Source organism: Thunnus thynnus, chromosome 11, assembly GCF_963924715.1.
Source record: "Thunnus thynnus chromosome 11, fThuThy2.1, whole genome shotgun sequence".
Classification (NCBI taxonomy): domain Eukaryota; kingdom Metazoa; phylum Chordata; class Actinopteri; order Scombriformes; family Scombridae; genus Thunnus; species Thunnus thynnus.
In genome coordinates, this window is record NC_089527.1 from 33,078,833 (window position 1) to 33,223,011 (window position 144,179).

The 144,179-nt window shown below is 39.2% G+C and overlaps 7 protein-coding genes and 1 long non-coding RNA gene across 20 annotated transcripts; 4 read left to right on the top strand and 4 right to left on the bottom strand.

Moving 5' to 3' along the window:
* The first annotated feature begins 598 nt into the window (after positions 1-598).
* On the top strand, positions 599-23,843 carry LOC137193234 (uncharacterized). 2 transcript variants are annotated; one of them, XM_067604530.1, is made up of 9 exons: positions 599-844; positions 2,869-5,053; positions 6,084-6,270; positions 6,451-6,562; positions 6,950-7,131; positions 21,388-21,466; positions 22,842-22,900; positions 23,607-23,679; positions 23,810-23,835. In XM_067604530.1, coding segments are annotated over exons 3-9 (693 nt in total). In that variant the 5' UTR covers positions 599-844; positions 2,869-5,053; the 3' UTR covers positions 23,811-23,835. The 2 variants fall into 2 exon arrangements, with proteins under 2 accessions (XP_067460631.1, XP_067460630.1); XM_067604529.1 differs by having other exon boundaries at positions 603-844; positions 23,807-23,843.
* Positions 8,993-11,806, bottom strand: LOC137193235 (uncharacterized). The gene is made up of 2 exons (XR_010930707.1): positions 9,488-11,806; positions 8,993-9,375 (listed from the first exon to the last, which is right to left on the bottom strand). It is a non-coding gene; the product is annotated as an uncharacterized lncRNA (long non-coding RNA).
* Positions 23,844-23,851: 8 nt separating the features above from the next.
* On the top strand, positions 23,852-27,211 carry LOC137193232 (ubiquitin carboxyl-terminal hydrolase 37-like). Its single transcript, XM_067604527.1, has 13 exons — positions 23,852-23,872; positions 23,985-24,064; positions 24,175-24,378; positions 24,669-24,746; positions 24,941-25,072; positions 25,168-25,291; positions 25,387-25,538; positions 25,866-25,965; positions 26,056-26,132; positions 26,279-26,387; positions 26,487-26,547; positions 26,751-26,908; positions 27,070-27,211. Exons 4-13 carry the CDS (start codon positions 24,703-24,705, stop codon positions 27,073-27,075), a joined length of 963 nt encoding a protein of 320 aa, XP_067460628.1. The 5' UTR covers positions 23,852-23,872; positions 23,985-24,064; positions 24,175-24,378; positions 24,669-24,702; the 3' UTR covers positions 27,076-27,211.
* An 8,570-nt stretch (positions 27,212-35,781) lies between these two features.
* Positions 35,782-58,787, bottom strand: sucla2 (succinate-CoA ligase ADP-forming subunit beta). The gene is made up of 11 exons (XM_067604532.1): positions 58,631-58,787; positions 55,273-55,468; positions 52,983-53,082; positions 52,260-52,422; positions 50,678-50,806; positions 46,947-47,085; positions 44,466-44,627; positions 43,912-44,054; positions 43,462-43,582; positions 40,369-40,457; positions 35,782-38,877 (listed from the first exon to the last, which is right to left on the bottom strand). The coding sequence occupies exons 1-11, from the start codon at positions 58,712-58,714 to the stop codon at positions 38,803-38,805; spliced, it is 1,401 nt and encodes a 466-aa protein (XP_067460633.1). The 5' UTR covers positions 58,715-58,787; the 3' UTR covers positions 35,782-38,802.
* A 1,165-nt stretch (positions 58,788-59,952) lies between these two features.
* Positions 59,953-67,677, bottom strand: med4 (mediator complex subunit 4). The gene is made up of 7 exons (XM_067604533.1): positions 67,562-67,677; positions 67,310-67,376; positions 65,317-65,487; positions 64,432-64,489; positions 64,241-64,327; positions 64,025-64,156; positions 59,953-62,151 (listed from the first exon to the last, which is right to left on the bottom strand). The coding sequence occupies exons 1-7, from the start codon at positions 67,633-67,635 to the stop codon at positions 61,979-61,981; spliced, it is 762 nt and encodes a 253-aa protein (XP_067460634.1). The 5' UTR covers positions 67,636-67,677; the 3' UTR covers positions 59,953-61,978.
* A 4,488-nt stretch (positions 67,678-72,165) lies between these two features.
* On the top strand, positions 72,166-89,798 carry LOC137193239 (integral membrane protein 2B-like). Of its 4 annotated transcripts, none has more exons than XM_067604534.1 (8): positions 72,166-72,398; positions 83,698-83,829; positions 84,283-84,318; positions 86,708-86,779; positions 87,705-87,854; positions 88,012-88,122; positions 88,668-88,818; positions 88,933-89,798. In XM_067604534.1, the coding sequence occupies exons 1-8, from the start codon at positions 72,315-72,317 to the stop codon at positions 89,019-89,021; spliced, it is 825 nt and encodes a 274-aa protein (XP_067460635.1). In that variant the 5' UTR covers positions 72,166-72,314; the 3' UTR covers positions 89,022-89,798. The 4 variants fall into 4 exon arrangements, with proteins under 4 accessions (XP_067460635.1, XP_067460636.1, XP_067460637.1 ...); XM_067604535.1 differs by having other exon boundaries at positions 86,711-86,779; XM_067604536.1 differs by lacking the exon at positions 84,283-84,318.
* A 4,902-nt stretch (positions 89,799-94,700) lies between these two features.
* On the top strand, positions 94,701-123,956 carry LOC137193241 (serine/threonine-protein kinase Nek5-like). 9 transcript variants are annotated; one of them, XM_067604540.1, is made up of 28 exons: positions 94,701-94,797; positions 94,975-95,009; positions 95,184-95,266; positions 97,832-97,968; positions 99,651-99,747; positions 99,859-99,956; positions 100,225-100,308; positions 101,538-101,608; positions 103,031-103,117; positions 106,348-106,402; positions 107,673-107,786; positions 108,937-109,023; positions 110,497-110,593; positions 111,277-111,389; positions 112,432-112,502; positions 112,587-112,754; positions 114,659-114,737; positions 115,440-115,547; positions 116,132-116,212; positions 116,634-116,741; positions 117,250-117,330; positions 119,256-119,336; positions 119,452-119,626; positions 120,844-120,954; positions 121,123-121,291; positions 121,861-122,040; positions 122,889-122,985; positions 123,234-123,956. In XM_067604540.1, exons 4-28 carry the CDS (start codon positions 97,846-97,848, stop codon positions 123,339-123,341), a joined length of 2,643 nt encoding a protein of 880 aa, XP_067460641.1. In that variant the 5' UTR covers positions 94,701-94,797; positions 94,975-95,009; positions 95,184-95,266; positions 97,832-97,845; the 3' UTR covers positions 123,342-123,956. The 9 variants fall into 9 exon arrangements, with proteins under 9 accessions (XP_067460641.1, XP_067460644.1, XP_067460640.1 ...); XM_067604539.1 differs by lacking the exons at positions 94,701-94,797; positions 94,975-95,009; positions 95,184-95,266 and adding an exon at positions 96,779-97,100; XM_067604538.1 differs by lacking the exons at positions 94,701-94,797; positions 94,975-95,009; positions 95,184-95,266 and adding an exon at positions 96,780-97,107.
* A 110-nt stretch (positions 123,957-124,066) lies between these two features.
* LOC137193242 (GDP-Man:Man(3)GlcNAc(2)-PP-Dol alpha-1,2-mannosyltransferase-like) lies at positions 124,067-132,309 on the bottom strand. The gene is made up of 6 exons (XM_067604548.1): positions 132,217-132,309; positions 131,786-132,007; positions 130,645-130,847; positions 129,697-129,865; positions 128,604-129,238; positions 124,067-126,875 (listed from the first exon to the last, which is right to left on the bottom strand). Exons 1-6 carry the CDS (start codon positions 132,270-132,272, stop codon positions 126,592-126,594), a joined length of 1,569 nt encoding a protein of 522 aa, XP_067460649.1. The 5' UTR covers positions 132,273-132,309; the 3' UTR covers positions 124,067-126,591.
* Between the last annotated feature and the right edge of the window lie 11,870 nt (positions 132,310-144,179).

Sequence of the window (144,179 nt, forward strand, 5' to 3'; positions counted from 1 at the left end):
TAGAGCTAAAATAAGTTCTCTTTCAAAACAAACATCTTAAGATATGAGTGGAAAGTATTGTTCTTGCAACTGCATTTATACCCTTTTTTCTGACTCAAATGTAGCTTAACCATGTCATGTGATGCTACTTCCCCAGATAGCAACTGACTCTGGACCGGATCCGCCTCCAAACCGGCAGATCCATGTTACAGTCTCACCGGTTTTACATCCCCGTGCCAGATACGGACCGCATACAGGCTGACGAGTGGGTGTGTCAGTTAGACTCGCAATCAGTCAGCAGAGTCAAAGTAGTTACGGGCCAGATCCGTGGAAACGAGCGCGCGATTTATTTTTCTTTTTCCTTTTGTTCAGTTGTATCAGAACAGACCAAGGAAAAGCAGGAGACCGTTGGCGGCTTTTCTTCCAGCGTTGGAAATTTTTTTATTACGGTAAGGCGAACAATGTTGTGACAAAACAGTATTTAAAGTGGTTTTATGCCTCTTAACACAATTTCAGAAGGTTTTGACTTCCCATTTAAGCTTGCTAATAATATTATATCGGCAACGGCTAGCTTTTTAGCCGGGCTAGCTTACTGAACTAGCTAAGTTAGTTAGAATTAATAATGAATAAACAACTCTGTGTTTGTTATTAGTGATGTTACAACCAATGTCGCCCACAACTTGCTTTTCATCCGCATCTTACTGTCTGTTAACGTTACGTTAGCTGCTCATATAGCCAGTAGCATATAGGCTAACGGCTAACCTTAAGGCTAACTGCTAACATTAGTTTGAAACAGCACCATTTGACAGCACAACCGGTCTCTATTTCAGGTTCAGGTTCCCCCAGAGTGCCGCGGATCAGTAGGGTAAGTTTTTTTTTTCCTGCTTTGATTTCCCCATCATTACAGTAATTTTCAAATCCAGGCTATAAGTTAGTTAAAGTTTTACAGTAAGTAAAGAAGTAACGTAAAGAAGTTAAAAATTTCATCTAAAGTTAACTGTAATTCATTGTCTGATCGCTGTGTAATAAGTTGTGTAATGCGCTGCAATATGTATTACCATTGAAAAGCATATTGTATTTGGTCGTTAATTTAGTTGTTGTGACTAGCTAAGAGAGAGGTTCACTCACCTCTGTACTTGTAACGTTAGTCGGTTTGTTCATGGTGTTGTGTTGAATTGCTCTGGCACAGACTGAACAAAAATTGAACTTCATAGCCACTGGTTTCACAGCAGTAACCTGCGTGTGGCGATTCTGATGTGAACACGGTGTAAATGCATTATGTTACTCTTAAACTTACAGTGCATGACATTTTAAGCATAAGTACAGTTGATCAGTATGCAATACTGAGCATTTTGAAATTTGAATGGAGTTTGTACTGTATACAGGTGCTGAGTTATAAATACAATGGGACTGAATGGGCCTCCATGGACATTATTACATTATATAATTCACAAACTATACATGCCATCTTTATGAGCTCAAGTAGAGTTAAATAGTGTGCAATAATGAGTATTTTAAAATCTGAATGGAGTTGGTAACAAATAACAAATTTCATATTTAGGCTAAGCTTTTTATTACAAAGTGCTTTCTGTCACATGTCTGTCAGGGGTTAGTGAAATTTTACAGATTAAGTTATGTAAAACTGTGATGAGGTTCATGATATTAGTACACTGAGATGGCTGGTAGAGGTAGCTTGTTCTTTTTAATTTGCCCCACCTTTTGTCTTGTTTCTGCCGGCTTTGCACATACAGCCATTTGGGGTTGGTTTCACAAACAAAGACTTTCTAGTCACATTTCAGATAGACTTCTAAATTCATCTGGTGCACAAAGCTGTCTAGTTCTTAATTATTTTAAGATGGACTAATTTGCTATTGAATCTGGGTAAATTTAGACTTTTTTGAAACTAAATAACATGACTGATTATTGAGCAACCCTGTCAAACCGCTCAGCTCTGTTCACTCCAGTAGAAAATATTTGTCTTCTGGAAGAATTTAAAGTTACAAAGACAATTGATTGTGAAAATTCAGTGAAGATTGCAACCATACAAAAAACTTACAGTAGCATAAAGTCTCAAGGCAGTGTAAATCCGTAGCAGAGGTGAGCTGCTGTGGCTTCTTAATGTGGCAGGGATCAGAACCTCTTCCAACTCGCCAGACTCAGGATAGTTTTCAAATGAAAATGACTGATGATGTCCACACTGCTGTATATTTCCAAAAGGTTACTAAACTCTCTAAAAACTCTTTCCCTCCTCATTGGTCACTTCACAAAAATGTTAACAAACCAAGATTTATGACACATATTTTCCTCTTTTTTTGTCATGTGGTGCCACTGGTCAGAAGTTGTCACTGATTGTTACCATGGAAACACTGGTCTGTTACCATGGGTCTTAGTTCTGAGTTAGCCTTGGGATAGGGTGTAGCGGTGTGCCCAAATACAAATACATTATTCGGCAAAGCACAAATAGTGTTTTCTTTGTTTGTTTTTTGTTTTTTTAACGAATATTTGTTTCATACAAATATTTTAAAACATGTCAAATATAAGCAGCCTTAAATGTCTTTATTTTTGGAAAACTGTCTAGCTTACCATTAGACCACATGAGACCAATGTGAAACTAGAGGTCTATAAGTTACATATTGGTTGTATATTGTAGAGCTTTTTTACTTTTTCCATATTTTTTTTGGTCACTTATTTGAATCTTCAGTTCATTTTCAAAAGCTTGTTGTAGGGGACCTTACAGTAAAATATTTTTTTTTAGCATAATCATGTTGGTCTGTAGACAATACTGTAATTCTGGAGGTGATAACAGATTCATTATGTTGGTGAATGTCAACAAATATTTTTACTATTAGTCACTATTGGTTCTTTTTTGTCATACATAATCTTTTTTAGAGACAAGATGAAAAAGAGGCAACCTCCATTAACAAGCTCTGGAGTCAGGCGGAGGGCCCGCTTATCACTTGAAAAACGACTCCATGACATTGCTGAAGACTGTCATTTAACATCAGAGCAGACAGTACCTAGGACAGACCCCTGTCACAGCACCAATGACACTGATGGCAACAATGACTGTGATTCTAGAGTCTTTCCTCAAGTGGAGGATGACAATTCAGACGGCCTTCACACAGACATAGCACGGGAAGAACAAGTAATTGTTTCAGAGTCTGATGCAGAAGCTGAATTTTCAGATGAGCATGTGAGCCTTTTGGACAGCTTGTCCAATTGGGCTCTACAGTTCAGTGTTTCTTTAGTAGTGCTCACAGCCCTCCTTAGTTTGTTAAGGGTGTACCACCCAGAACTCCCCAAAGATGCTAGGACTATCCTCAAAACACAAGTGAATTATAAAATCCAAGAAAAATGTGGTGGATTGTATCATTATAGCGGTATCTTGACAGCGCTTCGTAACACCTTAACTCGGCTGATTGACAATGTTGCTGATGGCTTTACATTTAGGCTGCAGGTTAATATTGATGGGTTACCATTGTTTAAAAGCAAAAATATTCAGTTGTGGCCCATTTTAGGACTTCTGTTAAGTGTTCCAATGAAGGAACCTGTTGTTCTTGGCCTTTTTTGTGGTGGACAAAAACCAAATCCAGCCGATGAATTTTTGCGAGACTTCACACATGAGTTACAACAGCTACAGGAAGGATTTCATTTCAGAGGGAAAAAAGTGTTCATCAAACTGGATTCTGTTGTGTGTGATACATCTGCGAGGGCATTTTTAAAAAACACAAAGGCTCACAATGCATACCATGGATGTGATAAATGTTCCCAGCCAGGTGTTTACATTAACCAACGAATGACATTCCCCATAAATGATTACATGTTATGGACAGACTCATCATTTTCAGAGAGAACTGATGAGGACCATCACCATGAAGGACCTCATGGATTTTCTGATTTAGATATTGGTATGGTTATTCGGTTTCCCCTAGATTACATGCACGTTGCATGTTTAGGTGTAATGCGTCGATTGTTAAACATTTGGCTGAGGGGCCCTTTGAAGTTTCGTTTCTCCTCTAATCTTGTAGACAGGATTTCAGAAAGTCTAACTCAGATGCGTAGGTATATACCAGTAGAGTTTGCAAGGAAACCAAGATCCCTCAGAGAGTTAGATCGTTGGAAAGCTACTGAGTTAAGACAAATTCTCTTGTATACAGGCCCTGTTGTTCTGGCACCATATGTAGACAGTAATTTATATAACAACTTCATGTTGTTATCTACAGGTATTTGCATCCTTGTCAGTCCACAGCTCTGCTCTGTGTATAGTAATTATGCAAACACATTGCTGACCACATTTGTATGTCATTTTGGGGAGCTGTACGGCAAAGATGCTTTAGTGTATAATGTGCATTCTTTGGTCCACCTATCTGCAGATGCACAATTACATGGTTGTTTGGACTCTTTCTCGGCTTTTCCATATGAAAATTACCTCCATAAACTGAAGAGGTTTGTGAGAAAGCCAGAATTCCCCCTTGCTCAGATAATAAGAAGATTATCAGAGGTTCAAAAGATTTGCAGCATTGAGTTGTCTTGTAAGAGTTTAAGAGGGCAACATTATGTTGGACCTGTTCCTGATGGCCTTCAAGCTGAGGCACAGTACAGAGAGCTACATACAGAAAAATGGGCAATGAAAGTTTCCACAGGTGATAATGTTTTTGCTATAGGCAGAGAAATCGGTGTTGTATATAACATCACTCAATCTGTGGAGGGAATTTATGTAGTATTTAAAGTTTTCACAAAAAGGGAAAAGTTCTTCAACTATCACATGAGCTCTGATTTTCTCCAAACATTTATTGTCTCTCAACCAACAGGGCCATTTAAGGTGGCTAAAGCATCAGAGATCTCTCATAAGTGTGTGCTCCTACCTTATAAGGATAGGTTTGTTGTCATGCCCTTCTTACATAGTGATAGGGCATAGTTGTGGTGGTGGGCATAGGAAGTGAGGGTGGGGACCTGTGTAGGGATGGACGGACAAAAAGACTGAAGACTGACTTAACGCTGCTGAGACCAACAGAAATGAAGAAGAGCAGCTTTACTCCACAAAGTGTTCTGGATACTTCTGGTTTTTAATTAAGTAAGTATCCTTAATGAATATCCAAAAAACCACCAAAACACTTGGTTTTAAAAAAAAATGGATGTCACTGATAAATCAACAATCAATTAATTGACATTGATAACTTGATTGATCAAACATAGAGTAGGTAACCAACAAGTAGGAGATAAGGAATGGTTGGTGAGGCAGCCAGAAAATGTGCTGTGTTTTTTGTTGTAGTAACTGGTTGCATCACACCTTTCTGTTTGTTGAGATGGAGTTACAAGTGTGTGATATGTTTGAAGTCGAGCAAACCGTAGGCCGAGAGGATTCATTGCATCATAAGAAAGTCAACTATTTTCATCGTGCTGTTAGCAACCACAGTGTTATCTCATGCTGCACACATGGCACGAGTAGTTTTCCACACAATAGCAGGGCATAGTGAGTTGTTTATTTTGATGTGTTGGAGGTGTGTTAGTTCTCACAAACTACAGTAAGAGCATGTTGCCTGCAACTCTTCATCTAACAGTTTACTGTGGCTGTTTCTGCTGGTTCCCCTACTCCCTTTTCAAAAATTAAACAAGACCTGCTGACAAAAGTGTTGAAAATGACTTTTGTCTTATTTTGTAAATCCATTTTTTGTGATCAGTAGCAGTCAGTGTTTAACTCGGTGACAAATACATTGCATTTATTGTGACTGCTTCACAATAAAAGCCAACCCGTGGTTCCCCTGTTGAATGCTTTTAATGTGAAGCTTCAGCATTAGCAAATGTTAAGTTTGCCTTAGCAATAAAGTAACACTACTCTGATACTGTTGTCTGAGAGCTATCAGCAAACAGGGAGGCTTCTATCAATGAGATGAAATTACAAACTGTATTTCTTGAGCACATGAATGCATTATTTCCTGTGAATTTCAGTGAAAGGCAGTCTGACTATAAAACTACTATATAGAGAGATAATTACTGATTGTAAACACACTGAATTGCTATTGCAGAAAAATGATGACCATGCAGAGTATTAAAACAGGGGTTTCAAATAATAATAATAATAATCTGATCATTTTCTTTTTCAGATGTACATAGTTGTGGAGTTTACTGAGGCCAAGACTGTAAATATTATATCAGAGTCATGGTTTGAAGATGGTGTAACTTGGTGGCCAAACTATAAGAGTGATGAACGCATCAATAGAGCTGTCCAAAAACGGGAGGAGCCAGGACCAGACTGGAAACAGTACGATGTTCGAGTCCTCTCAAGAGCTGGTAAGGATATGTTTAGAGACATAATTTAACCAAATTATGCACTGAAATGTACTGATTCCATAACTATTGGACCTATTAAGTTAAGCCCCCCCTTCAGTGTATTTTGGCATTTTTAAGATATTTGTTTCTGAGAGTTTGCAGAGGTAGACTAATAATTCATCTTATCTCAATTCTGATCAGGTGATTACCTAAAGGCAAGAGAAAGGCTGAGGGCCTCACTGACCTGTAATACTTCGGAATTACAAACAGATGATGAGGAAGAAGTCATTAAGAAGAGAAAAATTAAGCCAAGGTTTGGTATTTGCAGACATATGACACATACAAGATTAGAAGACCATTTACTGTAGGCAGATACATTTAATCAGATGTCTCACATAACAGGTATCAAAAGACTAAACATTTTGTCTTGCTGTTGTAGGCAGCAATATGCACTAAATATGAAATGGTAAAGTAAGCGTTAAGCATTAAAAATATTTTGTACTGCAGTACTTTATAAGTCACAAAGGGATTCCTAGTGCAAACTCATAGTCTTGACCAACTGAGCATTTTGAGTGTCCGGTTGATTTTTATTAAAACATTTTTCATCTTTTAAAGCTGCTTGCAGGTGCAATTTTTGATTTTTGTGTTGCACATGCTGCATCATTAACTAGGCTCTTGTGTGTTTTGCTTTGTTTGTTAGACACATATTTGGTGATACTGACTCTGACAGTGAGCCAGAGGAGGGGAACAAGAGGAGACGCACCCCCACTCCAGTGCCGCCTATTCCTCCCCCTACTCCTAACAGGCCATTGAAAGAAACTTGCCAGACCTCTGCTAGACCTCTTTCAGACCTGAGGCACACTGAATCGCTTCATTTCACTGGTATCTTCCTGTACTATTGTAGTATCATTCTGCAAACCTCTGGATATGAAAGTATCCACCCATCAACATGAAAATGTTCAGTATTGTCAACTTACTTCTGCTCAGCTCCATTACCACCTGTTCTTACACCTGCTTTGAGTCCCAGGCTAAAAATTGTGTTTTTGTACTACCATTTATCTGCCTTGTCTCTTTTTAGCTTCAAATATGGATATGTTGCACATTTTCTTCTTTTAAGATAACCATGGCTGTTTTAAAATAAAGGACCGTTTGATGTGATTAGTTGCAGTCAAGATTTTAAAGGACTATGTACTAGGGCTGTAGTCTCCTGGTCGACTGGTCGATTAGTTGGTCAATATGCTCTCATCCAACTAAATTCTCATTGGTCGAATAATCGCCATGTTACTTTCATAAGGAGAGAAGTGCTACATTAATAGTTTTCCAGGATTGATCCATTATTTCCTGCTGCAATATATATTAATAATAATATATAATTGTTATATATATAATATATATTAGTAATATATATTACTGGGACCACTACAGAAAATTGCAGATGAACATTTAATATCAAGGAATTCACATTATAGACACTACCACTGACTATCTCTGTAACAAATTGGCCACAATTTCACACATTGACCATAGAGGGTCCAGACATATACTAGGCTTTTACCTAGTCTTGTTTTTCTTGTAAAAGAGAAAATGCAAATAATAAAGTCTAAACCTGACTTCTGTGTTGCTTGTGCAAGTATATGTAACTCATAAGAGGTTTCAATAGACCACATTATAGAACAATTGATATGAACGTAACAATGTGAAGACTGAGTTTGAAAATGTCACAGGTTCCCTGTATTGTTTGTGTGGTCTATGCTGAAATCACAACAGGCAAGATTTGATTTCAATGTGTGATTTCCAGGTATTTCCAGTATATTTATACTCACTCTTGGCCTCTGTGGAAGATGTTAAATCGGTCAATGATGGCATTTTTTTTTTGTCTAAAATGAGGATAACAAAAATAAAACAATGACTAACTCTCCATTCAAATATATTGACTCTACATGAGATAGTTATAATAATGAAAATTACGTTACCTGTATTTTTAGAAATATAGTATGTTAAGATGTGTGACTTTTTTAAATGTGTCTACATGGTCAGTTGTTGGATTTACCTTATTTTAACAAGCCTTCAGTTGTAGTAGCGGGAAAGCAGTCAAAAGTTCTTATTTCACGTGTGCTCGCAAATCACGATTGAGTCAGGCGAGTGTATGTGGTTTGTCCAAGCGGTACGGTCCGCAAATTTCATGGTAATTAGGTGGTAATTAGCAAGTAACTTCTTTGAAATTACTCCGAAATTACCTCAAAATTTGTCTCAGCTTTCATGGTAAGTAGATATAATAAGCAAGTAAGTTATTTGAAATTTTGTTGAAATTACCTCCAAATTACCCCAGCATTTACCTCAAATTTCACCACAAATAAGTGAGTTGTTGCTGCTTAATTTCCGAGTAGTTTCTGTCTAATTACTACTGAGTGGAACCATAAATTGAAGTGGGTTGTTGCAGCCTAATTTCCAAGTAATTTCTGCTTAACTTCTGGGGATCATACCAGCTTAACTTCCAACTAGTTTGTCTAATTTCTACTTAGCAGACCCCTAAATTGAAGTGAGTTGTTGCAGCTTAATTTCCAAGTAGTTTCTGCCTAACTTCTGCAGGCCAGTAAATTGAAGTATGATTTTTAACCATTTTCATTCTCTCCAATTTCTGTATAATTTCAGATCAGTTCAATTTCAGATCAAGATACAAATTGCCCATTTTAAAAGTCCTTGCTTCCTTATTAAGGCCTGATAATAATGTCTTCACACCATTCAACAAATGTCACTTTTATATTTTGAGATAATACATTTACAAAGATATTAAATTTATACATGGTTTCTGACATGAAAACACAGCATTTGTGTTGTGCTATTTTTACACATTAAATAACACTCTGACCTCTTTAAAAAGGCGTCCAACCACTCCATCATGTTTTTTGGCCAACCAGTCGTTCCACTCGATGAATCTGAGGTTCATCTTAAGAGCTGTGGCCGTTCACTTGCCCCTGAAGCGGTAGATGTTCTTATAAGAACACCAGGCTCTCTCAATATGTTGTGTATGAGACCCTGTCTGTAGATACACAAAGTGTCGCCTATGGTTGGCATAATAATGGATGGAACCATCTTGTGACAGTCTTTGATAAGCTCTCCAACAATCTGTGATAAAAACAAAACTAATAAAAACAAACTACTGAAAATTAAACTGACACTTGAAATTCAAAAATAGTATAGAAATAACAGGCTAATTCAAAAGAGAAAAATATAATACCTCTACAAAGAGAAAAGACCTCCAGGCCACACAAAACACACACGACCACTGACTCAGGAAAAATAATAGAAAATATATTTATAAATTCATTCTGTCCTTTGTCATTTTCCTGATAGCTTCTTTTTATACATGCAAAGCATCTCTTTAGAAATAACATTTCTTTGTTTGATGCAAATCTTAAACTCAATTATACCAAAAAAAACAAACAAAAAAAAATAAATGAATGTACAACCAAAACTACTGTAAATTAGAAATTAAGAAGCATTCAACTCTCAGTGCTTGATACACAAATTAAATGTCTCCTCTGTTGGACCAAAACGCACTTATTATCAGTTATCAGTTCTTGATAGTCTTTGTTTTCCCTTAAGTTACCTTAAGGTTATTAGTCTTATTTGGTCTTGGGTTCCTTCACCTCAAATGTTCCTTTAACGTTGTTTGTCAACTTTCAGTTTCTTTATGACATCAGTTGTGATCAGTTTTTAAGTCTGTTTTGGGCCAAAGAAGAACAAAATAATCTGAGATCTCAGGAAAAATTAAAATAAAATAGAATGCTCCTTAGTTCGGTTCCCTTTGATTTGGTTCCTATTGCCTCCTTGGAACGGCGCAACATCCACATGTCAGCATCCCGCCAAGATGAAGGTATCCATGAGCAGTGATGACGATCTGGATGGCAGATGAAGCAGCTCCACTCACAGATAGAATCGTACCTCAAAAATACACAAAACAGCCCAAACACAAGTGTGCAGAGCAGTTATCACACAATTTGAATTTCCTTTCAGTGTCCATCAAATTAGAATTACAAGAATTGAATCTGCACACACACAGGATTAAACCCTTACAATGACTAAAATAAACATGGTAACAGTTTCTATGATGCCCATGTCTATAATGCATTATAAATATACTTATAATGAGTTATAATCTGCTTAAAAGTATTCATAAAGCTTTATAACAATGATCATAATACATTATGAGGCATTATATAATGACTCATAAAAGTATCATATCTATCATTTTATAATACATTATCAGTGCTTTTCACTCATCAGGAAACGAGATCCCCCACCAGGACAAAAGAGTATTTTTTAATGCCAAAAATAACACCAAATATCCATTCATTCAGAAATCAATAGAGTTTGGGAGCCTCTGTGCAGCGCTGTTCCAAAACGTGAGTTAACCTCTGTGTTGTTGCCTGGGAAACTCTTGGGAGCGTAGCTCCTTTTAAGGAATAGGGCAGCACGTAATACGTGTGCGTAGTGGGTGAGTGAGTAGTTGAATGAGAGAGCGAGCGGCAGAAAAGTGATGTGAATGTGAGCGGCAGAGGAAAGGTTTGCAATAAGTGGTCAGTCTGATAGTAGATGTACAGTACAGACTACAGTGTGTAAGTTAAGAAATGCTACAGCTTGTCAAGACCAAGAAAAGTCACGTCTGTTGTTTCCCCAACCGCTGGAAAAGTGAAGGGTGTTAGCTCCACAGTTAGCAACAATAGGTTAGCCTAACCTGAAGACAGTAAACAGAGAAATAGAAAACAGAGAAATGTCTGGCTGCTTAGTCTCCCGACTTTTACTCAGCACACCCCCAACCTCCCCCCCAACATAAGGGAAACACTAGTTACTCTAAGTGCATTCAAAGTTTTGCGAGTAAAATGAGTAATTTAATACAAGTAACACGTATGAGTGGATACATATTTCTCTTCACACAGAATTATTTTTAATAGCATATGTGATCAAAACTGTCACACTGTACAGCCTTGTTATGTTATTCTATTTTATATGTTCATGAAATATATTCTTAAGTTTAATTATAATGAACCCTCTGGTTTCTTCAGGTCAGTCAGACAGTAACATAGAGCATCCAGTCAGTTTTCAAAATAAAACACCAAGTGCAGACTCCCCATTGTATATCAATAATGAACACAATTAAAACAGACAAATTAAGAAACCATTTAACTACATGGCCTATTTACCAATAGTACAAAAATCAAGGAAAATGACAAGTTAACAAAATCGAGCAGTTTAGTTGCCCTTCTACTATAGCAATTACGGTAGCCTAAAGACGCTCCTTTGTCTAGGCTGCAGTATTTCCTTAAGTAGGAGTGCAATTGAATTTAAAAGGTGCATGGCTTCCCTGTAGACAAAACGCTCTGCTTCTGAAACGCTCCTGGTGGGATAGGACACCATGCAGAGGACGGAGCAAAACTGCGTTGGAGCTGAAACATTTACATTACATTTTTCATTTAGCAGACGCTTTTATCCAAAGCGACGTACATATGAGACTGATACAACACAAGCAGGGATCTAGTAAGGAGAGAACAACACGAGTAAGTGCCATAAAGCTTAAGTTTGGGCCCGATAGGACGTAGATGCCAACAGGCAGTGCAACAAGGCAATGATTAGAATGCATAGCAGCATGTTTTTTTGTTTTGTTTTTTGTTTTTTGTTTTTTCTCTCCCTACAGTTCATTAAGTGCAGATATGTTTGCGAAAGAGCTTGGTCTTTAGTCTTTTCTTAAAGATTGAGAGGGACTCTGCAGATCAAACAGAGTTTGGTAACTCGTTCCATCACCGAGGAACTACAGCAGAGAAGGGTCTAGCTAGTGACTTAGGGCCCTGTTATGGTGATGGTACCAGGCGCCTTTCGTTGGCAGAGCGTAGTGGGCAGGAGGGAGTGTAGACCTGAATGAGGGAGTTCAGTTAGGCAGGAGCCATTTTAGTTGCTATTTTGTAAGCAAGTGTCAGGGTTTTAAATCTGATGCGGGCAGCAACTGGGAGCCAGTTGAGGGATATCAACAGCCCAAACCAGATTAAAGACCAGACGCAACCATCTGCAGAGGTTTAAGTGTACATGCAGGGAGGCCTGCCAGTAAGGAGTTGCAGTAGTTGATGTGTGATATTACGAGAACCTGTACCAGGAGTTGTGCTGCATGCTCAGACAGGTAGGGTCTGATCCTCCTTATGTTGTACAGGGCGAATCGACATGATCGAGCGACTGAGGCCACATGAACCTTAAAGGTTAGTTGGTCATCAATCATGACACCCAAGTTTCGGGCAGACTTTGTGTGCATGAGTTGGGTCATGCCCGCAACGCAGCACACACACACACCTGGTAGGATCCTGACGTTGAAGTAACTTATAATCACATTTTCATGCATTATGACAGTGATTATTGACTTAAAAATAATTATTATAATGTATTATTATAATGTATTACAACTATGAGAATTATAATACACTGTGATCCTTGCAAATAAATGTCAGTGAGTGACCTGCAAATATTATAATTATATTGTGATTATATACCTTATGTCATTATAAAATGCTTTATAGTGTGTTATGATCATTGTTATACAAAGATATGAACATTTATGAGTGCTTATAACTATAATTATACAGTGCTTTACGCAGATTATAACACAATATAAGAATGTTTATAATGCATTATGGACATGGGCTTCCTAGAAAGTGTTACCATAAACATTTCTGAACTAAGTCTCCCTCCCTTTTTTGTACATATACATTTAAAATAAATGCACATTTCTGGCCTCTTATATTATATAGTACATACACATTAGCTTTTAAGTCCATTTCAAATATGCACAAACTGCCTTACGTGCTTTTCCAGGGCTACATCAGCAGCTTAGCATGTTGCACTTAGCCTAGCTTCTAGGCTGCAGTTAAACCGAAGTGGTTAGCGGCCAAAAGGTTTAGCACCATCAGCTATATTCTAATGCGTCACACAAACATTATATCCTGACTGACTTTTTGCTTCATCATACCTTTCAAGATAAACTAACACATGATTAAATTATTTTGGAACAGAACCTTGATGCTAACCAGCTAACCTCGAGTGGCTAACTCACCAGGATAATCCATTAATTTGGAGGAAAAACGCCCAGAAGTCCAGAAGATGTTTTTCCACTCTGCAGCTACGCGGTTTTTTCTCTGTCTGGCAACACGCCAGCTCTACTCGTCATATATATAAATCTTACATTAAAACGCCTTATTTTAATCCACTCCATTTTCATATACGTTTATGTGACAAACTCACAGTATACAAGCATCATAATAAGACTACGCGTGACTGGTGTGTGTTGGCCCATGAATGATGTAGGAATCATGTTCAGTCCCATTGGTGCTACCACGTAGCAGCTCATAGCTATAGGAGTAGTCTGATAGTTTGGGAACAGTCTTATACCAGTTGAACCTCCATCCTGCAGATGGATGTTTGAACTCACAGTTCAGAGTTACTGAGTCTCCAGGACTCAGCCATGATGGAGACACAGTGAGGACAGACTCTGGTGCATCTGTTGGAAAGTGATTTTCTCAGTCTTCATTAATCATCTCAATTACTGTAATTGACTATATATTTCATATAAACAAAGCTATTACAACATTAGTTATTTAGCAGCAATATGATATCAGTGTTAAATATAATGGTTTTTAAGTGTGTCGTGAGAATTCAGCATTAAATTGGATTAAGAGGAAGTTGTAGTCACACTTACTGTTTTATTAATGATATGCCCACTAAATGATTTTATGTCCCAAATTCTTAAAAGCAGCTCCACACTCACCTGTTTACTACATTAGTTTCACAATTATAAGATATTATAATTATAAGAGGAATATTGCTCATACAGGCTGGTCCTGCACTTGGCTTTCACAATCAATTATCACAATTATAAGATGATGAAAAAAGACACTGTGGCAGCCAGCACAAATGTCACTACCCAAAGTAAGTGAGATCATTTGAACTGCATGTCGACCCGTAATCACCTCCAGTGTAATAATGAATGAAGTTGTAATGACTGTTGAAATTGACTGCACCTGCAGATGATCCTTTCTCCACATCAGAGTCATCAGTGTCCTCTGCTGGGTCATCACTCTGCCCTGTTAATGATGAGCGTTGAGATTATCAGATGAATGCATGAAGAGAAAACACATCTGTATGAAGTTAACAAACTCTTTAGTAAATATACAATTTGTCTCAAGGGTCAGCACAACATCTGGTCTCACTATATAAACATACAAATCTGCCCAGAAATGATAAATACCAAAATATAAATCGTTCTGAGGAATAAGCAATTCTGCATCTACTTTAGATACAAAAAGTGTGATTAAGAGTAATACAGTCAATGACAAATAAATGATAAATATTTATATATCATGTATAAATAAAATAATTGGTCACCTTCAGAGTGTCCGTAGAAGAGTGAAGTGAAACTTCATCAGACATAATCAAACTGAAGAAAGTCAAAATCATAATAAAGGCATTTAAAACTATATATAGTCTATATACAGTAAGTTAGTAAGCAGGAAGGAAACAGATAAAATAAAAATCTCTATACAATGAAACGTAAAATAAAATAAGAAAATCATGACATTCAAAACCCACATACATAATAATACCTTAAACAATTTACATGCATTGTGCAAAAATAATTGCTTCAAAAAACAGTCCTTCAATCTAAACTGAGCCAAGTCACCAACCAACATCTGGCCTATAAAACAACCCTGTAGTTAAAAACCATAAGCGTGTTCTGTTCAAGCTCTCAGAGAAACTGCTTCAACCAGTGATACTCTGTAATTCTAACTGTTCAGCAACATGTTCTTTAATCTGTGACATGCAAACACAGAAAGTCAGTAATGTACTTACAGAATAATCCCAGCACACAGATCAAAGTGTACCTCATCCTCACATCCAGCACTGACACTCTGTCACTCAGCTGCTCTGAGTCTGACAAATGTTTCTACTTTGTTTTAATAATAATGCAGCAGAAAGACAAAGAGAGAAGTTACATTTCAGGTAAATATGAGATCAGAGTTTTTCTCCAACTTCTTCTAAGTTTAGCCTGCGTGTGCTTCCTTCCCTTTCACACAAAGCTCAGACAAGTTCGGTTGGTTTGACCGCAGAAAGTCACTGCTTATCAGCATGACACATTCACACCAGAGCTGATGTGTTAATACATAGAAAAGAAAAGATGTCTGATACTGTACAGGATCATGTTTTTTAGATGTAAGATATTTTGGGAAATAGTAGAAACTGAGTCAAGTGCAATGCATATGAATATAATATAGTAATTACAGAATGTTTTTTTAACTGACTGTCTTTGAATACAACTATGACTTGTGAAAATCTGACATTAAAGTTCTCACTGTGTTTTGCATCTTGAACTCTCCCTATCACCTCAGTCTGCTATCTGCTGTCAATCAGGTGTGAAACATGTCATCTGGTTGACAGCATACATTTGACTTTCACTAAAGACTTTATTTCCTCATTTTCATCGGTCGGTCAAGAGTCTCCCCTGCAGGACTCCTGCTCTGTAGGCATTGAGTGCAGCCTTTGATGGCCGGTTTGATTGACAGGCCGGGCACACAGTACACATCAAATAACAAATCACCACATCAAACAGTGAATGTGGCAGCAATAAATAATGAAGGCCCACATCAAATAATCAAATTGTGACATCTAGTGGTGAAAGCTACACACATAAAACAGGATGGAGATGAATCTAGTTTGTGTGGAGGTTCATTTTCCATATTTAATAACTAATCTTCCTCTGTATTCATTATCTGATGGGTTACTATTCATTGTTTGACCTTTCTATTCATAACAGTTAGCATTATCATTAACAATGTGCATTTGTTGTTTGATGTTTGTCTTTTCATTATTAGATATGGATCAGTAGTGCACCACTCTCCTCTCTACTTCCTCAACTCTCTCTGGCGTCTGCCCTCTGATCAGCTCATATTAGACATGTGGACTCACACCTTTGGTAGTGTGTAATTACATGACAACACTAGTTTACTCAATTATATAAATATATAAAGTATATATGATGTAAATATAAAAAGCATTTAAAAACACCACTGACTGCTTGTTGCTGAAAAACAGTTTATTGATATAATAGCAAAAGTTACATGTAATAGTTGAAAGCAGTTCATTACATATACACAAGTAATTGTTGACGTTGGAGCTTTTTCATCTACTGAAAAATATGCTGACTTTAAAGCAGCAGTACCACCTGGGTAATGTCCTTTAAACATTTCAAACTGATACCTCCTGCTGCTTTTTGAAATAACCTGCAATCAAAGTTTTTCAAATAAAGTGACAAAATAAGTGTAAAAATAAGAACATAACAATAATACAGTGCATAAATACTAAATGAGAATAAACCTCAGTAGTCTTGTGCTTTCTGATAAAATAGAGAGTATTAAATCCACATGATGTCATTATTTGATATCATCTGCTATTAAATTAACTATACAAAACATTGATCATGGCTGATGTTTGGATAGCAGAGTTGCACACAATGGTTATATAAAATGCTGTTAACCATATTTATTTGGCCTTGTCCATACAGCTGTCTTTACTGACCTGAACAGCAGATTATTGTGGCTTTTACAGAATTTAGTAAACATACTGATACTGAATATACATACTGATGTATAAATACTGTTCTTCAGCACTGCATACACACATAATGTAAAATAAACATACATTTCATTATTCAATGAAAAAATAATAATTACAAACACCTACAATTTTACAAGCACTCAGCAGAAGGAAATACTTTACTTCCAGTCACTCGGCTCAGTGTTGTTATGTGGGGATTTTAATGCCAGAACTGGCAAGGAGATTGAACACACATCAGATGTCCACAATTGACAAATTAAAATCATTAGAAAATGTAATAAAGGACAACCAAAATGCTCTGGACAGTCCAATCACAATAAAAGAGCTACAGGAGAAACTGGCTGATCTTAAAAATGGAAAGGCTTGTGGTTTTGATTGTATCAGGACAGAAATGTTGAAACACAGTAGTAGCAAACTTAAATGGCTGTTCTAAAATTATTACATTTGGTATTAAAAAGTGGCATATATCCTGAAATTTAGAACAAGGCACTGATTACTCCTATTTTTAAAAAGGAGACAATCTAAATCCCAATAATTATAGAGGTGTCTGTGTAAATTGTAATTTGTGGAAACTATTTTGTAGCATTCAAGAATACTGTCCTACCTGATCAAAAGCAACATACTAAGTAAATCCCAAATTGGCTTTATACCCAAACATAGAACAACAGATCACATATTTACTCTCCATACTCTAATCCAAAAACATGTACACCAAAAACATAAAGGAAAAATGTATGCTTACTTTGTGGATTTCAGGAAAGCTTTTGATTTGATTTGGCACAATGGTCTTTTCTACCAGTTGCTCCGAAATGGCATTGGAGGCAAAGTATATGACTTAATTAAATGCAAGTACTCAGAAAATGAGTGTGCTGTAAAAATTGGACAAAAAAAGAACTGAATTTTTCAAACAGTGCAGCGGGGTCCATCAAGGTTGTAATCAGTGGAGGCTGGTCCATAGAGGCAGAGGAGATTGATCCTCCTCTATTTTTTGAGAGGCAAGAGGGAGATCAAAATATAAAAAAGAATATTTGGTTGAAATAAACCATTACAAATCTCAGTATTATTCATAAAATATTTTTTGTCCTTTGGAAAAAATCCATTATTGAAATTCTGTTTACAGCGACACCTGCAGGGCGGGAGGAGAAAGAGCAGTGTGTGTGAAGTGGTGGTGGGGGGCAGTGAGGGATAGTGAGAGGGAGTGGGGGACAGAGGAGGACGGGTGGCTGCTGACCTCCTCTGGGCGGAATCTGTTACACTGGATTTAATGTATTTCATTTTTTTTCATGCTAATCTGTGATTGGCCAAGACACGTAAAATGACGCTCCAAGGGAGGACGTCCTCCCTAACCAATCAACAACCAGAATGCAATATTGACATCGAGTTGGTCCAATGATAGTTTCCAGATTTCATCTTCAATTCTCTCCACTGTAAGGCAGAGTAGCAGCAGTAGATAGCTCCTTGCGTTAGCCAATTCAACAGCTGGCTTGTTGTAACAGCCTGAAGGACTCTTTATACATCCATGGAAGGACTGTTAACGACTGTTGTTAAGCTAACGGGAGAAATTATCTGGGCTGTGCAGCGCAGCAGCAGGACGCTGCCGGGGAGGCTGGAGAGAGAAGCAACCGGAGAAACAACCAGGAGAGTTAGCTTGTTTGTCATTGTTGATAATGATATCAGACTGGTTAACTAGCAGCCACAAAGTTCTGTTAACTAACAAACAAGATGACCAACAGCCACAAATGGACGTTATGACTTGAAGAAGACATCAGATAACATGAGTTATCTCCTTAAAAAGAATGCAGCAGAGATCATATAATGTGCTGTGGGTAGTTTGCTTGTTGAAGTTACAGTGAGCTGTCTGGACTCACTCATTCATTGGTTTTTAATTGAGTGGTTGTTCAGTCACCTGTTGATGTTGCATGATTAACGTTAGTGTGCAGGAGGTCTGGCTGCTTGCTTCTGACAGTTTCTTTAGTTCGTTTTTAAGCTGAGTCGTATATTGAGTAATAAGCTTAAAGTAACTAGAATAACAAGTGTTAACTAGTGGTGTAACGTAATGGATCGTAGTTGATCCGTGACCCCCTCCCCCCCACTGTTCGGCAGATATATGAACTGCGGATTAATTGCAAAATTTAATGTCTCATTTAAGACAAAGTAAACAAACTGCTGTAAGTACAAGTCATGGACAGACAGCGTGTCGCTAACAGAGAATTTGAAGAGCAACGATCAAACCAGCATCTAACGGGTTGAAGTGACATTTGCAGTTATGTTTACCTGTTTAATGTGCTGCAGCTGAGCAGCTAATTAGCATCTAGCTGCTAACTGACGTTAGCGGTGAATGTTTGTTTGGTGGCTCGTTCAACAAGCTGCAGGACAAGACGTGTGTTCATGTTTCTAAGTTATCATCAAGTTTTGATGATGTGGACAGAGGCTGTTTCATTCACTACCGTGTTTAAAAGAGGAAGGTATCAGCATTGAGTACTTTATATATTTCATTTTAATTAAACATTGGACATCTTAAATATTGTTTTCATTTAAGACCATGGGCAAAAGTTCCTTGCTGTTTCTGGCTGTAAGTGTGTTACAAAATAAATAGAAAACAAAGTTTTATTAGTCTCCCCCCTTTTTTTCGCTGATCCTAAAAATGATCCGATCCGTGACTCAAATCCGTGATACGATCGGAACCGTGAGTTTTGTGATCCGTTGCACTCCTAGTGTGAACATGTCAGCTTTGTAGACTATATTTTGTATGTCGTTCACACACACTTTCTGATGTGAACCTACACTTTTAGATCTGTGAATGTTTTAGTGTTCAGCACTGATCTGTTCCTGTATCACATTATAACCTTTGTGCTACTTTATATATTTCTGTATATTAAGAAAATACACAAGAAACACGTGTAAATCATGTGATATGTTGTCTGTTGTTGTCACCAAAGAATGATAGACTACTATAAATTTGAACTTCACTTTGTTGGTAAAATGACAGATCTGAACCACTCCACGGCTAAAATGAGCACTTCTTTGCTTTAGAAACAACATGTATATGCTAAATGTCTTTAAAGAAGCAGCCTTTTCACCACTCAGGGGTTTTTGTTTTTGAAAGCAAATTGTTTTATTGGCATATAAAATTGCCCCCACCCCTCTGATTTCATCAGGTGGGACAATAATATAGTTTGATGCAGTTTGTTGTAAGATTCCATGTTGGTTTTCCTCCTGTCCTCCCCAATGTTTTGAGTCACCAGCCACCACTGATAAGAAAAAGAAAAAGACAGAGATTACTGGACAGAACTAACAAAATCCCAGAACAAAATAGAAACATACGTAACCCTAAACAGAGAATACACTGTGGCAACCTACCTGACCACAGTGTCTGACAGAAAACTGAGAAAAACACTGAGTAAGCACAGACTGAGTGAACACAACGTGGCAGTGGAAGAAGGCCGACACAGACAGACCTGCTGCCCAGAGAGGAGAGGTTGTCTTCTTACTGTGAAACAGAGAGCAGCACTTCTTAACTCACTGCAACCAATATCAAAGTATTACAGACCAATATTTTGCAAAAATAATCAAAATATTCCCAGAGTTCCTTTATCTAAGTGAGTGGGAGAGACTTCCAGTCCTGCTGGGAGAGAGGGAGGACTGTTGTAGACTGGCAGCAAGATATGTAGCAGCCTGTCATGAGCTCCACAGCTCTGTCAGAGCCCTGACCCACATGGAGAATCATTCATGCTTATTCATCAATCATTCATTTGTTGTATGTTTATATCTGATGTTACTCTTACCTACCTTCCATAGCCCCACTTGTATTGTTATTGTTTATTGTTTTTTATTTTGTTTATTGTTTATTTATTTGTTTGCTATGATTGTATAGTTTGTGTAAATGTGCTTTGGCAATGTAGTATTGTATGCAGCCATGCCAATAAAGAGAGAGAGAGAGAGAGAGAGAGAGAGAGGCAGTGGTCGAGCAAGGAGAGCGAGCGGTAGTGAGAACAAAGCTGCTGAATGAGAGAAATAAAACATTATATTCTGATTATTTCACGGCAATTATGTTTTACAGCACAAATCAATAACCATCAAAGACTCAACAGATGATTTACTGTACGCTCTTAGTTTCAGTTTCATTTTCCTCCTCTCCATTTCTCCTTTTCATTCATTCATTACATCCAAGTAAAGCAGCAGTAAATACAAAGAACAACAATAAATCTGTGTTGGCATTTTAAATCTGATTCTTGCAGATAATGACGTGTATCAAATGATGTTTTTAGTGTGTTTGGGCATCAAGCCTCCACCAGAAAACACTGACACAAATAAAATTTGGGATGTTGCTTTATATAAAAAAAAATCCTCAAATTTTCAAATACATTTCTAAAATATGTTTTATTTTTCACTGTTCAACATTCTATACCTGACTGTAAGCCCTTAATAACTAGTAATGAAGCTTCAAAGAAAAGGATTATTTATTCATGTATTTTTGCTGTGAATCAGGGTCATTACAGTCCACTGGAACTGCAGGGAATCCAAACTGCTGCCACCTTCATGATGAAGTGAGATACAAACTTTGGAGGTGAGTATTTGAGAATATTCTATATTTTTTATTGTCAACAAATCCCATGAAATCTAAAGACTTATAAATCTGATTCCTCTGTGCCATAGAAATGTATAGAAAGCTCCATTGTTGCCCAAAAACTATTCAAAATACATCAATGAGCCACACTGTTGCATCATCCACACTCACATACAAGAAAATATATCCATGATGTAGTAAGTGATGTGACTTTGTTTTAGGCTTAAACATTAGCATGTAGGACCTGTATCTTGATCTCAAAACATCAGGCACCAGGGAGAGAGACAAGAGGAAATAACATCATAAAAATAGAAATGTTAGAAGCTGATACTAGTGTGAGAAGCACAATAGGAGCACTGCCACCAACCTGGGTTGGGACCCAAAGTTTAAGAAACACTGCACCAGTGTAAACAGATGAATGAAAATATATATGAATCCACTGTAGAAAATAGTGACTTTTTATCCGTCTGTCTATCTAAAGACTACAGTGCCCAGCTGAGAGGACTTTACTGAACCTTGTTTGAAACTGTAATTTGTGAGCTGTTTTCAAAGACTTGAATCTTCAGTAGGAGACTTTCTGAGACAGAAAGTATGGAGAGATGGATGAACACACTATTGGTTTTGGTCTTTTAATGGGATTTGTTGACAGTAAAGAGAACATAAAACAGTGCCAGCCTTTTAAAGAACACACTAACCAACAGTGACTGATCTCAGCCATCAGCTCAGGATCAGATATTATTAGTGATCTATGATAATAATTGACAGTAAATACATTCTATTAAGTTCATTTACATATATATTCATTTATAAATTCAGGTTTGTCTGCTTGTTGAACATTTGTTGACACTTTGCTTATGCTTTGTGAGGCAGTCAAGACTAAAATACTGTATCTACTGTTAGTAGCAATGACTATATATGATTTTAATCATGTAGACTGTCTGTATTCTATAATGTACAGTATTGGATGGACAGCAGTGTCTGTGTCATAGAGACTGACATTCTAGAACTGTCATGTCATGATGCAACAAAAGACATTCTGATTCAGCTCAGCAGATTTTGACTTAAGATCCTGAAACAGTACAGAGCAGCTGGTTAACATTTTACTCACGTTGTATCTACGGAAAGATCTGCAACCATGTTTAAAATGCCTCGCTGTTTACGAAAGGTTAGTTTTACAAATGTTACACAGTTTCTGTACTTTCCACCTTGTTTATGTCAACTTGGAAGTCAGAAATAGTGCTATTTCTCTGACTTTCTTCAACAAGAGTTTTATAGATAGCAGGGTCTGTGAACACAGCTTATATCTGCTATTAAGACACATGATTTTTCTTTCAATTAACAATTAATTTGCTACATTTTTCTTTATCCTGAACAGAAAAATCAAGTGTCAGTTGTGGAAGATGAGAGCCAGCTGTACTCCATCTCTAGTGCAAGGTAAGAAAAGTTCACCTGCACACAGTGAACTGAGTGAGCAGAAAAATAGAAACACCTGTACCATGAGATGCAGACTGTAGTGATGTTGTAGTGGACTACAGTATATTGAAAGGTGTTTCTGATATTTAGTCAACTTCTCTTAAATGTATGGAGTCAGAAACTTCCATCATGATGTACTCCAACACATCAACACTAACTACAGCCTCCAGAGTGAGCACAGAGTTGAATCATCAGGATTTATTACAAGTGTTACAGGGTTTCTACTTTTTCTATATTTGTAATGGTCCCCTGCGTCACACACTAACTTGTCATTTGCTTACAAAGACTTGACTTGCACTTAAAACCAGCTCTGGTTTACACCTGCTACTAACAATTATCTTCATTATGAATGATTTTTTCTATGAATCTATTCATTCTAGTCTACAAGTTCCAAGTTGACATCTACAAATGTCAAAAGATATTCAGTAAACAAGGACATAAACCAGAGAAAGGCAGCAAATCCTCACATTTATGAAGCTGGAACCAGGAAATGTTTGAGATTTTTGCTTCATAAATGACTCAAAGTTGAATAAATGAGTCAAATGACACTATTCTGTTATTTGCTGTATTGACTATGGAGAGTGATCAGTCCATTCAATCAATGCTGTCAAATGATTGTAAACATGAGTTGATGGTGAAAAGTCAAAGTGTGTTTGTGTTTTATCAGCAGTCAGAAGTCCTCTGTGGAGAAGCCACCAGGAAGGACTCCTTGGCTGCACAGACTGTTCGGTCGACCTGTGGTATGTTTGACAGGAAGTGCTTCACATTCACCTGATTTGAGCAGTTTGTAAACTCTCTATTTGGTATTTAGCCACAAAAGATGTCAGACATACTTTATTCTTATGATAGTTTTTGTTGTCACGTCAGAAGAGCGAAAGGGAAAGAGAGGAAAGGGGAAAGGAGGAAAGGTGCCGAGTCTTCGACTGCTGCAGAGTAAGTTTCACTGCTTCACATCAATCACACAGTCACCAGTCTGGACTAGTAAAGGATTCAAAAGTGTGTCTCTGTGTTACTGAACTGTGAGAGTCTTTGTTTCCTCCAACAGAGAAATCGACGAGTCGCTCCGGCTGCCGACGACCAGGGAGACGACGGAGAGCAGAGAATCCCTCAGAAACCTCAGAGGAGGTAACGAGACTCTTTTCACATCACTGACAGTGTTTGTCAGGAAGAAAGAAAGTCAAGCAAAAACAAAGTCTGCTACAGAATTACAGCCTGTCTCTCCCTCCATGTTGCAGCCCTGTCAAAGCTACAGATGGGACTCTCACTGCTGATGAGGTTGATGAGGTGGTGGAGTTTGATGCTCTCACCGAGGAAGAGGAGGAAGCTGTGACGAAGACAGAGAAGAAAGCAGCCAACAGAAAACATGAGCTGCACAGACTCACATCTTTCCTCCTCTCTGGGTATCGGACACTGGCCAACCAGGACTCGTCCTCCAACAGGTCACTTTCACATGTTCATAGTTCACATTCAAAAGCACAAAAATATCAAAAGCTGCCATCTGATGTCTGATCAGATTTGTTGACTTATTCTTTGATCAGATAGTTCCTGATTGTAATCAACATTTTCTCACTTTTTCACATGAAAAGCTCTTCAGACAACATCTCGTCTCTTTAGTGTGGCAGTACTGCAGCATCAGCATCAGCTCTGTCAACACATGTGTGATCGTTACATCACTTTTACATGAAAACATTGACTGTATGTTTATGTGTGTGTTTCTCTCTTCTTGTAGTGCCAAAACACATCACGTCCGTCATGGTGATGTCATGACCTCCCAGAGACTCAGAGGTCAGCAGGTCGACTGGTTTGGGTGAGTAAATCTGTTTCAAAACACAAATATTTAACAGAAGGTTTGTTGTTGCTCTGTCACATGTCTAAACTAACAAATGGATCTGTAACAGAACATAAATCCATCAAAGCAAAGTGAAATCTAACTAGTGAGAGAAAAGCAGCTGCAGTTAGTGATGTTGATGTGTGTGCTGACAAGTTGTGTTTGTGTGTCAGCTTTCCCAATCCAGCTCAGATCTGCTATATGAACTCCAGCCTTCAGAGCCTGTTCACGCTGAAGGACTTCATCACAGACATCATGTGCCAGGTGGAGGTGTGGGGTTCAGTGCCTCAGGCTGAACTGATCAGGTACAGCAGCCACACACACACACACACACACACACACACTGAACTGAAATAACAGCAGAAGCTCTCCTCTCTTATTTTTTCTTCACCCGCTGCAGAAGACTCATGAACATCGCGTTGCTTCACCGCTCCGTCGACGTCCGTGACAAACTCCAGGCCCTCTTTATGTTCAAGAGCGCCCTCTCTGTCCAGGCTCAGGAGTTCCAGGATTTCAACCAGAAAGTGAGTCAGCTGCTTTGATTGTTTCTGTTGTTTCACCTCCTCCTGATAGTTCCTCCTCTGTGCATCAAACCCTGTGTGTGTCTCTGTGTGTTCAGGATGCTCATGAGTTGCTGACAACTCTCCTGGATCAGATGAGGAGTTTGTCGCCAGCGCTGCAGGAAGCAGCTGCCCGCGTGGGAAGAAGCTACAGGTGCCCCGTTGAAGACCACTTTGAGTTCCAGATGAAGAACACAAGGATCTGCAAGAGGTAAAAGAAGACAGAGAAACACATCACACACAATCACAGCTCAACACACTTGTCTCTTCATACAGCTTTTTTATGTATATATGCCATATGTCATATCACATATCTTCAGCGAAACAGCAAAACACCTTTCTCCCATTTTCCTTCTTTTCCCCATAAATACAAAACATTGTCAAAAGTTTCCACATTAAGTCTTAATGTTAAATCAGGATGCCACAGAGATTTTGAACCTTCTTTAACCTTCCAGCTGTGCTACTAAATCCCTACAACAGGACGCCTCATCATGACCTCTGCAGCTGTAATTTTATGTTCTGTCCCTTGAATGTGCAGGTGTGGAGCCCGGACTACCAGAGAAGAGGACTTCAACAACCTGTCTCTGGACCTGGTGCCTGGAGCTTCAGTCCAGCAGATGCTCCAGGATTACCTGAAGGTAAGATCCACCTGTCCCTTTTCAGTGACATCATCCTTGCTGTTTTATTATGCAGTATGTCACTGACAGCATGTTGTCTCTGTTGTTCAGGAGACAGACTTGGACTTCAGGTGTGACTGCGGTGCCAACACATCTGGCCAGCAGTCCACCTTTGTGAACCTTCCCAAGTGAGTGACATCACATCCAACTGTGGTCCACTGACTTTAAAGGACCTGCTGAACTACACACACACACACACACACACACTTTACTTCTCCTTCATCTCCTGGTTCTCATGTCTTTTCTTCTTCTTGTGTTTATTTCCTGTCTACAGGGTGCTGATGCTTCATCTGAAACGTTTCAGCTTCACTCCGTTCCTGCAGCTGGAGAAGCTTCGATACCCAGTGGAGCTGTTCAGAGAGCTGCTGGTGACCTCCAGCCAGGTAAGAAACAACTCACCTGAGTCCAAATACAAAGTAAACATGTGGTCTGTGTGTACTGGTGTTTTATATGTGTGTGTTGTTGACTGTGTTCCTCCTCAGGCTGATGGTTGGTACAGTCTGGTGAGCGTCATCAGCCATTTAGGCTCTGGAGGGGAACAAGGTAAGATGATGACACGCTGACATCACACTGTCACCTTCTGTGGTTCATCTATCAGCTTCTCAGACTCATTATTTGAGCATTTTTGTTAAACCATTTTTTTTAACTGAAATGAATCATACACAAGTCAGCTGTAGAGATCAGTTGACCTTCATAACCTGTGCAAGTTAAGACACCTGATCTAACAGTGACTCCTCTCCTGTTAGGACACTACATAAGTGACGGAGTGCACCCAGATGTGGAGCTGGATGACCTCGCTGACCGCTGGCTCATTTATAATGATTCAGAGGTCACAGAGACAAAGGGGGCCTCTGTCTGTGAGCGGCGGCAGCGAGATGCCTACATCCTTTTCTACCAAAGACGGGTAAGATGACAAAAGTGTCTCTTCCTGAAGCCAAAGTGACTCTGATGTTGTTTGATTTGAACTGTTTCTCCAGACAGTGAGCCCACACACACGTTGTTGTTCACAGGGATTGTCTAATCCACCCACTCTGTATGACTGCAAGTGTTTTTCTCTGTTCTCAGATGTAGAGCAGTGTGGAGATGGGGGACTGTGTGGCACTCTCCTGAAGATGATGCAGTGGAGGTGAGCGACCACGGGAACTGGACATCACAGGTAAGTGTGTTCTTCTCTTTTGTCTTTCTGCAGGTGGTGAAGGAGAAGATGGAGATTCATGTCGGACCAGCAGCTCGTATCGTGGTCTGAAGCAGCAGGAGGACCCCCAGCCCTCAGGAGGAGGGGCTTCTTCCAGAGAGCCTGGTTCCTCCCGAGGTTTCTCCACGTTAGAGGGAGTTTTTCCTCGCCACTGTCGCCACACAACTCGTCTCCTACATACATCATTCTAATGCGGCTCTGGATTGGACTGTTACTGTCAGACATGGAGATGAGTTGCTCTGAATCAACGTGGCTTGCTCTCTGGGAACGACCACCTGTAAATAAAAAGAAATAAATAAATAACTTGAGAATTAAGAAGGATTTGATCCTGCTCTTTATTTGTGTATTTTACTCTCAGTGTTATTGAGTCTTTATGCTTGAAATGGACCTCAGTGATCAAGAAGTCTCATCATTGTCCACAACAGCAAACACTGAGTGTTACGTTCAATAAGTATAGAAACAAAGAAAGAGAAGACAGATCTTAAATAGATGTTCATACTGTTGAATTGTTTTGCCTAATATGTTTTGAAGGAAATGTAATTGCTGGTTTATATTTGTTGACATTTTTTCCTTCCTGTCCACAAAGTGTTAGACTCCTGTAGAGGAGACAGACAACTAACCATCATGTCAAATCAATTCAATTCATATTATACTGAATTATTGCCCAAAGACAGAGATGCATCACATGTGAGGATGGAGGAGTTTAATTCACCAAAGCAGACGTCCTCACTCACTCCAGCCTCATTTTGAGGAGACAACAGTTACTCACCAGGTGCATCGTCTCAACTGTCAAACGTGTAAAATAAGTCATAGTTTTAAAAGGAAAACACCTGATAACTGCTACTCTGATACTGATTATGGATCTACAGCTGTCAGGCCTATAGAATGAGACTGATTAAAATCTGTTTATTACCAACAGAACAGAATGGACGTGAGGGAGAAATCAGCTATAAAGCCTCATTAGTTTGTGAGAGAGCACAGGTAAAGTATAAGTGATGTCCTGTCCAGGCTCAGCTGATATTATGGCAGTAATAACAACAGCAGGACTGTAGCTGTATACGTTTCCTCAATGAACCAAGATGCACTTGGAATGGAAAGTTAGAAAAAGCTTTTTGGTTTATGAAGAAATCATAAAGAATGTTACAGTGTTGTAATGATTCATTTATGACTCAAATTCTACACACATAATATTTTTATTTTATGGGTAAATATGATGATGTAAGAGCTTCACAGCTTATATGATTCATCTACAGTATTATAATCATACAATATTATTTTGGAAATCAAATCTGGCTCCAACAATTCAAGACTGGAAGTCTACAGTGGGACACTGTTCAAAGATATTCAGTATCAGGCAGTTCCTGAAAGTCTACGGTCAGATTATGGAAGCGCTTTGTCTATTAGGACACAGTAAACTCGGCAGCCACACATTTCTCTGTTTTGTGTCTTCAGGCTAGGCTAACCCATTGTTGCTAACTTTGGAGCTAACCTCCTTCACTTTTCCAGCATTTAGGGAGACAACAGACGTGACTTTTTAGCATTTATTAACTGACACACTGTAGTCTGTACTGTACATTTACTGCCAGACTGACAACTTACTACTAACCTTTTCCTCTGCTCCGCTTGCATCCACCGTCACTTCTCTGCCCCTCGCTCTTTCCCACTCGCCACGCAAATACACTACGCAATGACGTATTCCTCAACGGCGTTACGCTACCAGTAGTTTCCCAGGCAACGACAGATAATATCAAATATTAAAAAATATTTTGGCCTGGCGGGGGTTCTCGTTGTGTCATTATGGAGAAACACAGATTCAGTAAACGTTCAGTAAATGTTGAGTACAGTCAGACCCAGCAGTCTCCATTAGGTTGGGCGAGTTCAAACTTGTGAAAACGGGGGTGTATTCAAAACACCCCCGTTTTCACAGGTAATTTGTCAGTCTGTTCCTCCCACCGCAGGACATAATGGATTAATCCTGGAAAGCTATTGATGTAGCACTTTTCTCCTTATGAAAATAACACGGAGATTATTCGACCAATGAGAATTTAGTCAGACGAGAGCATATCGACCAACTAATCGACCAGTCGACCAGCAGACTACAGCCCTATTGTCTATATTGTTTGTTTGTTTCTGCTTGTGTTTTTGCAGTGATGTGGAGGATGTTTGTGTTGGTAAATAATAAAACACAATTCTAACATTGCAGTAAAGCTGTTTTCACAGGACAGTCCAGCCCAGCTGTTCCTTTTACTGTCCCGTCAGATCAGCTGATCAGTCAATAAAGACATTCCAATCAAAAGTGTTTTGCCATCTGGAAAAAAACTTCCTCACACAAGAAGCAATACTCCAAACAGCATTGACACTGAGGGAGGAGAGGAGGCGAGTTTGCTGGAGGACAAAGATTCAAACATCATGATTAGAAGGCATGTGGTGCCGTTTACCCAATGTGAAGGACAGAAGATGTTATCTACTACTGGAAAACTGTAAAGAGGATGTTGAAGAATCAGACTGGTGGGCAGAAGTAAAGGTGCTATTTATATTCAAAAATATTAATAAGAGAGAGGCAAAAATAAACTCATAATAAAACATAGTGTAAGTGGGTTTACAAAGAAGACAGGAAAAGATGGATGTACAGTACATTCTGCAGAACACATGGAGGAAATGAAGTCTGACAGCAGGAAGAGCATGAAGAGAGGAGAGCAAGGAACTAACTCAGCTTAATCTTGCTCACCTACTACTGAGGGAAACAAAGTGCATAATGTGCTTAGAAAGCAAAGACAGCGTGTGTAGAGGAAAGTGGGAATAAGTCGGAACAGATGAGATCAAAGCAGGAAGCAGAAAGGTAGAGATTTAGAGGGATATACTGTAGAAGGGGAGAGAGGACAGACAGACAGACAGACAGACAGAGGTCGGGAGAGGTGACTGAAAAAGGGGGATAATGAGGACAAAGATGGGGATGGAGGAAGAGAAAAAGAGGGATGAGGTGACTCAGAGAGAGAGGTTTCAATAACATTTACTGTTCAGTTTTCATGACAAGCATGAAAGTCTTAAAGCTCTCGTATCTTTCTCTCCTTATCTGTCACTTTGTTCACTCTGTCTTAAAATGAGTTGTAAATAATAAATAAATCAATGAATAAAAGGGGTTTTCTTTTGTCTACATGTAAAGTACAACTGGTCACTCATATTCTCACCATCTGAGCTTTGTATCCTCATAGATTTGGTTTTAGGGCAAAATTACTCAGCGCTCTCATTGAGCTCATTTCTAGCAGCAGCAGGCAGCTGTTTTCAGCAAACACGCTCTGATAAACCCACTGTACACTACCTGCTAAGGCTGAACCAGTAATGGTAGTCATAGTCGTACAGTCCCATGAGGTACAGCAACACATGGAGACAAACTGACAATAGATGCCAAGAAACATGAAATAACACACACAGTAGAGAAGCTAGAAACAGACAGGAAATCATCATTGCTTATACATTTAGTGTGAATGGTGAAATCAGTTAAAACAAACAGTGAGTTCACAAACATCTGCTGCTCATCTTTGTAGGTAAGACACAAACTGTGTACCTGCTCCCTTATTTTGCATGGTGATTACAGCCAATCACACAATACACTGTTTTTATTTAAACAGGTCTTCAGCTTTGTTCAGACAGCCTGTGTGAAAAACTCAACACCTCATTCATTTGAAAGGAGGTAGTCCGGTGACACAGTGGGGATGCCAACTATGGATTTATTAAGGAGAACTGGATTCAGAAATCCAAAGATGGTGCTCCATTCATTCATGTGGCTGAATCCAAATGTCCAGACGTCACTGCACTAAACTGGTGCAGGCCTGGGAAATCTGCAAGGATGAGGGCCGTCCACAAGGCAGGGCCGGCCCTGACTTTGTTGGAGGTGAGATTTTAGATTGGATCCCCCACCTGCTGCTGCCCTGAACACCCATCACTCCCCAGCACTGCAAAACCACTTGCTTTTCAATTGGACTTCAATTGGAATTTCATAAAGAAAATAACAAGTAAGTTAAATATGTAAAGGGAAGAATAAATACAATTATGCTTATAACATCAACAAGAAATCATTTCAAAAACAGCAGCAGTCAGATTCGATGGAGGTAAATGAGGAGCTGGACACCTCTTCAGCAGCAGAAAGAGTTATAGATGAGGCAGACAGAGCACTTGTGGTCCTTTCAGCACCAGACAGGTTGAGATGAGGTGTAAATACTGATTTGTCACAGTTTTGCAGCATTTTTGCCTTACTGAATTCTATTTGTTGCTGTACTTTTTCTAATAAATAATGGAGCAGCCCATGTCCCAGACTGCAGCAATACATTTATGCCCAGCTAAGAATTTAATAAAGAATTTAAAATATAAAATACATTTTGTACAGATTATGTACAGTCACTGTCTACATTAAACATTAAAAATCTACATTATAAACATCTAACTGGTAATGTATTATTAAAATATCTATCTATAGAGAGATGTGTGTTTTAGATGTAAATTGGCATTGATATTTGTTCTAATAAATATTAGTCTCAGACTGCAGCAAGACATTTATGCACAGTACAGAATGAAATACAGAATTTAAAAGTTTAATTCTGTCTACATTAAATGTATCAGAAAAAAAATGTTTTTATGTTGTTTATGTTTTTGGCATTTACATTTTATAAAATCTCTTTCTACACAAAGAATCTCACAATCAAAGTGTGCTCATTTAAATGGTCGTCTGTAGCACGAACACATAGCATCGGTACACTTTCCATGTAAAGCCAATCATAATATGTGACGTCATTTGTAAATGCAGGACACCGAGCACATCTGGTACCTATACCTGTATATAAACCTCTGGGATTGATGAGAGAATGAGGTGAACACAATTGGGCAGTGGCAACCGGTGAGCAGGTGGGTGTGGAAACCAGGCAAGAAAGTCTGGGGGCACTGGGTGGACAGGTGGAGAATGGTAAAACCAAGGGAGGAGAGTGTGGGGTTAATGACAGGGAGAGAGGCAGGAAGGGCAAAGGAAACTAAATAATCAGGACGGAGACAGAAATCATGACACACACATTAACTGTCATCTACCGAAAGGAAGAAAGGTGAAGTTGGCATTCTTTAATTAATGAATAGTTATGTCAGAAGTGGTCACTGTGAAACTGTGAATAGAAGTCACTGGAAAATAAACTCTGAAGTGAACTGTGAAGCCAATCATACTCTGTCCTAACATCAATAGAAAGTTATCTTAATACATTTACCTCATACATAATATGTTTACCATCAAATTTATAGGCAGCAACATGGAACAGGCCTTCAGGCAGACAGTAGACATTACAACATTCCTAATTTCACATTTTAAAATTGGAATATTTCATTTATTTGCTTATCAACACAATGATCATATATCTTAAAATGGTGTTAATTCAGACACATACCTCCCTTGTAAACCACTGGTTTGGATGAAGTGAGCATAGCTCCCTGTGGTGGATCAGAATGCTGCGCTCTTTAGTCTGTAATGGAAGAATTGTAACAACCACCTCTGTGTCTTTTTTTCCACAGTGAAGTTAAGTGCCAAAGAGAATTACAAGTCAGTGACGGCAGATTATTATCTATGCTTGATGAAGAAAAAACATTCATTACAGAATAAATGGACTCATCAGTATCTGACACGTTACACCAAAGTAAGGCGTATCCATTTTTTGCAAAACAGCACAATCAAAGCAATGTACATATTATATCATTTATTTTTAAGGCTCATTTTGACCGTGCCACATAGAGGAATTAATGTACCCATGTATCTTTTTCATGAGGATCCAGTTTTTCTTTCTTCACTTCTACTGGATTTGATTTGATACAGTACATAATGACATGGCTATGGCCTCATTGCCCTTACAAAAATGGTCAAGGGGCCACATTATATATGACCATATGCCCATTCATTTTACTTACAACATGCTTTACTCTGAGTAACTTAATAGGGGCATACACCCTATTAAGTTACTCAACATCTCTTGGGCCCAGATAATGTTAAAGAAACTGTACCTGGCTGAAGTACCTCTGACTCCTTGTTTGTCCTGAAACCAGATTACATTGAATCATTTCAGATATCCTTTTGTGTTGTTTTTAAACAGAGCTAAAGTAACTGAAGACCACTGCTCAGGCTTTACATTAACGTCAGTAAAACCGTTCAGAACAAAAGAACTGATTCGAACATCTCTTCCTCCAGCCTTTTCCCAGAGATCTGTTCTGTCTGTGGCCTTTCTTCACGTGGTCCATGTTTGGATTAAACACATATTACTTTTTCCATGTTCTCTATTTTTCTGAATTGTCTTCCGCTCTCCTCGTCTCCCTTGTCACTTTATGGGGGTTGGTATCCAGCTTCAGGTGTATCATCATACTGTTTAGTAGTGGGCATCACAAAATGTATATGTTTGCCATCTTGTGATTCAAGTCTATAAATAAATTCACAGTAAAAATGAGTTTGTAACATGGTTTTATTTTTTAATTAAAAAAAAAAAAAAAATTAATTCTATCGCAAGTCAGCATACAGTAATTTCCTTATTACAGGTGGGGTGGCTAAAGTCTTATTCAGACAGTGAATACCGGTAGTCCGGAGGTCTTTGAATCTGACTGTCCAATTTCGAATGTTTCTCTGTGGTTGTGTGTTTTTATCTCCTGAACAAGAATACAGCAAACAGGTCAAATAATGTGTTGTAGGTAGTTTGGAACACTGAAGCTGCGTTACAATGAGCTGTCTACATGAACTCAGTCACAGGGACAGAGCCTGGTTCATTTAGAATGTATCCAGTTATTGGCTGGACAAACATGTCTGTCCCTGACTGACTGACTGACTGATGAAGTTACACCACTGGTCGGTCGAAGGCCGCTGAAGCTTGGGACAGCCACGCATCCCAGAATGCATTTCGCACCAACTGGCAGTGATCAGCGATGGCAGAGATTTTGAGCCAGGCTAAAAGCTGTTGTAAATCTCGCTTTAGGACTGTTAATATGTCCCTTTATTAAGTTTTAAGATTTTTAAGGCGAGAAAGTAACCATGTAGATTCCCAATATGTGGTTAACAATGCCTGTTTGGAAATTAGACGTTTTCGGAGATGTGAGGAGTTTTCGGAGCACTTCCTGGGGGCTTGGTCGCCACATCCTGTATCTGTCCTTTCAAATGAAAAGCCCTCTAGCATTTCATACATAGTCCAGCCATATACCAGGGTTTAACCTAGTCTTGTTAATGTATTGGTTGTTCAGTCACCTGTTGACTGTGTGATTTGTGAATGAGCCTGTGCAGAAGGTCTGGTTACCCGTCAGAACAGTTTTCTCTCTGTGCTGTATAATGAGTAATGAGCTTCAAGTAACAAGAACACTGTAGGCTTTGTAGGCTAGTTTTTGTGTATCATGCATATTGAGTGTGTCTGTCAAATATTTGATACATGCATTCATACTTTCTGATGTGCACGTAAACTTCTAGATCTGTGAAGAAAAAGTATTAAGTAGTGATCTGTGCCTGTATCTGAGCTTAACATGTGTAGTGCTTTATATACAGTATGTCTGTATACTAAAAAAATACATAGGAAACATGTATATCATCTATCTGTATGTGCACTGACTGTGTTTGATGTGAACATAAATCTGTTGTCACAATAGAATGATAGTATAAATTTGAAGTTCTTTGCTTTGTTGTTAAAATTACACATCGTCCTACTTTATATTTATGTGTCTGACTCTTCTGAACCTCTCCACTGCTAAAATGAGCACTTAGTTTCAGAGATAATGTAACTGAAATGTTATACTACCATGTTAGTATGCTACTACTGTATTACACTTTCTTGTGTATTAACTGTAAATTGCACTTAATTCTGTTAAATGATTTCTTAGCTCCACTTTTGTTGCTTAAAGGAACAGTTTGAACATTTTGAAAAATACACTTATGATATTGCTTTCTTGCTGAAGGTTAAATGAGAAGACTGATTCCACCTCATGAAGGTAATTAGCTTAGCATAACGACTAGAAACAGGGGGAAACAGCTAGCCTGGCTCTGTCCATAGTTTAAAAAAATACACATATCAACACCTCTAAAGCTAACTATCATTAACACGTTACACCTACTCTAATCTGTACACAAACAGAAAGGTAAAGATGACAATTTTTGGTTTAAGTTGTTGTAACTATTGCTTGATGAACAACAGTTGACATCAAGACTGCGAAGTCAATATGCTCCACTGTTTGTCAAGAAATAAAGAATAAATCAAAATATTTTTTTAGGCTCGCACTTAGGGACAGGTTAAAGAGGTTGGAATAGACACACACACAGTTCTGACTCCTGAACACTTCCATGTGGACATATGCACGTCCAACTGGATAGAGACCCCAGGCACGCTCAGATCTGCTGGAGGGATTATATCTGGCCTGGGGCTACCTCAGAGTCCCCCAGTAGGAGCTGGAGGATGTGGCTAGGGAGAAGGTCGTCTGTGCTATCTTACCAAGTCTGCTACAACCGTGACCTGGAAGTGACATAAGTGGCAGAAGATGGACAGATGGATGTCCAAGACAACATGAGCAAAAAAAACAAACCATAGAAACACTGATGTTCTCTGCGTTTATTTTTTTTTCTTCCTTTGTCGTACTCCTTGAAGGGAGCATAAATATTTTACAGACTGAGAACATCAGTTTGGTTATTTACAAGATATAATAAATGACGTACAACTCACAATGTCGGCTTGTGTTCGGAGCGCTGGAGGAGGAGAAGGAAGGAGAAGAGGAGGAGGGAGAAGAGGAGGTGGTGGAAGGAGGAGGAGGAGGAAGGAGAGGAAGGGGGGAACTACAGTAATTTCACTGTTCTGCTGAGAGCACGTGGCCCGCCCCAACTCTGACATTACATACAGAAACAAAAGGGCTACCGCTGTGTGGCATGATGGCAGATTCAGAATAAAGCGGTGGCCATTGCAGAGGTCCCTGTTCAACCCTGAAGCAGCAAATTCTTCAATGAAGGGGATACAGTAGAACCAAATAAATAAACAGAAACACAAAGCTCCAGTGTCTCTGGACGTTAACAATCAATTGCTTGCAACTTTCAACATCCAAAACAACAACGACAAAAAACTCTTAGGGGATGAAGCTTAAGTGCTGCAGTAGTTCATTTAAATCTTGGACTTCTACAATGGCTGCCACCAACATGAACCTACACACAAACTCACCATTAAGCTTCAGTCGAGGCCGTTGGACAGTCTTTACTCGTGGTTTTAAGCCCCCTTTGTTCAATTTTCAAAACATGTGGACAGAAACTCATGAACATCAGCCTGCACTTCAGACATCCACTTTGCCCCCGTTAGCTAAGTATGCTTCACTTTGGCAGGACAGGGTCTACAGATCTTTCCCAGTCTCCTGATGACAGTGAGAAGTTGCACATGTGCACACAGTCACATGTGTTCATACTAAAGCTGTTTTCAAATGATCATCAGGGGAGAGATGGGCTTCCTTTTTCTTATTGTGAACTTCAACAGAGCAAGAGATTCAGGAAGCAACATGAATGCAGGAATTCACACCGTGTCAACTGATTTAACATTCAGTCGACTCTACTTTTAGCCTGCATGTTCCTCCCTGGGGGCTTTTCTCTGGAAAAGTTGAGCTCCACAACAGGAACACTTAATAAGTCATCAAACTTATTTTACAAATTTAGCTGGGAACACCACCTTTGTTCAGTATGACCACACTACAGCTGAGGCAGAATGGAAACTCCAGGATTCATCACTACTCGCACAGATCCCTGCATCCATCAAGGTAATGTTTCAATACAAAGTGAACAGTGTAAGCTAACGAGGCGAGGTGTTATCAGCCTGAACCTCCAACACCGTGTCACACCCCTAAAACTGGAGCTGGGCTTTGATGGCATTTTATCAACTCAGAATCCAGTTTTCAAACTGCTTATTGAATCTATCTTTAATCAACTAGGATAAAACAGCCGAGTGGTTTTTGGGCTTTTTGAGAAAACATTGTGCCTGGGTGAGTTGATGCATGTCATACGCTGCCAACAAGAAAGAAGCTTGCTACAAAACCGTTTTCTTACAATGATCTTTGCTGGTAAACAAGGAGCAATGAGGTTTTACATGTCCAGGTTAACATATTGAGATTTCTGCCTCCATCCCAATATCATCACAGATGTCACAGGGACTATTTCTAGAGTAGAAAGCAGTTCCAGTGAGAAGTGTTCACAGTGAGCTCTGTGGATTGTCCAGAGAATTGTTTCTGAAATATGCTGCTGATTTTCATTTTTCAATGCTGTGAACATTACAAATTAATTTCATTTCACCTTCATTGTATTGGGTTGGAGGCAGAAATCCCAAAACCAAACCAAACCACTAGAGGTAAAACATCTGGGCTTTTTTCCTGCTTTTGGAACCCGACTCTACTAGTAACCACTGCAAAACATTCTCCAGACACTTGACAATGAGCCTGAATTCAGCTTCACATTAGAACATATTGAGCCGGGATTCAGAGAGGACTGTTTGTGTTCTCACTGTCACAATATAATGGAGGGTCTCTGCAATGTTTCTCCAGTTTTGGAAAGAGGGAGCAGCCTTGTATCTGCTGTATGAGCAGTGCTGCACAGCTGATGAACACCTCTGCCTATAGCAGCTAAAGAAATGATGCTGAGGCACCTGCAGGGAAGAACAGCACATTATCTAAAGCTATTCCTGTGTCTCAACACTATCAACAACTCGGTGCTACGGAGTTGTTTATTGTTCTGTTATTAAGGAGAGAATTGAGGCCATTTCCTCTAGTTGACGCCACAGCTCAGTCAAATGCAATCATTTCTTTTACAGCACATAGTTCTGTGTGTTTTCAGCACTTCATGTAATTTGTTTGATGAAATGCATCAAAGTTCTGCATAGAGGGAACAAGTCCATTCTTTATTCTCTTACATTCCTATATAGATAGAATCAACACACTCAAAAGGTACTCATGCAAAACTATGTGTGTGTATTTATGAAAGTAGCCTTCCAGCCATCCTTTTACATCCACTTGATGTTAACAGCACTGATCTGTAGCCACTCTGGCTCCTGTCTCACAATCATTCATTTTAATTCAACTAAAAAAACTAAATTATGTGAAGTCTAAATCTGAAATCAAACAAAAAATGCTTCAGCTGTCCTTTTTTATTTATTTAAACGGAGTGAAGGAAGATTTCCCAACAAGTACCAAAGTAAACAGTCTGGTTGCCCATGTATCTCACTCTCTCTGTGTACGTGAGTGAAGGAAGGGAGGTTTGAAGGTGGAGGTTTGTGCGTATCACCTCAAGTGCAACATAAGCTTGTAGGTTTGACTAAACGTGGAGAGAGATGAGGGTTGAGACAGGAAATGGAGATTACCATGTGACTAAAAAGGAGGCTACGCTCTCTCTGTTGAAATGCAAAAGTGAGGTCCATTATGGTGTTTGTGTTGGATGCCTGTATAGAGTCATACCACCATGCCACAGACTAAGAAAGAAAAAACTAAGTGTCTCAGAGATCTTGGGGGCGGGGGCGGCGGGCCGCTGTGGGTGTGTCCAGGGGTGACAGAGGAAGTGTTTTGGGTGAGGAGTTCACGGATGTCAGGGTTGAGGTTTCTTAGATGGGCAACTGGAAGGTGATGTCCACTTGAGCCTCCTTAGCCAGAGAGACGATTTCAGAAAGCTTTACAACCTGTGAACAGACAGAGAATCAAATGAAGTCAACTAAATATCTGAACACACACTGGCCAGCAGCTCCTGGTGTTAACAGAACACACCAATGGTTTAGTCTGTGTTAGCCCAATTACTACAAATCACATACATCACCACTAACCCTGCTGTGCTTTAGAAATGTTGATGTATTTTTTATTCTGTTTCAAATGTCCACTTACTTCTATTTAAATAGAAGATATCTTTATGTACAATTCATGTATATTTTACCAAAGGCGTTCAACACAACATACAAAACTGTACTGGATGAGACAAAACAAGACATTTGAGGATGCCATCTTGGGCTTTGGGAAACAGGGATCGACATGTTTTAATATTTTCTGACATTGTATAGAACAAACAACTAATCAATTAATCAAAAAAATATTTAACAGATTATAGATACTGAAAATAATCGTCCTACAATATATAACGTGTTAATTAGTGAGCTTCAGAGGTGCTGGTAGATGGATTTTGTTACCTTTGGATAGAGCCAGGCTAGCTGTTTCACTAAGTTTCGTCTCTCTATGCTAAGCTAGTTAGCCAATAAAAGCAACTTGATAAGTTAAAATATATAGATATTTACATATATCTGACAATATTATGGCAATAAATGGAAATAAAATGATTATGTTAACCTCTTCAATGGGAGAATAATACAAAGGGGAGAAGTGAAGGAGCCAAAACTCTTGTAACCAGAGATGATGCCTCGTCAACACAAACCATGAATACAGATCATTGTCAGTCTGTCACTCTCATACATGCAGCTCTTAAATTCACTACCAGTTACCCAGATGACCAGTCACGACAGTTCCAGCTGGCTATCATCTACATTACTGCTGCAACTATTGATCATTTTCAATGTCCATTTATCTGGCCATTATTTTTTGATTCATTGATTCATCATTTTATCTATCAAATGTCAGAAAATAGTGAAAAATGCCTGTTATAATTTCCAAGAAAAACTCTTGCTTTGTCCGAACAGACCAAAAGATAATCAGTTTACCATAGGGGAGATACTAGAGAGGGAGAGTAGAGAGATGAACATGAGCGTGGCGTGCTGTTCATGATAGCAGAGAGCAACTTTGTTGAGACTGTGACGGACAGTGTATGATAATCCTCATCCCCAGAGTGTAAATTTAGTTTCTGTCTGTGTCTATTTGTTAACCTAAATGAACTGAAACCAACATAAGCCCCGTTTCAACCAAAAGTTCCAGGTACTTTGGAAGCAGAAGAACTAATCTCAGGAACTCAACTTGGAACTGAATGTCTCCAGGTGTCCACATACAGCACTTACCTGGAGGCTTAACAGAAAGATACTTTCCTCTTCTCCCCACCCTCAACACATAATGGTGTATGTGAAAGTGAGTGATCCAGTTAAAGTAATTTAGAACTCGTTATTAAAAACAAAAAAGGTAGAACATGATGAAAAGACTGTGTGTGTGTGTGTGTGTGTGTGTGTGTGTGTGTATACCATTTTGGCAGCTTCATCCAGGTCATCACAGGCCAGGATTTTCAATGGACTAGCAGCTATCAGAGCTTTTGCATCGTCCACTCTTGTCCCTAAAAAAACAAAGCAAACAAAACTCAACATATTGTATTTGAATTCTTGAATGCAGTGCAACATCCTAAGAGAGCATCTAAGCAGTCTTCAGTCTATTTACATTTCCCACCCTCCACACAATGCACAGTGCAGCTGTGTTACTGTCAGACATGCTTTTGTTTTGAAATGAAATATATATTAATATGATGTTTTTGCCATGCTACCACAGATTAATTTGATTGTGGATAGTAGATACTCATAGTCCCTGCTTTGGTGACAACCTGAACTGTCCAGCAGCAACATCATCATGCCACAGTTTCCACCTGGATATGAAATATCAAAATATAATATCTAACAGTACTGAAGTTAGAGGCAGCAGTTGTGAGTACTGAGGAAGCCTCTTGAATGAGTGAGAAGACGTCTTAAAGACCTAAACAGCAAGTCCAATCCCATACAACCATCCTATAAACTGAATGACAGACAGTTTTTTAATCTAATAGACACGTCGTTATGAGCACATTTCTACCTTCCAGAGAATCAACCCATTTGACTGTGATGGCCTTGACCTTTTCTCTAGTGCACACTCACAGGAGGAAACAGAATAGCAAATAACAGTTTGTTGTTCCGTCACCCTACTTCTAGAAAAGAAGCCACTGTCCCTCATTCAAACTACTGGAACTAACTACTAACTGGTTCAGTTTGCACTCTACTTTACACTTTGTGTACACTTTTATGTTGTTGCCATTTGATCATTTTATTTTCTGATTTGATTGTAGGGGTGGGCCAAAAAAAATCGATATTGCAACACTGCGATATTACAATATTTCCACTTGTGAGTGGATACTTGCCAAGTATCGATACATACAACATAGGACCACTCACAATTGATTCAGCTGCTTTGGCTCAACACTACCTGAGAGCCACTACCCTCCACCTCCTTATGGAGGTGCTGAACAGAGAACTGGAGTGATTGTAAGTGACAATGAAGAAGAAATGTAAACAAACCTAGAAGAGTGCACTCAGTAGAGCGCAGATGTCTGCCAGGTGTTTCTGGGGGCATGTATAGCCTCAGTTTTCTTTAAGATGCATAGAACAGTGTAATGGTATGGTAACTGAGCATCCTCTTCAGTTTGCCCAACTTTAAAAACTTGATAAGGTCACAAACAGGATGATAAGTCCAAACTTTTTAATTTAAACACAGTTATTTCTTTAGAACATTTTGTTCACACAAAATAAACCCCACAAAATAAACACGCCACACAAAATAAACCCCTTCCCCACCTCTCTCTCCCATCCCAAACATCAATTGTCCCCCCCAGGCTCCCTTACAGTCAAGATGGCTGCAAAGCTAACAAAAACAGATCACAACATATCAGGTATGGAATTTATCTGCAGACGCTCCAATTCAAGATGAGACCAAATTTTTCTATGGATGTTAGTTTTTGAGCCACAACAAAGGCATGTGGCCTGCAACGGACTTGTTTTTAGCCTAGCTGACTAACGGAAACGCCTTTTGCTGCAGTTGTTGATCACTTGTGGCCCCTATTGGCTGGTTAAGAGGAGTAACCAATCAGCAGTCAATGGTGGTATAAAACGCATTATAAAATAGGGTTTTTCAACAATTGTGAATGACTGCAGCCATGAGTGGTCCTTGAGCATGCATAAATAAATGTGCATAAAAAATATTAGGCTGATGGGTCCAGCAGTATGCAAGATTAGCTGCAGACAAATACAAACACGGACACACACAACCAAACATATAATAATAACCATCCATGAGCAGCTGCTGTCAGACTCCCTGTGTCCTTGCTGGAAACACAGCGAGTCTGCTGGAGCTCTGACCTTCACTAGAAGTACATTCACGGCCCTTTGTAAAAGTTTCTGTGTGGTACCAGTGTTGTAGCTGAGCTAGCGGCTCTACTACGAGAGGCTCTCCAGTGTGAGTGTTTGTGTGTGTCTGTAGGGGAGTGTCTGTACGTAGCCGCTGCTGTTTATCATGTTGATGTCTAGCCTACTGTTGATACTCGTCACGCCTGAATATCTTGTAAAGTTCTGAATATAGCACAGTTAGTTATCGGCGGGTCGTGTGTTGTGTTTACTGCCACAGAAAAAGAATAAATCTTTGGGTTATTATGACGTCACCTCTCTGTTGTCTTTTATCAGACTTGCTAACTCTACCAGCAGCTCTGACTCCAGATGGTGGTGGGGGGTGTGTGTTTTTTCCAGGATTGTTAAGAGGCTGATGGCTCAAGATAACCAACGGATCATACAAAGTGAGGCCAGGTGAATACTAGAGGTGGGGGAAAAAACGATACAGCATAGTATCACCATATTTTGTGTAGCAACATTGTATTGATACATGGATGCCAAGTATCAACCTTTCATTATATAAATTAATATTTTAAATATGATTTAAACTTTTTGGTACTAGAATAATAAAATCAGTTGCTTTTTCAGTCCACTAGATGATGCTGAGAAGTTGTTTTTTCTGGTGAGACAAGCAGCGGAGGTCACTGTCAGTGGGATTGGTAGGAGGTTGGTTAAAACTAAAATGGAAGACAGAAAGAAATCAATAATGTGTCTTCCACATTAAGATCAAATGTCCGGACTTATTTTGGATTTTTTAAGAAGGAAGGGAAGAAGGAGATGGATATGACACATGCAATTTGCACGGAGTGTCGTAGGAAACTAAAATACTCTGGGAATACTAAGAACATAAGGCCTCCCCACACATGCCACCATCCCTGCTGTGATCTTATAATCATCTACACACAATTGTTGCATAACAATATGAGAATGTTCAGTTTTTAATGATATAACAGAAGATCATTATGAAATCAAGTTCATGCAATCTCAGAAAAGTCTGAATTGTGAGAGTTTGTGGTGATCTTTTTAAGTTATTATCATTTGAATGCTAAAAACATGTTCACAGCTGAACAGAGCTGGAGTTTAGCTGCTGCAGGACATCTGACAGGTAATACTTTATCTATCAACACTGAGTATGTGTGTGTATGTGTGTTCTACCTTGTAACCGCACTACAATGGGGATCTTGAGGTCCAGGTCTCTCACAGCCATGATGATGCCCTGGGCAATGACATCACACCTCATGATGCCTCCGAAGATGTTGACCAGGATGGCCTGAACCTGAGCGACACCACCACAACACGCACAATTAAAAACAAACATTTACATGAACAGTCCAGACCGTAAGTATTTGGACAGTTCCACATGTGTTGTTCTTCAGGTTCATTGCTTCAGCCCATTCAATTGTTAATAAAGTAATGGATACCAAATCAAAGTGCCAAGTCTCAGCTTTAATTTGAGCGGGTTTACATTAATATAGAAAGAACTGTATGGGAGATATAGCCCTTTCAACACATAGTGTCCAAAGTTTAGGCTAGAAGAAATAGTGTTATGGTGACACAAATACTATAATACTTACATTAGAGAAAGCAGGTGTGTTCTGATCTTACCTTCCTGTCAGAGGTGATGAGTTTGAAGGCCTCGGTCACCTGATGGGCTGTAGCTCCGCCTCCTACATCCAGGAAGTTGGCTGGTGTGCCGCCGTGCAGCTTGATTATGTCCATGGTGGCCATAGCAAGACCTGCTCCATTTACTACAAAGCACAAAGCCCACTGGTCATTCCAAAGTAATGTACTAAATTAGAAAAAGATATTTTTACGCATTAAATCTCTTTTCTACTGTTTACAGGCGTAACTACAGTGTGTGTTGGGTCTGAACGTTGCTGAAACACGGGTTGAACGTATCCTGTGTTGACACAGACGGACTAACACTGCTACTACTCCACTGACGTGTTGCTAGCGCTACACCCCTGTGTAGATATGGTGTTGGGTACGAAGGAAATAGTTGTGCTGCTATTTGCCGTGTTTTTACTTTGGATTTGGCACAACTGCACCTACTTCCAAGGTACATGGAGAAGGAAAGAAGTCTGAAGGGGTTAAGACTCCAACAGCACTTGTAGTTAAGAAGTTAGTAAAGAATCTCGCAGTATTTAGCGTGTACTGACCCAGGCAGCCGATGGTTCCATCCAGGCCAATGTAGTTGAGGTCGGCCTTGGCGGCCTGCCGGTCCCGGGGGTCCTCCTGGGTCCAGTCCTGCATATCAAACACCTTCTTCTGGCGGTACTCTGCGTTGGAGTCAAAGTTGATCTTGGCGTCCATGCACATCACTGTTGACGAGTTGTGTGTTGAAATAATTAGTCAATAAAATGAGAAATGAAAGTCAACAATTTTGATAATCAATTATAATCACTAATCAACAACTACATCACAACCACAATCAACATCACAACATTTTTTTTGTTTCCAGCATCTACTGTGAGGATTTGCTGCTTTTCTCTGTTTTATGTCATTATAAGCTGAATATTTTTGGGTTTTGGACATTTAAGGACATCAACTTGGGCTCTGGGAGGTAGTGATGGCATTTTCCACTACTTTCTGACATTTTACAGACTAAACAAATAAACAAAAAATGATTCATTATTAAAAAAAAGATCAACAGATGAATCAACAGTGAAAATAGTAAGTTGTAACCCTACAGCATTTATATATAAACGAGAAAAAGTACATTCATATGAATTCCAGGCTGTCCTGAAACATATAACAGCAATGAATAATAATATTGACTAGTATTTTAAATGCCAGAATTTTCATGCAGCAAAAGCACCTAACTTCTCATCAGGCTGATGTGAGAACTACTGTCCTTCCTTAGTGTATTTGTATTTATCATGTAGTACAAAGGTCAGTGGTTTTCAATTCATATGAGTGTGAGGAGCTCATCAATGTGGATTAGAGAGTAATTAACTCTGACTGACACACACACACACACATTACATAGACTTACAGTCATTTCCTGGAGACTTACCCTAACCAATACTTGCCTTACACTAACACTTACTCTAACCTTAACCTAAAACTAGCCTTAACCACTGACTAAAATCAGCTTTTTCCCAATTGGGGACATGGCTTTTGTCCCCAGTTGGACAAGCGCTCCCCAGTTAACTGGTCTTTTGTATGAAATTTGTCCCTGAAAGTAGGCTATTTCAGAGAGAGACACACACACACACACACACACACACACACACCTGAAACTGAAATCAATCGGAAAATAGTTTGTGCTAACAATGAGACTGACACTTAGGCCCTGTTAACATCTGATATTAACATCATCTTGTGTGATCCAATCACAAGTGGACAAGTATGTCTGTTCACACCTGACATTAACATGCATCTCCACATGTGTCTTGAGTGACCACTTGTGATCAGATCTCACTTCCCTGCTCTATATGCAAATAAACACATACATCATTTCCGTTTGCAAAGACCAAATTCATTGTTAATCAGCCGGAGGAAAGTCTAACTTTACTTTTAACGTTATCATATGAAGAGAGATGTCCTCCCCTCTTCCTAGTAATGTCTTTGTGCTCCTTCATGGCAGAGTTTACAGCTCTGATCAGTCTGATCTCCAGCTGTGATTGACCACCGCAGCCTTCAGCCACAGTGACGTCGGGTTGCGTTTCTCCAAAAGTTGACTATGGCTCAACTTTCCTGCCACAGTCCAGTGCGACGCCACAGCGGCCAAAACGGCCACAGATGAAACGCACTACCCCCATTCAAACGAATGGGAGGACTGGCGTTTTCGCCGCACCGCCTGATTTGGTCTGAATACGGCCTACAAGATCATATACAGGTGTGACACATGTACAGTATGTATGTTTAGATACTTAAGTACACACAACTTGCACAAATATACCTCTTCCATAACTTATTGAGCTTAAAAAACAAGAATTCAAGCCTAGAATCCACTTACTGTAAGTTTTCCTTTACTCTCTTCCCTTCTATTCCTCTGGCTCTTTCTTTTTTTAAAGTTGTTAGTATGAAATTTGTCCCTGAACCCCAACAGATAACGCTGACATTATTCTATATTTTTCTGATTCTCAACAAAGCCCATTTGCAGACCCAAACCAACCATGTATTCATCTCTAAAAACTTCCCCAACCTGTCTGGCACTCAGTTCCAAGCCCATTGGTTCCTACTGAAGACATACATTTTTAAAAACCAGCTCACAAATACAAAGTTTCATTTTTCAAAAAGGCTCAGTAATTTCCTAAAACAACTGGGCACTGTAGATTTTAGCAAACACAAAAAACTGCATTTCTTGGGGACTATTTTCAGTGGCGGATGAATCCACATTTGGTTCTCTAGTAAGTATTTCTGGCAGCAGGACAGTGTGTGTGGGATTTACTTAAAAGAAAACTACAGTGTATGTGTTCATGGTAATGAAGGAACATATCACCCAATGCAAATATGTCACTGACTGATGTGTTTTTAATCATTTTTGGAAAACAATGGAGCTTCATATCAGGCTTTGGATACACACACAATACTTGTTTTTGAGTTTCTAAAAAGTTGCTTAAAAAAGATTCTGTGGACCAGTACATCAGTATGAGTCAGTGTGTGTGTGTGTGTGTGTGTGTGTGTGTGTGTACCAATGCCTGATGAGTCCTCCACCATGGGGTTGATCTCAACCATGGAGGCGTCGTACTTGATGAATACATTGTACAGTTTGACCATGTTCTCCGCCGCCTCATTCACCAGCGCCGGTGGGAAGCCCATCTTCTGAGCTACCTGCAGCAACACAAAACATTTCAACACATATTATTTCCTGGGTGTCATTTCCACACAAAGATCAGAGCTGCACAGCAGGGACTCCACTCACACTTGTGGATAAAATAAGCAGCAAAACACTTCACATATCATATAACAATGTAAAGGGGGGTGGTAAAATAATCTACACATTTACAATATCTTTCAAGTGGCTACGATCAATATTTCTATGACAGGCATGTTGTGATGAACCCACCCAATTCTGCAGTTCATCTCAGCACTACTGAGTGTTTGAGTATCTTTCAGCTCGTTGTTTTGATGTTCTGGCCCACAACTTTACTGTTACTGATTCACTCTCATCAGTGTAGTTTCCAGCAGCAGGTGGCAGCTATTTCCAGTGAAAAAGCTCTAAAAACTCTGCTGTACACTACCTGCTCAGCACAAAACAGCAGAAAGACAGACTAGCTAGTCACAGCTAAATGCTGAGATGTTTTTCTCAGGAGTTGGTTGAGACCAAAAATAGGACAAAAGAGGGTGAATATTCAACTTATCATCATCATCATCAGGTGGACACAAACATGACACCGAATGAATGTTAATATTGCTCTGTGACTGCTGGATGTGTTACTAAACAACTGTTTGCTATTAAGCTAGCCATATCAACTTGAAAGGTGATGATATGGCAATGTTTTGTTCACAGCAAGTGGACAAACAAATTTATTGAAGGTTTAATTACAAACACTGCTACAACAGTTGGTCTTATGTCAATGTCTAATGCCAATTGTCAGAAATCACTGTAAAGGTGGGTTCAAACCTTTATAACATTTCTCTTAGGCTACATATCATCTATCAGTTTTTAATCCTTCACTAAATCTAACATCACCTTACAGGAATAGTTTGACATTTTGGGAAATATGCTTATTCCTTTAAAATATCAACACATCAAAAAAATAATTAGACAGTACACAGCCTGTGTGTGTGTGTGTGTTTTCAGAACATTTCCATGTAATTTAGCATGACACATAGTCAGTATTTCATATCTAAGCTTTGCTATCTAAGCTGCAGAATTCATAAAATATTCTAAAATATTTCTTGTAAACTTTTAAATACATTTTTGCACAGAAGGAGGACTGTGTTACATTGTAAGTGCATTGTAAAGGGATCTTCTGATGGTCAGCATGAACAGGAGGGATGATTATGCCAAAAACAACCTGTTTCTAAGTTCATTTTGGCTCCTGAGGGCAAAGCAGCACCTTTACCACCTCAGGCAGTTAAAGAAAATTCCAAAAGTGTTTCCAGAAAGCTGTTGCTGTTGAAAGCATCCTGCCTGGTGCAGCAACAATATGTTTTTTCACCACAAAAGATGGGTATTAATAGTATGTTTAAAGTTGAAATAAAACAATTTTAACTTGGGGGTCCTGTCAGGGTCAGAGGTCTCAATCGTAATGGCTTGGGGGAAGAATCTGTTCATTAGTCTTTACTGTATGTGCTGGTTTTAATACAGTAGAGGTGAAGGGCTCCATTGCAACGGTAGTAATGCTCTTGCTCTACAACACTTTGTGTAGAGATCTAGCAGAATGCTGAGCCAATCACATCCCTTTCTGTCAGCTTTCCATCTATTTTCTCCAGCATATTCTGTTTTTGTTGTCTCAATATTGCACCTTTTTTGTTATCTTTATGTAGCACATTTTGGGTTTTTTGTTTTTATCTCAACTGCACACTGGCACCCACTACATTTCACTGCATGTCCATGTGATGAATAGAAATCTTTGAATCTTGACTACAGACCAAAGTTGTACCATCATTATTCCAAACCAAGTCCATAAATGCATGCTATGATTAAAATGTAGCAAAAGCTGTTTAAAAGTTATTGGTAATGGCTAATAAATTAATTTGAAAGAGATGCCACCACAACATCCAGTAAGCTTTCATTTCATCATTTCCACCTTTAACATCTTTTAAATCATTTATTATCATCAAGAAAAAGCTGGACTTGTACAGATACAGATACTTGTATCATGACTCTGTTGCAGTTGAAACACAGCAGACCTGCTGTTCTTTATGAAACCAGACAGTTTTAAACTCGTGGTCTCAGTGGACAAAAATAAAGAGGTGAGAGAAGATCATCTACTTGAAGAGCCCCACAATCAGCACCTCCTCTCTCTGTCAAATATATTGAGCCTTTGCTCTCACTATGACAACCAACATATTCAATATCCAGAGCCTGCCAAAGAGATCTGCCGCAACATTATACTGAAACAGGAAAAGGACAATGTTTCTCTCAGAAGACACAAACATGGAGAATTAAAAGACAGAGAAGGAAAGAGTAAATTTACAACCAAATTCAGAGAAGAAGTTAACCAAACACAACCCCTTTCGCATTAGTCAGGCAACACTTTGCCAAGAAAACCATATAAAAACATTGGTTTGTGCGGCAACATGCTCTATCAATGCCTCCGTAGAGGTGCCATAGAGCAGTACACGTGTGCGTCAGCTCCTGGAATTTATGTTTGGTACCAAACTGTGTGAAAAATGACATTTATTAACCTGTTCTCACACAACTCCCTCTTTATACTACTTTTTCCACATATGCAGTAGTACTACAACACCTGGAAACACACTTTGATCTGTAAGCTCAGTCCCCATTTAAGAGGGAACACGTGACAACAAACAAACAAACTCAACCAAAACAACCAAAGATTCCTAAAGTCCTGTATCAGGGCTAATTGCTACCAAGTTGCCATGTCAGCAGAAGTTGATGTGCTGAAATATTTTAATAACACGATGTCATCAGTGGTGCCTTTCAGCCATTCAGTTCCTTATTCTCTTCAGAAGTTGTGATCGAGTCTATAAGCTGTACAGTTAGCAGCTAGGCTACATTACTGTTGACAAAGAGCTTCTTACCATCAACAAGCATCTCACATATAAAGAGATACTGTGAGTGCTGTGCATTGTGTGACTGGTCACCATATCTTCATGTACCTCTGCTATTGTTTGTATTTTGTTTATGATTCCTTGAAAATAACACCATTTATCAGTTCTGTGAAAAGACGCTCATATCATCATCCTCCCCAATCAAGGCTATATTTTTGACCGTAATGGATGATTTTAATAAGATCTAAGTGATGTTTATAACAACCATCAGACTGAAAAATCAAACAGTATGATTATTTTCAAAGCAACTGCCAGTTTTAAAGTGCAGCTTTTAGAAGGTCATTAGAAGGAATGATTATAAATCTGTTAGTGACTGAAAAAAACATCAGTGAGATGGGAAGGACTTTGATATTCTCAGGCACCAAAAGAAGATCATGAATACTGAATTATTTAAAATATCTTTCCTTTTCTCAATGTGAGAGGAATGAAGTCTGCTGAGTACAATTCAAAGATTAACTTCAACTTCACTCTTGATTTGTAAGACAGACTGGACCTGTATCTTCTTCAGGAAATAGTTTCCCTCTGAGAAATAAAATACAGCCCCTTTGTGACTGAGACACTGTAGCACTCACTGCAGCACAATGCAACCTTCTCTTCTCTTCCTCCTTTTTTCAATTTCGGCTGCAGCCCAGAACACACAGTTAGAACATCTCCAGTCCGTTTGTGGCTTGTTTTCTACCTTGATAGCCTGCTCGATCTTAATGCCTTCCACAATGTCGATGGGCTCCTTCACAATGGCGTCTGGATTTTCCGCTGCAACATCTTCAATGTTCACGCCCCCCTGCGAGCTGCCAATCAGCACGGGGCCCTGTGGGACACAAGAGGGAGAGATGAGGAGTTAATACTCAGAGTTACTGCACTACTGTGAATTCTCATACAAGCGCTGATATTCAAATAATGGATGAATCTGAAATAATAGCTGGGTTGAATTACCTCACTTCCTGAAATTCTTTCACATTAAAAGCCTACGTATGAAGGCAAGGCTAGTAAATTAACATTCTGGAGGGAGTGCTGCATTTCATTCATGGTAGATGAAGATATTAATTGTTCTAGAAAATCAGCAAAATGGACATGACCCTCGCTGTATTGATGTACTTTTAATTCATGCTGTGGGAATGGACATTACATTGAATTAATCAAGACAACAGCTCAACATGGAGGACGTTTTAACTTTGCATTAACAGGGGAACAGGTGGAATTAGGAAAAAAAGCCTGTAACCACTGTTTGAGAATTTAAAGGACCAGTTTGTAGAATTTAGTGGCCAACCAGTGGTGAGGTTGCAGACTGCAACCAACTGAATACCCCCCCCCTTCCCCTTCCAAGCGTGTAGGAGAGCCTATGGTGGCTGTGAAAGTTGCAAAAGACACGAAAAGCCCTCTCTAGAGTTTGGTTTGTCTATTCTGGGCTACTGTAGAAACATAGCGGTGCAACATGGCGGGCGGGCTCTGTGGAAGAGGACCCGCTCTCCATGTAGATATAAAGGGCTCATTCTACAAAACAAAACACTGATGTCTGATTTTTAGCTTTTGCCTTCCTAGCTATTATTCTCTAAAAACTATTTTAATGTCACATGCAGATTGCAGGATATAAAAAAGTCTTCACAGTCAACTAAAAGCCTTTCCTATCATATCCACTGTCTGTTCTGTATTCAGCTGATCCGATCTGGCTTTAAGTGAGTGAGTGGGTCAGTTTAAATGTCTTGCTCAAAGACACTTCAGCAGGACTCACTGGAAATTGAATGGATCAAACCTCGAACAGACCTAGTTCATCTGTGTTTAACATGCACCAATGTTATCTGTCATCATTACTATTAGTACTGTGCTGCCATCTAGTGCCGTCATTCAGCATAAACAGCAGAAAAAAGTACATCAAGGGGTTTTTTGATGACTTGTGAGCATTAAACTACTGAGAGCAATGAAAATATTCTTACTATGCTCTTCATTATTAATGAATTCATAGAGCAGTTTGAGCAAGAAACACAATTCAAACTATTTAAATGATCATTTATTTTTCTGATTCATCTGTATAATGACAAAGAATAGTAAAAGATGTCCATCACACTTTATCTGAGCCCAAAGTGATGTCACAACAACACAACAGTCCACAACCCCGAGATATTCAATGACAGGTTTTTACGATTGGTTTCATTCGTGGTTCAATCAACAACTTCAAAACTCTTCACACAGTCACCTTTATCAACACACTGCTGGACACAGCAGCTCATTTTACATATCAATATCTACATGTGTGTGTTCCTCACCTGATAGGACCTCTCCATGGTGATGGCGAAGTAGTACTCTCTGCGTGGGTACCTGCGCTCGCAGATGAACACCTGGTTGCAGATACGACCTGTCTCTCCAGTCTGCTTGGTATACAGCTTTCGACCAATCATCTGGGACGAAATGTCTCGGGCCTCCTCTGGCCTGGGAGGCAGAGAAGAAGGGGAATAAATTAGAAATGAAGAGAAGATTATCAAAGGGAGACACCTTGCATATCACTTTCTTGTCATATCTTATCTAATAATTGCAATCTGAGAAAATCACAAACAAAATGGCTTTGAAAGAGCTGCTGGTTAATCGATGAACAAAACAACAGTGTAGTTTCACTGGAGGAATGTTGATTCTAACATTCATAAAGAGAAGAATAGATACAGCCTCTGTTGTTTTTTTGGTGCTTAAAATAGAGCCTGAAGATAATTCTTCATCCTTTCATGTTCTTGCACCCTCTCTGCAGCTTCTTCCTGCTACACTGGTGACAGGTACAATTTCAGACAGCCAGCAGTGCCAATTAAAACTTATGTAACACTCTAGAGAAGCCTGCAGCACTTCAGCCATTCAAAAGTCACATCTTAACTTTACTTCTGCAGTACTTATCTTGGAAAAGAAGATATTTCAAAATTCTATGTGGGAAGCTTCAGGTGACAGGCTGCACATATCTGAATCCTCAGCAAGCTAACAACAACAACAGAGGCTGGAACACTTACGAGTAGACGATCCTCACTCCTCCCTTCAGTCCGCCCTCAAATGTCCCCTTCCCTCTGCCACCAGCCAGCACCTGAGCTTTTACCACTAGGTCCTTTGTACCTGACACACACACACAAACATACACACACACACACACACACGTACATTCCATTGTCATTATTTTAGCAATTTGTCAAGAAAAAATGCCAAACATTCTCTGGTTCTTAGTAAATGTTTGGCCTCGCATGTTCCACAATGGCTGCTTTCCTCTGTTTGAAATCATTGTAAACTGAATATCTTGGTTTGGGACTGTTGGTCAGGGAAGATGAGCAATTTAAAAATGTCACCTTGGTCTCTGGGAGATAGTGATGGACGTTTTGTGTGGAGCAGCTCAGTAATGTTATCTCTTTTTTTAACACAACACAAATCTATGTTTTATTATTTAGAAGTTGATTGTAGGGATGAGACAGGTTCCTTTACTCTTTTTAATTTGAGGAGCTTTTTCTATTAGCCACTAAATCTGCATCTTGAACTGATAATCAACTGTGAAATACACTGGTTAGATATTAGATGGTGTACAGAATCCTGTGTGGTCAGTCATTGTAGCTTAGCATACGCAGATACAATGTCGATAGAAGGCCTGGTTAAACACTTGAGTGCATCTGACAGGCAGTTTAAGTTTAAGTTAGGTCAAGGTCAGAGAATGGTGTCACCTGTCATGATTTATGATGGCGTAGCCTGATACACACTGCAGGGCCTGCTGATGCATCATCAATACTGAGTTTCCATAAGGATGCTCACCCAACTTTTGGCACATTTTACTGTATTGTTACCTTGTTTCAACTTCGTACTATCCTGGAATTATATATGTCGAGTGTCAACTGAAGCCACTGAAGTAGGAGGCTATGTTTAGACTGAGAGTGTGTTTGTTCCCATACTGAGCAGCCTTGGCTTCAGCTATTTAAAGCCTCCACACACAAAGGTCAGATGTTAGGAAAGGCTCAGAGTGGTGTTCAGGTCCTTCCTGGTGTCAGCAAGAAAAAAAATAGACTGTGGGTTTGTTGATGAGGACTTGTGCTGGGTGTTGAATCTCAATACTTTAGTGTTACCTACTGAAACCTATCCATAACAGCGGGGTTGAGTACCGAAAGTTGGCATTAAGTGTCCAGATTTGTAATCACATTTCATTATTATCTGATCAGATTCAAATCAAGATTTTAACAGTTTGATTTTTATTTAGGCAAAGTTGTGTAAAAAGGGTTTTGTAGAAAAACATATTCCTTTATATTCCTCAAAGTAACATATCTAAATAAGTATGATTGTGCTGAAACATTCAGTTGATAATTCGACGTGTAAATTACAGTTTAAGTTATATTTGTGCTATTTTCTAGATGAAATGATTCATCCTTAGTCATAAAATACACTGATAATGACTGTTTGCAGCCCCGATACTAACTCTCGAATCAAACATCTACTGAATCACTTATTTTCTTTTTCCTACACGCCCCGAAGTCTGTCACTGACTGAGTGAGGAAGTTACAACATTGGTCGGCTGAATATGTCACTTTTTTATGTTTTTAGATTTTTTCAGGCACAAATAGTGCCATGATTACCTACCGAAGGAGACTGTCATGTGATATTTATGTGAGAAGAGAGGATCTGCTCGCTGTCACTAGTGTAACTTCCTGTCAATTTCCACATGTTTCATGCATCTAGTGTCTTTTCAAAATAAAGCACTTCCGTGTTCATGATAAATTAAATATATAACAACAATATAACAAATACATTTAAGAATGCAAACTTTACACACATGAAACACACTGTATAGTGTTCGTTTACACTCAGCATTGATGATTGATGATGATTGTTACTGCGTTAAAACTATTTTTCAGGTTGTGGGTTAGTGAAATAATCAATCAAAAATATAAAAAATAAATCTTGACTCAGCCCTTTCAATAACAGCACCATAAAGTCTAAAACCATTATCTGGTGCAATGTATTTTTAATGTTTTTCTTATGTGTACAGCACCTTGAGTTATAACTACTGTCTGAAAAGTGCTATACGAATAAATAAACTTAAACTTACATAAAAACAAACCTTATAAATGTTATGAAATCTTATAAATGCTGCGATGTCCATGTCTGATGGTAACCAGGCGACATACAAATTAAAAGCCGTCTAGCGTTTCATACACGGTCCAGCCATATACTGGGTTTTGTGAAACAGTTTTTTTGTTCATCTGTAGAGGTAAATATATTTGATACTGATATTATGTTAATATTAGAGGCACTTTCCTCAGTGAGGCTTACCGATCTGCTTGGCCACAGCGTACGCCTCTTCCGAGGAGCTGGCCACCATGCCAGCTGGCACAGCAATGCCAGCCTCTTTCAGCAGGCCAATGCTCATGTACTCATGTAGGGAGAGGTTCCTCTGCTGCTGCTGCTGGTGGGGGGGCTGCAGCTGGGACACATGGCCTCCAAACAGACCAGAAGAACCACCAAGAACCTGGAGGAACAGAGAGAAGAGGGGGGGTAACTGTAAATGAGGTAGTTGCATTTAGTCCTCTTTGATAGTAAACTGGATATCTCTAGGTTGTGGACTGTTAGTCGGGACAATACAAGACATTTGAGGATATCACCTTTGACTTTGGGAAAACGGTGATGGACATTTTTCACCATTTTCTGACATTTTATTGACGAAACAACTAAATGATTAATTGAGAAAGTAATCAAGAGATGAATCAATAATGAAAATAATGGTTAGTTGCAGCCCTACAGTCATCTTCCTGACAGGACAAATTGCAGCACATTTAGTGATCCTCTAACATCATCATCGGGTTAAAATGTTTCTTTTCTCAGCTGTACTATGTGTTTAATGCTAGTTAGAAAATGTTGGTTTGCTAACATTTTCTTTTCTGACATTTTTTCTATACTAACATTTTCAACACGCTAAACTAAGATGGTGAACACAGTAAACATTATACCCTCTAAAAGCATGTTAGTGGTTTCATTGTGAGCAATGTGAGCATTGTTAGCGAGATAATGTTAGCATTTAGCTCTCAGCACCACTGTGCTGAGAAGTAAAGACTCACAGAGCTGCTAGCATGGCTGTAGACTCTAAAGGATGATAAGAAAGTCAATATAAATTAGAGAATATGTTGTTAAATGTATATTTGAAATATCTGTTTAATAGCAGTCTGTCATTCAGACACAACACAGGCAGAGAGATGATGGTCTATAACACAGCAGCTTAAGAAGTGAGAGCAACAGGTGGAGATTCTTGACACTAGAGGCACATCTACAGCAGTTACTTTTTTATAATAGAGAAGTGTTTGCAGTCCACAGAATAACAGAAGCAACTGTGAAAATTTGATTAAGGATGTGGGACCAAGATGGTGTGGTCGGACATGAACAGGAAAAGTGTTTCTAAAGTCAGCTGAACTGAGTCAGCTGGACATTAGAGAGATTTCTTCAGCAGAGGAAAATATCACAATTATGGAAAACTACAGAAGACAATGATGCTGGTGTGTGACACTGCACTGGCGTTTACACAACAAACTGCTGATCTGGTGCACTACCTAACAATACAGAGCAGAGGGGGGAACTGGAGGTTCATTTAGAGAACTGCAAAGTTTGGACATACTTCTGTCTGTATCAGCAGTTACATGTGACAATGCATGTGTACAGTGTTAATAATGTACAGCCATCAACATCTCAAAAGACAGAAGGGATCAGGGAAATGTAATCATGCCAACCTAATTTCATGCAGGGAACAAGTCCCTCTAACATGATGCAGCATTTCCTGCAGCATGTATAATCCTCTTCATTTATGTTTATGGCAGCCTATATCTAACATAAACATGGTTTTTGCTTTTCACATGATTTGGTTTATTTTACTATAAAGAATCTGAACCCATGATTCAATAAAAACCAGATGGACCAGGACCATACTCACCAAAATCTCAATGATACCCACTACCCAGTCAACCCTACTAAGGCCTGAATCAATATGGTGACCTCTGACACCTCCTAGCGTGGCTTTGGCCCACTTCAAACGTGAGCAGAGGTGTAATGATCTAAAATAACTGAACACATCTGTTTGGTAGTGCAGGACCTTTAAGTTTTGAACTCCAAATCACTGCAACAGAATGAAATCAAGCAACATTTTTGCTTGTAGCCCTTCAAAATCCTGAGATGTGTGTTCGCATTTATTTGTCATAAATTGATCTTGCACTCATTTATGCTAAACAAATCCTACAATGAGTAAAAACAGGAGAAAACAAACAATGTTTTATGTTTGTGCCCAGGATCATTTAATCTAATATGACACCATATGGCATGACAACACAATTCAGCCATTAGAGATAGTAAAACACTGTTTCACAGTAGTTATCACTTTAATATTTCTGCTCGCATTAAACCATTGTAGGAAATGCTGTAAATCCCCAGTGAGCAGAACTTCTTTATGGCAATGTTGGATTTTTATTTTTTCATCAATGTGTTGAACGATCTTGATTTGTCAGGTTTAATCAAAAACATAATTCTGGGTGTGTTTTTATCATCTGTAAGAACTTAATCAATAGATTTTCCACAAAACTGACTGTATCATGATATATCAATATAACAATAAAACAGTTACATATACTGTAATACATTTTCACCAGGTACAGTTATTACACTTTAACATTCAACATTCTAAGGTGGGTAAGCCATTCTGACAGAAGATTTTTACATACAAGAAAGATACTGTTTTAGTTCATGTGGATATGATGAGAAAACAAGCAGGGACATTCAGTATTCAGCTCAAACAATCTCTGAATGACAAATATATCAAAAACACTCAGACAGATGTGTCTCTTCATCACTGTCAACCAGCCTCATATGCCACAGACACATGAACATTTAAGCTATAACAGTGTTACAATAACCAATTTAAATATTAGGTTCCACTTGAAACCCCAAATCCAACATTACAGACATGGGGATATGTAGGAAACTTGCGTGATAATACTTGAGATGTTATTACTTGAGTCTAACAGTGACAGATTTATGGTTTCCACCTGAGACTCGCTTGTTCTTGTAAAATAATGACGAACACATTTACTGTACACTAGAACTACCCAGCCGCATATGTTTACTGATATTTCGCTTGGTTTTGGCTGTGGTCATGCTATGCGTTGACATCTTTCTCTGCAGTGAAAGCCCTTATTTGCGCTCACTGAGGCTGAGCGGATTTGTCCAGATAACTTTCAGAGACGACACAGCGGGACAGACGCGATGGCGCAGAGCTCAGAACCAGCAGTTGGAGGTCACTGAGCTGCAGCTCACTGTGTTCACTGAGCACATTCAGCTTCAAACACACTGCTAACAGCAACACAGAGACAGGACAGAATAAAGTGAGGTCAAAGTGTAACTTATGTGTATGTTAGCTGGTCTTTTTGCTGGGTCATTTCAGGGCAGCAGCGGTGACAGCCGGCTACGCTAACGCTAGCTCTGCACCAGTTAGCACATTAGCCAAACCAACGGAAACTCAATGAGGATAGTGCTAATGTCAAATTTAACCCTGTCAGTTTTAGGGAAACTGTAGTCGTCAGGAAAGACGCAGCGCCGTCAAGGACACCTGCTCCGAAAGCTGCGGACCTTCACTTTAATTTGGACACACACTCACCTTGGAAGCAGAGCTGATAGTGTTTCTGGCCCCTGAATTTCTCAGGCTAGCCGTCAAACGGCCGCAGATCAGGGACGTCGCCATGTCTCCCTCTAGAGCAGAGTAATGAACGCGCGTGCGTAGTGAACTGCAATGTCGGCTTCTACAGTGTCACCTTCAGTTGCTGTCGGACATAATACAGTCATTTCAAGTAGCCCAGTAAACATGGCTCGGAATATTCAAGATACTGAGATGTGAAGATCCACATGAGGGGAACAAAAATGGTTCTTGTAAATGTAACACACAACCATTTCTGGCGAGTGAATATCTGCTCAATGCCAGGTGAGCATGTCTTCTCGTCTTCATAACGTTTCAACGACGCGAATTAGCTCCGTCACCTGATTTTAAAATTAAAACATATACAAAAAACACACCACAAAAGTTAGGATATGTTGTTGTTTATTTTTAACCAAAATACACTATAACTATTTATGAAAATCATCGGCATTGGGAGATTACAAAAAGATCCTGAAGGCAGCACTGTCAGGCCTTGACATAGTGTAAATATAACCTCATTCTGGCCTTTAACCTAAATTATTACAATGCTGAATGTATAGTGGGAATTAATTGAGTGTTAATCCAGCTAAACTAACTGTACATATACCTGTAGATGCAGAATAGGCCTAAATGTGATTTAAGCATATTTCAAGGCTTTTTATCAATACTGTATGCACCCTTGCATCACTCAGATATTTGAAGTTGGAGTGAGTGTGGTGTTAGACCATCACACTTTGTGGTAGTGTAAAAATAAATTATTAAAGTAAAAGTATAATAACCAACTCTAAACTTTGAGACAGCCTAGCTTGCTGTGCGTCATATTAAGTAAAAATCAGGGTATCAGGTAAAATAATTGACAAATTAATCAAAAAAAAATAATGCTTTTCCCAGAAACTTTGAACTTTCAGTTGATATTAAATCAACTTATTAAAGATAAGATCCACCAACTCATTAAAATAATAAGTATCAACTAGATCTGATCCTCCCAGCATTTGGAAGTTTTTCATCATGGCCAGAGTAATCTGGATATAACACTTTAACCTACAGTACCATTTTACACAATGTGAAACTGATCAATGGTCCAATATGAATGGAACAATAAACAGTTTTTCTATACATTTTATTGATGTGCTGTTGTACATTTATGACAGGTGTTATGTGATCATCTCTGTCTGTATTATCATTTATTTACCTTTACATATTGGTTAAACCCCATCCATGTTGTTTACTTTGTCAAAAGCAAGCAAGCAAACAACACAAAATGATAGCCACAGACAAAACACACAGTTTCTATTCAAAAAGTATTTATTTACAAGGCAGACTATGTACAAGCTTATTTACACAAAGGTAAATCAACAGCATTTGTCCATATTGATATATAACCACTCACACTACACTAGGAACATATAGGCTACCACTGACAGACATGGAGTCACACATACAGATTCAAACATGGTCACCAAAGAGCAAGAGAAGTTTCATTTTGCATTTGGTTTCTCTTTAAGCCCAGTCGGTGGTTTTTTTGAAGGATATTAGGATAATTATATTTACTTTCATGTAAAAGTCTAGAAAAAAGTCTTTATTAGCTTTTACTTTTGTTTATTTTGTTGTTATTTGCATACAGTCTGGGGGAACTTACAAACTACATACGCAGTCCTGGTTTGCTGTGGGTTGTTAACACTTCGATTCTCAAACTGGTGCAAATACAGACTGTTAAAAGAATAGTTCCACATTGTGAGAAACATACTTCTTTGCTTTCTTCAGAAGGTAGTAAAATCTGCCTACCAGCACCTCTAAAGACTACTAATTAACACTTTATATCTCATTTGTTTAATCTGTACAAAAACTGAAGTGTAAATACAACAAGTTGTAGTTTTACAGAGAGTTATGTGCCCGATTATTTCTTGACAACAAAATTCCAGGAAGGAATTACATGTTATCATAAAACATCTGCACGTAACCCCTATAAAATCACGTATTGGCATATTTAAACTCTGGACTTTGATCAAATATAAAGAAATATAATGTGTTAATTGGAGATGCTGGCAGGAGAATTGTGTTCCCTTTGGTCAGAGCCAGACTAGCCATTCCCCCCTGTTCCCAGTCTTTATCCTAAGCTAAGCTACCTAGCTGCTAGCTGTAGCTTCATATTTCACAGACAGCCATGAGAGTGATATCAATATTCTCATTTAATTCTCAGTAAGAACACAAATAAGCATATTTCCAAAAATGTGGAACTGTTCCTTTAAAAGACATTTAGTGAATACCTGAAAAGCACTGAGAACCCTGACACGCTCCCTCATGCCTTTCTTCATATGCTGGCAGTTCAAACTAGGGTGCAACTAAGGATTATTTTCATTATTGATTAAACTATTGATTATATTCTCACTCAATTTAGTTGTTTGGTCCATAAAAATGTCAGAAAATGTTGAAAAATGTCAATCATCGTTTTCCCAGAGCCCAAGCTGACACTACAAATGTCTTTTTTTGTCCCAACCAACAGTCCACAACCCAAAGATATTCAGTTTACTGTCATGGAGGACTAAAAGAACCAGAGAATATTTACATGTCAGGAGCTGGAGAGAATTTGGACATTTTTTCGGAGACTCAAAACAATTAATTGACTATCAACATAGTAGACGATTAATTTAGCATTTGACAACTAATCAATTAATCATTGCAGCTCTAGTTCAAGTCCTGACAGCTTTGGTGTTGTTTACGGTGGAGGACCAGCTCCCTCAGACAGCAGATTACCTTCCATATACATCTCAGAATAACCTTATTGAAATAGGCAGGATTATGAATTATAAAACTGTCTTAAAATGAACAAATAATAATAAGGGCTGGTAAAATGATGTTAAAACTGAAATGTAGACTTCTATGCAATGCAAGAATCAATAAAAAATAAAATAAAATAATGCCACTCTTACAAAATGACTCATTCTACACAACTGAAATAAATGAAAAAAGAGAGGATAGTGGGGAACTAAAGACCTTAGCTGACTATTAATGATAGTTTAATGGAAGACTAGAGCCTTTATATGAAACTTTATTAATGAGCTCCTGAACAGCAGCTCTCCATGACAGCGTAAATATTCCTGAACCTCTACAGAAGAGACGAATACTCACAAGAAGTTGAAGTGCAAGGCTGTCATGTAGAGTGGACTTAATCTGGAGTAAAATGGGCCTAAATGCACTTGAACTTCATTACTGTCCTTCCATAGGCTGGGTTTGAAATGACCAAAGATGAAGGTATATGATCAGTGGTGCCCTCTCAAACACTCACACATACACACATGGAGTCTCTGTCTTTCAGTCAGAGTCGCTGCTACTGCTGGAGGAATCCGTGGACATGGCCTCCACATCGTCCTCGTTCTCTTTGTTATGACCCGGGGGCTCCAGGCTGAAGTCGTTGCCATGGTGAGGAGGCAGCATCCCGACTGAGACGTCAGAGGACTGCCAGGGGTAGTGAGGTGTCAGGACGTCTGAGGGAACAGAGGAGAGATGTGTGTTATTTTGGTTAGTAGCAGTTTCATCAATCTGCTATTGGTAAGGTCTGGTCTGCAACGGAAATATGATTTGGCTTTGCACAAATCATGATTAAAAAACTACCAACTGGGCAGGAAGAAGAGAGGTACCTGAAATGTGGTTGTAGATCAGTAATGTTGGTCTGATTAAGGTAGATTTGTTACCTTCTGTTCATACTGACCATTAAAAAAATGAAAGGAGACAAAATCCACAGTCCTCCCTCTTTTCAAAAATGTACTGAGAAGTTTATCTAAAGCTTTATTAGAGGCTTCAGTAGTCTGAGTTTGTCATATCAAGTGGATATCTTCCAAAGTCTTTTTAGTACAAAACTCCTTCTGTTTGTTTCCCTGGATGGTTGAGCAGCTGTGGAGGGACAGTAACCAGAAGAAGGAATATTATACTAAAAAGACACTTTGGACTAGAGATGTGGAAATTTCACAATTCTAAGATGCATTGCATTGCGGATGAGGACAACTCTGAAATCCATTCACAAATGTTTGATGGAACAACAAAGGCAGAACTCAACTGTGAGGTCAGTGCAGCAGCTGGACAGTCTACAGCACACACACACACACACACACACTAGAGTTATCTTGCAGTTCATCTTCACTAAAGGCAGAGGTTGCAAGCATGTTTTGATTTAATGACTGAACAATTACCTTTGTGAGATGAACCTGAAGTATATTGTGAACTGACTGACTTCAATGGAGCAGTGAACTCCAGCAGTAACAAACAAGACACACTGCAAAATCAACACAACTTAAACCAACTCCGGGGTGAAGAAAATAACTCGGTGTGCACTCTGCAGCCAAACCAAAGCCCAGGTAATGGAGTCAATGAGTAAAGCTAGTCCAGTAGCCGTTATATGTGTGTGTTTTTGTAATGTATATGTACTGGGGTGGGTCACACAGATACTGGTATTGAAAAGATACAGCTTTTTATATTATAGACTGTTGTAGTCTGAGTTCAGATGAAAAAGTAGCCATGTGCAGTATTATAGAAAATTGAGGATGTGATACATTGAGAACTGTTGACAGGTGAATTGTCATTGAATCAAATTTTGAGGCCAGTAAAGATTCACACCTCTAGACTGGAACATATGTTCAGCCATTTAAGCAAGTCTGAACCTCTAGAAGGTGTTACCTTTGAACACTAAACCTGGCTATTAGACATAAAATAAACTGATCTGCTTCACTGTGATACATTTCATAATAGTTTAATATAATAAACAGTGAGCAAATCTTTGGTGTAATGTCTGCTCCAACAGCAGAATCATGAGAAAGTAGCAAGTAGTTTGCTTATTTGGTTAGCTAGTAACAGGCTAGCCTTGCTGTCTGCTAAAAGGATAACACATTAACACTGTGTTCCTTATCTCCCTAACTGCCTCTGTTGCCTTGAACCTATCACATTTTATAAAATATTTTCCTTTGTCTTTTTTGCAAGCGTCCATGAGGCAAGTGAAAATACTCTCTGAAATGTCGTGATACAGAGAGCAAGCCATAGTGAATGAAATCCTACTGCCAAAGAAAACGACTATCAGGAGGGCAGCGTCAGACTGAGTAACAAACTGCTAACAAAATGGACATTTAGAATGAATGTCAAACTGATGCCATTGTGGACAGATCAGTTCAGCACCTAAAGCAAGAATTACGACTGTTGCTTTAGGTTGCACAGAAATTTAGCTTTCTCAGTGCTTTTTCACAAAAAGGAAACAAACCTACATGAGATCTTTTTTGAACCTTTCATGTCAGTTAGTGAACCCTGAGCAAGAGGAGGAAACATCTAGAGGCCTGTACAACAACACTAAGCTAAACCTTCAATTGGACTTACCTGGCAACCTCCCAGCAGCCAGAGCGTCACCTGGCAGATGTCCGTTCACGCCATTGGTTGGCAAGTTGGCCATGTGACCCAGCATTCCACTGCGCATTTCCAGGTCAGTGGGATAGGGTCGGCGTGGATCACCTGAGATAAACATTTGTGTTAACAGTCAGTGGAATAAATGAAACTGGCAACCGGCAGCGGCTGCGGTGACTCTGTGGTTCCTACCTGGTACCCAGTTGAGAGGAGCACACACCGCGTTGCTGGCACTGATTCTGTGAGCGTACTTAATGATTTCCTCTGATGAGATACTTCCTGCGGAAAACAAGTCAACAACTCTAAATTATGGACAAACCAACAGACTCAAAACCAGAGTCGACAAGTGTTCATCACAGTGTTGCACAGGTGTGTTAGCTCACCTTTCCTGGCTTTGTCAATGGATTTGAGTTTCTCTTTCGCCTGGTAAACAGCAGTGGCCTTAGAAATGACAGACGGAGTGGGTTTAGATCAACAGAAGAACATGCAATCATCAGCGTCTTTCTGTTTGTCAAGTAATTAAGACAGGGCATCAGAAATAAAATACTGTCTCTGAAACTACAAAACGGAGAACATGTTCAATATTGTGTGACAAAATGCTCGACTTTAAAAAGTCTGCAGTAGACATTCAACATTACTGTACAATACATTATCCAAGGAGGGTTGAATCCAGGGCGACTGGACTTGGTTGTAGATACTCGGAGAAGTTTCTCCTCTCATCCAAAGGGCTTCTAAAGTTCTAACTAACTGGTGGGGAGTCCCAGGTATTTAACCTCTGTGGTGTCATTATCAAGGTCAATGATACCACTTGATTTGTTAGTGCTCCTGACTGTTGTAAACACAGTCAGTCGTTGGTGTCACATGAGGCCAAATGTGAATGGTTGTTGAATCTCCTGGGAAGGGATGAGAGGACAGCGTTGTATGTTGAGAGATGGTTTCTCTACTTTGACATAGAAGGCCTCCTTCACTCCTCTTTCCAACCATCCGTCCTCCCTACATCCCATTTATATACATCAGTCCTTTCTATCACTTCTCAGATGTTGGACTGTCCCTGAATGCACCATTAAGAAGATTTTTGGAATTACACTTTTTCACACAATAACATATCTCTGACAAAACTGTTCATTCTGACTACTACTTTAGGTTTAATGTTGTGTGAAATCATGTTAGTCCTATCCAAAATAACATGACATTATTAATAGCAAGGTAATGAGATAAAAAGTAGTTCCACTATCTTATACCAGCTTGGAGGAACAAGCATAACCCACCAGGATGTGTTCGGCTTCCTTCAGCTGCTTCTGGAGCTGCTGGACGTCGCTGTCTCTCTTCTCCACCTCCTTCTCCAGCAGCTGCATCTCCTGGTGCACCTTCCCCTGCTGCTGGGCAACGTCCATCAGCTCCTGGAACTCCCTGTCCCTCTGCACCAGCAGCTCCAGGATCTGAGGCCAAAAGACACACACACACACACACACACAAATAGCTCACACGTGGCTCAGAGTTGATTGACAGTTGAGAGTTTCCATTTAGATTGAGGTGGAGTTGTCTGTCAATATGAGGAGTCAAGAGGTGAGCATGCAAGTGAGAGATGATGATAATGAGACTGAAAAAAAAAAAAAAAATCAACTGTTGGGTTCATTCTCTCACAAGAGCAGGTGCATGAAGGACTACTAGAAAATGTCAAAGGGGCTGGTAGACCCATGTGTGCAAGTCTTGTGGCTTCTGCTTCTACTTAGCCTGAGTTTGTGCTTTTTCACTTGATACTTTTTTTTTATTCCAGCAACAGAAATAACTGTCAGTTTTCATCATAAATAAGAAGTTTAAGAAACACTGCAGGTGCTTCATCAAACATTTCTGGACTTTTAAAAGCTTCCTGTGTGCTGCCACTGCAGAACAATACTTCCTACTGGTGCACAGTGATGTACAATCTGGACCCATTTCACAAGGTGCCTCAGTTCCTTAACCAGATGAGAAAGCAGCTGTGATTTCCAATTACAATCTTTGTTTAGGTTATGGAAAGGAACAAATGACACAAATATTTAAAATACACTGCTTTGTGTACATTGGGAGGAGGTGGTACAAGTCTTTGAGGATTATGGGCATGTCTTCAAATACACCTGCGGGTTATTAAACAGTGTGCTGGGTTTGTTCTATATATTTGTAATTTTATTTAATGTTAACCTTCGGCTGGCTCAGTCTGTTTTTTTTACTCTGATAAAGACATGATGCTTCATATCAAAGAGTTATTTACTAAGTGTAACTGTGTGCTCCAGAGTGGCATCATTCCAGTCTTTATTATATTATATTAAGATCCCCTCCAGACATGTGCATATAAAAGTACTCTACTTGGAATAATCATTTGTGTCTGTTATGGTTTTTTTAATTATCGGTGTAGAAATTCTTACATCTCCTTCTCCCTCATGTAAAAATTCTGAATCTATGAATATGCAAATATTTTTAATGTCAAAAGTTTTCCTGCTGGACACAAGATGTCTCCTACTTCACTGTAAAGTCCATTCTCAGTGTGTGTGCACTGGAGGCTTCAAGTGTAAGATGAAAATTGGACCAGGATCTGCTTCGAATTTAATTGTCGACATCACAAATCATGCTTGTTGGCCCCTTAAATCTGATTTTTAATGAGCACGGAGAAACTTTCCACTTTCAGCAGATGAATGTGAAAACAAACTCTGCACATACATCATTCTGCACAGTCAAGATCAAACATCCAACTCTAGGAACAAGAGGAAAAGCATATTTTTGAGTGTAGGGAGACTTAAAGTAAAAACAGCAATACCATGCTGTAAAATGACTCCATTACAGGAAGAAGTCATACACGGAAAATGTTACTAAAGAAAGAAGTACATTAGTAATATTAGCAAAATGTAAAGTATCAAAAGTAAAGTAACCAATGCAGAAAAGTGGCCCCTGTGAGTGTTGTACTATTATATTACTGAGTTATTATTACTGATGCATTCATGTGTACGCAGTATTTTACTGTTGTAGGTGTAACTTATGTAGCCTCAGGTAGTTTTATCTGTGATAGAGCATTTTTTGTAAACACAATGTTTTTTAAATAAAATCTTAACAAGTAAGCTCACTAGTACTGTAACTGTAAAAGTGAAATATTTGTGTAAAGTAGTACAAATCTGGACTCAAGTACAGTCCAGTAGCAGTAGATGTACGGTGGCTATAGCTAACATATTTCCAGTATATTTTGGTTGGTATATGTTGCCGGCAGGCAGTGTGTGGGCTGTGTGTTCCTACCTGGCTATCCTCTCCTGGCTGGGGCAGTTTCTGACCCCTGGACAGAGCCAGCATCTCGATCAGCTCCCTGAAACACAAACACTCAGTCAGGTTTCACTCCGCGGCTAAGCAGAAACAAAGTAGTTCCCAGTCTGACCCGCCGGGTGAACTGCTCACCACCGAGCCAGCAGCAGCAGCGGTGGAAAACTCACAAACACACATATCAACACGCATCTGTAAATCTTGAAAACATAACACGAAGTTGAACTTTACCGAGATAAAACCTCTAAATCATCCAACACAGACAGCAGCCGCTCTTTCGTTGATTTCTCCGCCACAGTCGCCATGGTTGGCTGCCGCCGCTTCTGCGCAAGACGGGAAGTGACGTTGACCAAAAAAGTTCTTCTTCTTCTGTAGGCTTTAGATGTGTTGCATTAGCGCCCTCTTCTGCGCGGTCAGCTTTATAGACTTTCTATGCTTCCTACAGCACATACTATATACTACAGTACATATATGTATATATATACATATATATTTAAATCCTGTATTTTAGCACATTTGTTCTCCCTAGGGAATATGTATCTTTAAAATAACAAGGGTTTGGACAAATATAAAGAATTGATGTGTCACTGTTAAAGGGGTTAATTTATGGAATAACTGTGACAGGGAATTACAAATGTGTCGTACACCTCGTGAATAGTACAAGTAAGCAAATACATTGTTAATTTCTGATTTACATTGTGGGTGTATGTGATGTGCTGTTGTATGTAGCTTTGTATTTTGTATGGTGTGTTCTGTGTGTTTTTTGCTGTGTACTGTTTGTTGTTGTGCTGTTGTATGTTTGCACACTGCACACTGCCCCAATAAATACAAACAAATATAAAACTGGGGTATGAATATAATGGTGAATGAAATGTTTGATTATGTATTTTGGGATTTGGTTGTTTTTTGTATGAGGTAAAAAAAAAAAAAAAGGGGGGGGGGGGGGGGCAAGCATTAATCAGTCTGAATCTTACCATGTGACCTTTAACTGAGAGAACAGAGAGATTACATACTAAAGTACTATCAATGTAACAGAAGGTTCATGGAATGTGTACGACCAAAGTCATCTTGGTCTTTCGGAGTGTGAGCAGAGAATTAGCTAACTGTAAACTGTTTAGAAAGGCCAAGGCTAAAATGGTATGTCAGAGAGAAGCAAGATCGCCACTGTAGAAGAAACAAAACCAGGTAAGGATGTTTACTGGAAGAAGCAGCTTTGACAATAACCCTCATATGAGAGAGTTCAGAATGCAGTTCCCAGAAATGTATGTATCAGAAGCGAAGCTGTGTCATTTGACTTTCAGCTTCCAGTTATCAGCAGATGGACACTGATAAGTAACAAACCAAGAGCTGACTGTTGCACCCATTAATTGCTTCTAAGGATGACAGAATCTCTGTAACCTTTGTGACAGGTGTGGCTATGACTATATATCCGTGTGGGCTGCCTTTTCTCTCTGCGTCTGCATGCATGATGCTCTGAGCTTTATTAAAGTGTGACAATACTATAAGAGATTTTTCTCTTGTTCCTCTTTGTCTTATGTGCATTCTTTTGTAACACTGTTAAAATAAGGACCACAAAAATTAAATTAAGAAATTAAAAAAATAATATTATACTATGATTTATTTCCTTTCCTTTGCACTTTCTGACTAGATTCTGAATATTTATTACAGTGGAATAAAACATGATGCAGTCTCTGATACTTGATTTCTTCTTCTTTTAGAGTATTCTTAATGTGGCATTGCTGACATCTTCTGGTGTTAATTAACTCCTACAGTCCCGTTCAACAGTTTCTCTGTATTTATCTTTGATAGTTTTGCTAATAACTACTACATGTAACTAATAACTACTGTACTTTTAGTGACATTTTAATTCAGGACTTTTACTTTTAAGTAATAGTTAAGGAGATATTTCACCAACCACAAATGTCATGTTAAAAAGTCAGGGGATCATCATAGTCATCCTTTGGGGAACATGAATGGCTGGACAACATTTTGTCACAATCTTTCCAAAGCTGTTGAGATATTTCTGTGGAAATATCCACAGTGGTGGAGCAACCACTAGGCCCACATTTCCAGTCATGCTACTAGCATGGCTAAAAGATAGGGAGCCACAAATGAGCACAATTTGAAAAAGAAGAAAGAATATTTGAAGAGATTAGTATACAAAGGAAAGGTAAATTCACCAACTCTTGAGTAAATTAATTTAAAAAAGAAAGTAAGGCAAGATGTTTAGTCTTCAGAGTATTCAGTTTTCACCAAAGGGTCAAATTTGAACTTGAAGAAGAACAGTTTTAGTAATAGTCAATGACAATACAATGACATAAAAAAGAAGAAATCCTTATAGTTACAATAAGGACAAAATTAACTGTTCAGAAAGTGAAACCATCTGTGTGCCGTCAGTTTTTGTTCCTTTTGTTGCCAGTGCCGGAAGATTCCATCAGCAGAACCTTCCATTGTAGTCTCAACAAGTTGTGAAATAAAGACTGTCCAAAAGTGAAAGTGGTCTGACTCACACTTTCCCCAACAATTCCACAGAAATCAGTTATGATCCATCCAAACCAACAGTGGTTGTTTTGTATGTGAGATTCAGGTGAAAGTGAACTCTCTGAAAAAGCTCATATGAAGTTCACAAGAGAAACTATTGAGTGAGAAACAATGGTTTCAAATATACAAATATATTTAGGTTGGAAATCTGCCTCTCAAGCCACTGTCACCTTATTTTATAATATTGATATCAAACAGCCTGTCCTCCCACACTGATCAATACTCCACTACATTTTACTTTACTTTTAACTGCACTACATTTATCTGACAGCTGCAATTAAGGATTCATTGTTCCCAACATTTTTGGTTTGTGATAACTTAAAGCAGTGTGTGGTAGGGGCTTTGTTGTGTTTCAGATGACTTTGAGTTTTTAACAGTTCCACCAAAGAGATATTTCACCTTTAAACGTCATAGATAATTCCATTTAAGTAACAGTTCAATTCCCAAAACAGGCAAATTATCAAATATTTCACAAAAAAGCAAAGATTAGAGGAAAGTCCAAAATATAAATATAAAGTAGTGAGGCAGGATTTAGTTTTTTCCTCTCCCGTTAATCATCTCACGACCTCTCACATGTATCTTGTGACCTTTGGAAGGGCCTGGAACTACCTGACTGTATATAAAGCAATGGCTCCACCTCATTGATAATCTATAACATATATAGTAAACAAGTACTTTTACTTTTGATACATTAAGTAACATTTTACTGATAATACTTCTGTACTTTTACATAAGTAGGATTTTAAATGTAGGACTTTTATTTCTGTTTTTATATTGTGACATTCCTGCTTGTACATCTGAGTACTTGCTGGGCTGAAAGAATATATAGCCTATGCCTCCCAGTTGATAACCACATCACCCAAGTTTTACTGCTCTCAATTTAATTTGAATTTTTTGAATTTTAATCGAGTTTTAGTGTATATTCTCCACAGGATGACATTATTTAATTTATTTCGTGCGGAAGTTCGTAGCGTTTCGTGGAGAGACTCATCAAGCTAGACACAGGCAGGCAGGTCGTATCCGGAACATCAGTGAGTTTGACTTTAAAAATAAAATGGTTACGGTATTTTAACAATTGTCCCACAGACAGAGAGCTCCTGATTTTAGCTAAAGGAACAAGGCCTGTGCTTTTCTTACTTCATCTGTCCTGTAGACGGTCCAATAATTAACCAAATCATTTGATAAATAACAGTGAATTCATGTGAGCGTGTTGTCTTTTTGGTATTTATGTAACATCTGCCAGTTCTCTTTTGGAGTTAGTGATACAAGATAATTCACCAGCAAAAGGAATGCAGGCCTGGAGAAAAAAAAAAAAGAAACTGAAAATTGGGGGAAAAAAACAAAGAAACAAATTACCTCAATTTGCCCCACAGTCAGTCTGGCGGCCCTGATGGTCATGCAAGGATGAGAAGAAGAAAATGAGAAGAAGAAAGAAAGAAAAGATTGAAGTGTCTAAAAAGATCTCTGATTTAGTAAGAAGGAGAAAGAAATAAGCAAATAAAGGAGGGCATACAACACTTTATGACATGAGCGCCAATTCTGTGTCCTGATGAAACTCTGTCATGTAGAAATGTAGTTTTAAAGCTTAAATACATTCTGATACATTAGATAAACCAACAGAAACAAATCAGTATACATATATTGAGAATATAATCTCCAGCTGCCACTAACATAAGTCAGAGACAGTGATGGAATGTGACTAAATACATTTACTTAAGTACTGTACTTCATTACAATGTTGAGGTACTTGCACTTTACCTGAGTATTGTTTAATCTCATGCTACTTAATAATTCTTCTCCACTACATTTCAGTGTTACATATTATACTTTTTAACTCCACTACATTTATGTGACAACTACTGATTACTTGCAGGTTCAGATTCTATATACTAAACATATGATCAAATTATAACAGATGATATGTTAATATAGACTAAATTACAACAGTAGACTATATAAAGTAGTCAATACTTATTTCACCTCTACCAGCTACAAAATGAAAATGCTAGAGAAAGATATATAATGATGTAACACTGAGGGGTGATACTAGTAGCATTTTGATTTAAAAATGTAATACTTGTGTACTTTTAGTGAAGTAAGATTTTGAATGCAGGGCCTGTTTTTACAACAGTGTATTTTACTCATTAGTGTCTTTGATTGTAGCACTGCTACTTTTAGAAAACTTCCACTTCAGTGCTCATTGAGGAAATGCTGTTTCAGCAGTTATGCTTTTATGTTGGAACCAAACCGGAAGTGTCCTGGCATGCCTAAGCGCAGCTTGACCGTGCTGCTATCACAACAACACATCAGACAGACTGAGTTGCGGGGAAGAACTACAGCTTCTTCACCTCGGAGCAAATTCTCTCTGTTTTGCTGTTTGCAGCTTTTTCGTCCTATTCCTCCATTTTTTTCCTAGCAGAAGTTTGTCGGATTTTATTCCAGGATGGTGAAAGTGTCTTTTAACTCCGCTTTGTCACAGAAAGATGTGAAGAAGGACGTTGAAACTCTTATTCCCGAGGAGGACAAAGTGAGTAGAAAATGGCTAACTGAGCTAACGTAAACTTAGCTTTCAGCTCGGTGGAAGGAGAAAGACGCTGTTTAGATAAAGGTGCGGACACTCAGTAGTTTGGTTTAGCTAAGTCCTTGATATATTTCCACAGTTTCTGTAAGTTGCACACACTGTAGTATTTTTATGGGGACTTTTCAGTGTGTTACACTAACATTACCGAAAAAGTCCCTGAGGAATATGTTTAAAAGGTAGGGGAGTCCCGGCCGCTTCCTCATGAGGCATTTTGTTTTTCTTCTTTGATTAACATCATATGGATGTCATTTTGCTGTGTTGTTGTCTTGTCTACTGTCCTTGTACATCTTGAAAACTATTATGGAAGTTCTGTACTTTTAGTTAATTATTCTCTGTCGGGTCCAAGGTTACAGTAAATAAATACGTGTGAATGTCGAACTTAAAGCAGCGTTTTAATGAAGTTCGCATGTAATTGTAATACAGGTGAATTCCAAACAAAAACTCAACACCATTTTTACTTTATGATCATAGTTAGAAGAACAGCAATAAAACTTTTTTGTTTTCACTTGTTACATACGTTACTTGAACACTTGAATATCAAAACAAGTTTTAATTTTGCTGACTCATAATAATTTTATCTCTCTTGATTGCCATCAACCAGTCTGAACCTGTTTTCCACACTTTATGAGAATTGTGCACCTCATAAAGTCATGTGTGCTTCATGTCTCACTTTTTTGTTTAGCTGATTGTTGTGAGGTTTAATTCGACAGGAAACTGGCTTCTTGTTTCTCTGTGTGAAAAGTGCGTCACTCTTGTAAAAGAGAAAGTAGACATAGCGGGAAAATATTCATTTATCAATTATCCACCAGCCAAATCATCCCAACATTTAACTGTGGCTGGTTACTTTTTCTTATTTTCTGCACCTCTGAAAATAACTGACACCCTGATCAATTGGAAATGAAGAGTTTGATGTTGAAAGTATTGAGAATAGCTTTGGCCTCTGTGGCTTCCAGACAAAGAGGAAGCTTCCTGTCACAAGATACCTTTATGTGGGGCTCAAAGAGAAGCTATGAAACTAACTGAAAGGCTTGGAAAAGTGGAACAACTCACTTTACACAGTATAATAATTCTAGGTTTGTGATTTCTGAAAAAAAAAACGTGACAACATCAGCAAAGAAAAATGCAGTTTACAGTTGGTATGACAGTGTGACAAAGTTCCAGTTGAGGCATTGTGAAACTACCAAGAGCACCGTGTGATTTCTTTCTGAAAACTAACTGCTGGAGTATTCAGCTGTTTCAAGCTGGTCTGGGTTTGAAAGTGCTGACTGCTGAGTGTTGTGTCTCAGGGTGAAGTCCAGTGAAACCTCCTCCTCTGACTCCACCCGCTCAGTCTCCACCCTGTTGTGAAAGGAGCTGCTCTGTCTCTGTCTCAGGCGTTCAGAGGAAGTTGTTTGCATGTTGATACTATAGACTGGCTTTATTTCTCTGTAAAGTCAATACATCTCTAGAGAGATTTGACTGTATCTGTGAGGAGAACACACGCAATGCTTGATAACAGTTAAAGAGATATAAGATGAGTGCATGACTTCCCAGGAAGTGAAATTGTAGATAAACAGGTTTTTATAGAGATGTGAGATTTGTTGTCTTGACTTGTTCTAATCTTTCATTCTGCGTGACATGATGCATATCTTTGTCTCCCCCCACCCACACACACACACACCCCCCACCCCCGCTGAGTTTCAGTCTTGCTGACTCTTATCTCAATAATTGGAACTTAATGTTTCCCTCCTGGGGAAGCAGTGGTGAACACGGCACATTCTGTACTTATTAGTGCTGTTTAGAGGGATTCCCCAGCACTTGGTGTAGAGCGCTGAGGGACCTCACCGTCCGCAGCCCTCTGCATTCTCTCATACACTGCTGATAGACAGATGATCATGTTAGTGAAGTATTATTCAGCCTTCATGTGTCTGACAGTGCACATTTGATATTAGAGATATACATTTTAAAAATTCAGATTAGACAGCCAGTATTTAGACAGTTTGTTCCTCAGGCTGTGTGCTTCAGCTCATTCACTTTGAAATCAAATAATGGATACTATATTAAAGTGCCAAGTCTCAGCTTTAATTAGAGTTGGTTTACATCAATATAGAAAGAACTATGCTGGAGATATAGCCCTTTTAACACATAGTGCTTAAAGTTTAGGAGTTTAAAAGTAATTGGACAGATACACATGAAGTCAAACAACATCCTCATATTTTATATTTAGTGTAAAATCCTTTGCATTCAATGACTGACTGAAGTCTTTGGACTTATATAGCCTACATCAGCTCTGGCTTGTTGTGTGCTCTCTGTCTTCAGTCTGGTCGTCAGCAGGTGGGATGCAGCTCAAGGGGATTGAGATCAGGTGATTGACTCGGCCAGTCGAGGACATTCCACCTCTTCAGCCTGAAAAGCTCTTTGGTTGCTTTGGCTGTATGTTGAGTTTGATGCATTTGACTGAATGTTTACCTCTGCATTCATCCTGTTGCTTCTGTCAGTAGTGACATCATCAATAAATACCATACATGCCCAAACCGTTACAGAAGAACCCTGTCTGACAGATGAGCTGCTATGCTTTGGCTCATGAACTGTTCCTTTTTTTTCCTCACACTTTCCTCTTTCCACCATGGTTGATTGAAAGTGTAACCTGGCTGTTGTGTTTCTGAGGCTCACCAGGGGTTTTGTGTGGAATCCTCTTAGGTTCTGCTCATGAAATTCTTGTGTGAATGTTTGGTATTTTTACTTTATAAACATGAACTAGTCGTTGGTTAATTGTGTATTTATCGACTGAGCGATTAAATGACAAATCATTTGAGCACTAGTTTTCATTTCTTCCTGACCACGATCATCCCTCACCTAAACAAAGTACTGTCACTGTGTGTTAGCAGACTGTCTGATGCTGCTTCTCACTATAGCATCTGTCTGTTTTTAGACAGCGTGTGTGTGTGTGTGTGTGTGTGTGTGTGTGTGTGTGTGTGTGTGTGTGAAATATTCAGAATCCACCTGCCGTGAGACGCTCGACACCCGCTCATCCAGTGATGTAACAGCGTCTGGAGTCATCTTGAGCAGTAGACCGTCAGTGTCTGTCACCTGTGTGTGTGTGTGTGTGTGTGTGTGTGTGTGTGTGTGTGTGTGTGTGTTAATGAAATCAAGCTCAAATTGTTTTTAGTTTCTGTTTAGTTTGATCAGTTTTTGCATCAACTTACAAAGGAAATGGGGCAGATGATTGTTTTATTTGATGATTGAGCGGAAACTATTCTCAGCAGGGATCGTGTTGTTTTTACTTCTCTTCAGTCTCTAAGAGCATCAGCAGAAACCAAGCAGTCAGCTAAAGCCTGCGTCTGTCTGTTATTTAAGACAGTTGCTAAGACATTAATAGACACAAAGAAATAGATGGAGCTAAATATTTCGGCTAAGTATGTCTACATGCTTAGTTTAGCTTTTCCTGAGTGAGCCATGTGTTCAAACAGGGATGCTGGTTTCTTCCTCTTCAGTGTGCTTCATTCATGACAAACATACAAGACTTATCAGGTTATCAGGTGTAATGAAGCAGATCCTCCTCATTTCATCTCTAACAGCACAGCACAGTCTTCTTAAAATCCTCACATAAATGATGTAGTCAGACCTCAGGCCCTCAGTGTTTGCAAGCTAGAGTTGTAACATGAGATCCTGTGAACATTATCAGGGTTAATCACCATCTTAGCTGCTTTTCTAAACACGGGTTGGCTTTGTGAAAATCAACAATTAGTTTCCTGCCGTCCTCCTCGTCACTGTTCAGACTCATTTATAGATCCAGTCAGTAATGAGCTCTGCTCAATTAGAAACAAGTGCACCAGTAGCCTGCTGGTTAAGACACATCCCACTTAACTGCAACGTCTGCAACCATTCCCACTGCAGACCCGTGTTGCATGTCATACATCTCTCTCTACCCCTGTTCCATGTCTCTATACTTTCAAATAAAGGCCAATCATGCCAAAAACTAATGTGAAAAGGAGCAGGCAGCGTTTGTCAGCTCCTGTACCAGGAGGCATGAAGTCTCTGTCTAAGTCTCTCTGCAGAACTCCAATAGAGAAAACACTAAACAGCTGGCTGAAGGTTAGCAGGAACATCTGAATGTATCCTGCAGCATATTAACACATCACACTCTGCTGTCAGCTCGTTCTGCCGCACGTTGATATTCAGGCTGTGTTGGTAGATGGGCCGCACTCATTAAAGGTCTGTTTTCACAACTTTGTGAACAACATAAACCACAGTTGTGGTTAGCTGCACACAAATGATCACAGCAGCAGGAAACACAGATGCACAGAAACAGATGCACAGTGTAGATAAGAGAAAGGAAACCAAAAGTAGAGCACTGTGTTTATTATGAACATCTACTAAAAACAATATGAACCACATACAAAAAGTAACTCTGAATGCATATCAGTGAAACATAACACATATTACTAGTTGTGCTCAGCAGTTATTGTACAGCTGTGTGTTGAGACAACAATGTGATGTTTATAGTCTAAAAAGTCAGGTATGAACATATGTGTGATGTGTTGGCACCGATATAAAAACATTTCAAACAATCATATCATTTATACATTTGACAACAAAAGTGTTCACAATACTGGTGCCTGATTGGCCAACAGCAGCAGCTCCTCCAATTAAAATGAGATATATCTGCTCACTGTAGGTGTCATCTGATCAGCAGCCAAAAACCTCAAGTATTCATCTCATATGAAGAGCATAATAATGACTGTAAGTCGCTGCGTGTGTTTTCTCGGTGGTGAATATGGTCAGAGACAGTGAGCTGTGAATGCAGAAACAGGAAGGAAGCTCTGTGAAGACGTGCTGGCTGTAGCTGAGCTGTGGTCTTATTGTGCTGATAATGTGGGTGTGCCGGAGAGAAACATTATTTTTTTTTATATGCTGGGGTTAAGTGCAGCTGCATGCACATACTTGTCGCTGTGTTCCTGCATTTGAGCTGTCTTTTCTGAAGAAGTTTGTGTGAACTGCGTAGAAAAGCAGATACCTGATGAACTGAATGTGTTTGCTGCTGGCAATCACATACAGATCATGAACAACTGTCACAATGCACCAAATCAAATTCCAGACCAAGATAAAGACGGTACATGCTGGCAGATCAGGTAACCTCCATACCTCTATTTATTCCTGTTTAGTGATAGCAGGATAAATCCACAGCTTATCAGTAGCTTCATTTGGGTCATCCTCCTATGCAGATCTAACATATGGTTGGATTAAAGCCAAAGCTTCCACAGGGCCTGGAGCAACAAGATTTCCCATTTTTGGGTCAGACTTCTGTCCCGCAGTGGCCACTTTGAGCTGCCAGTTGGCTTCACATGGTGAAATGTGTTTCCTGTTAAGAAACTAACACATAAAGGCTCCGTCCAGACCAAATCCGGCAATGCGGCACTTCTGCGCAGCGTTCTTTGGAGGTGTGGGCATGTCACTACAAGGCCCATTTGTATGATGTATCTGATCATAGCACAAGTAGAAATACTAACCAGAAATTCTGACTTGCAACACGATGCAACGCCAGACGAATGCACAGCAATCATGGCAGGGCATTGCATCGAGTCTCTCTTCCACCTTCACAGTTTCTGGGTGAACAGTGGAATGTTACAGTGCTACACGGTAAACACGGTTCTTCTTCTCATGGTCTGATCGCCCACTTACATGATTGGCCAATGCAGCGCCTTGTCAGATGACATCATGTTGCGTTCCAGCAATGTATGTATGTCCTTCGCATATCTCCTGAAACGCTCACCCAATCTGCACCATACATCAGAATGAGCACACACAGGAGAAAAAAAACGGAGGCGGCTGCAGTAAAACTAGCCAATAGGAGCGCAGACACGTTTGATTGGCAGCAGAATCGACCAATGGAAGGCTGTAAGCTAATTCTGTGGTTCAACCTCAGTTTACCACCATTTAGACTAATTAATAATTCCGTATCATTTTAATTGATACATTTGTCAATTGATACATACATATGTCGTCAAGAAGTAATAAGCAGTCGGCCTGTTTTGAACGGGCGCTGCACTAGTTATTACTAATGTTTCTTCCTTTAGTGATTCATCAGTTACAGTACACTACAGCTACACTGATCTCTTGTAACAGCTTACATGAGTCTCATATTTTACCTGTAAGACTTGTCTTTTAATGCTGTTTATCTGTGATGTGATGCTTTATTGATTAATTGATTAGTCACTTCAGAATTCCAAACATTCTCTAGTTCTGGCCTCTCAGTATGGTGTTTTTTTAGTGAATTTTACAGACCAAATGATTAATGAAAGTAGTGGTCAGATTAATGGATAATGAAAGTAACAGTTGGTTGCAGCCCTATCAGGCTTGACACCACACACTGTCTCTAGGGTATTTAATATTGTTGTTGGTGTTGACTGGTCGAGGCTTGTTGTAGCAGCTGATGGTTAAGATGGAAAAAAATGGAAAGTGCTGTCATATCTGGCTACTGCTTTCTTTATGCAAATCACACAGCTTCACTAAGGTTTGCTGGCACTGTTTTGTTTTTTGGTTCAAAGCCAAAATACGACCAGATCACACTAGCTGCATTGTTTTTAGTTGTCAACCCAAAACCGTCTTTTTTTTTTTTCCTTTGTAATAATTGAAATTTCAGATACAGTAATAATTACCATGTCACAGGCTACTTTCTGGTTGACACTGCTCTCCGCCTGTGTGTTCTCCGATGGTCGTCTGAGGCACGTGGAGCGCTTGAAAGGGATTATGGTCTAATCAGTGAGATAGAGACTCAGCTGGGGAGCTTTAGCCGCCTCCCACAGGGCGCCGAGCACTAAAACTCAAGAAGAGGGAAGATTAACCAACCAGGCAGATAGACAGACAGGGAGCAGAGGATGACCTCCACCCACCGTCCTCCCCCCACACACAGCAGCACCCTTCACCCAATGCAGCAAAGCTATTGCTCCTCATAACATGACACACATAACTCCCTATAATATGATGCACAGCTACGACACACAGTTATGAAGGGGGTTCAAATATTTTCTTGCTTTTAGTTTAAGTTTTATTTTAGTTTCCCTTTCATTTTTTTTTTACATGTAATTTTAGTTGAAACATCTACTACAGTAACCTTGGATGTGTCTGTTTGTGAGCTGCATTGTCATACAGATGTATCTTAGAGTTGTCACTATCCAGTCACAGAGTAGAACATTTTGGTTCAGAGATCTGAGTAAGATATCATGAACCACACAGACAGCCTCAGCTTTGTAGGTTAAAGAGAGTAATATGAAAACACACGGTGAAAAAGTAACATCTCCTTTCAGTGTTTCCTTTTTAAAAACTCTAATCCAAAGAGGGTCTGCCTGGTTCACTGTGTGCCGGCTTACTTTATTGTCTTTCTGCCATCTAACTCAAGCAGAAGTTTCAACCTTCACAGAAGTGAATGCAGCTCAGAGCAGAGGATGGAGTTTCATGTGCTACTGCCAGCGCACTGAAACTAAACTCTGTCCCGGACACTGATACTCACCTGTCTCCACAGACACAAGCTGTTCTCAGGTGGACTGATGCTCAGGACACTGCAGGCTGATGAATCATGTTTGGCTTCACAGTTCAGTGTAGTACATCAGCACATTGATTCCAGATGAGAACAATGATATAAAATGCAACGATAAAATCCAGTCAAGAGACAAGAAAGGTTATTTGTCTAGGTGAAGTCAAAGAGACTTGAAGCAAACAGCTCAGAACAGACCATGATGAAGATAATGAAACGGTCACTATGACAACTAAAGCAACTGCTGACTTAATAACAGTTAGAGTGAGAGCAGAATTCAATATGGTGAAAATCTGTGTTTCAGAGCAAAGTTTGATAAGTTAGACTGGAAAGAATAATTCTTCTGTAATGCAAAAACTCTCTATAGATGACATTGTATTGCGTTATAAACGGACACAGACCAAAAAAAATATGTTTCTGAAAACATGAGGTGGGAAACAGTGAATGCAGTAACAGTATCTCCATTCATATTTGATTAGCACTGCCTAGGTTGACAGTTTGATCAGAGTTTCATGAGCGTTGGTGGTGTGTTGTGCTTGACGGACCTCTGCAGACTGTCAGTCATGGGTCCTGTGCTAACCAATCGGGTGCTCGGATGGTGTTAGTGACAGTCGCAGCCCAGACAAACCTCCAGTAAAGTGTGAACCAGCAGCCTCTGTCCTCCCCACATCAGCCCAGACCAGGAATCTCCACAACCAGCGGCCTCAAAAAAGCTTTCAAAATGAAACCAAAGGAGGCAGCTGTTCACACGGCAGAGAGACAGATCATGTGCAGAGGCCAAAACACATTACACATTAGATAGAAGTGGTCTGCAAACAAAAAAGAGAAGAGGAAGTGAATTGAAGCAGGAAGCTGTTAAATAGGGATACAAAAAAGGGCTGAAGTAATGAGAATCACTTCCCTGAAACCTATAGATGCAGTTCTGAGAATCCATCCGTTTGCTGTGAGTGTGTGCATTTCTGACTACACATGTTCCTGCTGTGTGATGTTACCCATGTTGACATATGTGTGTTAATGAGGGTGTGTGTGTGTGTGACAGAGTTATGAAATGTTCGTCTGAAGGCCTGTTGTGTCATGTTGCTGAAGCTCCAGGCTGTTGTGAAAATGGAAGATCACTTCATGAGAATTTAGAAAATGACTTGAGTTGCATCCAGAGAGATCCTGACACTTCTTATATATTATTACTTTTTGCTTCAGTGGAGTTTCTTCCCTTTATTCTGATCCTTCAGAATCTAATAGGGACAGCTTCTCTCTAGCAGCTTTGTAATGCCTGCTCACATCTTACTAGCTCAATGTTCACTTCCATAGAGCCCTGAAGACATGTCTCCAACCAGTCAGTGAGCTATGGACAACGTTAAACTAAAGACATGACTCAACACCTCTCGAAACGCCCTGATTCTCCAACTGGATAGCCTGTTTGTCACCTCTTCTCTTCTAACATAGCTTCTCCAGCTGAACCATCAGTAGTAAATCAAGTAAAACTCAACTGTGAAATGTGTCCCAGAACATCAACTGAGACATTTATGGAAGAAAAAAAACACTTAAATATTTGATGAATGATAAAATTATCTGGACATAAAATGTATATTCTCAGCTGTGAATTTTTGCACAGCTCAGATTTTCATCCATCCCACAGTGCATCACTGTAACAAGTGATTATTTGAAGTAATTGTGAAGCCTTTGACATAGGAAAAAAATGAAAAATGCTCATCACAGTTTTCCCAGGGCCCCATGTGATGTCTTCAAATTTAAATGTTAAAAAAAACAGAGAAAAGTAGCAAATTTGCACATTTAGAAAGTTAGATCCAGCAAATCTTTGACATTTTTGCTTGATAATAGATTAATGAACAAATAATTGATTATCAAAATGATTGTCAATTAATTGCCCTTTGATTTTCTGACTAACTGATAGTAACTGGCAACCTGCTCATCAGGAGAGATATAGCACCTTTTTGCTCACACACACACATTCACAAACCAATTAGGGTTTCAGTATCTTTTCCAAGGACACTTTGACATGCAGACTGGAGGAGCTGAGGGTTGAATCACCGACATTCTGATTGGTGGACAACCCGCTCTACCATTCCGTTTTCAGGGGAGAAAGATACCATTTTATTCTGGACGGAGGGCCAAAACCAAGAGAAAAAGATGCCTTTATGAATTTAGCTGGCTCAGTGTGGACATGGTCTCAGTCTTGTTAAAAAATGAACACACTGAAAGTCAAACACATTTTTAAAAATCTAGCTTGCTCACCTTGAACAAAAAATAAAAGGCCGTTCAGTGAGTGACTTGTGTTTTTTGCTGAAGGCACACAGCCTGCCTGACAGGCCAAATTCAGGGCCAGAAAGTCTCTAAAGCAGACTGAGCTGTTTAATATTCTCATGTGTCTGCGGCAGGCTGAAGATGTTCATTAAGTGGATACATCCTCTTCTCCTTTGCCTCTGTCCTGTTCTTCCATCAGTTCATCTTTTCTTCCCTTAAAGTCAAAAGACTTGAGTGATTCTAACAAACCTCCCCTCAACAGAGATGAGCTGAGCTTTATAACTGATGGAGAAAAGCCTCAGGAAATGTTCCCTTTTTGTGTCGCTGTGAGCCAGTGGACCTGTCAAACAGACTTCAGCTAACACCATGAATGTTAGCAGCTCTCTCAGCCACCCTCACTTTTCTCCTTAAAGGCTTCACCTTCACTTCCTCTTGTTTTTCTCATATTTTAGTCGTATGTGGTCTCAACAAACCGTTCCGGGTTCCTCTTTTTCTAAAGTTCTTCCTATTGCCTTCCTCTGTTTTGCACAACTTTCTGGGTAGTTCCGTCAGAAAGAACTGACTGTCAGTTGCCGCTCAGCTGTTTCTGTAAATCTGCTGTATCGTCTTCCTGTATTGTCTTTATTTCTGACCAAAGAAATGCTGACTCACATCTCACAGTCATCAAGTTGTGAAAACTGAGGAAAGGCTGAAATGCACAATAGCTGTACTCACCGAACAGAACATTCAAATATTATGTTGCTCTCAGACGGAATTTCTCCTAGTCAGAGAAAGCTTTTGGGTTTGGATAGGAGGAGATGAAAGCAGGGGTTCTTCTGGAAGAAGCTGGGCCTTTATCCTTCTGGCCAAAGTCCACCAACTGATGTTTGTCTGCTGATAAGCCCCAGCTTCTTCCGCACTGTTCATTATTGACCCACAATCCTCTTTTCCACTCATTCAGCTCAGCTCAAAGTCTCAAGCGTAGACTGTATAAAAATAACGGACTGACCCACCGTGACGTCACCAATTGGTTGGTGGACTCCCATTTTGAAGCCTTGAGTTTGGCATTTTGACCGTTGTCACCTTGGATTTTTGGAGCCAGAAGAAGGCTAATGTGGACATGTGGTATGCAGTGTACATGCAATTTGTACACGAATGTTTAAAGATGTCATACAAATATATAAAATCATTCACCACATAATGTAGCGTTTGTCTAGAAGTTCCTTTTCTGGGTGGAATATAGAAGACGACTGGCAAAGCTATGAGTAAATTTCAACCAAATCATCAGATGAAATAATATAAATTAAATAAATAAATCTTTGGCAAACACTGGCAAGTTGATGTTGATGAGTCGTCATGTTGATCTCTGAAAGTCTTTTATTTGAATCATCTGGTTGAAGGACGGCCTCTCTAATCCCTCAATGTATAAATATGGTGGAAACATTCAAACCTCATCACACCTAATCATCCATCTTTTTCTCTCCCCTGCAGGATGCGGAGGCAGCTTTGCCGGTGCGTCAGCAGTCGCGTGCCTGGTGCTGGTGCATGTGCCTGGGTCTGGCCCTCATGCTGTCTGGAATGGTGGTTGGAGGGGCCTACTTATACCAGCACTACAACCCGGAGGTTAGCAAGGAAAAAACTATACTGTACCTTAGAGCCTGACCACATTTTTTAGGCCGATGCTGATTATGATAGTTTAGGTATTAAAAGTTCAGAGAACAATATATCGGCCAGTATTCAGAAATGCATAAACACTAACATTCTTAATAAGGATCCTTTACATTTAGTTCTGACCAAAGTATGTACTGAGCAAGCGCTATGCAGTTGAAAAATACACTTTTACTGAAAACATAACCAACAGTGAACTTCAAAGACATTATTACTAGTATCACTGTTGTTAATAATAATTATTATATAATAGGTATTGGGCCAAACTAAGTTTTGAGAAAGTTACTTTCTCAAAACTCCTCCTATCCAAACCCAAAAGCTTTCATTTCTTACATGACTGTTTAATTTTTATTTATTCATTTATCTAGTTTATCCATTTACCTTTTACTCTTTTGTTTCTATCTATAGAGAGCCGAAGTCAAAGTGGAATTTCCGGATTACACAGTAGGAAAACCTCATTAAAAATATTGACATTTGTCGCTATGCTTACGCTAATAACTAAATTCCAGCCTTGCTCATCAGTATGTTATGTGACTCGCTTTATATGTTTAGTTCAAGGTCTACATTTCTGATAGCAGCTGCAGTAGTAGAGCCGAGCGGTCTGAGAATATGGGAAGCGATTAAAGGAACTCTGAATGAAAGATTGTGTTGAGCAGAAGCTAGTGGAACGGTGCTAACCACACGTGACGTCATGACTTCGGCTCTCCATACAATGCAAGCACCAGAAAAGCTTTTTGCATCACTGTTCATGTCAACAGATTCAAAAGATGCCATCTTACAACATTATTATTATTAGATTCTATTGTAATTGTTTTTCACTTTCTGATTCACCCCTTAAAAATGGATTAGAAATGGATTTAATAGTAGTTTATCTGTGGTTGGCATGCTTTGCATTCTTACCACATATGAACTGCACCAGTCTGCTTCTCAAGCAGTCTCTGTGAGGTTGTTCAGAGTTGGACTGACAGCTGTCACATCAGCCTAAATAAAACAAACTAAGTGGGCAAATGCAGCAGAGTATGGTTGGACCAATACAATCCAATACTGCTTAAGAGTGGATTCCACAGGTTAACAGTTTATTGGTATTGGTCGAACTCCAACAGCAAAACAGTGTGTTGACAAGCTACTTTTTCTTTTTTAAGTTGGAACTGACAAGTATAAGTATAAGGTATCCATCATTCTTGATTTGACATTGAATATACAACTGAAACTTTGCTTTTGATTTACAACTTAACCTATTATGCAATACAATAAAACAAATGAAAATGACATGGTAATAAAAATGAAAATATTGGTACCCTTAACTTAATATTTTGTAGCACAGCCTTTGGAGGCAATAACTGCAGTCAAACGCTTTCTGTAACTCTGATTAAGGTTTCTACACTTCTCCACTGGTAGTTCGGCCCACTCTTCTTGAGCAAACTGCTTCAGTTCTCTCAGGTTTGATGGCTGCCGTCTCCCAACTGCAAGTTTCAGCTCTTTCCACAGATGTTCAATGGGATTCAGATCAGGACTCATAGCAGGTCACTTCAGGACGGATCAACGTTTTTTTCTCACCCACTCTCGGGTGTTTTTTGATGTATGTTTGGGGTCATTATCCTGCTGGAAGACCCATGACCTCCACCTGTATGTTTTGCTCCAAGATGCCTTGATAGTCTTCTGATTTCATTGTGTCCTGCACAGATTCAAGGCACCCAGTGCCTGAGGCAGCAAAGCAACCCCAAAACATCACTGATCCTCCCCCATGTTAATGGTAGACATGGTGTCCTTTTCTTTGAAGGCTTCATTGTTTCTTCTGTAAACAAACAGGGTTGGTGTGATTTACCAAAAAGCTCTAATTTTTTCTAATTTTCATCTGCCCAAAGCACATTCTCCCAGAAGGACTGTGGCTTGTCAATATTAATTTTGGCAAAGTCCAGTCTGGCTTTTTTGTGTCTCCCTCTTAGAAGTGGGGTCTTCCCGGGTCTTCTACCAATGGAGCCCATTATCATTCAGACAGCGATGGATGGTGTGACTTGAAACTATTGTACTTTGAACTTGAAGATCAGCTTGGATCTGTATTGGAGTTTTCCTTGGTTCTTTTTCAACCATTCAAACAATCCTTCTGTTCAATCTCAGGCCAATTTTCCTCTTGTGACCACATCCAGAGATGTTGACTACAGTTCCATGAGCCTTAAACTTCTTAATAATATTGGCAATAGTGGTTTTGGAGATGATCTTGTAACCTTTACGTTGACCATGCTTGTTTATTACCTTATTTCTAATGACTTCAGACCACTCTCTAGTTTTCCTTTTGTTTTCCATGTTCAATGTGATGCACACAGTGGCACAAAACAGCAGAGTGAGTCATTTTCTCCTTTTAAACTGGCTGCCTGAGTGATTATAAGATTGATCAATTATTTCTTACAACTTCTAAATGGTACCAATAATTTTGTCCAGGCTGTTTTAGAATGTCTTGGTAGGATGAGCATGAATTCAGTTATTTTACTTTTTTGTTTCATTCCAGTACAAACATACATACATAGGCATGCACTGATAATAAATGATCTTTTCATTTCAACACTGTTTAGGGCGAATGGTGCATTATTTTAATAAAATGCAAGGGTACCAATAATTTGTACATATTCCATATTCCAAAAATCAGGACACACATCCTGTAAATGCGACATGGTAATAACCAGAGATACTGAAGTGCTAGCCACCTCAGTATGAATGTTGTCTCACATAGTACAGTAGATCATCACATTGTGACAACGTAAGGACAGTAGTCACTTCCAGAGCACAACAGGCCATTGATATGTACTTACCTGAAGGTTGCCTTCCTTCCCACCAGCAGGAAGGCCAAGTGTATGTGTGCGGGGTGGACTACCGTGAGGAGGACTTCATGATCCGGGGGGAGGAGGAGGTATGATACAACACAACACTGTCACTTCCATTTACATGTAGCAATGGATTTACTCTGAACGTTACCCATCAGTTCAGGAGTTTCTCCTCTTGTTGCTCATCAGTTCAGATGTGTGTGATGTTTGTATTCAGTACATGAACATGAAGCATCATTAATCATTACAGACTGAGTCACTGATTGATTGGCTGCCTGATTTGGTGTCTGATTGATGTGCTGAGTCACTGATGCACTAATTGACTTGACCCTGCAGTGGGTACATCACTGCATTCTGTATACAAATCTATATATACCCACAGAGATCTGCTATTTTCTATTGAGTTAGACAAACAAACACACACGAAGATCTCAAGGATTGCAAGTTTTAACTTCAAATCATATTTATTTTACATTTTTTGTGGACCATTTTCAAACTGTATGCTATTCAGCTGTAGATTTTGTACATATATTTTCCTGTTGCTCAGCAGCCATTGTTTCCCATTCATTCCCACACCATATACAATTCTATTAGCACACTTGACTCATATAACTTCCCAATCTGATGTTCACTGTGGTGCATTTCACAACTCAAACAAGTTTCTGTTCATAAGTTTTTAAAAAATGAATGGAAACCAATGGGTGCCTGGAACGGTAGAGATAAAAATCTCATTTCTAACACACGGTTTACAGAATGGTTAGCTGTGATGTAAAGTTGAACAAATTTGTACTTAATGGTCTAAAACTGCCAAATGACAAACTTCTACTATGAGTCTTCACAGCTTCATTGAGGGATTATTTCACATGGTTTGTAGCAAGTATTTCACTTTAGCTAACAAGATGCTTCACAGTGCAGAGTCTTAAAGGGATAGTTTCACATTTTGGGAAATATTCATCCGGTCAGCTGACTGACTGACCGACCAGTTGATTAACTGGCTTTACTGGTTTGTAGGTTAATGTGGAGCTGCCAAACCAGTACCGCCTGCGACAGCTGGAGGAGAAAATCCGGGTGCTGGAGAGGGAACAGGTGGAGCTGATCAATGTCCCGGTGCCTGAGTTTGATGACGGAGACCCTGCAGACATCGTCCACGACTTCCAGAGGGTGAGACGTCTCAGTCAGCACAGACATAGATGAGGGAGCTAGGAAGACTTCTATTGATATTTTCACAAAAATGCAGTTCATCTTTTTACCAAAAAGAAAAACAAATAGTGCTCCGCAGTTGATTTCTTAGTCTGTAAATGTTTCTCTTCTGTCTCAGAGGTTGACCGCCTACCTGGATCTGAGTCTGAACAAGTGCTACGTCATCCCACTCAACACCTCCATCGTCATGCCTCCCAAAGACTTTTTGGAGTTGCTTGTCAACGTCAAGGTAACAGACAGTTTCTCTGCAACTGTCACACTCAGATTTGACACTTGTTTCACCTTCAGTCCAGACCGAGCCCCATCAAAAACAGAATAAACTTCACAACTGCTATTCTCTGATTAGGGGCATCACAAGCAGGCCTGACAGTTAATCAAGTCATTATGTCAGACTGTGTAGTCTGTTTACTAGATATGAAATGATGAGAATAATGTTTGTTAAAGAGTTCTGGATTCTCAGATTGCTGCAGCCCTGAATTGAAGCTTAAAATTCATTTGTTTTGATAATGTACCAATAGTTCCTGTTGTGTACAAAATGAACCAGTTTGAACCACCAAGCAGATATGTTTTTATGTACGTTTTGTCATCTGAGGCATGAGAAAAGACAGCATTGAGGTCAGTTTAGAGTAAACAGGCTCCTGTGGCAGTGAAGACAAAACATATTCTACTTGGAGAGAAGACATCAACAGCAAAACAGTTGTTCCTCAGATTTTTACATTAATGTTTTAAAGATGGTAAAGCACTAAAAATGATTTCTGACATTGTACTGTCCAGGCCGGCACCTACCTGCCTCAGTCTTACCTGATCCATGAGGAGATGATGGTGACCGAGCGCCTCGAGCACGTCGACCAGCTCGGATACTTCATCTACAACCTCTGCCGTGGCAAAGAGACCTTCAAGCTGCAGCGCAGAGACAGGATTCTGGGTAGGGACAGGAAATCAATCTTTTAGTTGTGACTTTTATATATTTAACTTGTAACGTGTAAAAGTGTTTTTTTCCATGAAAGCAGCGTGTTAACTCTCTCCGGTCATGTTACAGGTATGCAGAAGCGCGAGGCTCTGGACTGCCACAAGATTCGCCACTTCGAGAACAAGTTTGTGGTGGAAACTGTGATCTGTGAGCATTAAGACGCCTCATCGCCTCGCAGCTGCTCTTAAAATCACTGGCGTGCAGTGAGATTGTGTTTTTAATCTTCACATCTTTTTTTTCTGTCCTTTACTTCAGGTAGTTTGAGTGAGTGAGAGGAGTGAAATGTGAAGCTGTTTGGTAAATATTCAATGATTGTGAAAAAAAAGGTGAAGAGTCGAGTATTTTTCCACTTTATTTTTGGGGATCTGTGTTATTCTTGGTATCTTTTCAGAAAATAACTAGCTAAAATTCAGACTTACTGAATACTAAATTATTTTAATCAAAATAATTGTAACTATAGCCTGAACATTTATTTTAATATACATGGGTAAATTTGCAGTTCGCCTTTCAGTTCAAATCTAAAATAGCGGGAGAAAGGGCGACTTTTGTACCACTCGCTGGTTTTTGGAACAGATCAGTCCAGGGAGACTTTATTTTTTTGTATTTCGTCTGCTGTAGCTATTAATACACTGCACCTGTTCTTTCTTAACTGGAAACTGATCTTAAAATAAGAGTGTGAACGCGTGCTTCTCTTGTTTAGCTTTAAAAAGTGTGAGTAAGAAAAGAAAAAGAAATGAAAAAAATAAAATTCAAGGATTTTTTTTAAAGAGTGCACATGAAAACACACACTTATGTTAAAATCTTTTTCACAAGGGTTGTCTTTTTTTTTTTTGAATGTGTAAGTTTTGGATAACTCTCTTGTTTTACTAATTTGTGTATATAATCTCTTGAAAGATAAGAACGACCAACACAATAAACAAAACAGAAAAAAAACAGTACTGTTGTCTGTTTTCCCTCTGAGTGTGAAACTCTGTAATAAACTGTCTTCCAACAAGCAAGGCCCAACAACTAGTGCCATGCCAATGTTGGTTGGTTGGTCCACCACTTTGGTTCAGACATTAATATTCCCCTCTTACTTAATCTTTAGCACTACTATCAGCCCAAACTTAAACTGTCCAGTACTTTGGTTTGTGACCACATACCTGCAAAACTAACATTTCCCATCAGCCTCAATTGTACTAACTGAAGTTAGTGTTTAGCTCAAAGCACTGCTGTGCCCAAATACATTGGAGAGCTGCTAGCATGACTCACCTTTACTGCCCACAGTGGCTGGTTTAGGTGTTACTTTGTTCTCTCACCTTATTGTAAAGCATTTGATGGGCAGGAAGTGGTAAACCTCCTAAAATGTTGCCACTTCCTGAACATAACCATGCACATAATGTATAAGAGCAGGGTAGATTCATAAGGAGGTATATTTTAACACTGTTTTGCAGGGACGGTAGAAAAAATCTTTTGGTAAAGATTTCACAAGATTTCACATGTTTACAACATCATATCATACAAACATTTATCTCCTCTGTGAACCAGCAGCTTCTCCTGCTAGAGTTCAGGAAGCTTTAAAGGACAGGTTCATAATTTTTCAAGTATTTTAGTCATATCAAGTGGATATCTGACACATTTACAGTCTTTTTAGCATCAAACTCCTCTTTGTGTTTCCTCGGACAGTGTTTCCCTGTTGAGCTGTGGTGGAAGTATAGTAACAAAAAGAGGGACTTTGGCACTAAAAAGACTAACATTGAAAGATATCTACTTGATTTGACTCATTTGGACGCTGAAGCTTCATATTAGCTTCAGATAAACTCTTAAATACATTTTGCACAGAAGGGGGACTGTGGATTGTGTAAGTGCATTATGAAGGGATCTTCTAATGGTCAGTATGAACAGGAGGAATGATTACAGCAAGAAAAACATGTTTCAATGTTCATTTGGGCGACTGGCTGTTGTTTAAGACACACTTATAAAATTGTGAACCTGTCCTTTGTATGAATACATATCTGTTTGCAGGGTACTGCATACTGTCATACAACATCATTGTTGCAAAGGATGTCAACAAAAAGTGTTAATATAAAATAGTATAATAAAAATATTTTGTATGGTAACTACTGCCCACACTGGAATAAAAACTCCTTGTTGCAATTTTTAGCATTTTGAAAATTGCACTGACTGAACTGCTGCAACATTTTTGCCTGAAATGTTACACACGTCTGACACCTGTAAGGGAAATTACACATACTACACATATAATCAAGTTTGAATAACTTCATTGCACATGTTTGAATACAGTTACTGCACATGTAATCATGTTTAATTTACACTGTTTGATCAGTCTGAATCTTACCATGTAACCTTTAACTGAGAGAACTTTAGCCTGATTACATACTAAGGTACTATCAATGTAACAGAAGGGTTCATGGAATGTGTACGACCAAAGTCATCTTGGTCTTTAGGAGTGTGAGCAGAGAATTTGTGTTTGGTTTAGTGGTATCTAGCAGTGAGGTTGCAGATTGCAACCAACTGAATACCCCTCCCTCCCAAGCGTGTAGGAGAACCTACGCTGGCCATGAAACATGTGAAAACTTGAAGGGCCCTCTATAGAGCCAGTATTTGGTTTGTCCATTCTGGGCTACTGTAGAAACATGGCGGTGCAACATGGTGGGCTCTGTGGAAGAAATGAAGGGCTCATTCTAAGATAACGAAAACACAATGATTCTTATTTTCAGGTGATTATAGATTAATTAAAACATACTTATGAATATTATATTACATTTCTACCAATAGATCCCCCTACATTTTACACACTGGTCCTTTAAAAAAGGCCAAGGCTAAAATTGTGTTTCAGAGGGTAGTACCTTAGAAGGTAACAAAACCATATAAAGATGTCTACTGGAAGAAGCAGCTTTGACAATAACCTTTTTGTGAGAAAGTGTAGAAATCTATCAGAAGTGAAGCTTTGATGCTACCTCCAGCTCCCAGTTCCCAGCAGATGGATGCAGAGGCAGAACTCCTTTAGGAAAGAAATGCTGATAGGTAATGAACAATGGGCCAACTGTACTAATTAATTGTCATGGTTGAATATTGGAAGGATGAAGGATTGCTCTGTAACTTTTCGTGGCAGGTGCGACGACTATAAATTTGAGCGTCGACTTCGGCTTTTTGTTTCATGACATGCTGACTGTTCACTGTTGTGTACTTTATTTGTTAACTTGTACGTAGTGCTGTGCTGTGCTGTGTCATCACATGATCCTGTGTCTGTAGTCATCACCTCAGAGGACTGACACAATATCAGGTGTCACAGCGGGCACCCAGCCTTCGTGTCATTTGATCACAGTGGAAATTTGTCCTTGATTAAGGCTCTAATCAGAGGGACCTTGATGCATAGGGGGATCATGGGAAATGGACCAGGTGGTTAGCAGCGAAGTGTCACCTTGAAGGCTCAGAGTGAAGCAGCACACTGATCATCTAACTGTGGAAATGAGTGAGTGCTCTACAGACTGGAACACTGCAATCATTCATCCTTGTAATAAACCCTTCAATTAAGTGACTTATTTCTTTATATATATACATATATATATATATATATATATATATATATATATATATACTCTCTCTCTTAAGAGGATCATCATCCCCTGGCCTCTTAGCTCATCATTTTGGTTTTACAGCACATTTACTGTATGTTTCAGTCTCAGTGTTTCCAGCAGCAGCAGCAGCAGCTCAACAAACAAGCTCTGATAAACCAACTGTACTCTACCTGCCCTGCACCAAACAGCAGACAGACACAGTTAGAGACTGTAGTCATCATGTGGACACAGACACAACCCCAATGGGATTCAGCTGGATTTGTAAATAGACAACTGTCTGCTATCATGTGATACAATGATAATGGCACTCTATGTGAAACGCACCACTTCAGCCTTCATTCAATTCATGGGCCACCATTCCTCCCAAACGTATCATCACTACACCCATTCAGATCTCAAAGAAAAAATCTTAAGTAACTGGAGGTTTTTGGGGGTCCGCTGTTGCCCGGGTGCTGTGGCGGATTCCCCATAGGCTTCCCCAAAACACAGTCAGCAACTGGAAGAACTATGCACATCAGTTGTTTTCCTTAATAAATCATCCAAACGCATTTTGTTAATGGTGTGGTCCTTGCTAGTGAATTGAAGCTATTGAGCGGAGTTCCAGGAGCAGGACCACAACTCAACCACGCCACTTCTGGCATTCCTATAAATACCACCTAACCCTCTCCTCTTCTTCCGCTCTTGTATTCTGCGCCCATCCCCCCACCCTATTTTTCTCTTCCTGTTTCTTCCTGATTCTTCCACTCCTTCATAGGGTCTGCAGCGGATTCCCCATAACTATGCACATCAGTTGTTTTCCTTAATAAATCATCCAAACGCATTTTGTTGATGGTGTGGTCCTTGCTAGTGAATTACTAGTTTGTAAATTAAGATTTTTACAAGGTTAATTGTCACATAACATGGTGCATTGGTATAGATTAAAGCACAAGTATATAAAGTGGCTCCACTTTGACCATAGTAAAATGCTACTTATACAATAAAGTGTCTAATGTTTAAATAAGTAAATATATAATAATAAAACACTCACAGTGGCCATTTTTCTGCATAACTACTTTTACTTTCGATACTTAAAGTACATTTTGTTTATAATACTTCTGCACTTCAACAGCACAAGAACAATTTTGAATTTTGCTTACAACAAATTATTTTTAAACTTTTAAACTGCAACTTTTACTTTACCAAAGGATCTGAATACTTCCTCCACCACTGAAGATATATAAACATGTTAATATGGCAGATATTCAGTAGATAATGCTTACACTGCATTTGTATCACTTTCTGTCACATATAGCAACATATATGATGAATAACTGCACACACTTAAGCTGCCTAGCATATCATTCTGGGGTGTGATGGCTAAAGTCTGACAACAGCAACATGATCTGTGACTGTGAATAAAGCACCAAACCTCTGTTGCCATACTGAGGATTTAAATCTTGTCTTTGCACTCAGCGAAGCCTTTGGCTCTGATTACAGACCAGACAGGTGAGAGATAACTGCAGCCACACAGTCCTCTCCCACTCTTTACTGATGAATGTGCTTGTGTCATCACTGCACTGATACTGTATGTGTGCGTGTGTGTTTGTGTGTGTGTGTGTGGTCTTTGTTGCATTTCATACTTCATTTCATCTGCATATTTATACTGATGGAAGAACTCCATCAATAGTTACTGTACAAATACAACAAAAACTCTAAATATTCTGTATTTACTTGATTGACTTGATAAAAGTTTAATATTGCAGGAACTAAAACACATTTATTATTTAGAGAAAATGTTGAAAATTGAATATGGTTCAGGCCTAAAAACCTACCAGTGCTCCCACATTAATTGACAGTCTTTTTAAATAAAGGGTTTAACTGTTTAATGTTTTTCAGTAATGTCAGTAATATTTCTAAAGACAGCAGTAAAACTGTATTTTGTGAGTTAGGATCAGCTGAAAATCAATCAATATGCTGGCTTTCAAGTCAATGTTACATTTTGTTATACAAATTCAAAATCATGTAATGTGGATTCCATTGCTGCAATACAAACTGAAATAAGAAAGAACATGAAATCTGAGGAGAATTAAGACTTTTTGTTTGTTTTTCAATAGAAGTTTAGCTTTTGAGTGAAATAATTTTGTGTTGAATGTAACAAGTGGGGCTGAAACTAATGATTATTTTCATTATAGATTAGTGATTATTTGATTATTTACTAGATTCATCTATTAATTGTTATTAATCTGTATGTAGCAGGGGGACACTAGGACCCAGGCACAATTTGGCCAAGCAGGTTGAGAGCACCTGAACCATTAAGAGGCTCATGAAGCAGGTGTGTCAGCTTCACTCTTGCTCCTGTGCACATGCTTCCTTGGTAAGCCAAACAACCCCTTTGTGTTTTAACTAGTATTATTTGATTGTTAGGGTAATGTAGGGGTGCAAATGCATCCTGAAGTATTGCATTTTTATGTCAACATTGAATTTGTTGATTACAGATTATTTATATTACAAAATATGGGTCTTCCAAAAACATATTGTTTCTTTTGTAAAGGGTCCTAACAGTCCAGAAGTAGAGGCAGTGGCAAGGTATGAGAATGTCTCTTGTAGTCATTTGTGGTTAGACTGAGATTAACATGTGCTTTATTCAATTTACAGGCAAAGTGCTGGTTGCTATTTACTTTAAGCTGTTCATTTTATATTGTTTTACTTGTGTTATAGTAGATTGACCATGGTGTTAATTTATGGTTTTATCTTTTTTAGTGCTGCAGCTGTTGTTGGCCTCTGGTCACAGGAGCGGCTGGTGCAGTGGAAGTTCACCTGTTGTTTTGTGGTTATCATTTAAGGTTTGCTGTGGCACTGGTAGTAGTCTGGGTGTTTTTCTGTGGTTGGGGGGTGGGGTTATTTCGTGTGTAGTTTTGGTGTTAGTATACTTCCAGTGCATCGGTGTGCTGAGTGCCACACTCCTGCAGCAGGATGCTTCAACTTTTAACTCCACCTATAGAAGTGATGTTAGTGACCCTGGTTATAATAAACCAGCCTGTTATGGCACTTTCACCCACACACTGACTGTTTGCTTCATTATTGAAGTTCACCTGTATTTATACCTGAGCCTAGACAAGTGTCACATGTAGTTACATTTTCTAAAGACCAAGGTGACACCCTCAAATGTCTTGTTTGTCTGACCACCACTCTAGAACCCAAAGATATTTAGTTCACAATTATATAAAACAGAGAAAAGAGGAAAATCCTCACAAATGAGAAGCTGGGACTAATGAATGTTTGGAATTTTTCAGTACAAATGGCATAGACAGTAGTTTTCTGTCAATCAACTAATCAGTTAGGTGTTTTCAACTTTAGCAACAAGTTGTTCAAATTAATATAAATATATAACTGAAAAATCTCTATAACAGTTTTTTTTTTAATAACATGCTGAGTGAGAAGAGGAGTGTGATTGGGTGCTTTTCATTAAGCTAACGTGTCTCCTCGCCTGTCAGCTTCTTCCAGTGAGGATGTGAGAGAGCAGCGAGGACGGAGGAATTTAATCCACCAGATGGGACATCCTGGCTCACTCAGCATCATTTTGAGGAGACAACTACTTATGACGCACAGAACCTCCACTGTCAAATATGAAGACGTCAGCTATCAAAATATTATGAGAAATTAAGAAACTGTTTAAACTCTGAAGTTTAAACATAAAATTCATGTACTATAAATAACACTTTAAACTGTTACTTAATATTTTCTACATGATAGTTGAAAGGAAAACACCTGATAACTGCTCCAATGTTTTATCATCATCATCATCATTTGGCTGTGTCAGAGTGAGACACAAATAGACAATTTAAATCTATTAATTACTGAAAGAACAGAACCGACGTAAAGAAGCGATTAAAAACATCTGTAGCCTGCAGAATGTGTTTAAATAAAATGTTGCCTATTTAGTTCGTGACAGTTTGACGTCATTTTCAGGCTCAGGATGACTTTATAGGAGACACGCGGCTGTGTGACGTCATATTTTCCTGAAGGAGGTGGGACCATCGATGTATAATAAGAGCTTTTAATACATCCATGGCTGGGACGTACTGAAACGAAAAAGAAGAAAAGAAGCCTTTTGGCTTGTTAAGAAAATAATAAAGTTACAAGAGTGTTTTTTTTGTGGTTGATTCTTGATTCGGTCATTTTTATCTTATAACGAAGCTGCTGTTGGTGTCATCCCTGTTCTATAGGTAGTTTTCCTGATCTTAAGTATTAGAATAACAGCCTAAGTGTTCATAGTCCCGTCAGATCAGCTGACCAATTAGTAAGCACATGGGATCAAAAGGGTATTGCCGTCCGGTAAAAAAAAACTTCCGCGTAGGACACTCCTGTGGTTTCTCGCTCCTCGTCTCCTCCAGAAGCCTCCTCCCTCCTCGCTCCTCCTCTCCTACAGGTGCATTAAAGGAATTAGAACATTCTCCATGATGGCGGAGGGTGAACGATTTCCGTGTCACTTGAGGAGAGAGGACGCACGGCGGGGCGGGGCAGCATAAAACCACCCAAGCGAATAGAGCCACGAAAACTACAAGTCCCAGCATACCGTGTGGTTTCCCCTCGCGCTTGCCGGGTTTGAGGCACTGTTACGCGTTGCCGCCGCTTTCTTTAAGTATGTGAATACTACTTCTGAGAACAAGACAAAAGGTAAAAGGTAAGTCGAACTTATTATTTGACACTAGACATCGGAAAAACGAACGTTTCCCTTATCGATAGTGAACTTATGTTATCATGCTAACATGATAGCTAGTCGTCTGTTTATCTGTCCCCATGGCAACGGACTCCTTCCGCCGGGACTTGACTTGTCATTGTGAAAACTGTGGAAGCGTTTTGTAGGTTTTATAAAATGTTAGAATAGAGTAGAGTAAATAAAATAATGAACTTTTGGTTTACGTTGACAAGCTACAACATAAAATACTGCATACACAGACATTTGTCAGTAAGTTAGTTTTATTTGACAACAATAAAAGTACATATAAGACTGTAACAATAACCCAGTGATATAATGTCATTCTGCTGCTTGATGAACACTTCGACATTTGATAGTTTAGGTCAATTTTTCAACAAATACTCCCACTTCAATAAAATTTGATTGCACTACACTAATAAAACAATAATATTATCATACTAAAGTGACTATATAATGGTTGAGTGTGTTTTCTGTCACCCTCAAGCCTCTTCAGCATATCCTGTCACAGTATGTTTAGTGTCAAAATCAAAATCAAGAAAAAGATCATCAACTAACATATGGCATATTGTGCAGCCTCAACATTTTTCTATAAAAGCAGCTAAGATGTTTGAAAAACTTTCCCTCTGTACATTTCTGTGTAAAAATTGTCCTCTGTTTTTTTTTTTTTTGTTTTGTTTTTTTGTTCCAGGTCTTTCAGGTGTTATGAACAACTATGAAGTTATCCGTCAGATTGGAGAGGGTGCATTTGGGAAAGCCTTCCTGGTCAGAGACAAAGGGGGAGGTGGAGACAGACAGTGTGTGGTCAAACAGATCAACCTCAGAGAGGTACAATGCCAGCATATGAACAGTTTCTCTCCAGCTGTTGTTCAATGTTGTTCTTTTGGCTGGTCAACCTTTCCCTCGCTGTTAAATTTCTTTACTTTACCAGCTGTTACCAGGTGAGTCAAAAACTTGATTTTGAAAATGGGTGGATCAAAGCGAACCAGCGGTGACTGTGTCTGTCATATTGGCTTCAGAATTTTCTGTTCACTGTGGTGCAGTTGGAAGAAGTACAGTACAGTTCTGAGGTACCTGTACTTTACTTGAGTATTTCCATTTCCTGCTGCATTGTAGTCTTATACAACTGCATTTGATTACAAATGTATTTTCTATTTACTGTGTGTACATTGTGATGAATGTAGTTTGTTGTTATTTTGAGGATGAGTTTTGACATTCTAAAGAGATGATAAACTAAAATATGATGCATTACTATAGATTCATCTACCTGTGAAACAATATAAAGTAGCAAGGCCGTACACGACCAACAACAGTAAAATGCTGCTTACATGATTATGCATCAGTATTTTAATGCTTTAATAAATGGATACTCTTGATAGTGAGAACTATCAGAGTTTATAACTAAATGTTGTTGCAAATACATCTATCTGTAAACCTGCTTAAGTGACATTTTGAATGCAGGAGTACTCTTGTAATCAAGTATTTTCCTGTCATAGTATGGTACCTTTGATCAGATAGAGGATAAAAATGTATTTATTCATTATTTATTTAATTATTGATTTATTTTACATGGGAGTGCATGTTGGTAAATACTGCTGTGAGTTAGCCAGAACACTATTTTTAGTCTTGTTAGGGACATGGCTCTACAGATTGCAGACTGAAATATCTCAACAACTACTGGATGACCTGCCATGATACTTTTTTACAGATATTCATGGCTCCCAGAGGCTGAAGCCCATTGACTTTGGTTATTCCCTGACTTTTCATCTGGCTCCACCAGCAGATCAAAGTTTTCACTTAACCAATGAAATGTCTCGACATATACAAAATGAATTGGCATTGAAGTTTATTGGCAATGAATTTTGCAAAGACATTCATGGATCCCAGAGGATGGAACCTACTTTGGTGACTTTTCATCTAGTGTCTAGCATCTCAACGATTGTTGAGATGGATTTCCATTAGTCATGCCCCCCCCCCCCATGATAACTTTGGTGATCCCTAAACTTTTATTCTCTACTTGTCCAACACATTGGTTTGTGAGCAACTAACTGCAAATGACTAACACGTTAAGCTAGTGTGGTGAACAGGGTAAAGGTAAACATACCTGCTAAACATCTGCTTGTTAGCATTGTCATTGTGAATATGTGCGCACACTGACGTTAGCATTAGCTCAAAGCTCACAGAGCTGCTAGCATGGCGGTAGACTCTTTATCATCGACAGACCTCCAAAAACAGAGCCTAAAATTAGAATAGTTATTGAAATAGGGCATATAATAGAGTAATAATAAAAATAATAAAAAAGGAAATATTCATTATTAAACTATACAATACGGGACATTATAATGCAAACCAAATCACTATAAATAAATATCAAACCAATTCAAAATCCTGAACAACATTAATTCGCAGAGTTAATTAAATGAAACCAGTTGTTACCCAGGTTCATATGCATTTACACATTTAGAAAGTTAAAGTTTTGAAGTGGGGTTTTAGAAGTGTGTTTACTGCAGATGTCAGCGAGGGAAAAGGAGGCGTCCATGAAAGAGGTGATGCTGATGTCCAAGATGAAACATCCTAACATCGTTGCCTTTATCTGGTCATTTCAAGGTTTGTGTACCTCTGTGGTGAAGGCATCATAGTATAATCATGTCTTTTTGTAAGCAGGTTTGTGCACGAGTGTATTTGCATTGATGTCAAACATACTGTTTGTCTGGGTAGAGAGCGGCAGCCTCCATATAGTGATGGAGTACTGTGATGGAGGAGATCTGATGAAGAAGATCAACATGCAGAAAGGAGTTGCTTTCACTGAGGAGCAGGTACACACAAACACACACACACACACACACACACACACACACACACACACACACACACACACACACACACTTGTGAGGAGGATTCTCATTGTCCACATTCATCCCTAAACCTGAAACAAACTTGTTAAGAAGTGAGAAGGACTCATGTTTCTGTCATTAGGAAGTAATTTACACAGTAAATTTAAAAATATGACTTAAAAACACACACACACACACACATACACACAAACAAACATGCAGTGACAATGAGCTACACTGTGTTCCTCAGATTGTGGACTGGTTCATTCAGATCTGCCTCGGCCTCAAACACATCCACGACAGGAAGATTCTCCACAGAGACATCAAAGCTCAGGTATCTGGCCTGTGTCACTGCTGCACACACTCACACATCCAGTTCATTCACTTTCAAAACCAGCTCTTTACATGAAGGTCAAGTGAGCACAAGACAGGGACTGACAGACAGCCAGTTCATTACACAAACACACTCATACCTTCAGGTCAGACTCTGTAAACCACACTGCCTGGTTCCACATTGAGATAATTGGCTCTGTGTTTGATTGTGAATTATTGTGTTGATTGTTTTCTGAGTAACTGTTTCATCTGTAAAATGCCCAGAGAACAGTTCCCAGAGTGAACACTGACTTCTTCAAACTGCTTGTTCTGTCTGACCAATAGTCCAAACCCCAAAGATATTCACATTTATAATGATATAAAACATTTTAAATAACAGCAAATCCTCACATTGGAGAAGCTGCAATCAGAGAATTTTTTATGTTTTTTCTTGATAAATGACGATTAAATTTGTTCTGTTTTTATCCGTTGATGTCTGACAGTGGTAACATTTTTGTGAATGAAACCTGTCCATAAGCGGAGTGGAACAGGTGGTCTCACATAGCTGTTTGAGGGTCTTTGATTATGCTAATGATCAAATCTCACGAACATGCAACTCATCATGAACAGGTTGACATTCATTGGGCTGAGATGAGCAATTTGTGCAGTTATGAGAGTTTGTTGAATCTGTCTTGGAACATTCAAATCAGCTGATCTCAAAGAAAAAAATATGAAAATGAGGAAGGATGTTTTGTATCTTTTTGTATGTGGTGTTCTAAATAAAGTTTCATTATGGATCCAACCTGATCACAGCTGCTACTGGAAACTATAACTTTACAGTGTTTGATACTAGATTTTGGGTGGACTATCACTTTAACTGAGCCTCGTAACCCACAGACTTTACATCATGCATTCCTAGTGGAACCCGTACATGATAAACAACATTATCCACTGACCCTGAGGTTAAGCTTTTTAATTTGATAGTATTATCAATTACAGAGTTCAGAGGATTGTACAGCTGAAGTGTCTAGAGCTCAGCTTTGTTCTGAACAAAGACCTTGCTGTGTGCCAACACCCAGAATAACTCGACACAACAACCACAGACTACACTCTGTTCACAACCATCACCATCTTTCATCAATCATATCTGTTTCCGCACACACACATTCAGGCACACATGATACATGCCCAGTCACTGTTTCTCTGGTGGAACACAGACGTGCTTTCATTCCTTCTCTCCCTCTGGTCTAGAATATCTTCCTAACCAACGGAGGGATGAAAGCAAAGCTGGGGGACTTTGGAATCGCAAGAATGTTGAATAAGTAAGTCAGTGTCATCTTCACACACACGCGCACACACTCAAACAGTGCAGCTGTTTATCACTGAGGGCTCTGTAACACATGGAAGACCTCCAAACAAGTCATTATCATTCCACAAACTGTCGACTGGGACGTGTAAACACACATGGTTGTGGAAATAATGGTCGGCCTGTAGTATTTGGCTGCTGTCTGTACAAGCAAACTGAGCTTATGATAAAAATAGGGAGCAAAATTTGTGTCTTTTCAATGACACTGTGTATGTATTTTTAGTTTTTCACACCAGAATAGATAAGACTTGATTGATCACATGTTACAGTAGCACAGAGGCAGGGGTGAGAGGTAAGGAAGGAAATAAATGAAAAACAAAATAAGAAATTAGATAGATGACATTAAAACATACAAGGTAATAAATAAACAGCACTGGTGCCTACCTCTGCACTCCACTTAAATGCCCAGATGCTTCTGGATTGGCTGAACATTGTAAACACAACAGGCAGTGTTGTGGGATAATGCCCTTGTCACTGCATTAACGTTACTGGTTGGTCAGACCACCTGTACATACAGTGTGATGGAATTTGGAGGATAACATGAATGTGTAGCACGTTACGTCCTCCGGGTGAAGCTCCTCCCTAGCAGCTTAAAAGAAGCAACTGGTGGATCTTTGGTCTTGTGTAGTTTTTAAAACATGAGAGCATGTGGTGTCTCTGCTTACTTTTTTTTCTGTTTATATCATAGTTATGATTGAACAAGCATTCATCACACAATCCTACATGCCTTAGAACTGCTGCCGTCCAGTCTGACACTGATTGAGACCAAGATTTTACTAGACCTGTCTGGCACAGTGTGACATGTAGGAATGGACCTTAATACCTTCTCATCAACAGAGTGAGTTAGCATTGACAAAGAATGCAGTGCAGGGCATATGACCATTCCAAAGTAGGAAAAAACAAGGAAAATGGCAAAAAAAAAAAAAAAATCTTATTAGTAGTGTCTATTCCATCTGAGAATGAGTGGGGGACTTTTAGTAAGAGAGAACAGTTTGGTGATTTATTCAAGCTGCAGCAAGGCTAGCTTGCTAGCATACATAATGTAGTATGACTAGAAAGCATATTTGGATCAGCACTAGGCTTCATCCTATTAGCTTTCCGCTTTCTTACCTCTTTAATTTTTTCATGTTACATAGGCAGAAAAGCTGTTTCCTGGCTCCACCAACTAAGGTTTTAACTCAACCAACTGCAGTGTTTCTGCCTCTGCAACAGCTCTGCACCTGACAAAAAACATTCAGCAGGTCACCACAAACACACAAAAAGAGAAACATCAACACTAGAAATAGAAAAAAGTATTTAAGTTTTGATGTCACAGTTTACATATTGAACCTCAGCTGAGTGTCTGAGTGTGTTGTGTTTGTGAACTGTGGCTGTGTAGCACCATGGAGCTGGCCAGGACTTGTGTTGGGACGCCATACTATCTCTCCCCAGAGATCTGTGAGAGTCGGCCCTACAACAACAAGACGTATGTATGGTCGTCACTCTGCACAACACTCACAGCCTGAACCCCCATGAATGACTTTCTCTTTGACCTGCTGTAATGTGCTTTGGTGGCTTCAAGTGGACACAATCAAAAATCAGGGCAGAGTTCCCAGCGGACACATATATCATCACGAGGAATACTGAAACTTTAGACCTGTAGTCATTTGTATGTTTTGGCTTGAGACTGAGATTTGTACCTGGTGGAGCTGAGATGTGTTGTGATGCAGCAGCATCATCTACAACTTGAAAAGCTGAAGATGGAGATTTTGTTTTGATCACCAACCCTGCTAATAATAATTATTCTGACAAATATGTGCTGCAAAGCAGAAAAACCTCACTGCATTCATAAGCTTTGTCCCAACAAGGTTTTGAGTATGTTGTGTGCTCATAATGGAATAGTGAGAAATTTCAGTATAAAGATGCCATATTACATTTGCTTGATATTTGCGGTGGTGACAGTGATGAGGAAGCTACAGAAACATCTGATTAGCATCTTTTGACACGTCTTGCATAATTTCCTGTTAATACAAAATGATAAAGTCTAGTAATATCCTGTCCACCAATAGTATACCATGATGCATATATAGTCCGTACTGTATAATATTAATTTAATGGGAATGGGACAAAGCAATAATGTTGTTTGATTTTTCTGCTTTAAGTACCAGATGGATGGAGTCCATCTCTTAAGGTCAGTTCAGGGAGGTTCCTGTGAACTGTCAACTACAGAAACAAATAAGAGATGAATTCTGACTGATTAACATTCTGATGATCATTATATTGTTTGCCACACCCATCTTGAACCAAACGATAAATGACAGTTATTGTATAGTTTTTTTTAACTTTCTCACCAGTTGTGTCTCCTTTCATGCTTTTTCCTACTTCACTGCAACAGAGTTGTGAGGAGAAGCAACCAGTTATGGAAGTATTTCTTCTCTGTTGTAAATTAGCATTTGAAAGATTTCTTTTAATGACAACTAGTGTTCCTCAACTTAGCAGCAAGGGATTCGCCTGGATCATTTTACAATACTACAGGTTTATGTTACTGCCATTGGTATTACATATTTCAATCTAGTTTCTGAGAAACCACACTTATTTCCATCAGTTTGGCATGGTCTGCATTAATAAATCATTTAATTTGAGTGCTGTCCTGTAGATGATTTTTAGTGTTTCTGAAGGTTCAGCACCCAGCTATACACAGTGGTGCTAATCATGTTGATTCATTATCATTTTGAAAAGCACAGTGGCGACCAGCCTCAGTGGCTCTTACTACAAGCAGCCAAAGTCCTAACATCACTAGCTGCTGTAACTCAATACAAGCATCATCAATACAACCAATTTTTGGACATGTTCCTGAGGTGTATTATGCATATTCTAAGATAAATAAGTATCTCTGACAGTGCCTGATGTTAGAATTTGAACGTTAAGTTAATTAAGTAAAAGAGCAATTCATTTGATAAGCATTTAAAACACTAAAGCTCCTGTCATCTTAACACTTTCTCCTTTTTCCATGATATCCAACCACACTCTCTTCTAATGTCATTTTTTTCAACTTTTAATCTGTCCATTCTCATTGAGCTCGCTACTCAGCTATTTTCATTCTGTCATTTAATCCATGATGGTCTTGGCTCGTGCGAAATGGTGTTTGTTAAAGCTCGCTAAAAAAGAAAATATTACTTTTACCATCCCTGTCTAGGTTTCACTCGGGCTCTTTATAGGTGTGTTTCCATCCACCTGTTTTTATGCTCATTTTCAATTTGCAAATTAATAAACCTGAGTGGAAATGAATAAAATATCGCAAATTTTTAAAAAATTTTCTGGACATTCAGGTCAAATTTGTGCTGCATTTTGGATGGAAACCTAGTGTCTGTAGAATGTAGAAGAAGCCAGTCAGAGGTGTGAATTGGAACTGCAGCAAATTCAAAATGCTTTGTCGTTGCAATTCCCCACATGCACCTCTGATGTAACTTTGTCACTATTGCAGTAATGAGGAAGAACAAAATAACTCAAACAAACTAGTGATTAATGGTAAAGTGAAATAAAAAATACTCAAAATAAACAAGAAAAAGAAAGAAAGAAAAATCCCCTGTTGCGTTTTCACCTCTGACAGTGTCTGTTTAAGGCCTTGACTGACCATCGATCAGCCATGTGGGTTTGATTAGAGCAGTTCTGTAATCATGCTGTCATCTGGTCGCACTGCAGCACGTTCACTCAGAGGAGTGTTCACTTCAACAACATGTACATACAGAGAGACATGCACACATGCTAACAGCAGGGAATGCAGATGTGTAGCGAACTCACACATGCAAACATCTCAAACTAATTATCATTCTCTTTCCTTCTATGTGTGTGTGTGTGTGTGTGTGTGAGACAGATCGTTGCTCTGTTCTCTTCTTCTATCTTGTTTTGATACAACTGACTGAGGTCAGTGTTGCTTCCTCTTTCCCACACTCGCACACACACGTCTGTGTTTCTGTTCTTGTGAGATCCTCATTAACATAATCTATACCCTAGCCCCAAACGCTTACCTTAACCTTAACCTACTTCTAAACATAACACTGAAACCAAGTCTAATCTCTCAAACAATACTTTAAAGGAGGGGGGAATGTCCGCAATTACCAAAAACGTCCTCACTTCCATGGTCTAAAACTGCCCCCATGGGTCCTCACAAAGACAGTACAAGAGTGCACAGACACACACACACACGCACACACACACACACACGCACACACACACACACACACACACACACACACACACACACTTGGTCCCAAGCCAAAAAAGCAAATACCAAAGCAGTTGAATTACTCATTAAAGAGCTGAAAACCTTTTTACTAGACTTTTCAGTCGGTAGCTGGGCTCTGACTGGGTGGTTCACTGCTACTTTGTTTCTGCTCTCTATGACTTTAGATCAGGGGGACAGAGGGTGATGTTTTGCTCCATCCGGACATCCTGTTTCCACAAGTCATATGTCAAGTTACACAAGATGTACTAAAAGCGCTTCTTAATGGTGACCTCAGAGTTGCAGTCCCTGAATCTGTTAAGTTTCAAAACATCAGCACTGAGCTTGGGGGGACATTTGGAGATATAGAGGAGATATCAAAAAATCAGGGAGCTTGTCTATGAAGTTGTTATAGTCAAAATTAATGTCAGATGCATTTTAAATCCCTATAGAGTGTGTGTGTATGTGTGTGTGTATGTGTGTCCTCTTTGCAGGGATATCTGGTCTCTGGGCTGCGTCCTGTATGAACTCTGCACTCTGAAGCATCCAGTAAGCTGCACCACACCCAGCACATCACACAGATGGAACCTCCAAGGCTCTAAGAAGGAGCGAATGCTAACACTTATGCTAATTTAGCCTGCCCATTGTACGGGAAGAGCAAGCTAGCATGCTCCCAATAACAATGCTAACATGCAGATGATAAGAAGGTGTAATGTTTAATGTTTACCATCTTAGTTTAGTGTGTTAGCATGCTAACATTTGCTAATTAGCACTAAACACACAGTATAACTGAGGCAGATGGGAATGTCAGTAGTTTTGCAGATATTTGTTCATAAACCATTTGATGGATTAAATGATGGATTAGCGATTTTGACTTGATTTGATTATGGTGTTGATGAAAGGGATCAGGGTCAGGGAATCATCAAAGTTATTACAACTCACCTGAAGTGATCATTAATATCTGAAACTAATTTCATGGTAATCTGAATGTTACATACATAAGCCTTTTTCTCAGCAGACAGTTTGACTTGTCATAGCAGGAAAATCACAGGTGTTACTAATAACATTAATGATGGCTCTGTTCTATTCAAGTGTGCCAGTAAACCATGACAGTGACAGTGAGCCAGCATGCACAATAGACCTTTTTCACAGAAGATATTTTGACATGTGATAGTAGGAAAACCACAGGTGTAAATAATAAAATCAATGATGGCTGAATTTTCAGGGTAATGGTTTGTGCATGCTGGCTCACTGCAACACTATCATGACTTATTGGGACTCTTGAATAGAACAGATACATTGTTAATGTCATTAGTTACACCTGTGATTTTGCTACTATGAGGACTCAAAATGTCTGATGTGGAAAAGGCCTGTTGAGGAAATAAACAGTTGCAGGTCTGACACAACACTGCTTTCATACCGTCACACATGGTCAGAATATGAGAGACTGGAGATCATTTATCCCAGTGAAGGTCGCACAGCAAACAGTCGCCTTTTGTTACCGTTTATCCCTTTTGCTGGCAGATAACTTTGGGTTTTCTCAGACTTTGCATTAAAGAGTGTCAGAACAATAAGAAGAGAGAATTAGATGTTGGGAGCAACTTTTAAACAAAAGATGTGTACTTTATGTAAACTGAAGAAAGCTTTTCTAAAAATCTCTTCACTGGGAAAACTTGAATATTTTTTTATATTGATGGCTTTTATGTCATACTGATGGTAGGCTGTCATGGTTTTATCCCAGCGTGACCTTGTGCTGTGTGTGTGCTGTGTGTGTGTGTGTGTGTGTGTGTGTGTCCCTTGTCTGTCCCTTCACCTGCAGTTTGAGGGCAGCAGCCTGCGGCAGCTGGTTGGTAAAATATGCAAGGGGCGCTATAACCCAGTGCCCAGCCGTTACTCCTACAACCTTCGCCTGCTGGTCACCCAACTCTTCAAGGTCAGATCCTGTAAAGTCAATTTTTATTACATTTGTTGCAGTGTGTCACTTGTACCTGACCCTGGACTTGAACATCAGTGATATAAATTTAAACATCATTTCAAGCTGACAAATCAGATGTGAAGTGGATGAATGATGATTTAGACTGGAACGCTGATGACTTTGAGGATCAGAGTCAGAATCTGTTTATTAGACAAGTATGCAGCATATAAAGAATTTGTCTTGGTGTTTGCTCCCACAGATGCAACATAGAAGAATAAAAATATGACAAGAGTAAGGTAATAATAATAGCGAAATAATAAAATAAATAAAGTAATACTAAAATTAAATGAAAAATGAAAAAAATAAAATTTTAGCTGCACATTTTTTAACCATTTCCCTTAATTTCTACAAAGTGTGGGAGTACAAATGTTTCTAGTTTTTATATTGTAACACTGTCAAAATGCAGAACCTTCTATGTTAGCATTTTCAATTGTCCATTTTTGCTTGACTTTGTTTTTCAAACTTCAGAAACCACCAAGAGAGTTTTATTTCCATCAAATGACCAAAATACAACAGACTAACCATTACAAACAGACACAAAGACAGGGAACTATTATAACATTTGTAAAATCCCCTGTCAGAAGTGACCGGTTCATCTGACATTTTCACTGTCAGTTTGTTTTCCAGGAGTCAGAAAGACTTTCCCATTATCACCTGATAAGTTATCTATATTCAGACAGCAAAACAAGGATTTTTAAAGGGGAAAGTGCAAACGTTAGAATATCAGGAATCTCTTTGAGCAGCTGTAGAGGAGATTAGCCTGAGCTGCACACCAGGAAGCTTCTATTGTCTGCTTCTAGAAAATTGTTTTGCATTATTAGATAGTTGTGTAAGGTCTATGAGCAAATATTCATATTGTGTAGTTATTGTATATAATAGAGAACAAACATAGTGACCAAGTCTTGTTTAACACTTTTTGGCATCAGTCTCATATATGAAGCTCTCGGGTATTTTTTAAATTGTACTGACTGTGATTCTAATAGTGCTTGTTGTTTATGTGAAATCATAGACAAACTAGTTGTATTAATACAACTACAACATGTGTGTGTTTGCCAAAGAGCATTCAGAGCATCAGCACTGGACTGTACACGCATGCACTCTATTTTAGGTCAGCCCTCGGGACCGTCCCTCTGTCAACTCTGTCCTCAAGCGTCCCTTCCTGGAGAAACATATCAGCAAACACCTGGACTTGCAGGTAATGAATCTGATTGGCTATCAGTTAAATGCTCATCTCACTAACTGATGGAGGCCAGTACGAGGCTCATCTATCCAGCACCCAGAACAGCACACACAGTTATGAATCAAATTCACACTTTTTTGTTTTTGTTTGAGAATTTATGAGTTGCGCATTTCCACAGCCAGCAGCCAATAACAGTCAGGCTTTCTTCTCACTGATGTCACAGAATCTCTAAACATCACACAACACAGTTCTAAGATGAACCTTATGAACAAATTGAAGAGAATCAGTCTATGATATACTGTTCTATCAACTTGGTCTGTAACCAGTGTGTGTGCTCTCTTGTGCTTTTATCTGTGTGAGGATCAAATTGAGTTTCAGACCTGGAGAATGAGGGCAATTTTAGAAAATGAGGACATTTTGTTCTCATTTCAAAAGGTTGTTTGAAGTTTAAGACTTGGTTTTAGGGTTAAAGTTTGAATGAAGTTCATATGATGATGAAGTTTTTTATTATTGGGCTTACAAGACACCACAAATTATTGCACAGCAGGTGCACAATGCACTTAATGCATATGCTTTCAAGTAATTCTACAAAGATTATGAAAATAAAGAATACCAGTTTAGTGTTCTCATCCACTCAAAAATGCATTTTTTGTTCTTGTTACCTAAGTTGAATGTTGTACCAATGTTGAATGAGCCTCACTGTGCAGAATGATGTATGTGCAAAGTTAGTTTTCACATACGTATACTGAAGGAGGAAAGTTTCCCTGTGCTCATTGAAAATCTGAGTTTCAGGGTTGGGCCTACAAGCATGATTTGTGACATCATAACTATTTTGGAGCCAATCCTGGTCCAGTATTCAACTTATACAAGTGTGAAGTGGAAACCTGAAGCGTCAAGTGCACATCGAGAATGGACTTTACAGTGAATCTTGGGACCAGCACTTAAACTTTTGAAATGAACAATATTTAGATTCTGAATTTTTTAATGAGGGAGAGGGAGTAGATTTCATTCTAAAGATTCTAAATATAATTGAACTGTTTTGTTGAAAAACCATCAGACACAAATTGTTATTCAAAGTAGAGTGTTATAAATACTATACTATATTTCAGAGTTTCATGACTACAACAAAATACATACGTTACTGATAAAGCATATATAACTACATCTACTAAACATAAATCATTTCCCAGCCATTGGAGACAAAGATAGCTCGCTAAAATACATCAAAATCATTCACATTTTTTGATTAATTGTATACCAGAATATTTCAGGCTTTTGTCAAGCCATTTAATTAAAATTTTAATTAAATCATCAAACTATACATAGTACAGAGGAAAATGGGACTCAATTTCCACTTCTGCCAAACCACACAGCTCACACAATCATGTCATTGTAATAGCTAAAATTGGAGGCAAGGGAATGCATTGTTTCAGTGAGGATCCTCATAAGTATAGATGTATTAACATGTGTGTCTTCATGTGTGCACAGGTGATGCAGAAGGAGTTTAGCCACACAGTGTTACATCAAAACAGAGCTCCAGCCTCACGGCCCTGTACAACAAGAGCAGGAGCAGCACACACACCAGGTAACACTGCACATGCATAACATATATAACACACAAGTTACATAGATCACACAAAGCCCAACAACAGTGAAAAGAGCTAAATGGTTTCAGTTGTCATCAGATGTGTTGAATGCAGATTCTGGCGCCACTCAGTGGTGGTGAAATGACAGCACATTCAGCAGGGTTCCTTACTGTTGCTACTGGCTTTGATCCTTCATCTGATTAATTGCAGGGAACACAACTCTCTCCTCTGCTGTATCGCTCGGTCTCCATGGGAGACGAGCTGAATCCTGATTGGGTTGATTGTAATTGTGTCACATCTTGGCAGGCATTGTGTTTTGGTAACATCAGAACCCAAAGTTAATGTTGCCTGTCTTAAATCATTGAGGGAGTGTCTGTTTCTACTTGTTCGTCTGCTTCACGATGGTTACCTAACCGCTTTGTCTCAACTTTCATCCCTGTTCTGGAAGTTCACAATGTCTTTGAACGGTAAACCAAAACTAGAATAATTCTAGTTCATTCATCTTTGAGCTGTTTTGGCATTTTCCAACACTTATTTTAGAGAAAAGAACAAGAACTCATGCCACCTATGGGTGTACATGAAAAATATTAGTACAGGAGACTACATTCTAAGTCTCCTGTATAAATGTTATTGATAATGTCCACTTCTTGTTTTTCTAATTTGAGACTCTCCTGTTATCCAGAGAAGATACAGAAGTCTAGAGCTGCAGAGAGGCCCAGGCCCGCCATGAAGAGACTGCCCGCTAAACCAGACTGGAGAGTTCCACTCAGACCCTACACTCCTGCCCCCTATAAAGTAATAAAATAAGTTTCCAGAGTGTTAAACAGAAGGAAGGATGTAAATAAAATACATGTAGGGGCTGCTTTACAGCATTACAGCAAGTTCCAACACCACTTAGTCTGCAAGGCATGTTAGTTTGCACCTGTGTTCCATTTAATTAAATCCAACTTTCTTGGGAATTAAACTAGTTTACTTACAAGTTCCAGAGGAAGTTAAAGCATTGAATGAGGGTTTATTTAAAGATACAGATCACAACATGAACATTCTTATTCAAAAGTTACATCAAGTTACATCAAATTACATCTCAGCCTGGTTCATTACCAATGTATTTACATATTTCTACATTGTATAACATTTTATGACATGGTCAAAAGACATCTCTACATCTTTCTATCACCACTAGTCAGCTTTACAGTACTATCATCTGTCATAAATAATTCAAATATTTATACCTGTATTCTAGCACTTCAAGAAAGAATAGCAAAAATCAACATAACCTCAGCTTAGTCCACCTATCATACACTATTCAAAATATACAGAATACTTCAACAACTTCAACAATATCAGAAAATATTTCACATGTGATAACAATGTAAAAATGTACCAAATATAAAGATGTTCTTAACTGGCTCTTTCAATACAAACAGACAAATGAACATAACATAAGGGAGTTGCAGTGCCCACAGCTTCATCTTTTCTCATAAAACTGTATGAGGTCAATGGTTGCAGAGTTTGGGGGCAACAGCTGCAACTGTCTAATCTCCTTTTGCTTTAAGCCAAATCGGAGGGGCAGCATAGAGGCTGAAGAGTTCTTTTTTCATTATTAGTGGGACATGACACTACATTAGTGAATAAGACAGAACATAAGATAACACAGATTACAAACACAGAACAACAGAGCAGAGTCTAGTACTGTCTGGGTAAAAACTGAAGTGACAGAGGATCCTGTTGGGAAAGGAAAGTGGCAAAATGTGTCTCTTGTATCTTTTTCTAATTCTATTTCTTAACTTAATTTCTATTTTATTTTCTTTCATTACTATGTGACTGCTAATTGCAGCCCCTCCATCACAGAGCAGGACCCCTTTCTTATCCTGCAGCTGGAGAGGTTGCCGGGCAGCAGAACCAAAGGTGAGTGAAAATCTATTCAGACATAAAAGGTCTCAGTGAGGTTTGTGTGTCAGTTTTGACCTGGACTTTGTATCACTGATGCAGGTCTGGCCAGCAGCCAGTGAGCCACTACCAGCACTACCACGCTCAGCTGGATGCCTTTCAGAGGAGGAACAAGGAGGACATTCCTCCTCCTCCTCCTCCCCCTCCTCAGGAGAGAGAGAAGCAGCAATGTGAAGACCATGCTGCTCCTCCTGTGGAACCATACCAGCTGTGAGTGGCAAAACACCAGAATGCCACCATGACCCATTACCCATCAGCCACCACCTGTAACTACAGCTAGCAGCTAACCATATTTTCACATTAATTTAAAGGCATAGTTCAACATGATTTGAAATACGCTTATTGGTTTTCGCGCTGAGAAGATTGATATCACTCTAATATCTGGATGGTAAACATGAAACTGAAGCCAGGAGACAGTTAGCTTAACTTAGTATAAAGACTGGAAACAGATATAAAAAAGGTTAAAAAAATTTTTTATAAAAAAATCCTCCTACCAGTACCAAAGTCTAAAAACAACAATTTGTGGTTTCACATGGTGCTATCTGACACATTATTTCTTGCAAAGGCACCGCTGTTTCCCTCTTTTTCCAGTCTTTATGCTAAACTAAGCTAACCAGCTGCTGGTTGTAGCGTCATATTTAAACCCGCAGTGTGGAACTTTTACATATAAGTGAACATCCATTACATTCAAGCCCTTGCCAAAAAAGTTCACACAATGCTGATCAAGCCTATAACCGTCAGGTAAATAGGCTCTGTATTTCACAGTATACCAGATTTTTTACTTTGGTGTCGGTGGCAACATTCCTGTGCTAGCCAACTGAACGCATACTGCGCATGCTCTATGGGCAGAGTATTCGCACCAGAGACTTCTGCCAGTTGCTAACTTGAATGGGGATAAAATAATTTAATCGTGCAGTTCTTCTAGACTTTCCAAATGTTAATGAATTGAATGGATCAAATTCTAAAAGTGAAGTGAGTCATTTCGCGGGGGTTGTGTGACGCTCAAAACAATTTATCCACCTTTTCACAGCCACAACAGTAGTGACGGAGTAGGCTACAGCGGAGCCTATGACATAAGCATGTGTTTTTGACTTACTGTCAGGAGGGGGAGACAAAAGTCCTGCACTTCAGCTTTAATTGACATACATGAGAGTGGTGTTGACCTTCTGATCTAGAAATTGAATAAGTGCATTTCACAAAACTATTCTTTTAAAACAACAATAAGCTGTAGCTTGTTTTTGAAGCTTGTGTTTCCAACACAATTAAAAAAACATTAACAATATTAACCATGTCTTTAGTTATACTAGCCCCATATGTGATCGCAGCACTCTGTACACTCCATGACTCTGCCACACAGGCTTCTCAGTGCAAACTTTATGGGGAAAATACAAACATTATGTTTAACCTGTCACTCGGCAGCGCTTTGCATCTTCCAAGGTATTTTTGTGATTGCATGGGTGTCTGCCGGGAATGACAACATCTTTGCTCGGGGTGAAACCAACGTTCCAGTATTTCCATAAACTGTGCCCAGCTTTTCAGAAACAGAACTACAAACATGGTGCCACTGTTCTTTTCTTCACTGTACAAGCTGTACGCTGCGTCCACTGTGGAAATACCTTTTAATGATGAGATTAAAATATTGGTCTTGCCCCAGGCAAAGATGTTCCAATCCCTGGCAAACAGTAAACACCTATGTGATCCCGAAGCCTTGGAAGATGCAAACCTCTGCCAGACAACAGGTAACAAGACTTGGCCAAAACCTAGTATAAGGCTGGACCATGTATAAAACACTAGAGGACTTTTAATTTGTATGTGGCCTGGTTACCATCAGACATGGACATTGTAGGCTGTGGACATGACTATGGAAGCGCTGTAAATGCCCCCTGATGATGATGTAATCGAAAACTGTTCATACTGAATCATTTTGAAAGCACAATGGCCAATGGGGAAACTTCAACACTTGGCCGTCCGACCAATGGTGTAACTTCATCACAAAAAGTAATGTTTGTGTTTACTCCCATAAGGTTTGTGCTAAGAGGCCTGTGTGACTGAGTGTGTGGAACGCCGAGGTCACATACTCACCTCTTCTCTCTGCCTGTGTTTGTGTCTGTCAGTGTGGCTGCAGCTCGTAATCAATATCTACAGAGGAGACAGGAGGCCAACCAGTACAAGCTGAGAGCAGAGAAACAGCTGGTATGATGAAGCTCAGCAGCTTCACAGTCTGCTGATGGAATTGATGCTGCCACTCAAGACATAGTGACTGACCGTACAACAGGCTCTGTTTTGTTATTTGGATATTTCTAATTGATTATTTTTGTCATTTTTGCTATCAACTCACTGAAGATCCTTCAAATTTAGATAAATCCCACACAGAGAGAACAGATTGTTGAGGACTGAGGAATTTCAACACATTCACATTTAGTAAAACATCTGACAGATGTGTTTTAAGGAAAGCAAGTACTCTGGATATAGAAAGAAGACTACATATAAAGACATTTTGTTTTTGGAAGTTGCTCTTGCTGTATCAGCAGAGTTTTTAATCTATAGGCTCATGACTGAAACCTGTAAACCTCAGAGGCACCATGCAGAGCCACAACAGTAGAATAAGTTTTTTCCACGTTCAGAATAAGAAATATGTATACCAGCCAAGTGAGGGGGAAACAAAAATTATTATAAAACAGTAACATTAACATAGAAAAACTCAGAGTCCCTATGTGTAGAATTTAAAATTCCAAATGTTGGTGTCCCCCTATGGTAGTATCAAAAATAAAATCATTAAAAATGAAATATATTACAGAATTACAGAAGCCTTAACAGTCACACTAATTTCCTGGTGGTTCTCGTGCTGAATTCCACAGCCACTCTTATGTTTGAGCTTTCTTCCCTGACTGCCAGGGTCTGCGTCCATGTACAGCTGAGTGCAACAGGAAGCCGGGTGGTCAGGAGCAGGACGTGGGGCGACACCAACACACACCTCAGGACAGGAGGCGGGAGGGACAGCAGGTAGGAGCCACACCATTCTAGTGAAGGGAGAGCATCACAGAGTCATCCAGATATGTTATGTACCATATTTAATGAACACTGGATGAAATTTGTAGGAATGGTTAAAAAAAAGTATTCAAGATGGTTGAAAACTACTGATACAATATTTGGTGTGAAATTTCCATCAGAGCTCTAGTTCCAGGCATCAAGACTGAGATACTGCTGTATTTGTTAAAAGAGTTTTTCACTGATTTAGCATTGCTTTAACTCCTTTTTCAGGCTCATGATCGACAGTTTACAAAAGGATCGCAGTCAAAGCAGCAAAACCAGAGATATTGTCTGTCTTATTCCACACATTCTTCTTCCTTGTCAAAACCTGGTTCCTACATTACCCACGATGCATCTCAACCTCACTTAAGGCAATTATCAGATTTCACACAGCTCCCTCTGGAGCCTCAAAAGTCTGCATACAACTTTTTTCACATGTGCAATAGCACCCCGCAACACCTGAAAACATTGGTGGAATTCCCCTTTAATGTGTGTGTGTGTGTGTGTGTGTGTGTGTGTGTGTGTGTGTGTGTGTGTGTGTGTGTGTGTGTGTGCAGGAGTATCTGCATCAGCTGGATGTCATCAGACAGCAGTATCACCAGGAGATGAGACAGATAAGGCTGAGAGCTGAAGCAGAGGTACACACACAAGCTGCATCTCTGTACCTTTCATGTCCTCATTTCAAGATAATGAAAAAATAATAAACATAATGATGACGATACCAACAAAATAGGCCACATGGTCTCTCTCATTTCAAAAGCCTTCTTTTAAATTTAGAGGACACAATCACACAGATTGCAGACCTCAACATTCCACAGTCCATCCATTGCTTGGCTTGCTTATTAGTGTGATAGGCCGATCCTAAATGTCAGCTGACATTTCAGTACTGTACTGGTACATGGTTCTTCTCTTCTGTGACAGTTCATTCACTTCTCTTCTCAAGGTATCACTGGTGTTTCTTCAAAAATGTGTGTTACTAGTTAGTCATTCTGAATTCATACCTGTCGTAAAAATGATACAGAGTGAGATGTTAACATATTTCTTTATATAATCTGTCAGGATCAGCCAAATACACAACATAAACATGGAACCTTTGTGGTGGAGAAACCCAGAGAGCCAGAACCTCCTGCAGATAGTAAAGAGCAACAGAAAGCCCCACCTGCACAGGTAAATGCTGACATATAAACAGTTCAGTCACACTTATTCTGACTTTAATGGTATTTGTACTCAGTAAACTCAGTCACACCAACATGTGTAGTTGAAATCTGTAACTGACTGATACTCTAAAGGGATTAAAATGATTAATAAGACCAGTACTCAATTCATCATAAGAGTTATTGTCTATGTAGCCACATAAAGCTTATGTGTCTGTGCCATAGACCTGCATTGTCAAAAAACTATTAAAACAGCCTCAGAGTTGTTCCAGAATAAACCATGTAGGACATATTCATCCAACAAGTTCTAAATGCTCCCTGAACAACAAACACATGCACCCGTCTCTAGGTTGTTTGAATGTTTTAAAAATGAGTGGGGACCCTGATAAAAGGTGTGATCCTGATTGAACTCCTGTGATCCTTTAACATGTGGGGGCTCTTCACAGAGCTTCCTGGGGAGAAGACCAGTGGTGTATCAGAGAGATATCAGTGTGTCTTCCTGTGTCTCATTTGTGCTGCAGGACATTGAAGCAGCTCTGAGGAAGATCAGGGAGGAGAACAGAGAGCACAGGAGACTGCTGGAGAGAAAACACAAAGACAAAGTGAGATTACATCAACTAAATATTCAGTTCAGTCAGTCAGAGGTGATGTCTTAACAGAAGAGTCTGGTAATATCACTTGTAATCACTAATTCCAATTTCTGTCCAAATTCTGACTATTTGAATATTTACTCAGGAACAACATAATGTATCCCAAATAAGATCAAAATTATCTGCAGCTCAGTTTTCACCCCGTCAACTACCTGAAAAAAATTAAATAGATCTGAATACTCTTTGGTGTAAGACAGCATTTCTTGATAGCTCCAATGTGGATATACCTGCTCTCAGGGGATGACCCCTTTGGATTTATTGATGCCATTACTTTTCCTCTTGTGGCAATCTCAGGACAAACTTTCCATTTCATGCCGGAAAATACATCACTGTTGTTGGCACACTTCAATAACATGCTGATATCATTTGAACTGCTGACATGATGTCCTTCTCCTGTGACGCTAACATACTATTTTAATATTTTTTGTTGTTGTCATGTGAAAAAGTGAGAGGACCACCAACATTATTAGACTATTCTGTAGGGACTATAGGGAATATCTGTACCAGATTTTATCCATCCAATAGTTGTTGAGATATTACAGTCAACTAAAAAAAAGCTGTTATTTGTCAACTTCATATTATCTCATTATGTTTCTCAATACATTTTCTTGAACTGAAAAATATTTGAAAAACACTTTAACTGTGCACTAATATCCAAAGATTCATAAGACGCCTTGGCAGCAGTGAGCAGCACAATGCCAGTGCCAAGAGGGAGGATTTGAATTTGAGCAGTTTAACTTTATGCAAATTAGCAGGGATGCTGAAGCAGCAGTCATTTGCAGATTGGGATTTGATTTTCTTCCCACAGCAACCATTGTACTTAAGTTCCTAGCAAACATCTGTTCTATTCCATATTGACAATGGAAGAGAAATTAATCATTGTGGTCTCCAGTTTCCCGGATTTGTCAACGTAATTTTGAAAGTGAAACAGCATTTTTATCTTTTAAATGACAGAAATATAGACCAGGTACATTATTGTTACTAAGTAATACACAGTGGAAACCTGAAAGATTGTGATGCAATTGCGATGTCTGCAATGCTGCTTGAACGACCCACCCTCTGCTGACGACTCCTAGAGGGCTGGCAGCAAGCAGCCAGTGACCAAAGTGCCCGCTGCTGCTCATAATTGTCTTGGTGTGAGTGCCCAGGAAGTCATTCTCCAGAGATTTCCACAGTTTGACACCACATACTGAAATACAAATCTGCTTTAAAAGCAGTCCGTGCATACTGATGCTTAAAATTCAGTTTCCTTCTATGGTCCTTGTACTTGGAGCTAAAAACAAACTAACCTCTGTAAAATTGTTGGCAATTCTCTGTTTTTCTCCCTGTATATAACTAATAATGTCTGTAACCCAACCAGATCTTTAGTCAAATCATTAGTCCTGACTTAATAAACAGTCTGTTGGTATGTTCCCTTGATTCCACCTTATGTATAATTCTTACTGCTCTTTTCTGTAATATAAACAATGGCTTTATGTTGCTCATTTACAGTACGTGTTGCCCCACACCTCCATACACCAACTAAAATATAGCAAAGGAAGGGAACAGTGAAGAATGTGCATTGCCTTATAATCGAACACATACTTAAACATACATAAACAGAAATAATCTTGGACACCTTTGTTTTTACATATGCTATATGAGATTTACATGTCAGTCTGTCATCCATTGTTACACCAAAAAACAAAATTAAAATACTTTGTTCAAATGTAATTGTTCAGTTGTACTGTGAGTCAGACACACCTGAACGCATCTCATCTGGTAGCAGTATTTTAGTGAAAAAAAACATTACAAAACAACAAAAAGATGAGAGTTTACATGTCCCTGTGGATAAACTCCATCCTGTCATTTGCTCTTGTTGCTTGTCATTTCTGCAGAGGGGAATCATGTTTGAGATCCGGTTAGATGACGATGATGCAGAGGAGGAGAAAGAGGAACAACGGGAGGAGGAGGAGAAGGTGAGTGATGGAGGACATGAGGAGGAGGAGGAGGTAAGTTTCAACTCTCTCTGTCTCTTTTTCACTGCTCTTCTTCTCTTTCTGTCTCTCACTCTGCCCCCAACGCCTCCAACAGGAAGTGGACCCCCTGAACCAGACTCTGAGCTTCCAGGAGGGAGAGGAGTTGAAGCTCAGGGATTGGTCAGAGGTGAGGAGGGGATGGAGCCAGAGGACTCCTCAGACTCTGCTGGATGCACTCGCTAACATGGATGTCAACTCCGTCTACAACACTGTGGTCGAGGCTGAACAAGGTGCAGTACACCTGTAACACAGCTGAATGCTGACGACTGGAGTCACTCAGTCCCACATTATATAGTAGTTTCAGGCTTCGCCAAACAATATCTGACAGCCAGCATGTCGTCTGTCTCTGTGGTGTGCAGCAGTCATCTGAGGTCCAGCATGCTACTGCATTTGAAAGGGAGAGTACAATTAGTCAAGGAGCACCAGCTGTGCCAATCAACTCACCTCCACACCTCTCTGTCCTGCAGCTGAACACCAACCATGCCCACCTCCACAAGAATATTAACTTATAATTTTACCACTGCTTATGTTGACCTCTACAAAGCATTTACCTTAACTTAAAGCATCTATAATCAATAGTTTTATACTAATAGTGGATCCAATAACTGAGTGTAATATGAAATCTATTGATCATAATGACAAACTCACCATCACCATATCTGCTGCTCCCCTCAGCTCTGCACAGCATTTTAGTGTCTTGAAGCTCATTGTTTTGTTTTTATGCGCCTTTATTGTTGTGGTTCACTCTCACCACTCTCATTATCTAAGCTGTTTTCAGCTTTAAAAACCCACTGCACACTACCTGCTCAGCACCAAACAGCAGACACAGTTGGCGACTAGCTGGTGAAGTTAGTGGAGCATTTAGCAGCTGAAGAGCCAAATATTTCCCTGAGGTAGAGAGAAAAAACAGAGCTAAAAGAGAGTGAATATTGGACTTACATTCACCAGGTGGACAGGAACACGACTCCAAATGAATGATAATGTTGCTCCGCAGCCGCTGGATGTGGAAATTGGCAACTGTTTGCTAACAATTTCAATATATCAACTTAAAAAGTGATGATATGTCAGTGTTATAAATAGCTAATTGTTCCTGCTGCCTCCAAGTGTTATTGCAGATTTAACTTCAAAATTGTCTTCTCTGATCTATGATCTTTTGGACATTACACTGGTGCAAATGATGCTGCCACACAGGAGGGAATTATTTGAAATTATTTTAAAAAAAAACAATGTCTGCATGTGTCTCAATGCATCGTAACCTGCAATGCTAATTTATAGTCTAACGTTATTATCAAACAGCATGCAGTTGTGAGTTTTCACCTTCTATCCAGGTGACGCTATTGTGTCAAGTTATCACATCCAGCTTAAAATATCTGAGGAGAAATTCAACAGTTCTGCTGAGAAACTGGATCTTTATATGTCGTTACATGACCCATGTATGTCCCCTCAGGTGAGGAGGCAGCAGGTCACAGGCAGTGGGTCGATGGCCCCCCCAACACCCTCCTGAATGCTCTTGCTCAGGCTGAACTCACATCATCAACTCTAGACTCAGTGACTGCAGGTCAGATACCACTCTCTCACTCACGCTGACATCTGACAGATCAACAGTGAACACAGCAGCAGAACACCATATGTCAGAAGAGAGAACATAGAAGCCCAAGAAAAAACATCTCAGTTTTTAGAACAACTGCTTTAAAAAAACAGTACACTGAACTGTCTTTACTGTCAGATTCAGAGCCAGAGAAGGACAGAGCAGAGGAGAGGAAGGAGGAGGAGGAAGAAGAAGAGGAGAGGAGAGAGGAGGAGGAGCAGGAAGAGGAGGAGGAGGAGGAGGAGGAGGACTCTGATGTGGAGATGGATGAAGAGCGTCCAGAGCCGAGGTCAGATGATGATGACACGTAAGTCAACACTTTGATGTCTTTAGAATGGATGAGGTCATGTAATTCGAGCTGTAAGTCACAGATTTACTGCAGCTTTTGCGCCTGTTTTTCAGCTACAGATGTGACACATTCTGCCCTAATACATGCAGTGTCAGTGTTTCCCCTATAGCGTTGATATAGTCCAGACCTAGCGGTAAAAATAATTTGATATATGCTAAACATTATAATATAATGATTTTATGATATTTGAGTGATAGCCTAACAGTTTATCTCCGCTGGAGTTGAACTGCAGCCAAAATGAAATATTTTGTAATCAAGACCACCAAGTTATCATTTCAGTCCCACTGTAACTGCATCTATGAGCTCTCCGTCACTCGCAGTGTGCATCTGGAGAGCAGTACCAGGATCAGTGCAGGAGCCCACATTTGCACAATCCCATTTTCCACAGTTTTTTTGCTCCTCCAGCTGAAATTTAACTGAGATAACCTTAAATGAGATTATGGCTGCCTTTGTGAAATACTTTGTAGAACCTAACTTTCATTCTGCTGCTTTAAGTGAGCTCATTTTAAGTTCCTGTTTCTTATCAGGAACTTTGAGGAGTCAGAGGATGAGCTGAGAGAAGCGGTGGCAGACTCCATGAAGAACCTGTTTGTCATGGAGGACAGCAGCTCAGATGAGGCAGAGAACAGAGAGAAGGAGGCAGCAGTGGATGATGGAACGGAGCAGAGTGAGGATGGAGGTGCAGCAGGTGTCCAGACGAGTAGCAGGTAGATGATAACAAGACTTTAAAAAAGCAGCATCAGACTACCTGTGTGCTCCCAAACATTCAGTCATTTATTCTGAGTGAGACAGCTATAAATAGAATGTTTCTCCACTCCTTATTTAACTTCATCAATCAAATCTACACTGAACTGCTGATACAAAAGAAGAATGTTGACAAAACTGCCTTCATTTGAATGAAGAAGCTGAAACTTGGGAGCTGGTAGATAATTTTGTTGACTGTAGTGTTAATTGGTTTGTAAATTAAAGATATCCTGTGGAGTATCTGACCACTAGTAGTGCTATAGAGCAATGTTTTAATGACTGCGTCCTTGTTTTGTTTGGATTGTGCAACTTGCACTGCACAGACATGCAGATGAAGCAGCAGTTTAATGAAGAGTAGCAGCTGCGGTAGCTGACTGCTAGCCAGAGAACACGGATGTAAATAACACAGTCAAAAAATCAGCCATGCAATGAGGATGAAAATACATTCAACACGTTTGTTAGACCTAAAGGATCCATACAATATGTTTTGATAAACGATGTTGAACTGAACTTTTGTTTCTTTGGCCAGCCACTCTCACTGTTGTAGCTGGTTTTAAGGCCTCAGTATGCTTAAAACCAACTCATTTGTAAGAAGGATCTAAATGCAGGGTTCAACACAGAAGCCTGCTGTCACAGAGACGCACAACCTAAGAAATTGTACAAATGGAGATAACAGTATAAACTTTTGGACAGCCTCTAGGGGCCGGGCAGTTAATCAGAAAGTAACTGAAACCAACATCATGGCTCTCTAACTAACCTCATTTTAATCATCCTATATCCTAATTTCTTCCATTTATGCGCATAACTGCAGTGATTGTGTGTTGGGCCCTGGGTGCTTCCAAAACACAGATGACCTACACTCAACACTGTGCCTGAATGTGCTGCTGACGCTACACCTCCTGTACTGTGTACAGAAGTCATAAGTATTATTCAAATCTATTTATGAAATTACTTATTTTGATAGTAGAAAGTAGCAAGATATGTTAAACTGAGACGTGTTACTTTGATTTTCCTGTCCCTAGTGTTCTTAACTGCTGAATATGGTAAATAAATACAGTACTGTGCAATAGCTTTAGGTACTTTAGATGTTTAGATTCATATCCATAATGCATCACCATCAGGGAGGTGACTGATCAGTCCAAAATTTATTCTGCAGTATGACAATCACCCCAAACATCCAGCCAGAATCATAAAGAACTATCTTCATCGACAAGAAGAACAAGGTGTCCTGCAACAGATGGTCTGGCCCCCCACAGAGCCCTGATCTCAACATGATGGAGTCAGTCTGGGATTACACGAAGAGATGCTGAGACGCCTAAATCCACAGAAGAACTGTGGCAACTTCCCCGAGATGCAGGAACAAGCGACATGCCAAGTACCTGAAAACTGTGTGCAGGTGTACCAAGAACTGCTGCTGTTTTAAAGGCAAAGCTGCTCACAGCAGATATCGATTTACTTCTGTTGTTTACTCAACTTTATATAAAGTTAATTGATAAATAAAAACTATTTATGCCATTATTTTTGAATACATCATCACTTTACTTTTAGTGCCTAAAACTTTTGCACAGGACTATGTATGTAATATACAATCCACAATTTTCTCTTTATCTTTCAGTCCAAATAACAAATACACAGATGTATTTCATAAGATATTGTCTGATTAATTGTTACCAAAGTAAATGTAACAATGAATTGTGATATTGATTTTAGGTGATATTGCCCAGCCCTAGGGCATTCATGCTGTTGCACTCGGTTGTTCACACAAAAATTGACAGTAGTAGTTGTATGACGAATGAAAAAGGAGAGCTTGGGAGCAAAGTTCACACCCCACCAATCACTGCACAAAGTAGCCTGATTACAGGATTGTCTGCCCCCCTTCCTTCACTTTCATTAATCAGATAAGATTGTTAAACAGAAGGTGCAGTAAGACATCACAACACTGTGTTTACTCTGTTTCATGCCACAGTACACAACAAACAATGAGAAGTGTTTGATGATTGTATTTATTGCAGTACTGTTAAATGGGGAGTCTCTACATAGACAGACTTCAATAGTAGTGTATGGAGTGAGATTTGTTAAATGGGTTATCTGTAAATATAAACACCTTCCACAAATACAAATACAAAAAAAAATGTGATTTGTGAACTCACAAAAATATTTAGCTCCCCCAGCATGAATGTTTACTGTTGCCATGGCAACGGGTGCCGGTTCAGTAGCTAATGTTAGTTTAGTGTAATCTACATATTAACAATGAACAATAAAACTACAATACGACATTTCTGAACCAAAACAACTATCAACACCAACAGCCATTCTATCAAAGACCTTCACCAGGGTGCTGTCACTTGTCATATCTTACAACACTTAACGTAGCCTCACTGAAACAATGTAACTGAACTAAACACGGTGTGGTTCACACAGACATTACAACTACATTAGTAAGAGTACACTACTAATAAGATGTGAAGTGCTTTGTGACTTTTACCCATCTGAAAGAATAAATGAAAAATATGAAGGATGAGGTGGCTGATAACTGCCAACTGAAGAAGCAGCTAAGCCAGCGCTTTAGAGAACTGAACGTTGCCCACAAGCATCCTCGTGCCTTTCATACTCAAACAGAGATGTCTACGAAAGTGTGAGCTAGATAATATACATAATATAAATATACATACATAATATACAACAGAAGATGCACAAATGCTTTTCATTTATTGGTAAATTAATTTAATTTATTCACAGATATTTTTTTATTTGTGGAATTTGTGTATTTGCAGATCTGTTTTAGATTTGCAAAATTTTTTCGTGAGTTTACAAATCCCCTTTTTTTGTATTTGTGGAAAGTGTTTTATATTTACAAATCACCCATTTACACACAGATTGTCGATCTGTTCACACAAATCATTATGAAACAAATCTCACTCCGTAGTAGTGCCTCTTTCAAAATGAAGACTCTTTAATATTTTACACATTATCATATTTCCATGCCTGGACCTCATCACAAACAGGAATACAGGAAGTGAAACATTTAAATAAAATATTTGGCCATCACCATCACCATCACCCATACACACTGCCGTTTTAATTGCTTCTTCAATCTACACATTCCTGATTTAACAAAACAGAAAAATATCATTGCAAACCCCTTCACATCTATTTAGGAGTCAGTCAGTAATTGACAAACAGATTATGCCATCATTATAACAAAGTTATAATCAAAATCACCTAATATTATATAAATTACTTCCACATAACAAATGGTACGCATCTGTCAGTGTAGTCAGATGTTTGGAATGTAACTCTTAAAGAAAATTCTCCTCTCTATATAATTAAAAGCCTTTAAAGAAAACATTTTTGGAAATGTATTTTTGCTGTCTTCCTCTGAGGATATCAGTTTCATCTCTGCATCCGGCACAGACAGACATCAATCAAGGACGTGTTTAGTTGAGCTTGTCATTGTGATTACCACCATTATTAGATTGTATCCTCTGGGGAACTTCAATATCTGTAAAAATTTCATTGTTGAGCTATCCAATGAATCATTGTCAAGATATTTCACTCTGAACCAGAAATATCAACCTCATGGTGGCACTAGAGAACAAGTCAGGGGATTCATCCTCTGGGGAGCAGGACTTTCTGTGCAAAATGTCATAAAAAAAAAAAACCATCCTGTAGTTGTTGATATATTTCTGTGGTGGACTGACCGCCAGACAGACAGACATCACCATCCATAGAGCCATGCCGCCAGTGGGGCTAAAATACTCTGAACAACTCCAAAGCTGTCTGATTTACATGTTGACTCTTGTATTTGAAGACATGTACAAACAGAAAATGACACAGGGAAGTTTAATGCGCAGTTAGCGTAAATACTGGAGCTATTTCTTGACCAGTTTCCTCTGCTTTCAGCTTGGCTGAACAGTTCCTGGAACAAATATCACAGAGGTATGAAATTAATAATAATGATAATATTCTCATCTAACACCTGGTAAGAAAACAAACAAGTGTTTCCCAAAATCTCAAAGTATTACAACCTGTAAATCCTGACTTCCCACTAAGAAAATGGACAGTTGACTGCCATATCAACAGATAACATTCACTATTTCATGGCAAACCCAATATGACTTTAATGTTTAGCTAACTGAGTTGCACTACATCTGCTTTTCAAAGCTGAGTCACTGGAACTTCTCAGAGTGTTAAATTCCATGGGGCATTTAACAATCTGTTGACAATCAGCCCTGTTGATGGTGTCTCATTAGACGAGCTTTCAGTCAGAGGCCAAACAGCAAGGTTTGACAACTGTGGAAGAAAATCTGCTGATACTGCTTCCATTTCCTACTAGATGGTACAAAACTTCATCTTTGTTGCTCCTCCATGTCTCTGTCTGGTGACTTTTAATTGCGAATGAGGCACTGTGTCACACTTATAATAATAGCGTGTAATAAAAGCATAGATATGACCCTCACTGCTCCACTCCATATGTGGATTTAACAAAAAAAGACCAATAAAGCTCTGCGTCCTCATCGCTCCAATTTACTCATCAGAGACTCCATCGCGGCGAGGAAACAGACCTCAAACTCCTGGTCAGAGAATCGCTCCACGGAGCGCCGGGCGTTACGTCGGATCTCCAGTCTAGCTGCTGGTGACAACGTCAGGATGGTTTCCATGGCAGCAGCATAACTGTCCTCACTGTCAGCCAGGAAGCCCGTCTGTCCATCCTCATACGGCACCACGATGTCCAGCTTTGGACCACCGGACTTGTGGGCGAGAACAATGGTGCCTGCAGCCATACACTCCACCACACCTACAGAGAGGAGAAATGGACACATCAGCTTATCTCATGCACAACCATTTACTACTGAAATCACTCATCTGTGAGCATTTCCTGGAAGGATCCTCAGCTGCACGGAGGTGATGTATTTCACGTTATCAGAGGTAGTGTATTTTGAAAACAGTGCAACATAATAGAATCTAGTACATAATTCAGTGAAAGGCAAACAAGCTAAAAAGGTAAGCAACATAATGTTAGTATTAAATCTTATCTAACTTCAGCATTCTAACATTAACATTTCACTTTCAGTTTAAAGTGCAGATCATTTTAGTGTTCAAATGTGCCATAGCTAGCATTTTACATTTAACATGCAATGTTAAGAATTTTAGCATGTTAAAGGACAGGTTCACAATTTTTCAAGTCTGTCTTAAAACATCGTTTTGCAATGTACAATGGAAGTGATGGGGGACAAAATCCACAGTCCTCCTTCTGTGCAAAATGTATTTAAGAGTTTATCTGAAGCTAATATGAAGCTTCAGCGTCCAAATGAGTCAAATCAAGTAGATATCTTTCAATGTTACAGTCTTTTTAGTGCCAAAGTCCCTCTTTTTGTTACTATACTTCCATCACAGCTCAACAGGGAAACACTGTCTGAGGAAACACAAAGAGGAATTTGATGCTAAAAAGACTGTAAATGTGTCAGATATCCACTTGATATGACTCAGATTGCTGAAGACTCATATAAGCTTCACATCAACTTTGAAATAACTGTGTGGACACACTGTGGATTTTATCCTCCATCACTTTCATTGAAAGCACATTTGAAGGATCTTTTAACAGCCAGTATGAACAGGAGGAATGATTACAGCGAGGAAAACCTCTTTCACTGTTCATACGGACACCTGACTGTTGTTATAAGACAAACTGTCAACCTGTCCTTTAACTGACCTCAGCATGTGCTCAGTTAGAATGTTAACATGCTATAATTTAGCATGTCATGTTTAGCACATTAGCATGCTGACATGCAAAACAGACTGTCAACATATATGTTAAAACATGTAGTTGTAAAGCCTGAATAAGACACTATGAAATACATTATCTTATGACTAAATACAGACAAATATATCATAACCATAAAATAAATAGAAATTAAAATGTTATGTTATCCTGCTTTTTGAAAAATAAGTGTAATGCAGGAAATTATTATTTCATTTCAGCTGTTTCCATTTCAAAATGTCCATATTCCAGAATATTTTTATTTCAGTGCAGCATTTTGACCGATGAATATTTTATTTCATATATTTTCAGTCTGTCAATCAAGACAAACAGGGCAGAGAAGTTATGTTTTTGGCTGCTGCTTTGGTCTGAATGACACTTTACTTTGATTACTTCAAACATTCATAATTATATCACATATATTAAATAATGATTATTTACTTCTATAATGTCTTTTTGTTATTTAATGTTGGAGACATCGAGCATGAAATGTTAACATGTGGCATGCTAACATAAACAAATTAGCATGCTATGTTAGCATTAATCTCAGTGGAATTTGGTGATTAGTTTTAGAGGTATCCTGTCATCACCATCACCTGTAGTTCATATCATCTTTATTCAGCGTTGTTATGTTACATAGTGATATTATTTCTGCTTGAGTCTGTTTGTTCAGGCACCTTGAAATAACTGATGAATAAAATACCAGAGTAGGTTTTATGAATACAATATGTGGTTGTATTATGTGTGTGTGTGTGTGTGTGTCACCTATGCCAAAGTGTTCGTTCCACATGGTGTGTAGACCGATAGTGGCATCCACCAGCTCTCTCTTCAGCTCCTCAAAGGGCACGTTGAGTTTGAAGTCAACACGGTCTTCCACAGCCAGCTCCTGGCAGAGTCCCCGCAGCATCAGCACCCTCTCCTCGTCCTCCTGGTTCCTGCACCCACCAATCAGCACCAGCCTCAGGGACTCCCGCCCTCCGGGCCCCTCTCCTCTCCTATCCAGCAGTTTGCGAAATGCCCTGATCTGCAGCCGGTGGTCCTTCTCAGGCCGGAACTGACCCACTGACACGATGGAGTGACACTTCCTGTCTCCTCCTGCTTCCTCTTCACTCCCCAGCTCTCGTCCAAGCTCCTCCCAGCCCTCTTCCATTTCCTCTTCATCTTCTTCATCTAGTGGGACATCCAGGAAGGCTCTTACATCGCAGGGCGGGTAGACGATGCTGGTGCGGCTGGGGGAGCGCCACAAAGCCAGTATGTGTCCCAGCGTCCAGGTGGAATTCACCATGATGACATCACTGCAGGAGCCGGCCAGGCCATACAGCAGGGCGAAGCAGCAGTAGTACACCACCTTGACTGCACTCAGCACAGGGTTTCTAGAGATGAAGTCAGCGTTGTTAAACCTGGAAGACAGAAGGAGACAGAAGCTCTGTGTGGTTTTAAAAGATCAAAAATGCCGGGATTTATCAGCATCACTTCTCCCTCTGTGGCTTTGTCAGTAGAGTGATATGTTTCCATCATGCTGAGATCAGACTAAACTGTAAGACAATACATGGAGCAGAAATAATGACAATTTTAACTGTGGCAGAACGCTGCTGTCTGCCTGTGTCTTTTTTGATACAACCACCAGACCTGGACTGTCTGGAAGCTGTTACACAGGAGGAGATGAGTTCTTGTTATATAAGTTAGATAAGTTTCCTGATTTGTTGGCATGAGCAGTAATAGCCAGCATAGTTGAACAGACAATCTCACCAACAGAAAGCCCTTTGATGGAAAATTCCAAGTAAGAAAATGTTAAAGTGTCTCCCACAATATTTTGATTTACAGGTGTGTGTGTGTGTGTGTGTGCGTGCAATGTTACCTGGGGTTCCTCTCTCTGACTACAGACAGCATGTCGGTGCTGACTGTGGGATAGTGAACATAGCTTGCCACCTTACAGCCTCCCAGGTAGCGGAAGATTGGCAGTGTGAAGGCATAGCCCATTGAGTCCACGTACAGGTCAGGAACAAAAGCCATCAGCGCCTCCCAGCCTGCACAACACACACGCAGGTCATCTCTGACATTCAGCTCACAAATGATCTCAAATGACTTCCCCTGACTTTTGGAAAGTGATGGAGAACAGTGTGCACACAGCCTGTGTGGTGAAAGCAGCATGTTTAGTAGAGCAGCAACAGTCCTCTGTGTGTGTGTGTTAAGTGCAGCACTCAGAGCCCAACACACAGTGTAGTTATGCGTGTAAAAATACACTTCAGACACTCCTACATTTGTTATGTTTTTGTCTTCTGATTTCTGAAAGCAATCAGACTTGAAGCTGTGCGGTGTTTTTACTCTTTGAGAAGTTTTTTTGTGAATGAAACTTGCCCACAAACAGAGTGTAACATAGAGCCTTGTATGGTCATTTTAGGGGAGCTGATTATGTTAATGATCACATCTCATGAACGCCCCCCCCCAATGAACAGGTGACATTCATCAGGCTGAAATAAGTGATTTACGACAAGTTCCAGCAATTAAGAGTGTTTGTTGAATCCGACTTGGAACACTGGTACAAGCAAACCTTACAGAGGGTTAGGGATAACCACATTCCATCTATAGGAAAAAAGGATCTCCAAATGATGGCTCTTCACTTGCTAAAGATCAAATAAACTTTATAATGTTTGGCTGGTGAGAATTCCAGGCACTGACTGGATTTTGTGAAATCATTTAAGCTATTTGGAATGTAATACCTGCATTTATGAACTCTCACATGGATGTTTCACATGACATGACATGACAACCTTGTTCTGGCGGAAAAGCAAAGGCCCACCCTTACCAAGGAACATGGAGCCGGCACTCTGGCCCAGCAGGGTGAAGTGAGGGTAAGAAGTGGCCTCCACTAGCGTGCGGTGATGCAGGAAGATGAAGGTGACTGGCCGAGGCAGGGTGATGTTGAATCGCTGGCTGGCTCCCTCAAGAATCTGCTCACCAGTCACTCCCTGATCGCCTGTGTAAACCACAAACGAGACGCCAGGGTACCTGAGGGGGAACCAAACATCTATTTCAGAGATGCATACTACTTCAGGTCTTCATTTACAGTACACTTACTGAGCCCGAGAATACAGTACACTTACTGGAGGAGAATTCAGGCTGTTCAAGAATCTGCTCATGAGGCCACAGGTGAACTTTATGGTGGAAAAAATGAGAGCTTCTGTTGTCTTATGGCTTTAGCCTTTTTAAGCATTTGGTTTCTGTGTGGTTTCCACTATTTCTATTGCTTCTTATTCTATTCTAGCTGTGTGACTATCTTTAATCTTTGATTAAATACTGTTGATGTGTTTTTGTTGCATGTGATTGGCTTCTAATTATGAACTTCACCTCATTATTGTGATGGCTCACAGCTGGATACCACCCTGATGTGTATAGGTACGTTGCAGTTGCAAGTTGAATGCAGTCATGTTTGCAATTCATCAGGAGTCATATGTACACAGATACATAGAACGACACAGATTACATGGCCAATAGTAATGTGGACACCTGACAATTATGTCATATGTGATTGATGAAAATCATAATTAATCTGCTGCTATAAAAACTCCACTCTTCTGGTTTCAGGCTTTCCACCAGATGTTGGAACCTGGCTGCAGGGACTGATGTTGGGTGATAAGTTCTAGCTCACAGTCAGTGCTCCAGTTCATCCTAAAGGTTTTGGATGGGGTCTAGGTCAGGACTCAATAGGCCAGTGGATTTTGTAAGGTCATTATGAAGGGATCTTCTAATGGTCAGTATGAACAGGAGGAATGATTACAGCAAGAAAAACATGTGTCAATGTTCATTCGGACTGACTGTTTTTTTTTAAGACAGACATGAAAAACTGTGAAGCTGTGTAGGCTTAATTACGACCCAGAACAAAAGTACACCAAAGTATGCGCATAGAGGTGTCCGCATACTTTGTATCTGGACAGACAGCTGCATACCGGTGCATGAGGGCCCTCAGGGAGCACCACAGGACCCGCTCCCCGCCTCCTCCAGCGTTGCAGTACGGGTGGAAGAAAGCCACCGCCGGGCCGCCATCCTGAGCCCGGCGGGCTTTCTGGCGGCCCTGCAGCCACATGCGGAGTCCCAGCAGGAGCAGCAACAGCAGAAGGGTCAGGAGCAGGCTGAGGTAGGCACAGGGCACAACCAAGGACCACAGCAACCTGAAAAGGGGACACAGAACGGTAGCTGAAGGCGGAGTACAGGTCGGCTAAGAGGAGGCTCTTTAGTGCCAGCTAGTTCGGCTACAGTTAGCTGTCCTGTCACCACACAAAGCCCCGAGACTTGACTTTATTTCTGTCCAAAATCTTCTGCTTTCAGAAGATTTCATCAGCTTAGTGCGAGAAGCGAGAGACTGTGAGAAGACATTTACCTCATTAAATCGCAGAAACACAGAGATAAGTTGTGGTGATGGTCGTGTCCTGCCATTTTGACAACACTCTGACGTTACATTACCGGAAGCTGATGTCAGCTGACTGAGGTGCACCTCTGGGATTGGCTCAGGTTTTGTTTACCTACACGTCATCGACACATGACTTTTATTTACTCGTTTATCTATTACAACACATGGTAAATGCACTGGTGGAAGCAGTACTCCGATCTTTTACTAAAGGGACAGTACCAAACAGCAATGTGCAAATACTCCATTACACGTGAAAAACCCTACTACAGTAAAAGTACATAAGTATTATGAGCTTGATGTAGTTAAAGTATTGCAGTAAAAGTAGTGGTTTGGTCCCTCTGACTGATATATTATTATATATGACATCATTAGATTATTAATAGTGAAGCATCAGTGTTAGAGCAGCATGTTACTGTTGTAGCTGCTGGAGGTGGAGCTAGTTTACACTACTTTATATACAGTTAGCTAGTTTAGTCCAGTGGTTCCCAACCTAGGGGTCGGGCCCCTCCAAAGGGTCAGCAGATAAATCTGAGGGGTCGTGAGATGATTAATGGGAGAGGAAAGAAGAAAAAACAAAGTTCTGATACACAAATCTGTTTTCAGTTTTTGGACTTTTTCTCTAATCTATGGTTTTTGGTGAAATATTGGATCATTTGAACATTTATTGAAATGAAAGCATGTGAGAATTTAGAGGGAAAAATCACTATTTAATGGAGCTGTTATAGACATGTGAAATGTGACCCCAACTACACACTGCTTTTTGTAAGACGTCAAAAGCCAAAAAGGTTGGAAACCACTGGTTTCATCTTTAACAATGTTTTGTATTTTAAAAGCTTCAAATAAATGTCGTGGAGTTAAAAGTACAATATTTCCCTCTGAAATGTAGTGGAGTGGAGGTATAACGTAGAATCAAATGGAAATACTCAAGTAAGTATAGGTACCTCAAAATTGTACGTAAGCACAATGCTTGAGTAAATGTACTCAGTTACTTTCCAGCACTAAATGCCAGTCAATTAAACACACACACACACACACACACACACATATATATAATACTTTCAAAAATAACGTTTGTTTTCACCTAGTTTTATATCATCATTTTATATTCATTTTTTATATATCATTCCTTATATTATTTACAACTGTACAAAAACAACCACAAATCTAAACCCCAGGTTTCTCTATGTGTGATTGCAGACAAGTCATGCTTTGGACAAGAATGAATTATAATTACAGAAAGTGAAATAATAAAAAATATATATGTTTCATTATTAAATCATCTTTAATGAAAATGCACAAGATAGTGCCTGTATTCATCATTTGGTACAAAAGCATCGCAGACAGCAGGTTGGGTAGATATGAGCATGCAGTTTATGTACAGTACGTAAACTGCACGCTCATATCTAGTAGTATGTACAGGATTTGTGGTTGTAGATGTTCAATAGTTACCTCTGTTTGCTGCTTGGAGGTGCAGCTTCCAGGTATGGGTGCTTCACAGGAGGAGTTAAAGGTACCAGTGGAGATTCTGCTATGTAGCAGTTTTTTAATGAGTGGGTCCCTGTTTTGTTTGTGCACATGAGTGAGGTGATACGTAGTCCTACCAATGGTTTGACACTATTCCAATGATCTACACATGGCTGTAATGCTCCAACAAATGCAGCAATACACCAACAAAGCGGTGAAGAAGAAGACGATTGAAAACAACGCAGGATTTTAAATACTGGCTTTGCTAATGTTTTATAAGGAAAGAAATGCATTCAACACTTTTGTGAGACCTCAAGTATACACTCAATGTGTTACTTTACTGGGCTCCTTTAAAGTTTTGACAACTAAATCACTAAACAACACCTTAAATCTGCTTACAACTGTGTTGTAGTATGTTATAAACATTTTTAAATGTTTATATGGTGCTTTTTAATGATAACTTGTGCTTGCATGGTAAAATTACTATTTGTGCATGTTACATTGATGCTAGAATACTACGCAAGTGGCTTCTTTCTGGACACTGTTGCCCTTTAGGTGATAACTAGAGGTTGTGGCAGTGTTACCTGGTTGCTAGGTCATTAGGAGTGGTTGTTTAGTGATTACTAGTTGTTGCTAGTTTGTAGGTAGTTGGTACAGAGTAAGTATGTGCTTGTCAAGTGATTAGTAGTGGTTGCTATGTTGTCTCTAGGTGGCTGGTAGGTGATTACAAGTGGTTTTTAGGGTATTAACAGGAGATCACTGGATAGTGACTAACGGTCGCTTGGTGAATAGAAGCAGTTTGATTTGACCAGTGATTACTGGTGATTGTTAGGGTGTTAATAGTTAGCGGCTAGCTGGTTAAAGTGTGGATATTAAGTCAGATAAATTAATGAACAGTCTAGATCAACATATAGACAGAGCAACTTGTTCAAACTGTTATTTATCCCGTTGGAAGTTGTCAGGCTCTGTTGGCCAACATCTTGCTTCACCCTCATACAGTTACTGGCAACCTCGCAGTTCAGCAACAGTCTCTGATAAAGAGGAAATGCCATAAAGCAGCATGTGCCATAACGCAGTGTTACCTCATTGATGGAATCAGTGATTCTGTCCATCAGCGGGGGGAGGTGTCGGGCAGCACAGGTGTGGGTGGGGCTGCTCTCGGGGCTGGGCTGTCAGCCTCCTGTCTGCTGGATCCCCTTTGACCCGTTTGAAAAATCAAGGAGGAGGAGCCCAGTAACCATCAGTATTGGCCTTTGAGTTGGGACATAACTGTTGCTCACTAACTGTAAGTAACACTTCCTATGATCTACACTTCCCACATTCCCTTTTACCAACATATTACAGAGCAAGGACGAGTGCATCTAATAAAATGATTACAAAACAGCCTATTCTTAAATTTTTATCACATTTTACACACAAAGATCCTGTTGCTGATATGACATCATTATCATGAGCTGCCTTGACATTGGGTTGTAGGTCACTGACCTATAGTGTTGCAATTTAATGCTTGCAGAGGACAGTTATTAACTTGCTCCTTGTTGGACCAAATGAGAATATTTACACAGACTGGATTCTGCATATTTTACAGAGATACATATTTGTGGTTAATCTGCATTCATCAGAGGTTAGTTTACTTTTGTTTTAGTTCTCTGAGGGTCTGGGGGCTGGATGGGTTTTCACAATGGGAGGGAACCTTTTGGGAGACAGAGGCCTCCGGAGAAGCCATGTGTGGTCAGAAGACATGGTGTGAAAGCCTCTGATGTTTTCTGAGTGTCACAACATTTAAGTCATTTTGTATGTGTGAGATATGAAAGTCTTCATTCTTATATAAAGTTTTAGCAGCACAGGTTAGTGACCTTAATAGAACTGTAAAGCTTTACTCGCTGATTGAAGATGGATTGATTTGTCATCATTTTGTATGAGCAGCCAGTTTAATACTACTTACTCTAATATGTTTGTATATTTTGAATGTCATTTACACATTTATAATCTATAAATACATCTGTACTAGACAACTATAGTATAAAAATGTAGTGTAACCATAATGTTAAAGCAGCATGAAAGTGGCTGGAAATTAGACATGAAAACGTTAGATCAACAATATCTGTGATTATGCTGTCTTTTAAATACTTTGTTTCTGAAATGTAGCTACTTACTAACAGGAAGAAGAAAGTATAACAAATCTTATAATATTTTATCTCTAAAAAAATATATATTCCTAAAGTTGTCCTGTAATGATTGGTGTTCTTTATTCAAAAGTAGTTAACCCAGTGACTACATTTCAATAGCTATACATCAGTGTAAATGTTACCTGGAAACCAATTAAACTGTCACCATACAACTAAATGTAACCAAGTGTTAACCTCAATGCCTGGACATCTTTTTACTTGCCAATGTTATTGTTGTTATTTTAGATAGTTATTCAAGATTCAAGATTTAATTTATTTTGATTTTTTTGTGTATTTGCATACGCAAAAAAAATTTAAATGCTGTTCCTCCCAGCTCACACGCAATGCAACAACAAAAGAAAGGATAAAGATATATAATGTATATCTAAAAATTCCCTTTAAAAATGATAAAAACATATGAATCCCAAGAGAAAACAAACAAAACTAGCAGATCATAGACATATTTCCCTTGCACTCCACATGATGACACAGACGTAGACGTAGACATGGACAAAGACACTGCAAAGATGGAACTAGGAGAGGCCGCTGCAAACGTCGGTCGTGTCGCTATCACACCAGTTCATGGAGAAAGAGAGAGAGAATACTACCAACAAGGACTCTAAAATAACTCTTCTGTTAGCTTCCTCAGTTCAGTTTATGGAAACTCATACAGTTAATGCATCTTCACTGGATGTTGTTATAAGCCTAAACTGTCAGAGTGTGAGAATTGTATTATTCTGTTCATGTTTAATAATTATTAACCATTTACCTGGTTGTTTGTATTTTTATTGCTGTAGCAATGTTTTCCAAGCTGCCCTCTTGGCCAGGTCTCATGAAAAAGATTTTCATTTCAATGAGACTTTGGCTGGGTTAAATAAAGGGAAATGAAGCACCACATTACTGTTTAGCTACTTGAAGAATTTTCACTGACTGTCATAAAGTACTCGGGTTAATAGAGTTACTGACTAACTAACTAACTAACTAACTAACTAGTTACCTCAATGACTCATCTAAACGTGAGTCAATATTTTATCAGCTGATGCTTTCATTTAAGAAAAGCCAAAAATAACTGAAAAAGACTATAAGGTTGGGAGAAAAGAGACAATCTGGAATAGATTTTTGGTTAATTTCAAACAATTTTAAAGATTGTACAAATGTTTACATTCTTCCCATCCCATTAACTGATCACAAGGCTATCCAAATTCACTCATTCATTCATTTCTTTACTTCCCTCTACTTCTATTTATCCACAGAATTCATACTGGAAACTTAATAGCTCTGTTTTGTGTCATGAAGCAGTTGAAGTCAGGGTTAAAGAACTAATACAAGCCTTTTGGAATGAGGCCCAGGCTGAAAGAATATATGGCAGTAAATGGGAACTTATTTAATACTTAATACTGTAGTAATCTTAAAACGATAGTAAAACAATGTGAGGAAGAAAAGGTGATTTCCACGATAACTGCTAATGTCCTAGGTTGTCCTCTGTTTGAATATCAAAACAAGTGAGATAAGTTTTATCAACCTAAAGCTACAGGGGCTTTTGGAAGGTCCAGGAGTTGATGGTTGGAAGAAGGTGAACAGAACTTGGTGTATTTCTTTAGGTTAGAAAAATCCCAGTCCAAAAATAACACCATTCATCAACTTAGAATAGAGAACATAGTATGTGATGATGCAAAACAGATTGCAAACCTCTGCTCCAACTTTTATAAAAATCTATGTAGCTCTCAATATTGCGATGATAGCACTGGCTCCTTTCTTATTGGAAATGTTTTGTGAAAGTATTGCCAAAGGTGTTCTCCCTCCCACTTTAACACAGGGTCTAATAATCCTTATTCCAACACCTAAGAAAGATTTGTTACTGATAATTGGCGCCTGATTAACCTACTAAATAATGATTACAAAATTTTAGCTATTATTTTCGCTAAGCATATAAAAGATGTTTTGGATGGTATCATAGATGAATCACAGGCATCTCTCTAACAATATTCAGCTTGTACTTGATATATTGGATTACCCAGAGTTCATCCATAATGAAAGTGTAACGTGAGGGTCCGATAGGTGGTAATTTGACTAACTCTTCATAAGAGAAAATAGCAGGATGGAGACAGGTTACTTTTTAAGCAGCACTTTTACTCTAGCTCCCGGCATCAGAGTCATAACAACAACACTTCCTCGTCTTTTAGGCACATGTGACTAAACCAATCAATCATAGGCTAGACTGAGGCAGATCCAACTGTAATGAGGTAAAACCACAGAAGCAGATTCAATACTGTTTCAACCTTCACAGGATGCTGATGCAAATATTTGAACCTGTGAATATGTAAATAATACAGCATCGATATATAAATGATTAACTGTGTAAACATTGTAAATACATATTTTGTGAATCAACTTGAATGTATAAATTAACTTCACTTTTAAACCTTACAAAAGCTTCATCCTTTTCCTGGACTTTTACGAAGCCTTTGATTCAGTTGAACATGATTTTATCTTTAAAACACTTGATAAATTTGGGTTTGCCAACTTTTTTTTGCAGAACAATTAAAACATTATACACTAATGGAAATAGCTCAATTAAATTAAAAAATGGCACATCTATATTTGAGTTAAAACGTGGCATACATCAGGGCTGCCCTATCAGTCCTTATTTATTTTTGCTATCTACCCAATTATTAGCTAATCATATCATAGCTAGTGGCTTGAAAGGTATGTCAATCATAGATAGGGAAGTCATTATGTGCCAATTGGCTGACGACACTACCCTTTTCTTGAAGGTCTCCTCTCAAATTCCTCTTGCTCTTGACATAATTCGAGGATTCTCCAATGCTTCGGGTCTTCATTTAAATGTGAATAAGTGTGAATTAATGGCAGTCAAGAACTGTGAGTTGCCCTCTATCTGTAATATTCAAATTAAGGAGAGAGTCATCTACCTGGGAATAGTTATAACAAAAAAACAAAGAAAGATATGACTTGAACTTTACCCTGATTTTCGAAAGAGCAGTGGAGTGACTGTATTTACAGCAATTTTGCAACCTGTATATATTTCATAAAACCACTTAAATACATTGTTTCAGTAGTTGACAGTAGTTGAAGTTTGTAATATAGCAAATGGACTGTTCCAGTTCCAATGGTTTTTGATTTATCAAGAAAATTGCAAAAAGTGTTACAACTGTCCCTGGTCTGACCTACCAAGAATTTCTCTGTCATTATTAGATCACTGTGAGCCCCAAACAATTTGCTATTGGTTTTGATGCCATTCCATCTGTTGTTATCATGCCCTATAAGGGTTATGCCTTTTCACCTTCTAATGTGACACCTTTACTTGATCCAGTTGACACGTCTATAGGAAAATTATGTTTTTTACCAGCTTCCTGTAAAAATAACAAAGAAAATCTGCACCTTATGCTTAGTCTCTGTCCCTTATGTAGTAGCAACCTGGAATACGTTTATTCAGGATTTATGTTGGGAAAAAATATGGTCTCATCCTAATAAATATCTACTGGTTACCAAAGTTTAAGAAATTTCTTTTAAGATCATTCATCGCTGTTATCTAGTCAAGTCAATTTTAGTAAGATTCAAGAATTGACCTAAAGAAATGTGCCGTTCTGTTCACATTGATATAACTTCTACTTTTTGTAACATTCACCCAGAGACTGTCTTCCATTTGTTTTGGACTTGCAAACAAACTTGAAATCTGTGGCAGGGCATCTGTTGTTTCATACTGGACTATATCTATGATGCTTTTGTACTTTGTTTTAAGGATGTTTTGTTTGGTTTTACAAATTATGGGAGATAATTGGAAAATGAGTTTTTTTATATGTAATCTTATCATATTGCTGGCCAAGTTTTATATACATAAATGTAAGGTGTGAAAAGTTAACTCTTTTTGTACATTTAAAAAGGAAAGTCCTGCATTTTAATATTGTCTACCTCATGCAAAGAAAAGCTTTGAAAACTTTAAATTTGTGCTCCAAATTTAATATATTAATATAATTGTAATGTGTATATTTATTTTTTATATTTTTATTTTTTACTGCACCATTTTCATTTCATATTTATCTGTAACCCCTAGCAGTGTATATTTTTTTGTTCTGTATTTCTGTTTTATAACTCCATTTATGCTGTAATTTGTTTGTGATATTGAAGTTGAATAAAATTTTTTTAAAAAAAAAAAGACCAAGTTAGCAGAGACAAAGTCAGTGAGCAACAGCATCATATCTCTTTACTGGGGCTTATTTTCATTTACAAAATGTTTTTCCTCATCGGGTCTCAATATATCATACCGGTGGGCAAGGATCATCAGTGTGCTGGAGTAAGTTACGTTATGTGGAGCAAGTTACCAAGTACTGCATGGTTGCTGTTCTGCATTCAGAGTGGGCAAAGTCTGATATAATATTCTGTCAGAAAACACAGTCAAGTTTATCAAAACACTGCAAAGTTTTTTGCATTGTGGAGTTTTCAGTCTGTCTCCATTCTTCCTGACGACCCTCAGCGGGCACCAGTCAATGGTACAGCCGCCTGTCCAACTGCAGTGCCTCTCTCGGCTGCCCCTGTTACAGCTCCCATGGTTACTTCCTCGTCTATACTCTGTTTTGTCTGATTCCAAAACACCATATTTAGTTGTTTCAGTGTTCGAAAATAACATTTTGACTCACCCGCTAAGGGGACTGGTAGATGAAAAAAATCCACCAGCCAAGTATATTTTTTTCTGGCCAAAATAAGAAATTGCCTTTTTGTGTCACATAGGCATTGCATTTCATTTAGTTAATAAGGTGTTGAATACAATTATAAAGAAGAGGCAGAGGAAAATTTGACGCATAATTATTTTAATATTTTGATCAACGGTTAATCAGATCAAATCAAGTTTATTCATAGGGCACATTTAAAAACAACCGTTGTTGACCAAAGTGCTGTGTAGAGTTTTACTCAAATAACTACAGTCATTGTGATTGGGCTCTGAGCACTTCTAAAACGTGAGTGACCTATACTCAACACTGTACCTGAACGCCTTCTGTGTAGACACACAGACGGGGCACTCGTTGCTGCTGCTGCTGCTGCTGTAGACACAGTGTCAGACTGTCCCGAGCGCTCACAGTTTCACAACACAGTTTAGATGCATGTTAAAAACACATATGGCGTGTGTGACTACACAGTATAGGGACAAAGAAGTAATTCCCACCAAGCCATCATACCAGATATTTTATTACATGACAATTTTGGTGCAGACATTTACCCTCTAGTGTGGTGGATAGCCTTCTGAGATTTACGCATCAAATCTACCCAAAAATCTACCTGCATTTGGCACTTGGAGGGTGTTAATTTCAGACCCTGGTTGTAATAGTGACGCCACATCTCTGCTCCGACATTATATTGTGAAGCTAGTTGTTTGTTTGTATTAGTGTTTCTTAGGAATCACGGAGAAACTCAGCAGCTGAAGTCAGGCTGCAGCTGTAACGTCGCTGTGATCCAGTGGTCACTTCCTCTTCCAGACTCTGTTGTGTCTGATTCAACGGTATTGGCGCAGCAGCACACACACTCTGAGCTACTCCTTAAAGCAGCTACACTACTTGTTTTGTATTTGTCTGTATTTACTGATATTCTGATTGTGAATTCATTATTTAACTTACCTGCTATGTTATAAAAGCCCTCTTTTATGGACTGCGTGGGCAAGAGGCCAGGGAACACGACATACGTCCAGTGGCTCTTAGTAGAGCTCGTGCCACCTTATGAATCGCATTGCAGACTGTATTTTTGCTGAGGTTCTCTGCATCCCCCACAGTACCAAAGTACTAGTTGCAAAGAACCGCAGTGCAATGCAAACAGTTTGTGGACTAATCAATTTTATTTTATTTTTGTTCAAAGTAATTCTTCATTAGTTTTGTTTTTTTATTCTTTTTTTGTGCAGCAAATCAGGTAGTTAGTGAAAGGGCAGTGCTTTTTATTGCCGATTTAAACCGAAACTCAGAACATAACCCACTCCAGACCAGGTTAAGTTTACAGCATAAGTTACCATGGTGATCTAGCCAGGTTAAAAGAGAGACACCTTTGTGACATTGAAAACTCTGGCTTTATGCTCAACATACCTCACGAACCCACTGATCTTGCTTCATAGTACACCCCTCAGGACAGACCAGAACAAAACCGAGGATCCAACAGAGACTGAACAGAAAACCAGGGCTGAAATACAAACTGGACTAATGAGCAAATGGAGAACAGGTGACTGGACACAAGGGCAGGCTGGGAGCTGATAGGCTGAGGGAAACACAGGGAGCAGAGCAGGTGTGGGGAAGACAGAGCAGGACAGAGCTAACGAGGGTAATGCGGGGCAGGTGAGAGGAGGAGCACATGGACACGGTAGGAGTGAAGGAACACACAAGGGAAACACAGAGCAACAGAAAACCAAAACCCAGAAAATACAACCCAGCATATCAATGAGAAAAAAAACATATGACCAAAAGGCAACCAAAGTAATATATATCAGATAGTTCTTCAAAAAGTTTAACTCAAAATAAGCCCTCTCCCACACAGTCCAACATTCAGAAAACAGAAAAGGTGTGAGGGCATCTGGTGGATAATGGCAATCAAAGAATTGAAAGACATACTCACAAGAGTATCTAGAGTCAATGACAGAACCATGACAGCCTGAGACATCTTGCACAATGTCTTGAACATACATACAAAGTTCTCGTGTGTGAGGAGCAGGAATAGAGCTTTTTCAATTCATTCTCTATGGTAGTTCTTATCACTACGGATGAAACATACACCTCCAACCACAGTGTGGTTTGCAATGGAAGAGTGGTGCTGTCTGTATTTCTGCTCATTGAAACCACGTGCAGAAGATGAAGCAGAAGCAACGTTGCTTATGAGGTATTTTTAGATATTTCTGAGTGCCTGAGACATCCGGCACTAAGTCTTGAATTTACATGCCAAGTTATGTTCACAGCACACAGTGTAATAGTAGAGCTTAAGCAAGCTCAAGTCTCAGCTTCAGTTTCAAGTCATTATCAGTACAGATGTAATCCCAGCTCTGATCACAATGTGGGTTGCAATGGCAGAGTGGCACTGTCTGTATTTCCACTCATTAACCTCACAGCCAGAAGAAGAAGCAAATCAGCGTTGTCGAAGCAACGTTGTTTATGAGGTATTTTTATATATTTCTGAACATGCCTGAGACATCCAGCGCTAAGTCTTGCACATACATGCCAAATTTTATTCACAGTAACGTTACACAGTTCAATAGTAGAGCTTAAGTCTCTTAAACTTTTTCAAGTCATTATCATAGACTGTAAAAGATATGGACGTAGCCACCATGATGTCACCCACTGGTTTCTGAAGAGCGGTTTTGAACCTCAAAGTGGGCAGTGGCTGACTCTGCCTAACTCCTGGCTAAACCATAATGGGCAAAGAGGTGGAGCTGAGGCGGGTTGAATGAAGCCTGATTGCTGAAACAAGCGACCTAACAGTTAGCAACCTGTCACTCAAAGCGGCCACATCCTTAATTATGCATAACTTTATGGCTTAAAAAAAATTAAAAGGTTGAGTTATGAAAAAATTCACCCCCTTTACAGTTGTCATGAACAGGGAAATTAGCTATAGACCAAAACCATTTTTTGTACCAAGCTATGAACATGTTTATTTCTGCTGTAAAGTTGGGCATTTCAACATGGGGACTCATCCAAACAACTTCACACATCGACATTGCACTTTCTCGTTTCTCCAGCAATCCACCCGCCAGGTATGAGGTAGATCGGATGAATTGATTCCTTGCTTTATTTAAACAGAAGAGAGATAATTCAGCAGCAGATCATTCTTGGTAAATTCCACATCCACAAATATAAATGGTCTGGCTCCAGAACTGCATTCATCAATTTATTGTTGAAGTCAAGAAGCATGGCGCCTTCATCCAAGATTTGAAGATCAAAAAAGCTAAGAAGACCTTTAATATTTTAAAGTAGCCACATTTTATTTGAACTCTAAAAGGACTTGCAATGAATGGATTTTGGACTCTGGCTTATATACACCCCCCTGAACCCTATCCCTAACCTTACATCCATGTTCACTGCCAAGCCCCCAGGAACAGCACTGGGCTTAGAAGCCTATTTGACATAGTGGCCAAACCATGGAATTACAACTTCTGAGTCTGACGGGCACAAAAAGCATTTTTCCCACACACAATTATGGGAAAAGGAGTAGCTGTAAAACAGTGGATACATTTTTTTGAGCACCACATACGCCATGAAATGACTCATTTCACTATCAGAATTTAAGCCATTCGGTCCGATCACATCTCGAAAGACTATA

Bases quoted from the DNA above. Each gene is read 5' to 3' on its own strand.
- LOC137193234 (XM_067604530.1), top strand. From the start codon at position 6,084: ATGTACATAGTTGTGGAGTTTACTGAGGCCAAGACTGTAAATATTATA. The intron at 6,271-6,450 runs GTAAGGATATGT...AATTCTGATCAG, and splicing joins TCGAGTCCTCTCAAGAGCTG to GTGATTACCTAAAGGCAAGA. The intron at 7,132-21,387 runs GTATCTTCCTGT...GCTGTGAATCAG, and splicing joins TGAATCGCTTCATTTCACTG to GGTCATTACAGTCCACTGGA.
- LOC137193232 (XM_067604527.1), top strand. From the start codon at position 24,703: ATGACCTCCCAGAGACTCAGAGGTCAGCAGGTCGACTGGTTTGG. The intron at 25,073-25,167 runs GTACAGCAGCCA...CACCCGCTGCAG, and splicing joins CCTCAGGCTGAACTGATCAG to AAGACTCATGAACATCGCGT. The intron at 26,388-26,486 runs GTAAGAAACAAC...GTTCCTCCTCAG, and splicing joins TGCTGGTGACCTCCAGCCAG to GCTGATGGTTGGTACAGTCT.
- sucla2 (XM_067604532.1), bottom strand. From the start codon at position 58,714: ATGGCGACGTCCCTGATCTGCGGCCGTTTGACGGCTAGCCTGAGAAAT. The intron at 53,083-55,272 runs GTAAGCCTCACT...TGTGTGTGTCAG, and splicing joins CGCTGTGGCCAAGCAGATCG to GTACAAAGGACCTAGTGGTA. The intron at 52,423-52,982 runs GTAAGTGTTCCA...TCTGCCTCCCAG, and splicing joins GGAGTGAGGATCGTCTACTC to GCCAGAGGAGGCCCGAGACA.
- med4 (XM_067604533.1), bottom strand. From the start codon at position 67,635: ATGGCGACTGTGGCGGAGAAATCAACGAAAGAGCGGCTGCTGTCTGTG. The intron at 64,328-64,431 runs GTGAGCTAACAC...TGTTTTCCGCAG, and splicing joins CATTGACAAAGCCAGGAAAG to GAAGTATCTCATCAGAGGAA. The intron at 64,157-64,240 runs GTAGGAACCACA...TGTTTATCTCAG, and splicing joins TCCTCTCAACTGGGTACCAG to GTGATCCACGCCGACCCTAT.
- LOC137193239 (XM_067604534.1), top strand. From the start codon at position 72,315: ATGGTGAAAGTGTCTTTTAACTCCGCTTTGTCACAGAAAGATGTGAAG. The intron at 84,319-86,707 runs GTAGGAAAACCT...CCTTCCCACCAG, and splicing joins TGGAATTTCCGGATTACACA to CAGGAAGGCCAAGTGTATGT. The intron at 86,780-87,704 runs GTATGATACAAC...ACTGGTTTGTAG, and splicing joins TGATCCGGGGGGAGGAGGAG to GTTAATGTGGAGCTGCCAAA.
- LOC137193241 (XM_067604540.1), top strand. From the start codon at position 97,846: ATGAACAACTATGAAGTTATCCGTCAGATTGGAGAGGGTGCATTTGGG. The intron at 112,503-112,586 runs GTGAGTGAAAAT...TCACTGATGCAG, and splicing joins GCCGGGCAGCAGAACCAAAG to GTCTGGCCAGCAGCCAGTGA. The intron at 117,331-119,255 runs GTGAGATTACAT...TCATTTCTGCAG, and splicing joins AGAGAAAACACAAAGACAAA to AGGGGAATCATGTTTGAGAT.
- LOC137193242 (XM_067604548.1), bottom strand. From the start codon at position 132,272: ATGGCAGGACACGACCATCACCACAACTTATCTCTGTGTTTCTGCGAT. The intron at 130,848-131,785 runs GTATGCAGCTGT...GTTCCCCCTCAG, and splicing joins CTGAGGGCCCTCATGCACCG to GTACCCTGGCGTCTCGTTTG. The intron at 129,239-129,696 runs GTAACATTGCAC...TCTGTCTTCCAG, and splicing joins GTCAGAGAGAGGAACCCCAG to GTTTAACAACGCTGACTTCA.